Below are 143955 nucleotides of genomic sequence, written 5' to 3'. Positions count from 1 at the left end.
ATTGGGGAAATTGTCAATGCAAGCAACAGTAAAACTGAAATAGATTCTTGCATAACTGTGGAATACCAGATCTCAAATGTGTATATTTATTTATTGCCGTGATCACTGGAATGGGCCCACCCAGCTTGTGGGGGAATAGTGTACTTTTCAGATCTGTTTTTATGGAAATTTGGAATTTTGCCTGTGAGAAGGGAAAATTGGCCAGAAGTAAAACTGATATGAATTGTTAACTCATTTATTGAAGCAAATATTGTTTCCATATTATGCAGTTCAATGCTTATTAAATTAACTGCAGAATTTAAAATAATTTGAAATAAATGCTGCTAAAGTTTGCCTTGTTTCTGTTGTTTGTGTGGCTTGTAATTTTGTCAACATACTTTCTGACTGATGTAATAAAGCTTGCTTTACTCAAAACATTCTCATGTCGAGCCCTGGAAATGTTGTCTATATCTTAAGTTTAATTCCACAGACAGCAACAATTCTCCAGTATCTTTTATCTGAGTTGTGTTTTGATATTGGACTTTGAAGAGGTCAAAATCAAGTTGATGTCCACTCATGTTAATTGTTCAGCAGAGTTGGTGGGAATCTGGAGTGATATTTCTTCTCTACTTGGGAGAGCAATCCCAAATGCAGCAATGCAAGCTCAAACTGCTAAAACTGCACGGGATAGGTAAATAAACCTGGGGATTTCTTTCCTGTCACAAAGCACTGAAATAATAGCTTGAGTCAAAAAATATTTTTTTAAATAGAAAGATTTTGTTTTAGAACTCTCCTCATTTCTTTCTCGCAGAGCCCTGCATGTTATATCATATGGTAGTTTTGCACAGAAATAGTTGGGCATAACCTGGAAGTAATATATATATTTTTTATATATCTATAGATATATATATAAAATATATAATAATTCAGGAGCAGGGTCTCAAAGGCTACTTTCTTTGTCTTAACATAGTGCAGCAAATGTTTGCTTAAGAAAGTTATTGTATGCCTGGATTCCCATTTATCCTGTTGATGAGATTCTGGGTGAGAATGGACAGTTATAATTCTGCTGCCAATTTTCACTAGGCCCTTTCAAACTGCCGTGTTAGATGGTGTTAACCAGGCAATTTTCCCAATTAGCGCTCCACTCGTGCAGCAGTGAGAAAGGGACCGACGCCATCAGCATGGTCCTAATCCAACTGGGAGCAGGAAGGGAGGAGGTGGAAGAGAGTGAGGTCGCTACCACGGGGGTGGGGGAGAGGAGAGTGGAGTCACGAACTGCCTCTGCTGTGAATGCCATTCCGGTTCACAGTGACAGTTCAACGTTTGCGGCAGTGGGACATTGCTGGGGGGTGATTGATGGAGGGGGTGGCGACTGACAGAGGGAGGATGCTGATTGACGGTGGGTGGTGACTAACGAGGGGGATGGCTGGTGGGGGGGGCGGGGGAGACTTACCAATAATTCCCTTGAGTGCGTGGCGCATCATTTACCGCATCATCGGGGGGGGGGGGATCCCCCTTAAATTGGCGGGTTGGCGATTTAATGGGTTGATTCCCCTGTAGTTTGAAAGGTGCTTCTAGCACCTTTGCCCCAGTAATTGCACCTGGGTCCCAGGAGAGCTACGCAGGGGCTGCAGTTTAAAAGAGCCTAGTATTTTTAGCCATTCTCATGGTTGGGAGTCCAGAGAACCTTCATTAGCTATATCTGGAGTTAAGGGGGGGGCCCAGAAAAGTTGATTCGAGCAAGGTAGCAGAGATAAGAGTCAAGGTTGTCTTCACTAACCATAAATGCAAATCATGCCAAAAATGTTGAGATGCAGGTAGAGATACAGCTTCCATCCAGTATCAGAAAGAACTTTCAGTTGTCTGCCATATTTTTTATTAGGACCATTTTGTTTAAGGTCAAGCTCACTGCTGACATACTTTTTTTAAAGAGATGTCCATTTCCTATTTAGATTATAATGCGGGATGCCTGCACTTCAGGTGAAAGGTACACAACAGCATCGAGTCCACGCTGCTGAAGATCCAGCTGCGCTGGGTGGGTCACGTCTCCAGAATGGAGGACCATCGCCTTCCCAAGATCGTGTTATATGGCGAGCTCTCCACTGGCCACCGTGACAGAGGTGCACCATAGAAGAGGTACAAGGACTGCCTAAAGAAATCTCTTGGTGCCTGCCATATTGACCACCACCAGTGGGCTGATATCGCCTCAAACCGTGCATCTTGGCGCCTCACAGTTCGGCGGGCAGCAACCTCCTTTGAAGAAGACCGCAGAGCCCACCTCACTGACAAAAGGCAAAGGAGGAAAAACCCAACACCCAACCCCAACCAACCAATTTTCCCCTGCAACCGCTGCAACCGTGTCTGCCTGTCCCGCATTGGACTTGTCAGCCACAATCGAGCCTGCAGCTGACGTGGACCTTTACCCCCTCCATAAATCTTCGTCTGCGAAGCCAAGCCAAAGATACCTACCACTTACACAACATATCCACAAGTACAATTTACATATTCATTGAATTTTTTAATTGCTGCAGCCAAATAGTCTCATAAGATACAACCACAATAGTATTATTTTCCAGAACAGAAAGGATAATAAATATAATGGGTAGATAGAAAATTATTCAGTTACATTTAGTGCAAGATGAAAATGGTATTTCAATATTGCAGACATATCTATTGGTCATGAACCAGTTTATAGTTAGGGTCATAAGAGGAGATGTTGGATTAAAAAGTGTCCATAAATGTAGAGGTGCAGGACTTGCAGGTTCAGTACTGGAAGGTAGCACTGAAAAGAAGCTGTGGCCAATGTGATGGGAGTCCTTTATGATGTTGGCTGCCTTTTATTTTTGTAAATTTTATTTTTCATTTGCATCAATACAAGTACAGTATTTATCCATATCATAAAAAAATGAAAAACAATGCAAAAATAATACATAATTTCATATTTTCTCCCCTACCTTCCCTCCAAAAAAGTTAGAAGAAAAGAAAAAACAGCCTGCCTGATAATCAAATAACCTCTTGATTAATTCAATTTAAATTTACATAATGATCTTGAACCTTTAGTTAACTAGAGTGAGTTGGAGCAGGAATGGTGGATGCAGTAGATGAAGTCATAGCAATAAAATCCATACAAGGTTTCCAAATCTTTTCATATTTTTCTGGTTGATTCTGTAAATTATATATTATTTTCTCTAATGGCATACAATTTAATAATTCTATTTGCCATTTATTCAACCCCACGTTATTGTCTAGTTTCCACGTTACAGCTATACATTTCTTTGCTATTGCGACACTTAAAAACTTCTTCTGTTGAGTATCTAACTTCAAATCAAAAATATCTCCCAATAAAAATATTTTGGGATCTTTCAAAACTTTTACCTTCATAACTTGTCCCAATAAAATACTTATATATTCCCAAAATTTTCCTACTTTTTCACATTGCCAAACTGCATTACTTCTTTATTACATCTAAAACATTGATCAGAACAATTTGAATTAATTCCATGTAATTTATGTGGAGAATAATATAATTGATGTAAAAAATTAAATTGTACCCTTTGGTATCTGACATTAATTGTATTAGTTACACTTTAATGACATAATTTTTACCATTCTTCTTGAATCTGAATATTTAAATTTCTTTCCCATCTTAATTTAGATTTAAATAGATCCTTTTTCTGCATAGTCTCTTGCAATTTTATATACATATTAGGAATAAATATTTTGATAAATGTATCAGATAATAAATATTCAAATTGACTTTGATCAGGTAGTCTAAAATTCATCCCTTAGTTTCTTTTAAATATGATGTATGGTGATAATAAGAAAAAAATTGTATTATTTGATATACTATACATCTTTCAATTGGTCAAAAGTTAAAAAAAACCTAAAAAGCAATCATTTATCCTTTTTATTCCACAATTATACCAGATGTCAAAATAAACATTATTAACCGTAAAAGAAATCAAAGGTTTTTGCTTTAGTAACATTTTATCCAACTGATAATTCTTCATTCCTCTTTGTATGTGTATTCCATTCCATACTTTATGTTTCAAAATTGGTGTAACTATTTGCCCTCTTTCATGCCATTTATACAAAATATGCTCAGAATTATTTTCTCCTATTTTACTCATTTTGATTTGTACCCATGCTGTCTTTTCATCAATCTGATAGCAGGAGGACAAAAAATCTAAGTTGAGCTGCTTTATAGTAATTTTTAAAATTAGGCATTTGTAGTCCCCCAGGTCATATTTCCATGTTAATTTTTCCATTGCCATCCTAGGCATTTTGTCTTGCCAAATAAACCTTCTTACACTTTTATTTAAATCTTGAAAAAACATTGTTGGTACAAAAATTGGTAATGATTTAAATAGTCATTGTATTCTAGGAAAAATATTCATCATCACACAATTTTTCCTTCCTATTAAAGAAATTGGTAAGTCCTTCCATCTTATTAAATCTTCTTTAATTTTCTTAAATAGAGGTATGTAATTTAATTTAAATAAATAATTTAAATTCTTATCAATATTAATTCCTAGACACTTGACTGTCTTCTTCTGTCACTTAAATTTTGTCATTTTCTTAATTTGAGAGTAATCTGTTTCAGTCATTGGCATTACTTCATTTTTATCAATATTTACTTTATAACCTGATATTAACCCATACTCTACCAATTGAACATTTACTTTTTTTAATGAACTTTCAGGGTTACATCATCTGCAAAAATGCTAATTATATGTTGTTTATCATTTATCTTAAAACCCTCAATCTCATTATCTCTTAATCACTTGTGCTAAGGGTTCTATGGTCAATGCAAATAAAAAAGGAGATAGTGGGCAACCTTGTCTAGATGATCTTTCCAATAAAAAAATATTTTGATATTTCTCTATTTGTAATTACTTCTTTGGCTTGGCTTCGCGGACGAAGATTTATGGAGGGGGTAAAAGTCCACGTCAGCTGCAGGCTCGTTTGTGGCTAACAAGTCCGATGCGGGACAGGCAGACACGGTTGCAGCGGCTGCAGGGGAAAATTGGTTGGTTGGGGTTGGGTGTTGGGTTTTTCCTCCTTTGCCTTTTGTCAGTGAGGTGGGCTCTGCGGTCTTCTTCAAAGGAGGTTGCTGCCCGCCAAACTGTGAGGCGCCAAGATGCACGGTTTGAGGCGATATCAGCCCACTGGCGGTGGTCAATGTGGCAGGTACCAAGAGATTTCTTTAGGCAGTCCTTGTACCTTTTCTTTGGTGCACCTCTGTCACGGTGGCCAGTGGAGAGCTCGCCATATAACACGATCTTGGGAAGGCGATGGTCCTCCATTCTGGAGACGTGACCCACCCAGCGCAGCTGGATCTTCAGCAGCGTGGACTCGATGCTGTCGACCTCTGCCATCTCGAGTACTTCGACGTTAGGGATGAAAGCGCTCCAATGGATGTTGAGGATGGAGCAGAGACAACGCTGGTGGAAGCGTTCTAGGAGCCGTAGGTGATGCCGGTAGAGGACCCATGATTCGGAGCCGAACAGGAGTGTGGGTATGACAACGGCTCTGTACACGCTGATCTTTGTGAGGTTTTTCAGTTGGTTGTTTTTCCAGACTCTTTTGTGTAGTCTTCCAAAGGCGCTATTTGCCTTGCCGAGTCTGTTGTCTATCTCATTGTCGATCCTTGCATCTGATGAAATGGTGCAGCCGAGATAGGTAAACTGGTTGACCGTTTTGAGTTTTGTGTGCCCGATGGAGATGTGGGGGGGCTGGTAGTCATGGTGGGGAGCTGGCTGATGGAGGACCTCAGTTTTCTTCAGGCTGACTTCCAGGCCAAACATTTTGGCAGTTTCCGCAAAGCAGGACGTCAAGCGCTGAAGAGCTGGCTCTGAATGGGCAACTAAAGCGGCATCGTCTACAAAGAGTAGTTCACGGACAAGTTTCTCTTGTGTCTTAGTGTGAGCTTGCAGGCGCCTCAGATTGAAGAGACTGCCATCCGTGTGGTACCGGATCTAAAACATCATTAATGCCCTGTATTTTAGAAGATGACCCAAATCATCTTTTTATAGCTGTAATTGTTCTCAATTATGTCTTTCAATTGCATAAAACTTTATGTGCTCTATCTTCCAACTCATAATATTTTTGTCAGGTTTGTCTTGCATCTCTCTCCATTCTATATGTTTCTTTTTTTAAAACTTTATTTATTCATTCAAAACACAAATAGTACATAACATATACAACAATTAACCATAAACATGAACGTTATTTTTTATATATCGAAAAAAAAGAACCTTCAGCTAATTCCCCTAAGGAGAGCCATAAAGAAAGAAAAAGGAAAAAATACTAAAGAAAAATTAAATATACATATTAAGATCTAATCAATGTAAATTGAAATGTAAATATTCTGAGTATAACAACCACACTTATTAATAACAAAACTATAATTATCATGTGAAACATTTAATTTTTTCCATTATTAAACAATATCTCATCTCATTATGCCATCTATTAATATCAATCATATTTGTATCTTTCCACGTACTAGCAATACATTTTTTCGCTACAGATAAAGCTAAATATACAAAAGCAAGTTGAAACTTATCTAATCCCAAGTCTTTCAGAGGTTGCAAACTACCCAATAAAAATACTGTCGGATCTAAAAGTATTTTAATCTTATACAGGTATTCTAAAAACAATTGAATTTTCTTCCAAAAAGATTGTATATGTATACATGACCAAACAGCATGAAAAAAAGTTCCAACTGAATTACCACATCTAAAACACAAATCTGATTCATGAAAACCATACCTTTTTAAATTTTTCAGGTGTTAAGTATAATTAATGCAAAAATTATAGTTAATCATTGGATAACGTGCATTTATCAATCTGGTTACACTATCATAACAGATATCTAACCAATCTTCCTCGGAAAAAATAAAACCAGTATCCACTTCCCATTTACTTTTAGATCTATCCCAACCTTTTTTATCCATACCTGAAATAAATATTTCATCATCTGCATTTGGGACATAAATATTAAGTAAATTCAAAAATTCACTAAAAATCTTACAATTCAATTTAAGAATACATCCTGCCTTTTCCTCCATTGATTGTAAATCAAAAGATAAATTTTTATGTATCAAAATTGGTATGCCTTTAGCCCTAGAATTAAATGAAGAAGAATATACATGCCCAACCCAGTCCCTCTTTAATTTCATACTTTCCTTCACATTCAAATGTGTTTCTTATAAAAAAGAAACATCAATTTTCATTTTCTTAATATACGCCAAGACTCGCTTATGCTTGATCGGACTGTTTAAACCTTGAACATTAAAAGCAGTAAACCTCAACTTCGACATACCTACTATTATTACTAAATACCAATAATATCTTGATATGAAAACTCAAATCAACGTATATAGGCCCTCCAATAGGAGAAAAAAATCATAAAATAAAAGCTAACTAAAATGAAAATTAAAAAATAATAAAGAAAAAAAAAGAAAATCCCCCCCCCCAAAAAAAAACTACCAAAAGGTAGTAATCCCTAAACAAAAATTGGGTGTGGGTCACCCACCAGTGGCTGATGACTAGTAAAGAACTTAGAGCAAATCTCTCCTTCCCCAGCCAAACAATGAATAACATCAAAATATCATAATAACAAAAAAAATAGAGTAAGAAAAAGAAAATTCTTCTTTTCATCCAAGAGATTCCAATCTCCAAGATCCCATTTCAGAAGAAGTTGAACTCTTTCCATTCCCATTTTTCCCATTTCTGCCATTTCTTCCGTTTCCAGAACAACCAGATTTTTCTTTTGGAGACAATGGTGGACTATGTCTTTGTCCTCTAAAATCTGGCAATGAATCAGCAAAAATCATTGCTTCATGATCATTCTCAAAAAAACGAAATTGATAGTCTCCATAAAACACTTTCAACACTGCTGGGTAGTGAAAAGTAGACTTATAACCTTTACGCCACAAAACTTCTTTAACTGGATTAAATTGATGTTGACGTTGAATGACCTCTTGACTCAAATCAGGATAAAAAAAACTCTGCTATTCTGAATCAATAATGGAGTTTGTCGTTGTCTTGCATTTTGCACTGCTAGTTGAAGTATTGCTTCTCTGTCCAAATAATTCAAACATCGAATTGTTACCGGTCTCGGTGGTTGACCAGCTAAGGGTGTTCTTCTGAAAGCTCTATGGGCTCTTTCCAGTACCAAGCCTCCAGAAAAAAATTCTTGCCCTAATACTTGTGGGAGCCAGTCTTTAAAAAAATGAAGAGGATCTTGTACTTCTATACCTTCTGGCAAACCAATGATTTTCACATTATTCCTTCTACTTTGATTCTCCAAGTAGTCAATCTTCGACACTTTTTCTGTGTAGAAGCCACTTGTTGTTTACAGTCCAAAAAAGCAGTCTGAATTTTTAAAAATTCTTCATAGGATGCATCCATACGTGTTTTAACTGTATTCAATTCTGAACTTATACTAGCATTCATTTGAACCATCTCATTCATTAGAGGTTGAATGACTGCATTTAATTGCATACACTGCAAGTCAGAAAAGCTCAGCCCTGCTTTCTCTGACATAGTGGCAGAACCAGGTAACTGCAGCTCATGCTGCAACTCAACAAAAGGCATTTTAGAAGTTTACTGCGGGTCTGGACTCCCAGTGACGGCACCCCAACTTCCTCAGGGGGTCACCGCTGGTCTCCCCCCGCATCTCGTTGTTTTTTCACAAAATCACGAAGGAAAGTGATATCTTCAGGTTGAAATGTTTCCTGATGCATTTCCAACAATGGAATCGTCTTCCTGCGTGCTCCCTCCGTTAAAATCAAAAGGCTTTCCAAATCGGGATCCACATCTTGGGAACACACACCTTTTTCCAAAGAACGGGTAATTCCAGCGCCATCCTTCACTTGGTGAGTAGTAGACATTTTTTTTCAGCTCCCACAGGCAGTCTTTGAGGTTTAGACACTGAAGAAATTAAACCTGAAGCTGTATCAAGTCGTCTAGGCCCCAAATCTTCAACACTTTGAAAATGTAACTTCTTCTGCACTTGAGGTTTAATCTTTTTACCATTAATGGCCATAATAATTATAATTAATGGCCATCGCCTTCCCAAGATCGTGTTATATGGCGAGCTCTCCACTGGCCACCATGACAGAGGTGCACCAAAGAAGAGGTACAAGGACTGCCTAAAGAAATCTCTTGGTGCCTGCCACATTGACCACCGCCAGTGGGCTGATATCGCCTCAAACCGTGCATCTTGGCGCCTCACAATTCGGCGGGCAGCAACCTCCTTTGAAGAAGACCGCAGAGCCCACCTCACTGACAAAAGACAAAGGAGGAAAAACCCAACACTCAACCCCAACCAACCAATTTTCCCCTGCAATTCCTGCAACCGTGTCTTCCTGTCCCGCATCGGACTTGTCAGCCACAAACGAGCCTGCAGCTGACGTGGACATTTACCCCTCCATAAATCTTCGTCTGCGAAGCCAAGCCAAAGAGAGAAGTTCCTTAATACTTTAAACTGAAATTTAAAAATTTTAAACTTAAAAACAAAGGGTTAAAAAACGGGTACTTAAAAGTCTGGCCAGAGAGGTCGAGATTACACGTCTAGACTCTACGCCATCTTGCCACACCCCCCCCACTCTATATGTTTCTATTAAATTTCAATTTTTTTAATAATCCAATATTCTTTGTTTATCCTCATTTACTTGAGTTTTGCAATTCTTTTTGCATCTTTATTATTTCATTTTCCAAATGGTTAATTTCAGACATCTATTCTTTTTTAAAAAACTTTAGCCATATAACTTATTATTTGTCCTCTTAAATAAGCCTTCATAGAATCCCAAACCACAAACTTATTGGTTACAGAATGTTCTTTAATGTCTAAAAAAAACTGTAATCTTGGATTAACGGTTCATTGTTTCTTTGAAAGTGGATAGAGTGGTAAAGAATGCTTTTGGTATGCTAGCCTTTATAAATCAAAGCATAGAATATAGGAATTGGGAAGTGATTTTAAGACTATTCAAGGCATTGGTGAGGCCAAATTTGGAATACAATGTGCAGTTCTGGTCCCCAAATTATAGGATGGATATCAATTAGGTTGAGAAGGTGCAGAGAAGATTTACTAAAATGTTACCTAGATTGCAATATCTAGAATACAAAGAAAGATTAATTAGATTGGGAGCATAGAAGGTTGAGGGGGATTTAATAGAGGTATTTAAAATTATGAGGGGGATTGATAGAGTGGATGCGAATAGGCTCTTCCTCTTGAGGGTAGATGAGATTGGAACAAGGGCTCATGAGTTAAGGGTTAGGGGTCAAAAGTTTAGAAGTAACATGAGAGGGAGCTTCTTCACTCAGAGAGTAGTGGCTGAGTGGAATGACCTTCTGGAAGAGGTAGTTGCAGCAAGGTCAATTTTGTCATTTAAGAAAAAGTTAGATAGGTGCATGGATGTCAGTGGATTGGAGGGTTATGGGCAGGGAGCAGGTAAGTGGGACTAGAGGATATCACTTAAATTGGTACGGACTTGAGGGGCCGAGGTGGCCTGTTTCCGTACTGTAATTGTTATATGGTTTCATAAATTTGCAAAAATCTTGCCTTTTTAACAATGCAGTATTAAACCTCCATCTATAACATATTTTGCTCTTCCTCCAATAAAATTGACATAACCAATCGTGAATGATCAAACAACATCCTTGCTTTAAACTCTAGCTTGAACTCTAGCTTCCAATTGAGAGGAGATTAAAAACATATCTATACGTGAATCTGTTTTGTGTCTAAAGGAATAAAATTAATATTCTCTAACATCAGGATATAATCTCTTAGAACTGTCAGCAAGTTTCATTTCATTCATAAAATTCTTCACAACTTTACCTTGTTTTCAACCATAATTCCACCTGATCTATCCAAATCAAAAGTAAAATTAAAGTCTCCTCCCATAATTATTTACCCCTTTGCATTAGCTAATTGCATAATAACATCTTGGATAAATTTATCATCATCTTCTTCTTCTTTGGCTTGGCTTCGCGGACGAAGATTTATGGAGGGGGTAAAAAGTCCACGTCAGCTGCAGGTTCGTTTGTGGCTGACAAGTTCGATGCGGGACAGGCAGACTATATTCGGTGCATATACATTCAAAGTCCAATATTCAGAATAAATTTTAATTGGCAAATTCTTATTTATTAATATCGCCACTCTCCTAGCTTTAGAATTAAATGAAGAAGATAATACTGTTCCTACCCAGACTCTCTTTAATTTCACATGTTCTATTTCTGTTAAATGAATTCCTTTAGGTTTTTTCATATACCTTAATTACCTTTTTCTCTTTATCGGATTCTGAATTCCGTTAATATTAATACTAACAAAAGACAATTTCCCCGCCATTACATGCCAAAATTAAAGCATATGTCCATCCAGCATCTTCCTTCCCCCTCCCTACTCACCACAACCCTCCCAATATAATATACTACATATATAAACAGTCCAGGCTTAAAACAAAAAAAAAGAAAGGAAAAGAGAAAAAAGTAAAGAAAAACCCCAAAGGCATCTCTACTCCCCTGATCCATGGTTTTTTTACACTGCCAGACTAAGACCACCTCAACTTCTGACTGGGCACTCTTCAACCAGATAGCATTCATCTCAACTTCTCTGACTTTCATTAAACCCCTCCCCTGCCCCCACTCTTCCCTCATTGCCTTCCCCCAGTTATGTTTCTCTCCCTTTTCCCTGTCTCCTTTCACACAGACACCATCAATTTGTACCTCTTGCCCTTATCACATCCAATTAAAACCTTTTGTTGGACTGGACTTCTACCCCAGCCAGCACTGTCTATTTTCTGATATTTCCTGTCTTTTGCTCATTCTGCTTATTTCTTGAAGTAGGTCTCAGGGATGAATTGTCAGCAATATATCTTTGTCTCCTATGAAAGACCAGCCAAGTTCCTCCAGCATTTCAGCATGTTTGCAGGCTTTCATGTTTCACTCCGTATACTTTGCACACAATATGTGTAGATCAGTAGTTTTCAAACTTTTTCTTTCCACTCATATACCTCCTTAAGTAATCCCTTACTAATTACAGCCCTTAAGGGGGTATATGTGGAAATAAAAAGTTTGAAACTACTGCTGTAGATGCTCTATTAAGTGTTTAATAACATGCCTAATCTCCTTGCACTTCTTAGAAAGTAGACGTGTTACCTCAATATGCTGGCACCAGGTGAGGTCCTCTTATATGTGGACTCCAGGAACTTGAAGATACTAACCTTTTCACTGCCATCCTGTAAATGAAGAGAGGTGTGTGTTCCCTTGGTCTATCCTTGCTAAATTTCACAATAAGCACCTTGGTCTTGTTGAAATTGAGAACAAGATTGTTGTTCTGGCACCATCCAGTCAGATTCTACATCTTCATAGTGTATTTTGACTCATCATTTCCTGTTATTTAGCAACAAAAATGGTGTCATCAGAGAATGTGTTGGAGCCAAACTTGATGTTTGCAATCAAGAGTGTATAGTGAATAGGACAGAAGGTTAAGCATGCTGACCTGAGGATTTGGTGATGTTGTCAATCTGCAGTGATAAGGATCTGCTGATGAGAAAGTCAAGGATCAAGTTGAAAGGAATGAATAGAATCCTAGAGACCTTAGTTTGGTTATGTTTTGTGAGTATGATGGTGTTAAATGCTGAGCTGTTGTCAGTGACAAGAGTCTGACATTAGTGTTCTTGTGGTCCAGGTGATCTTCCTTTTTAAATATTTTTATTGATTTTATCAAACAAATGTTACATAGGTACACAACAATAAAATAAAGTATTAACAAATAGTATTGAAATGTATGTTACATTAAAAAAGAAATAAAATGAAAACCACTAAATTAATTATGTAAATATCAATCCCCTCCCTATTGGCTTAACCGTCGATGGTTGGCCAGTTTCACCGTTCCTATGGAAATGGACATCTCAGCCTATGCAAGGTCTTACTGGTTGCCATGTTCAATGGCCATTTCCGGTGTTGGCCCGAGGAGCGGGCTGCTACACAACCATCCCCCCAGAACCGGTGATCGGGCAGCGTTTTTAGGAGGCTGACCCCTGTGCCGTGGGGTCAGATGGGTGATGGGCTGATCAGAGTCTAAGTAGGCCAGTTTCAACAGGTCAATGGTAAAAGTCTCCTCTCTGCCACTAATATCCAGAACACAGGTGGAGCCATTATTTCTTATAGATGGTATAGCCCCTTGTAACCTCTCTGGAGAGGTAGCTGATGTGTCTCACGCTGAACAAATACGTATTTACAAACGGCCAAGTCCTTGGGGATGTACATCTTGGGCTGGCCATGGGGTCTGGGCTTGGTGGGGGCCAGCGTGCCTAGGCGCTTGCGAGGCCGGGATAGTGTGGTCACTGGGGGGCTCCCCTAAGGCTTCAGGGTTCATTACAAATGGTATTACCAGGGGTGCGCCGTAGAGCAACTCAGCGGAGGATGCCTCAAGGTCCTCCTTAGGTACGGCTTGAATTCCCAATAGGATCCAGGAAAGCTCGTCAGCCCAGTTAGGTCTAGTCAGCCTTGCCATTAAAGCCACCTTGAAGTGTCTATGGAACCTCTCCACCAACCCATTGGCCTGCGGGTGATACGCTGTGGTGTGGTGGAGTTGGGTCCCCAGAACATGGTCTAAGGTGCTAAGATGGTCCAAAGACTAGAAATGAATTGGGACCCCACTGTCTAAAGTGAGGTGTTCAAGAACCCTGAAAAATGCTACCCAAGAGTTGAGTAGAGCCTGTGCGCATGCATCTGTGGAAGCCTCCAATAGTGGCACTGCCTCGGGCCATCTGGTCATTCAGTCAACCAGTGTGAGGAGGTAGCGTGCACCTCTGGATGCAGGTAGGGGCCCCACAATGTCAATATGCATGTGGCTAAACTGGGAATGTGCAGGCTCAAATGTCTGTGGAGGGGCCTTGGTTTGGGTCTGAATTTTGGACAACTGGCAATGAGTATGTCTTGGTCCATAGCGTGATCTCTTTGCAAAGGCCATGCCAGATGTACTTGCTCGCCTCCATCTTAACATTAATCCTGATGGTGGGGTGAGCCAAGTTATGGACTGAGTCGAACACTCTTTGGGATGTCCTCTGGGTGAACTGGGATATGGTGATAGCCCCTGATGAGATCCACCTTTGAAAATATCCATGCCCCTGTAAGTTCACAGTATAGTCTTGAATATGGGCCACAGGATACCTGTCCGGAACAGTGGCCTTGTTGAGGCATCGTTAGTCATCGCATGGCCTTCAGCCATCCACTGACTTGGGGACCATGTGGAGGGGTGAGGCCCAGGGGCTATTGGAGCACCATACGATGCCCAATTCCTCCATTTTTTAAAAAATTCATCCATGGCCAAGTTTTTCAGGGGAGATGTGGCATGCCCTGGCATGGAGGGGAGGCCCCTCAGTCATGATCTGGTGCCTCACTCCATGTTTGGGCTCTGCTGAATGGAAGTGAGGTGTGGTGATGGTGGGAAAATCTGTCAGGATCTTGACGAACTCGTTGGTGACAGTACTCACCGAGTACAGGGGTCGGTGAGATTGGTGCCGTTGAGGGAGAGTGATTGGAATGTTCAGGCATGTACCAGTCGATGCCCTTGATGTCCACCTGGAGGGAGAGGGCCCTCAAGAAGTTGGCCCTTAAAAGTGGTTGCTGCACATCTCCCAGGGTGAACTTCCAGGTGAACTGGCAGTCCCCAAATCAGAGGGTCATGGAATGGGTGCCAAAAGTTCGGATAGGGCCGCAGCAATCCTCAAGGCTGGTGGGGGAGATGATGCTGTATTGTGTGCTAGTGTCCACTAAGAAGCATCGTCCTGACAGTGAGTCCTGGATATATAGGAGGCTATGCAGTTGGCCGGTCATCACAGCCATTAACGACAGCTGCCCTGGGTATTTCCATGGAATGCATATGGGGAGTGGCATTGCTGGGTATTGGAGCCTCACTGTTGATGATAACAACAGTATAGCTCACTGGTGGGGCGTCTCATTCAGTTGGTTGGTCAGTTGGATGGCTGGTCGGTATCCTCGTGGCCGGGCGCTGTTGATGTGGCGTTGTCCCTCTTCGCCACCCAAGCATGTCTGCTTGGGTGGCCACCTTTCTGGGGTCCTTTAAATCCTCCTCCATGATGAGCAGCCAGATGTCCTCGAGCAGTCTCTCCAGGAATAGTGGGCAGGAGTTGTGGCCATCGCAGAGAACGAGCATGTCGCTCATGAGGGTGGATGGACCCCTGTCCCCTAAGCCATCAATATGCAGCAGATGGGCAGCACGCTCGCACTTTGAGAGCCCAAAATTGTAGGTGTTTGATGGCCACATACCTTCCTTGTTCTGGGGGCTGCTGGAGGAAATTGATAATCTGGGCTGCCATGTCTTGGTCAAGGGCACTGACCACATACGTGTTATCCTCTGAGATCTTTTGACTGGCAAACTGCACCTTGGCTTCCTGCAACCACACCCGTGGTTGGGCGGTCCTGAAGCAGGGCAGTTTCAATGCTACGCCGTTGATCTCGGGTTGTTGCTCCATCGTCGGGTCCAAAACACCTTTTGGACTGGTCGGGGTCACCACTGTAACGGGGTCAGTACTGCTATAGGCAGGTTATAGCTCATGGTTATAGCTCCTGGGCTGTAGCTCGAAACTTGCAGAGGAAAGAAGACATGCATGCCGGTAGAGTGTATTCAGGGGCATCTCTGCCTTTTTTTGAGCTCGGCCACATCACCACTGAGGCATGGCTTGAACGGGCCAGCCACTAATTGGTCGGTTCCAGCATCTGGGCCCCGATTGGTTCCCCTGCGATCCGCTGGCAGTGGTTGGCCAGTTTCACCATTCCACCAGCGGCCTATGGAATCGGGCGGCTCAGCCCGTGCGAGGTGTTGCTGGACACCGCATTTGACGGCCATTTCCGGTGTTGGCCCGAGGACCGGGGTGCTACAAACTAAAGACAAGGTAAGAAATACCCCTTCCCAAAAACTGGAAAGAGGACATATCCAAGACATATGATGCAATGTACCTTCTTCAGTTATACATTTATCACATTTAGAAGAGAGATTAGAATAGGATTAAGCCAATTGGATTTTGGAATCGTGGGCCTGGTGTACTACCTGAAATTGTAATCATGAATGTCTAGCACAAAGAGAGGATCAATGTACTCGGTTCAAAATAGAATTCCATGTAGTTTCAGAAAATATCTGTTCCCATAGTTTTTTAAAATTCTGTCTGAGAATTTATACGTAATTCATAAAGGCTGGATACCATCCCTTTAAAACTAGTTTGGAAATTATAAACCATCCCTATCATATTAGGTTCCAGGTATTCAGGGAGCTTCAAAATTAGAGAATTCAAAAAGCTCCTAACCTGTAAATAACTAAAAAAAATGTCTAGGTATTGTAAATTTGGTGGATAATTGTTCAAAAGAGGCAAGATTTTGGTCAGTAAAAATATCTAAAAGGGATTGGATACCTAATTTTGACCAAATAATGATAACCAATATCTTGAACCAAAAGTGAAAAAAAGGAATTACCTAAAATAGGACTAATAAAAATCTATGGTACCCAAAATGTTTTCTAAATTGAAACCAGATTCTCACTGTAGGTCCAACAGCAAAGCCATAAAGGTAAAGGTGCTCCAAGTATTGAAAAAAAATATTTTTTTGGATTTAGTTTCTAGATTAATCCATCTTGAAGAACCTGAATTTTCCTTATGATGAATCCAAAAAGTAATATATCTAATATTAGCTGCCCAATAATAAAATCTATAGTAAGGTAATGCCAAGCCCCCATTCTTTTTAATATATTGAAGAAGAACTTTTTTAAGACAGGGGTGCTTAATTTTCCATACAAGATATGATAGAATCCAATGAATCAAAAAAGGATTTGGAAATAAAAACAGGTACAGCTTGAAAAATGTATCAAAATTTAGGAAAGATATTCATCTTAATAATATTTACATGTCCAATTAATCTCATCAAAAGAGGGGACCACTGTCTCAAGGACTTTTTGACATGACTCATTAAGGTAAGAACATTTTCTTTAAACAAATTATTGAATTTCTTGGTAATAGTAATACCTAAATAGTTGAATTGATTTTTAGCTACTGTAAAAGGAATAGAGGAATCTAAAAAACAGGAAGAACCCAAAACTCACTCTTTTGAAAAATTGCCTGAATTGATATAGAAGTAATAAAATAGATGGAATCGACTGGTTAGGTCAATATATACAACAAAAGATCATCTGCATAAAGAGACACCTTATGAACATTTTCTGCTCTTGTATTCCTGAGATATCAGCCAATTGCTGAAAAGCCACTCCTAGAGGCCAAATTAAATAATGGCTTTAAGGACATTCCTGTCTGGTATGGCCATACATCTTAACATGTTTGGATTTAATTGAGTTAGAAAAGATTGAAGCTGTAGGAGATAAATTCAATTTATAAATTGGGGACCAAAATTAAATTTTTCTGAAACACTGAATAAGTATTCCTATTCTACTCTATCAAAGGCTTTTTAGGAGTATAAAAAAATACATTCAGAGGATGAAACTAGGAGAATAAAAAATGTCCAACAACTGATGGATATTAAATTGTAAGTAACGTTCCTTAATAAACCCAGTGTGATCATCAAAAATGAATAAAGGCATAATATTCTCTAACCTATGAGCTAAAATTTTAGACAGAATCTTAGTGTCAGTATTTAAGAGGGAAATTTGTCAGTAGCAAGAACAGTTGTTACAGAGTCCAGAGGACCCCAAAAACCAGCTGCAATAGATATGCACCATAACACAGGGTTACTTAAACAAAAGTAGTTTTTAATTATAATTGAACAAGAAAACAGAATTAAACTTTAACTTATTACTAACCTACTTACTTAACCTACTCAATCCCCCTTCTAATACTAAGTGCAGGTGTGTGTAATGTATATTTAAGATTAGAAAAGTTCTTTGGATCACAGTCCAATCTCACTGGTTGCAGGCAATTCTTGTACTTTGCACAGAAGTTAGCATTAACAAAGTTCACCAGGCTTTGATGTTTAACAGGCAAATGGTTACTGTCATGATAATGAATATGTATGAGATGTACCGGAAGTCACGTGGTATGAGAGAGAGATAAGAACACAAGCAGGAGAACAAAGGAAATGGGAAAATAAAAAGACACTGAGAAGTTTACCTGATAAAACTTGTGTTTAATGTTTTATTAACTTCACATTTCGGGCCACAAATGTGACATTGGCGACGAGGATGAAAGAAGCTTGAAGAAAATTAAAGACTAAACAAGATTACAGAGGATTACAGACAACTTCAAGGTGATAAGAATTTTCTCTGTGACGCAGTGCTTTTGGGGCTGGAATATTTCCTCATGGCTGGGACAGACGGTGACTTTCTAACGCATAGTGGAATTGCTCATATTGACCCAACGGGTGATGCAAGCACTGTAAGTGTGAAGTGGAAGGCATGGCTGGAAGAATTTGAATCCTACGCCGACAGTCGTGGCCTATTTCTACATACTGGTACAGTTGAACAAAAAGCGCGGAGAAGGGCATTACTTCTTTTCACGGCTGGACCTGCAGTTCGGGAAACATTTAAGACACTTTTGAATACTGGAAGAAAGGATGAGTACTGGAAAGCGATAGATGCATTAAATGCACACTATGTAGTGACACCGAATGCTACATTTCAACGCCATTTGTTTCAAAGAACGAGACAAGAAGATGGCCAGACAATTGCCAGACTCGTGATGAGATTACGCCAGCTAGCTGTTGGATGCAATTACATGCCAGCTGATTTGGACAACCAATTATTGGATCAAGTCGTACAGCACTGCAGATCAGATAAACTCAGAAGACGTCTACTGGAAAGAGGGAGTGAGTTGGAACTCACCGATGCTTTAACCATTTCTGCTGCATTAGAGGCTGTTGAAGGGCAATTTCATACCATGACCCTGAAAGACAACTCAAGCCAGCAAATTAAGAGGCTCTCACATCGCCATGACCAGCCAAGATATACGTCGACACAGGACGTGGAGTGTTATCGATGTGGAAACCGAGGTCACTTTGGAAAAGACCCATATTGCCCGGCAAAAGGCAAAGTTTGCAGAAAGTGTGGAGGTAAGAACCACTTTGCAAAGAAGTGCAAAAGCAAGTCCAATGCAGACCAGAAGAGGAAGAGTACAACTTCCAAAGGCAAAGCCTGGGGGAAAGGAAAGTACCCTGGAAAGAAAGATACCATTCGCCAGATAGACGGTGACGATGATGATACCCAGGAGGAACAGAGTTGTTACTAATTTACGTTGAATGAAGTACATCATGAGAAGGTCCCAGTGATCATTGGTGGAGTGACAGTTCAGGTCATTGTAGACTCAGGCAGTGACAGTAATGTGATTGATCGACATTTATGGGAGAAGTTGAAAAGGAAAAAGATCATCTGTACCTCAAAGAAGTGTTCCAAGAAACTGTATCCATACACAGCAACCAAGCCATTGCAGACCATTGGATGTTTTACTGCAACTGTTGAGGCTAGAGATAAGTACACCGAAGCAGAGTTTATGGTCATAGAAGAGAGGGGAGAACCATTGCTGAGTAGAAGCACAGCGCAAGACCTGGCAATACTTCATATTGGAGCTTGTGTCAATTCAATTCAGTCATACGAGGATATGAAGCGAGAATTCCCCGCAGTCTTCCAAGGAGTAGGAAAGCTGAAAGGTCGACAATTGAAGCTAGCGGTGGATGAAACGGTCAAACCCAAGGCACAACCAATGCGCTGAACTCCATTTGGACTTCGTGGGAAAGTCGAAGCCAAAATTAAAGAATTGATCGAACAAGACATTATTGAACCAGTGGAACAATCGACACAATGGGTCAGTCCCGTAGTGATTGTGCCTAAACCAAAGGGTGACATAAGACTGACTATGTGATGACATGAGAATGGCCAATGAAGCTATAATTAGAAAACGACACCCTATACCAACAGTGGAGGAAATACTTCAAGAACTAACTACCAGCAAGGTATTCTCAAAAATTGATGTGAAATGGGGCTATCATCAATTAGAGCTGGATCCAGGTTCCCGAGATGTAACAACATTTGAGACTCACTGTGGATTGTATCGTTACAAGAGACTATCATTTGGAATTAATGCAGCTTCGGAGATCTACCAGTATGAAATCCATCGAGTGATTCAAGGCATTCCTGGAGTTGCCAACATTTCTGACGACATCATAGTCCATGCACCAACGAAGGAAGAGCATGACAAACGGTTGAGGCGTGTACTACAGGAGACAGGCCTTACCGTGAATGGAAACAAGTGCCAGTTCGGTGTGTCAGAAATGGACTTCATGGGACACAGACTTACACGGGAAGGACTAAACCCTGCAGAGGCCAAGGTGAAAGCTATTGCAGAGGCACGTGCACCTCAGAACGCAACAGAGGTGAGGAGTTTCCTGGGATTGGTCAATTTTTGTGCAAAGTTCATTCCTAATTTCGCTACAGTGGCAGAACCACTAAGGAAACTAACCAGGAAAGGTGTACCATTTCATTTTGGATCTGAGCAGAAGAAAGCGTTCACAGCGCTGAAGCAAAGCCTAACAGATGCAAAAACTCTTGGACATTACGATCCGGCGGCATCAACCAAAGTCATAGCGGATGCAAGCCCAGTTGGTTTAGGAGCCGTGTTGGTCCAGATGCATGATGGAGGACCAAGAATCATTGCCTATGCCAGCAGATTGTTATCAGATGTGGAAAGAAGGTACTCTCAGACAGAGAAAGAAGCACTCGGACTTGTATGGGCCTGTGAGAGGTTCCATGCATATTTATACGGCATTGAATTTGAACTCATCACAGATCATAAGCCATTAGAGGTGATCTATGCACCTAGATCCAAACCATGTGCCAGAATGGAAAGATGGGTACTCAGACTACAACCCTACAAATATAAAGTAATCCACATTGCAGGGAAAGCAAACATTGCTGATCCGCTGTCCAGATTGGTGAAGGTTGGTGGTCCACAATCCAAGTCAGAATTGGGAACAGAAACAGAGAGCTTTGTACGCTTCGTAGCTATTCAGTCGACACCGAAAGCTGTGACTACGAAGGAAGTCGAGAGAGATTCCGAACGTGATCCAGAACTGAGGGAAGTAAGAGAATGCATACAGAGTGGACAATGGGACAAGTGTACTCACAAGGCTTACATTCCCATTAGAGACGAACTTTGTTGCATCGGACAGTGTGTATTAAGAGGTTGCAGATTGGTGATACCGCAAAGATTGAGACCGAAGATCGTATCCTTAGCGCATGAAGGACACCTAGGTATTGTTGGTACCAAGCAAAACCTCAGGACCAAGGTATGGTGGCCAGGTTGTGATAAAGACGCAGAGAAATTTGTTAAAACTTGTCATGGATGTCAAATCACAAGTAGGAGTATTCCGCCAGAACCGATCCGGAGTATGCAACTCCCGACAGGACCATGGATTGACGTAGCTGTTGATTTTATTGGACCTTTACCGACGGGTGAATCAATTATGGTAGTGATAGATTACTACAGCAGATACTATGAATACGTGGTGTTGAAGTCCACAACCACTGAAAAAACAATACAAGCGTTAGCAGAGATATTTGCAAGATATGGATTACCTGTTACATTATACTCTGACAATGGTCCACAATTCATTTCAGAGACATTTACGGAATACATGAGGACCACAGGTATCCACTATCATAAAGTAACTCCGAAATGGCCGCAAGCCAACGGAGAAGTAGAGAGACAATATCAGTCCATTGAAAAACGATTGAGGATTGCACACGCAGAAGGACAAAATTGGCGAGAAGCATTGCTATCTTATGTGGCTGTCTATCGAGCAACGCCTCATGCAACCACTGGAAAAAGTCCTGCAGAAGCATTTTTTGGGAGAAAAATCCGCACAAAAATGCCAGAAATAAAGGAAGTCCGAGACGACCAGGAGATGAGGGACCACGATGCTGAAAAGAAAGGTGCAGCAAAGCTGTACACAGATTCGAAACGTGGAGCCAAGTATTCAGACATCATGCCAGGAGATAATGTTCTAGTGAGGCATGAAACTGGTGGTAAGCTAGACACACCTTATTACCATCAACCCTATACTGTCGTATCCAGAAGTGGCAGTATGGTGACAGTCAAGTCTCCGACTGGAGTCCTGTATAAGAGAAATGTATCAAGTGTAAAAAGGTACCAGTCCAGAGATATATCGAGCGAAGAGGTTGAAAGGCCAATACGAGATGCTGAAACTGAGAGACCTGTTGATGTTCCAGAGGCAGTTACCAGCACTCCTGATGAAGTGACTAGAGCACCAGAAACACCCGAAGCCGTGGCGAGCAGTATTTCCGACGCCGAGAGTGAACAACCGAGAAGCGACGACAATATCGCAGGCAGGCCGAAACGAAACCGGAAAGTGCCCAAACGATACTAAGACTTTGTGCCATAGTTTTAATAAAAACTTTGAGACAGTATTTTAATCTTATATCATAAAGTGCATGTATGAGTGCTGTAGGAAGTAAATTTTATGTAGTTGAGTTATAGTATTACCATTAGTTACGATGTTTGTATGTTTCCGAGGGATATTGGTAAGTGAAGGTAAAGTTTATTTCTGATTAAAGGAGGGATGTCATGATAATGAATATGTATGAGATGTACCGGAAGTCACGTGGTATGAGAGAGAGATAAGAACACAAGCAGGAGAACAAAGGAAACGGGAAAATAAAAAGACACTGAGAAGTTTACCTGATAAAACTTGTGTTTAATGTTTTATTAACTTCACATTTCGGGCCACAAATGTGACAGTTACCACTCAGGAGGGTTCTTGCTGGTTTTCAGAGAGAGATTCCTTTTCCAGGACGTCCGCAACTGATTCCTTCTCAATCAGTCTTGCTGACGAAACTTGCCCGTTCACAGTTCTCCAGATGATCCTCTTTCTTTCAGGTCACCTTTCAGATCACCATTGTTCTCCTTCAACCAGACAGCCTTCCAAAGTTTGCCAGCTTGTCCCTCTGGAACTGATTTCTGTGACTCCTTCTCTCCCTGTTTCACACCCTCCCTCTCTGAGAGTAAAACTGTTCTGAGTGTCCCTGCAAAGATCACATGCTCTCCTAGGTCAGCTGTATTCTGCAACTTTGTTGCTCTTTCTGCAAAAAGCACCCTGCAAAGATTCTGTTTTAAAATGTATTTGTGCAAGCTACTCTAGCAATTCCTCCCAAACCACCTCTAAATACTCTCTCACACAGTCTAACGGGTCCTTATTCTTTTTAGCAATAAGAAAAATTGAGGCTTCATAAAATGTTTCTGGCAACTTCCCACGAACTAAGGATTGAGTAAAGCCAGAATTCAAATGGGGTGTCAGTGTGATGTGCTGTGGTAGCAGCAAGCAGACCACAAAACACAAAAGAATGTACAACAGGCTTTATTCGGCTAAAAGTCTGTACACCATTCTCAGCTGTGATGGCTCCCAAGTGACTGGCTCAGGAGGGGCCGGCTTAGGCTTATATTCGAGTCAGCTGATTGACAGCCGGCCAGGTGGAGTCAGCCCCCAGGTGGTCCTTCTGCAGGTACAGAGATCACCCCCTGCAGTAGGCTATTGGTCGTATCACCACAGTCACTAAATGGGAAAATGATTTACAAAACTCCGCTGGGAAGCCGTCAGGACTAGAGACCTTGCCAGACTGCAAAGTGTTAATAGCTGCTTGTTCAGAGGCAGGCTGTTTCAGCTTTAATTTATTCTCTGAAGAAACTGTAGGAATAGTCAAACTCTCCAGGAATTGCTGTAAAGAATTTCAGTCTTTGATTGAATCAGAGCTGTATATCTTAGAATAGAACCGAGAGAAAGTGTAATTTATTTCAATGTGATCTCTACAGATCTCAGTAATAAGCCATTTAGCTGTATCATTTTTAAGTTGGCAAGCGAAAGGTTTTCCTATCTTTTCACCATGCACATAAAACTTAGATTTACTCTTTAAAAGTTGTGTTTGTATAGGATAAGAAGCAAGTCATGTTTAGTTTTAAGTACTTTTAAAAAGCTCCGTTTTTGGAGTTAAAGCATTTTGTTGATCAATGCACTTCAGATGATTGGCCAAATCATCTCTCAGAATTAGTCTTTTTAACATTAGCCATATATGATATTATTTGGCCTCTGATACAAGCTTTAAAAGCATCCCAAATTACTAAAATGGAAAGTGGTCCAGGTGATCTAACGCAGAGTGGAGGGCCACTGAGCTGGTAATAGTGTTTGTTCATGGAAGGCAATAAACAGCAGGACTGAAAATAATGATGTTCTTTTGAAGCGAGTGAGAATCTTGGACCATAGCTGAGAGATTTAAAATGTAAGCCAGGATTGTGTGGAGGAAATGGAACACTACAAGGTTGGTGAATGTTAATTATTAAAACTCGATGCAGGTGTATAATTCACCAATACAATACTAATATCTCAATTCAAGATGAAATGCCCCTTGATGAATGGTCATTTTCTGACCAGATAGCAGAATGCCAAGCAGACAGAAGCTATATTATATAAGATGTCAATATGCGAAGCTGAACATTAATGCAAACCATCACAATGACACCCAATAGCACACCAAGAATTGTAGAAAAATTTGAACACAAAAGTCTCTGTTAAAGAATTTGATATAGATGGCTTGGATAAAATTAGTTTAGAATGCTATGATTCTCAGCACTTGAGAGATTAATCGTGATCTTGTGCTTTTTCTCATAGTGTTACATACTGCATCAACTGGATAATTTCTAAATGATATACCACGAAAAGATGCATCGCTTTTAACATGATTCAAAAAAGGAAGCACATATCCTTGATTTAATCCTTTCAGAAAAAAACTGCCACTTTTACCAGCGTGGTAAGTGATGTTTTTTACCTTTCTCAGTGCGTCAGGGTCAAAATTTGAATATTCTGCAATAAACAGATTAGAAGGCCAAATGTAGCCTCGGATGGAGGAGAGAAGAGAATGTGGATGAGGTGGGATAAACTTCTAAGATATTGGCTGCTTCTCCCAGATAGCAGGAAGTGTGCTGTTACGAGCCCAAAGGATCCCAAAACCCAGCAGCAATAGATATTCACCACGACAAGTAGTTACTTAAGCAAAAGTTGTTTTTAATTATCTTTAAACATGAAAACAGAATCAAACTTTAACTTATTTCTATTAACTTAACTAACCCAAATTAACCCTCTTCTAATTCTAAGCGGACGTGTATGATGTGTGTGTAAATTTAAGAAAAGTTCTTTGGTTCACAGTTCAATCTCACTTCTCATTCTTCCAAGTTCACTGGTTGCAGGCAATTCTTATACTGTGCACAGAATTTAACATGTATAAAGTTCACCAGCTTTGGTGCTCGAAAGGTGAATGTTTACCGCTCAGGAAGGTTCTTGTAGATTTGCAGAGATGTGTGGTTCCAGGATTTCCACAACTGAGGTACCACCATTACTCACCTCAATGTCTTGCTGATTAAAGTTGCCCCATCAGGGTTCTCCAGATGATAACCTCTTTCTTTTAGGCTACCACAAAGTTCCTTTTTGTTCCACTTATTCCAAGAGAAACATCAGACAGATAGCACTTCCAACCATCTGCCGCTCTGGAGCTTTCTGTTTCAGTTCCAACAACCCATGTCTCACTTGCCACAAACCCCCACCTTCTCCAGCAAACAATAAGAGTTAGTCTTTTGTTCCCATCTGTTGTCTTCGACAAACAAAACTTCTCATTGACCTTTGAGTGAGCACATTGCAGAAAGGTCAGAAGTCTTGTAAAAATGTTCAACACAGATGACCAGTCTCCATTCAATTCATTTGATGACATCATTTAAATTAGCACCTACTTGTGAAAAGTGCACAGCATTTTCCATAGTTTCTGTAAAGTTCATTGAATATGAATTCTTCAGTATTTCAAAGAATATCCTTTTTAAAATGTGTGTATGTATGCAACCTACTCTAATTTTACCAAACTCTCCCAATATTTATCTACATGGCAGTGCAGAGTTCTGATCATTACACTTCGGGGTGGGGGGGGGGTGTGGTATATAATTCTTGAGAGGGTGCAGGAAAGGATTGTAAGGAGGCTGGAGAATTGGAAAGGCTAACTTGTTTTCTTTGGATCGGAAGTCGCGGGAATATCAAATTATGAGAGGCCCACAGAGGACAACAATATGGAACTATTTAATGGACCAGATAAGCAATTACCTAATTGGCAGAAAGAATATATGGGGCTTGAAGAAAAAAAAGTTATTCCACTTAACCACAGACACTCACTACTGCAGTTAGAAGGTGAAGGTGGCAGAAACCTTCGCATTGACAAAAATGTGTCGAACATCCAGAGATGATGAAAAAGATGAACAAAATCGTGGACCAAATGCGTTTTCCTGGTTGTCTCTGACGTTTCCGGGCCAGAATGCAGGAACCTATAGCCCAACTACCAGATGGCTATTTGCTTCACCGCCAACTTCCGGGAAGCCCATTTCACCAGGGCTTCTGCTTTGAGTTGCCTGGCAACGGGCGCAGGCGTAAGGGCCGATTGGCTGATGCCGGGCCACGCCCTCAATTGTTTCATTGTTCGGGAGGGCTGCCACTCACGGCCGCGGCCCGACGATTGGGCGGGACCTGTGTTAAGTGGCAGTCAGGTTGGTTGCGGGGAATCTGAAACATCGCGTGCTGCAGGTGGTGGCACCTGCTGAGAGGTAGGCCAGCGCACGGGCTGTCGATTCGGGCGGCGCTGCGTCTCGTCGCACCCCTCCTCTGCCTTTCACAGTGAGAGACTGATGTCTTCAATGCGGTAACAGGTTGTGTTTTTAGTTGCCGACCGCATTAAACAAATCCGAGCAGGAGAAGTTCCAACATCTCCATCTGAGGTTTGAGATTAAGGAGGTTTCCCCAGGATGCTGCCCAACATCCGTCCTGTCAATCCAACCAAAAGTCTGAAATTTCAACAATTTCACCCCATTCTTTGAATTTGCATTGAGCATGTCTTAATCTATTCAAATCTTTATGCAATTAACAACACAAAATGCTGGAGAAGCTCAGCAGGTCAAACAGTGTCCTTTATGTTGCAAAGGTAAAGATACATAACGATGTTTCGGGCTTGAGCCCTCCATCAGTGTTTGAGCAAATGCCGACAGGCATCTGAACAAAAGAATGGGGAGTGGCAAAGGCAGGAGATGATAAGTGGAGAAAGGGGAGGGAGGGAGGGCTGGGTTGGTGGAAGAATTGGAAAGGAGGAAGGGAAGGAAAAGGTGAGCAGCTTTAGTGGAAAGCAGTAAAAGTCAATATTAGGCCTTAGGCCTTTTTCACACTGCCATGTACAAGTGGGTTAACCGGGCAATTTACCCAGTTACCTACCTGTGAATCATGCGGTGTAAAAAGGTTGGACTGGGCAGGTCATGTCAAATCAACCGGGCTCCGAGACTACCCTTGACCTAGGTCTCAGAGCCCAGCCGAGTTCACCCCCACAACCCCCTTCTGGCAGTATGAAAACACCAGGTAAGCTTCATGACATCAAGCGCCTGCATGAGTGGATCACATGAAACCCCTGACTGACTGACAAGCCTCTGTGGCCTCAGATAAATGAGAAAATCACTCATAATTGCCAAAAATAATTCAATCTCCCTTATTCTTAAAGAAATGAACTTTAAATTTCTTGATTATGTCTTTTACTAGCAAGAATGGTGATCACATTTCTTTAAAACTTCAGATCATCCTGTACTTGAAAACAGACCAATTTTAGGGGCAAACTAATGACTATGACAGCGCATTAAAATCATTTATTTATGTCTGTGTATTTCATGAGCATATTTTACATATATGTACTTGAATATACAGCATTTTGAACTCAGACCACTGGAACCATCTGACATGCTGGCCTGTGGATTGGATTTCAAGCTTGTGACTAGTGAAAAGACTTAGTTTGTAATGAGTTTGAAAAATTGAGAGAGCGACTATTGCACTTTGGGGAGTGGTATCACATCTGTTCAGCGCAGAGCCCAAGGGGAGCTCACTAAATTGAAGCCAATGTGTTAATAGAGGAATGTCAGAAGCTTTTCCTCACACAGATCCATGTTCTTGTGGTGAAACATTGGTATTCATTTAACCTCAACTGTTAAAAAGAAGTGAAAAGTTTAGTAGGAGAATCCTCACCACAGATGATTTAAAATTAAAGAAATACCATTTAACTTAAATGGTGCTGGTTAAATAAAACAAGCAGACTACTTGATTTCTGTGGCATATTTCAATTAACCCCTTTTGCCATAGAGCGACTGATCTGAAACCCGAGCAACAAGATGAACCTTAAACTATAAATGTTTCCAAATGTCAGGGCAGGGTCTCCAATCTCACTGAGGTTTGAGGTCCCTCCACACAAATGACTGACGCTTGTGGTCATCTCAATAAAGATCCAAGATAAGCTTTGTCCACTGGAGATAAATTTTCACGAATGTGGACGTAAATCAGCACTTTCCATGAAACAACATGAGGCGTTTATCATGAAACAAAATAGGCAATGCTATATTTAAACTGACAGCAGAGGCATTGCAGCAGACTTGGAGGAGTGAGGGGATTTCCAGTGAGTCCGTAACTCGTCACTCACGACACCTATGGTGACAGGACAACCCCCCCCCCCCACCCCTTAAAATGCTTGGTTGCCGATTTTGCAGGTAAGTAAGCAGCCTTCCTGGGAACTTTACTCAGGTCTTAGGAGGGTCACCTAGATTTGGCAGTGCGAAAAGGCCTAATAATGCCATCTCGCTGGAGAGTGCCCAGACGAGAAAAAAAGGTGTTGTTCCTCCAATTTGTGGGTGGTCTGGATGGGAGAGTACACAAAGCCATGGACAGACATGTGAGCGCAGGAGTGGGACTGGGAATTGTAATGCTTGGACATTGGGAGGTCGCTGTGGTTGCAAACGGAGAGGAGGTGCTGAGTGAAGTGATCTCCCAGTATGTGACCCACCTCTCTGATATAGAGAATGCCAAAAAGGGAGCACCGGATGCTGCAAACAAGTCCTCTGGTTGTACTTGAGGGAGGAGGTGTGGGTGGAAATATTACATCTCCTGCAGGTACAGGGGAAAATGCCGGGGGTGCAATGAGGGAATCGCAGAGGGACCAGTCCCTGTGGAAGGAAAAATGTGGTCTGGTGGTGGAATCCTGTAGAAAGGGCTGGAAATTCTGACAGTTAATGTGCTGGATGTGGAGGCTGGTGAGGTGGTAGGTGATTATGAGGGGGATTCTATCTTTGTGCGTCTGGGGGAAGGGCAAATGAGTGGGAAATGGAGGAGGTGCAGGTGAGTCATGATGACAATAGGTCCTTTTATAAAGCAAAATAAAACCGAATGCAAAGGTGGAGATTCTCCTCCCTCATTTTGGAAAACTTACCTTCATGAATGCTCCCCAACTGGCTCCAAGGCGCCGTCTCCAATCCCTGTTCGAGGTAGTGTCAGTGGTGGAGCAGATCACTCCGCCACACATCATGAATGTACAGCTGCTTCAAGTGCTGGCTAGGGGTGGGCAGATGAAGTCGCAGTGATACCGTCAGCCTGTGATCCATTCCACTTTTCTCTCTCCCACTCACTCACCCCTCTCCCTCCATGATGCCCTCAGGGCAGGGGAGGCTGACAGGAGCTGTCAGGGCAGGGGCGGCTGGGGCGTGCTATGACAGCCCCACCAGCTGCTTTGGCCTTCAGCGATTCTTATTGGTGCCAGAGGCTTAATACGTGGCAGAGCCATGGCTGTCTACCCATAATCCCCCCCTCCCCACAACTGGAAGCGTTCTGGGAAATGCAAAGTGGTTCCAGCTGCTTGGGGGGGATTACGAGTAACGAAGACAGCCATTGCTTGGTGGGTTTGTATGGCATCATGGCACCAGTAGTTACACCTCCTGAAAGCCACATCAATGCCCCAGCTACCACTAGCTGAAAGGGGACATTGGAGCAGGCTTTTCTGGGCCTGCATGAAAAGGTAAGAAATACCTTTTTGTTTGGCTTTAGCCGGCCTCCATGCAGAGGCCGACTATGAAAAGGCCTGGTGAGTCATTTAAATGAGCTAACGTTAATGTGTACATTAATGGGTGGCCGGAGTCCAACCTTGATTGGCAGGTGATGCGCATTCCAAATAAGTTTCAGAGAAGGAGGTCACGTGAACATCCACAATCCACAGTGTTCCAGACAGTCAGGGAGGCCACGTGTTCCTCCACAATCCATATATAACATTCACCCCTTGGAAGTCACATCATTCGCCAATCACTGCAAACACCATGAATAGCTGGTTTGTCGACTGAAAAATCTAAGTAACATGTTTAAAACGATGCAAATCAAGTGAATCGATATATACACAAGTTCCTTCCGTATATGGACAAGGGACATAAACTCAATGACAACACCTCACCAGCTCCCTTCCCTGACTTAACAGGGTTGTTGTGTTCCCAGTGGAGCAGGGTGCTGTGGGAACTGCTCCCCAGTGTGAGAGGGGAGGGAAGAAAAAGAAAATTGTCTATTCACTGACTTGCATCCCTGGTTTCTCTGGCTTAACTGGCATACGTGTACACCTTTCCCACCAATTACTGTGAGCAGGCAGTGCAAAGTCATCCATATGGTGCCAAAGCCCTCTCTTGTGTTGGAACCAAAGGGTTAAGTAATCATGGAAAATATGCCTATGTACTATTCATTATGTATTCATTAATCCATTACTATGTAACAATTTACTATTTACTTCAATTATACTGTATAAGGGAATTATTAATGCAATTAAGTAAAAGCCACAGTATGTAGAAAAGTTGGCTGATTATAGTATGTGTAGAATTTGCTGCCTCCAAACACAAAATGGATAAACCAGACAGGATGGGGGGGAGTCACGTGATGGAGTAGTGGCCGGACGGTGAACTCCAGCCCTCTCCAGAAAAGTCGAAAAAAACAAAGGAAAACACAAAGGCACAGAAATAAAAGTTAAAGAAAAGTGAGTATAAAGGTGGAAAGAAGATGGCGACAAAAAAAGAAAAATCGAAATCAACGGTAAGAAGAGAGGAAGAGAAGACAACGGAGGAAGAAGGAGAAGGCCTTACCTGTTCGAAGAGGCCCGCGGTGGAGAGAGAAAACCGCTCCCTCAGGTCGGTAGAAAGTGGACTACAAAAATGGCTCGTTGAGCCGAGTAAAAGTGCGCAACCGCGCATGAAAAAAAACACACCGACAGGAGGGGTGACCAGCTGGGGAGTCGATCTCCACAGCCGGCAACGACAGCTGCAGAACACCTGCAGCAAGAAGAGAACACAGAAGACAATGAAAACAAGAAAGAAGAGAAGAAAAGGGCAACAAAGAAACAACAGATGGCCAACCCAGAGGAAGAGGAAGAGTACAGTGAAATAGAAGAAGAAGGGAAAGGCAAGATAAAGGATATACTTTCTCTTATTAAAGAATACATGGAGTCATTTAAAGAATGGCAAACACAGGAATTTAATGATTTAAGAAGAAGAATAAACAACACAGAAGAGAAAATGAATAAAATAGATATGACTTTAACAAAAATGGGAAAGAAAATGGACAAGATGGAAGAGCGGGAAGCAGCAGTAGAAATGGAGGTAGAGGACTTAAAAAAGAAATTAGAGGAATCTAATAAAAAAGTTATAGAGACACAAGAACTGTTAGCTCAGAAAATAGATATAATGGAAATTATAACAGAAGAAATAACATAAAGATAGTGGGCCTTAAGGAAGATGAAGAAGGCAAGAATATGAGAGAGTTTATAAAAGATTGGATCCCTAGGATCCTAGGATGTCCAGAACTACAGCAAGAAATAGAAATAGAAAGGGCACATAGAGCATTGGCCTTTAAACCACAGCCACAACAAAAACCAAGATCTATTTTAGTAAAATTCCTAAGATATACTACAAGAGAAAAGGTACTGGAGAAGACAATGGAAAAAGTAAGAGAGGGCAACAAGCCACTGGAGTACAAAGGGCAAAAAATCTTCATTTATCCAGATATAAGTTTTGAACTCCAAAAGAAGAGAAAGGAGTTCAATACAGCAAAGGCGATTTTATGGAAGAAAGGGTATAAATTTATACTAAAGCATCCAGCGGTATTGAAAATATTTGTTCCAGGACAACAAAACAGACTATTCTCGGATCCAGAAGAAGCACGAAAATTTGCAGAACAATTACAAAATAGACTGAGGGATGAAGACGTGTAATGAGAGTAAAACTGACCACGATTTATATGTATGTGGGTAAAGAGGTATAAGTGTGTATATGTATAATGTGCATACGTGAATGTATCCGTATTTAGAGGAAAATATAGATAGTATAGACAAGAATTAATAAGGGAAGGAAATGGAATAGAGGGAATAAGGAGGGAACTAAAAGAGTGACCTTTGTTACATATGAAAAGTGAAATCTTTTCTGGGGGGTGCTGGGTGGGGAGGAGTTGCGGTCACTGCAAAATCAGATGACGCTTGCGAGTGAATTCGCAAACCCAAATGGAGAGGGGAGATGTGGTTGTCCAACAAGGGATAAAGGACAACTCAGGAGGGGAAGGGGAGATTGGGGCTAAAGAAGTTTTAAATAGGAGAATAAGGAAAATGTTTGATGTTTTAGGAATGTTGTCTTATAAAGGGTTTAAAATAAGAAAACAGAAATGGAAAAGGAGGAAAGGTAATGATGGAAAAACGGAAAGGGAAGATAAACAAAGTATAAAATGGCTACGTTGAACTATATGACTTTAAATATTAATGGAATACATAACCAAATTAAAAGGAAGAAACTGCTAAATTTACTGAAAAAAGAAAAAATTGATATAGCATTTGTGCAAGAAACACACTTAACTGAATTGGAGCACAAGAAATTAAAGAGAGATTGGGTAGGACATGTAACAGCAGCATCGTATAATTCAAAAGCAAGAGGAGTGGCTATATTAATTAGTAAAAATGTGCCATTTAAAATAGAAGAGGAAATAATAGATCCAGCAGGGAGATATGTAATGATAAAATGTCAGATATATTCGGAGTTTTGGAATCTACTCAATGTATATTCACCTAACGAAGAAGATCAAAAGTTTATGCAAGATATTTTTTTGAAGATAGCAAATACGCAAGGGAACATATTAATAGGAGGGGATTTCAACCTGAATTTGGATTCAAATATGGATAAAACTGGGAAAAAAATTAACAGAAAGAACAAAGTAACCAAATTTATAATTAAATCAATGGAAGAAATGCAACTTTTGGATATATGGAGGAAACAACACCCAAAAGAAATGGAATATTCATATTACTCGGCTAGACATAAAACATACTCAAGAATAGACCTATTTTTGTTATCAGCTAGTATGCAAGATAGAGTAAGAAAAACAGAATATAAAGCTAGAATACTATCGGACCATTCACCCTTAATATTGACAGTAAAGTTAGAGGACATCCCTCCAAGAATGTATAGATGGAGATTAAACCCCATGTTACTTAAAAGGCAGGATTTTAGAGAATTTATTGAAAAACAAATAAAAATGTATTTTGAAATAAATACGGAATCAGTGGAAGATAAGTTTATACTATGGAATGCAATGAAAGCATTCATTAGAGGGCAAATAATAAGTTATGTAACCAAGATGAAGAAGGACTATAATCAGGAAACAGAGCAGTTGGAAAGGGAAATAGTAAATATAGAAAAAAAATTAGCAATGAAGGAAGATACAACTAAAAGAAGAGAATTGGCGGATAAAAAAATAAAATACGAAACACTACAAACATATAAGGTGGAGAAGAATATAATGAAGACAAAACAGAAATATTATGAACTGGGTGAAAAAACGCACAAAATCCTAGCATGGCAGCTTAAGACAGAACAAGCTAAGAAAATGGTATTGGCATCAAGGAAAAAAGACAAACAAATTACATATAATCCAAAAGAAATTAAGGAAAACTTTAGAGAATTCTATGAACAATTATACCGAACTGAAAACGAAGGGAAAGAAGGGAAAATAGATGAATTTCTGACTAAAATTGAACTACCAAAACTACAAATAGAGGAACAAAATAAATTAACAGAACCATTTGGAATAGTAGAAATACAAGAGATAATAAAAAAATTACCAAATAATAAGACACCAGGAGAGGATGGATTCCCAATAGAATTCTACAAAACATTTAAAGACTTATTAATTCCGCCCCTCCTGGATGTAATCAACCAGACTGATGAAACACAAAGCTTACCAGATTCATGTAAAACAGCAATAATTACAGTAATACTAAAACAAGGGAAAGATCCACTCTCACCAGCGTCATATAGACCAATATCTTTGCTAAACACAGATTATAAGATAATAGCTAAACTATTAGCAAACAGATTAGCAGAACAGGTACCGAAAATGGTAAATTTAGACCAAACTGGATTTATCAAAAAAAGATGCACAACAGACAATATTTGTAAATTTATTAACTTTATTCATGCAGTAGAAGGAAATAAAGCACCTACAGTAGCAGTTGCTTTAGACGCAGAGAAGGCCTTCGACAGAGTAGAATGGAATTATTTGTTCAAAGTAGTGCAAAAATTCAGTTTACCGGAGAAGTATATTAATTGGATTAAAGCATTATATAAGGGACCGTTAGCGAAAGTGACAGTAAATGGACATGTATCAAAGCAATTTAACTTAAGCAGGTCAACGCGGCAGGGATGCCCACTATCACCTTTATTGTTTGCGCTAGCTATAGAACCACTAGCAGAATTGATAAGAATAGATAATAATATAAAAGGAATAAAAATAAAAGACAGGGAATATAAAATCAGTCTATTTGCGGATGATGTTATAGTGTACTTAACAGAACCAGAACTATCAATAAAAGAATTATATAAGAAATTGAAGGAATATGGAGAAGTGTCGGGTTACAAGATAAACGTAAATAAAAGTGAAGCAATGCCTATGAATAATGCGGATTTCTCAAAATTTAAGAAGGAATCTCCATTTAGATGGCAAATGCAGGCAATAAGATACCTAGGTGTACAAATAAACAAAAATCTCGGCCAACTATATAAACTTAATTATTATCCACTAATGAAAAAATTACAGGACGATTTAAAGCATTGGAAAGATTTACCACTAACACTAATAGGAAGGATAAACTGTATTAAAATGAACATTTTTCCAAGGATATTATACTTATTTCAGGCATTGCCAATACAACTGACAGAAAAATTCTTCAAGGAGTTAAAGAAAATAATAAGGAAATTTTTATGGAAAGGGGGGAAACCGAGGATAGCACTAGAAAAATTAACAGAATGGTATAAACAAGGAGGCTTACAACTGCCAAACTTTAAAAATTATTATAGAGCTGCACAATTAAGATACCTATTAGATTTTTATCAAACAAGGGAAAAACCAGACTGGACGAGATTAGAATTAGATAAAATAGGGGAAAAGATACCTGAACACATATTATATAAGTGGGATGAAAAATTGGTACAACATAGAAGTTCTCCAGTATTACATCATCTCCTCAATATTTGGAAGAAGATTCATGTAGAAAGAAATAAAACAAATGATCAATTACCAAAACTAATATTGACGCAAAACAAGTTACTCCCTTTTACAATAGATAACCTTTCCTTTAGAGAATGGGAAAAAAATGGGATTAAAAGAATAGAAAATTGTTTTTCAGGAAATAGATTCTTATCCTTTGAACAAATGAAAGATAAGTACAATATAACTCAAGATACAGCGCTGGCATATTACCAATTGAGATCCTACTTGAAGGATAAATTAGGAAGCAGTTTGAGTTTGCCAGAGGCAAGTAACCTTGAATATGTGATTACACATACAATGATAATCAAAAGATTTATAACAAATATGTATATTAAACTGCAAGAAAAGGAGAATGAGGAAACAAATGGTAAAACTAAACAAAAATGGGAACAAGATTTAAATATAAAGATAAAAAAGGAAACATGGGAGAAATTATGTTCTGGAACGATGAGAAATATAATAAATACGAGGCTACGTATGATACAATATACCTGGATACACAGACTATACATTACACCTCAAAAGTTAAATAAATGGGACCCAACAGTATCTGATAGATGTTTTCGATGTAAAAAAGAAATGGGAACAACAATTCATGCAATCTGGACATGTGAGAAAGTAGAAAAATTTTGGGAAGATCTCAATCAGATATTAAATAAAATAACAGAAAACAATATACCAAAGAATCCAGAGATCTTTCTCCTAAGTAACATAAAAAACAAAGAATTTGGAATTGATTTGGAGGATGCACAAAAAAGATTTGTTAAGATAGCTCTAGCCGTAGCAAAAAAATGTATTATGTCAACCTGGAAATTGGAAGATAATTTGAAAATACAACAATGGTATATAGAAATGAATAAATGTATTCCATTAGAAAAAATAACATATAGTTTAAGAAATAATATTGAAATATTCGAACAAATATGGGAGCCTTACATTAAATACAATAGCGAAAACCTACCGGGGACAATCATTACCTAAGTTGATGGAAGGAGAAGGAAAGAAAAGAATGGACTCAGTAGAATTTCTGGTGTATTTTTGTTGAGTGACAACATTGTCTGACTGGTTTAATGTATCCTAGATTGTATACCTTAAATGGATGGGAGGGGGGGGGGTGGGTTGGGAGGAGGGAGTGGGGGGGAGAAAATGTCACTGTATATGTGTGAAAAGGAAAAAGTGTGTATCATGGCTAATGTGATTTATGGTGTGAAAAATAAAAAATTAAAAAAAAAAACCAGACAGGATGAGGTTGGAGGAACCATAGGGACAGTGATTTGTTCTGAAACAGGCCAGTGACAGGAAGATAAGTGGATTGCAAGTGTGTAGGCTTGTAAAGCCTTTATGTCCTCTAATTTTATTGCTGACCCAGAAAGGATCTTGTCGATGTGGGCCCTTGTGATTTTATGTTAATCTCCATAATGATGATGCAATAATTCTTTTGCCTTTTTAAAACTTTGTTCTGGATTTATATATTGGCAACTTTTGACTAACTCCTTCACCTGTCCTCCAATTTACTGTTCCAGGGAATACAGATGATCTTTATCATTTTTAGTATTACTTTCAATGTGACGTTCAAGAGGGAGTCACGTGATGGAGTAGTGGCCGGTCAGGGAATTCCAGCCCTCTCCCGAAAAGTTAAAAAAAAACGCACAAAACACAAAGGTACAAGATTAAAATTTAAAACAAAGTAAAAATAAAGGTGAGAAGAAAATGGCAGCGAAGAGAGAAAAGTCAAAAACAACGGGAAGAAGAGAAGAAGAAAGAACGTCAGAAGAAGAAGGTGAAGGCCTTACCTGTCCGAGGAGGCCCGCCGTGGAGAGAGAAGCCCGCTCCCTCAGGTCAGTGGAGGTCCCGGGTTCGGGACGACAAAAATGGCTCACAGAGCCGAGTAAAAGTGCGCAACCGCGCATGAAAAAAAACACACTGACGGGAGGGGGGAACAGCTGCGGATTCGATTTCCACAGCTGAGAGAGACACCTGCAACACAGCAGCATGTGCAGAATACAGAAAATAATGACAACAAGAAAGAAGAGGGTAAAAAGAAAACAAGGAAACAACAGATGGTCAACCCAGAGGAAGAAGAAGAAGAAGAACAGAAAGAAATGGAAGAAGAAGAGAAAGGCAAGACAATGGATATATCGTTTTTTAAAGAATATATGGAATCAGTGAAAGAATGGCTATTACAAGAATTTAATGAGATAAAAAGAAGAATTAAGAATGGAGAAGAAAAAATAAATAAAATAGAAATGGTCATATCAGAGATAGGAAAAAGAGTGGAAAATATAGAAAAACGAGAAATAATTGTAGAAATGGAAGTAGAGGACTTAAAAGAGAAATTAGAAGAATCTAATAAAAAAGTTAAAGAGGCACATGAGCTGTTAGCTCAGAAGATAGATATAATAGAAAACTATAATAAAAAATAATATAAAGATAGTGGGCCTTAAGGAAGATGAAGAAGGCAAGAATATGAGAGAATTTATAAAAGATTGGATCCCCAGTGTCCTATGAAGACCAGAATTACAGGAAGAAATGGAAATAGAGAGGGCACATAGAACATTAGCCCCGAAACCACAACCGCAGCAAAAACCAAGATCCATTTTAGTAAAATTCTTAAGATATACAACAAGAGAAAATACATTGGAGAAAGCAATGAAGAAAATAAGAGAAGACAAAAAGCCAATGGAATACAAAGGTCAAAATTTTTTTTTCTATCCAGACATAAGTTTTGAACTCCTGAAGAAGAGGAAGGAGTTCAATACAGCAAAAACGATCTTATGGAAAAAAGGATATAAATTTATGTTAAAGTACCCAGCGGTACTTAAAATAGTTATTCCAGGGCAACAAAACAGACTATTCTCGGATCCAGAGGAAGCACGAAAATTTGCAGAACAACTACAAAACAAGCAGAGAGATGAAGACATGTAATGAGAGTAAAAATGACCACGAACTATATGTATGTGTGTATGTATGTGTGTGTATACATGAATGTATCCGTATTTAGAGGTAAATATATAGAGTATAGATAAGAATTAATAAGGGAGGGAAAGGGAATAGAGGGAATAAGGAGGGAATTAAAAGAGTGACCTTTGTTACATATGAAAATTGAAATCTTTTCCGGGGGTGGGGGGCTGGGTAGGGAGGAGTTACGGTCACTGCAAAATCAGTTGACGTTTGCGAGTGAATTCGCAAATCCAAATGGAGAGGGGAGATGTGGTTGCCCGAGAAGGGATAAAGGGCAACTCAGGAGGGGGAGGGGAGAATGGGGGTTAAAGAAGTTTTAAATAGGAGAATAAGGAAAATGTTTGATGTTTTAGAAATGTTGTCTTATAAAGTGTTCAAAACAAGAAAGCAGAAATGGATAAGAAGGAAAGGTGATGATGGAGAAACGGAAAGGGAAGATAAACAAAGTATGAAATGGCTACGCTGAACTATATGACTTTAAATATTAACGGAATACATAAGCAAATCAAATTTACTGAAAAAAGAAAAAATTGATATAGCATTTGTGCAAGAAACACATTTAACTGAATTGGAGCACAAGAAATTAAAGAGAGATTGGGTAGGACATGTAACAGCAGTGTCGTATAATTCAAAAGCAAGAGGAGTAGCTATATTAATTAGTAAAAATGTGCCAATTAAAATAGAAGAGGAAATAATAGATCCAGCAGGAAGATATGTAATGATAAAATGTCAGATATATTCGGAGTTTTGGAATCTACTCAATGTATATTCACCTACCGAAGAAGATCAAAAGTTTATGCAAGATATTTTTTTGAAGATAGCAGATACGCAAGGGAACATATTAATAGGAGGGGATTTCAACCTTAATTTGGATTCAAATATGGACAAAACTGGGAAAAAAATTAACAGAAAGAACAAAGTAACCAAATTTATAATTAAATCGATGCAAGAAATGCAACTTTTGGATATATGGAGGAAACAACACCCAAAGGAAAAGGAATATTCATATTATTCGGGTAGACATAAAACATACTCAAGAATAGACCTATTTTGGTTATCAGCTCATATGTAAGATAGAGTAAGAAAAACAGAATATAAAGCTAGAATATTATCGGACCATTCACCCTTGATATTGACAACAGAGTTAGAAGACATCCCTCCAAGAATGTATAGATGGAGATTAAACTCCATGCTACTTAAATGGCAGGATTTTAGAGAATTAATTGAAAGACAAAATGTATTTTGAAATAAATACGGAATCAGTGAAAGATAAGTTTATACTATGGGATGCAATGAAAGTGTTCATTAGAGGGCAAATAATAAGTTATGTAACCAAGATGAAGAAGGACTATAATCAGGAAACAGAGCAGTTGGAAAGGGAAATAGTAAAAATAGAAAAAGAATTAGCAAAATTTTTAAAAAAATGTGACGTTGAAAAGATTTCATGAACATCAGATATTGTAATTGATCTCCATTAAAAACTGGAATTTGCTTCTTATGTAAACCGTATGAACTTTGCTGTTGCGCTAACATAGCAGAGATTTCATTTTGGTTTGCTATGAGTGATAATATATTGTCTTGGCCACCATGGCTTGTGATTGGTTGTCTTAATGGATCTTGAACTGGTTCCATAGGTGTAGGACCTTGACTTTTAAGTGATGGCAGTGGTGGTGCCATAGGTGTAGGACTTTCAGTTGTAAATGATGGCATTGATGGGAATCCTTGGGTTGTAAATGATGACAATTGGTGGAGATCCTTGACTTGTAGCTGGTTCTCCAGCAACATGAAGAGACAGCAAAGGTTGAGTATGATCAACTAACATGGTTGAATTTTTTTCAAAATAACATCCTTTCGGGAAGATCCTTATATTGTGCTCTCTGGAGAGATTGAATGCCACTAGCTCTTTCCATAGGATTGGTCATTGTCATTTGAGCACTAGCAGTGAGACCCATGGCTCCTTGCTCGAGTATATTTGTTTCTTGTGGCTGTGTTACCCTGGCTCTGGTGGAAGGTTAGGTGCTAGCCCTTTGGGTATGTCACTTTGAGTGACAAATCTTGCAGAGACCTGAGCTAATGTTTTCACTTTGGCCATATTCATAGCATGTTGTTCCTCAAACTCTAGTCTTTACTTTTCTCTATTGAATAGTCTATTTTGTTCTTCACTGGTCATTTCTAACTTTAGTTGCTCTTCTTGCTCCAATTGCTGTTTCTTGATGAGAACCTCCTAATCCTCCAGAGCATATATTTTCTCCAACCACATAGACAGTAACCAAGTCTGCTTGTGCCTTAGAAGCTTGAAGCAGACAAAGTTGTACTTGCTCTTGATGCCTTTGAAGACTTTAAAGAACTTCCTGTGCTCATAACCTTGGAAATACTATCATCAGGATTCATGTGTAAACTTTCAGATATCACTGATTGAGTCTCTATCTTTTGCATTTCGCTTTGTACAGCATCAATGGGACTTTGCAACATTCTTTCATCTGTTTCAGTTCCACTAACCATTAAGCCAGTGAATAAGGCCTGCAGTGCCTTGACAGTCTTCTTCTTGCTTGCTAGTTGCAGCTGCTTCTTCTTTGGCTACTGGCTCCAACCTCCTGCTAAGCATTGTCAGTCCACCTTGCTGGCTCAACAGTTCTTTGAAAAGAGCTGTTTGTTGAGTTTTTTAACCTGATAAGTCTTCTTCTTATCCATCATGGATTCTTCACATTGCTGCCTTGCTTCTGCATCTTGGGAACTGTAAATGAATTTTGTATCTTACTTGGTCCCTTTAACAGAATTTTGCAGCTGGCTGAATTGTCTTTTTGATTTTGCACTCAAGCTTTCTTATCTCTGGTTGTTTAAAATAACATTTCCTGGGCTTCCTGCCAATTCTGCTACCAAAGATCTGGCTTATCTTTTCAAGGTGGCAGCTGTCTGGCCAGACCTTGGCTCAATTTCAAACTGTGCAATTCACAGACATGTTACCAAAGACTTCTAGAATATTCTATTATTACAGTGTGGATGGCTTTTGACTTCAAATCAAGTGGTTAATTCTTTTAGATAAATTTTACGAGCTTGTCTTCCAAACAATGTTCACAATTAAATTTTTCTTTGAATCAAAATATAGACGGCACTTTCCTTATTCTAATATATCCTAATTTTGAAGTATCATCTTCCAAAGCATGAACTATGATATTTTGAATTTTGATCTCTTTAATCCAACAAATCAAACTCTGTGGCTGCTGCTTTATGTAGTTTTAATTCATTGATAAAACAGATGAACATTTTGCATAGCTTCACATTAAGACTCATAATGATGAATAACAAAGCATTTACTGTATGATAAAGGTATAAAAAGATATATAAAGTTATTAAAAGCTTTAATAAGAGATACACAAAGATATTTAAAGAGATACACAAACTTCTACACAAACAGGACATACGTGGTAAATGGGAGAGCATTGATGAATACAGAAGAGCAGAAAGATTTAGGAGTAACGGTACATCGTTCCCTGAAGGTAGAAACTCACGTGAATAGGGTGGTGAAGAAGGCTTTTTAGTATGCTGGCCTTTATCAATCATTGCATGGAATATAGGAGTTGGGAGGTGATGTTGAGACTGTATAAGACATTGGTGCGGCCTAATTTGGAGTTCTGTGTGCAGTTCTGGTCGCCTAATTATAGGAAGGATATAAACAGAGTGGAGAGAGTGCAGAGAAGGTTTACCAGAATGTTACCTGGGTTTAAGCATCTAGAGTATAGGGAGAGATTGGACAGATTAGGTCTTTATTCTTTGGAGCGTAGAAGGTTGAGAGGGGATTTGATAGAAGTATTTAAGATTATGAAAGGGATAGACAGAGTGGATGTGGATAGACTATTTCCGTTAAGAGGAGGAAAGATTAAAACAAGAGGACATGAGTTAAGAATTAAGGGGCAGAGGTTTAGAGGTAACATGAGGGGGAACTTCTTTACTCAGAGAGTGGTAGACGTGTGGAATGAGCTTCCGGGAGAAATAGTGGCGGCGGAGTCAATTGTATTATTTAAGAAAAGGTTGGACAGGTATATGGATGAGAAGAAGATGGAGGGTTATGGGCATTGTGCAGGGAGGTGGGACTAGAGAGGGGTGTTTGGTTCGGTGCGGACTAGAAGGGCCTAGTGGCCTGTTTCCGTTCTGTAAATTGTTATATGTTTATGTTATATGTTTAAAGAGACAAAATTCAAAGAAAAATTTCTTGTGGTCACACTTCCTTCACATCTGGTTGAATAATGAGCAAGTCGTTAGTCTGGGCAGACATTACAACATATTACATCATAGTCACTCTTGTAACATTACAAACAATAACTCTTAAAGAGTCAGGCACAAAATTAACTAAGAATAAAAAACACAAGGTTTAACCTTTACGTAGATCTTGTAGCTGCTGCACTCATAACCTCTCAGACTCCTCAGGGTCCTGAAGATCAATCTCGTCTACCCTTTGCTGTCCCAATGTGGCCAAGCAGCCAAAAAGCAGGGGACCACCCCATTGTAGTGGGATATGAATTAAGATGGTCTACCACTTCTTGCAGCATGCTGAACCACCCCTTCAGGTGTCAGCGTTTGCACTTTTGCTTGAGGAGACAGTTCATTAGACCTGATGCATATAGATGGTAGGTGATGAGCAACAACCTCTGTTGCCCAATTTTGTACCTGAGACACCATAAAGTGTGAGCCCTGATTGGACTGTACCCCCCATGATGTTCATAAATGGAGAAGAGGTGTTGCTGTCCCCGAATGGCATTGTTCTGGTTGGTCCACTCTGGTCCAGAACACCAGAGTAAGTGTCCACCATTGTCAATATAAAGGCCTTTTCCTTTAGGCATGGGAGAGGGTCAAGTGTAGTCTACTTGCCAAACTTGGCCAGCTTCTGTGTCGTGCTGAATGTGCCCCAGTGTACCCATTGGCCAGTCCTGCTGTTTAACCTGCTGGCATGTGGGGCATTTGTCTACCACCATCCGTGTCTGATCTTGGGTTAATGGCACCCCTAAGCTCTGCCCATTGTTACGTTCCATCGGACCCCAGGTGATTACAATTTCTATGGGCCCATGTTGCCAGGGCACCAGAATCTACATGATTGGAGCAGATGGAGGCTGTGCAGATTTGTGAATGGCCTCTGCTGTAGCCCTGTTGGTGTGAGCATCCACATGGCAGACCACAAGCACCCTCTCCCCATTCTATCCCGTATGTTCCTCCGGTGATGTCAATGGAGAGGTGGGGAACTGACCTCTCTGGCAGAGAGGATGGAGATCTTACCCCCTCTGCTAACTTTGGGCCCCCTCACTCCCTCGGGATTCCCAGAGATAATATTCTATGTATATGCTATGTATATGTATATGTTATCATTCTGCTCTGGTGTTGACCAGCAACATACAGCACTGGATGTTTCCCTTTTTCCAGTGGATGGCCACTGGGATAAATGGCCTCGAGACACCTGAGCAGGACAGGACTGCTGAACAGATCTGCCAGGGTCCCTGGCCACTGTCCTATGGGGCAGGAATGGAATTTTTCCACACAGCAGGGAATGTCTGGTGTGATTGTCTGCCCCACTTCAGATTAGAGAGGAGTAGAAGTCTGTGTAGTTGGAGCACGGTGGGCAGTGCGGTGGGTGGTGCAAGTTTCTGTACCTTTTTCCCGTTGTATTCTCGTCACATCGTGAACATGTCGGGGGTAGAGATGCCATGTTTGCGGCACGGCCTCTGCTGACACATAATACATGTCCCTGCAAGACAAGGGGAATGCACCCTCACCATTCTTGCCATCACCGTGCCTGGTTTCCATGCGGCAAACCTGTGTGGGTACCCCCTGGGCAGGTACTCCCTGTTCCTTTTTTGTGAAAATATTTTTATTGAATTTAACATATTAATCCATATACAAGTTATTAATAGGGAATCAATATGATAACATATACATCTACATAGCATATAATTAAAGTAAATTCAACCCTAATTGTTAAAATTATTATTCATAAAAATCAGTTAAATAATACTTTAACAAACCTCTGTAGTGGCAGCTACACTACTACTGAAAGAACACACAACCAGACGGGTTGAGCTCAGTGAGCAGAACTGATTTATTGCAGGCTGCTGGGCTGGACTTACACTCCCAGCCTGGACCTGGCTGAGAACCGCACTGGGGGGCGCTGATGTGATCCGGGCATCACATGGTCCCCCAGTGCGGGCTTCTGAGCCCGGTGCTGAGAAGAAGGGGAAACCCCCGACGGCGCCATTTTGCTGGCTGCCCTGCCGCATGGATTACAAGCGGGAATGGTTCGCCTTCCTAGTGGTGAGCTGCCACACAGCCCCCCCCCAGAACCGGCGCCAATGTCCTTTTTAGTTTGATGGTCTCGCTTCTTGGGCTGGGCCACAATCACTGGTTCGATGGGGTCGAGGTGCGCTGGCTTCAGCCTGTCCACAGTAAACAGTTCCCGCCTGCCGCCGATGTCCAGTGTGAACGTAGACCCTGAACGCTGGACAACCTTGTTCGGCCCCGTGTAAGGTCTCTGCAGAGGTGCTGCGGTCGGGCCCTGCCGAAAAAAAGTACTTTGCGGAAACCAGCTTGCTGGGGACATGAGATGGCCGTGTGCTTTGTCTGGACGGCAGTGGGGGTGCAAAGAAGTCCAAGTAGGCCCAGAGTTGGGGAACCAGCTGTTGCGATTACCGCTGGGCATTGTGAGGCATGTCAATGAACTCACCACGAAGTGCCAGTGGTGCGCCGTAGACCAGCTCAGTTGATGACGCCTGCAGATCCTCCTTGGGCGAGGAGCAGATGCCCAGGAGCACCCAAGGCAGTTCGTCCACCCAGTTGGGACCGGTGAGGCGGGCCATAAGTGCCGACTTAAGGTGGTGGTGGTGCAAATGCTCGACCAGCCCATTGGCCTGTGGGTGATAGGCCATGGTGTGATGTAGCTCGATCTGTTGGCGAGCTGTACCCAGAGCGTAGAGGTGAACTGGGCACCCCAACCGAGCAACAGCGCTCAGGAGCAGGAGTCCATGGAGGCGACCGGCATCAGGATCGCCTTGGTCCAACGAGTGATGCGGTCTACCACCGTGAACAGGTAATGGTTGCCCTGGGAAACGGGTAAGGGCCCGACTATGTCCACATGAATGTGGCTGAACCTCCTGGACATGCTCGAACTCTTGCACGGGTGCCCTGGTGTGCCTGTGTATCTTGGACATCTGGCAGTGGGGGCATGTTCTGGCCCAGCCCACGATCTGCTTCCACAGCCCGTGCCAGATGAACCGCTCCGCCACCATCCGGACCGTGGACCTGATGGACAGGTGCGAAAGGTTGTGGATGTGGTGGAAGACTTGCCTGTGCCATTGCCGGGGAACCACTGGCCGCGGGGTGCCCATGGAGACATCGCACAGGACAATGCTTCCGCCGCTCGGATTCGGGAGGTATTGGAACCGTAGGCCCATGATAGCAGTCCTGAAGGCTCGTGTTTCCTTGTTGGACTTCTGGACCCAGGTGAGCTGGTCGAAGTCGAGGCCGGGCATCAACACGTAGATGGCCGGTCGCGAGAGTGATTTGGTGACCACGTTGTTCTTCCCCGCCTTGTGCCGAATGTTGGTGGTAAACTCTGACATGAAGGAGAGGTGACGTTGCTGGCGGGCTGACCAGGGGTCCTTTGCTATCGTGAGTGCCTGGGTGAGGGGTTTGTGGTCAGTGAAGATGGTAAAAGTCTTCCCCTCCAAGAAATAGGCGAAATGCCACACCACCAGGTACATGCCCAGTAACTCATGTTCAAAAGTGCTATACTTGCGGTCTGGTGGGCAGAGAAGCCGACTGAAGAATGCCAGCAGCTTCCATTGCTACTCCAGGATGGCGCCGACGGGTGTGGCAGAGGCATTGATGGAGAGCGCCATATGCAGGTTGGTGTGCGGGTGGGTGAGCATGGTGGCCTTCACAAGGGCATCCTTCATGGCCTTGAATGCACTGCAGGCCTCTGGGGTCCAGGTGAGTGTTTTGTGCTTGGCTGCAATGAGGGCGAATAGCGGCTGCATGATGCACGCAGCTCCCGGGATGAATCGGTTGGAGAAGTTGACCATACCCGCGAACTCCTGCAGCCCCTTGAAATTGTCCGGACGTGGGAACTCCTTGATAGCAGCGACCTTCGTAGCGGCGGGCGTGGCTCCCTCTACTGTGGCGGTATGGCCCAAGAACTGCATGGACTCTTTCCCAAACGGTCATTTGGCTGGGTTGATGGTGAGGCCAAAATCGGCCAGCTGGAAGAAAATGGCACATAGGTGGGCCTTGTGTTGTGCCTGATCCCTGCTGGCAATGAGGGTGTCATCCAAGTCAATGAAGACAAAATCCAGGTGCCCGCCCACTGAGTCCATGAGGCGCTAGAAGGTCTGACCGGCGTTCTTGAGCCCGACTGGCATGTGAAGGAATTTGAACAAGCCGAAGGCAGTGATGATGGCCGTCTTGGGTATGTCCTCAGGGTGCACCGGGATTTGGTGATACCCGTGCAACAGGTCAATCTTGGAGAAAACCCTTGCCCCATGCAGGTTGGCCGTAAAGTCCTGGATGTGAGGGATGGGATAATGGTCAGGAACTGTCGATTCGTTGAGCCGTCGATAGTCTCTGCAGGGGCGCCAGCCACCGGAAGCTTTCAGGACAGGTGGAGCGGTGAGGCCCATGGGCTGTCAGACTACCGAATGATCCCCAGCTCCAACAGATGCGAAAACTCCTCCTTTGCCACCTGAAGCTTGTCAGGTGGGAGCCAGCGTACCTTGGCATGAACCGGTGGGTCCTGGATGGGGATCTGGTGGAACACCCTGTGGCGCGGCGAGGCAGCGGAGAACTGTGGCTTGAGAAGGGTCGGAAACTCATCCAGGATTTGCTGGAACTGGTCTCTGGGCGTGGTGATCATGGCCATCTGCGGCTACTCTGTGTGGGAGGCGTCAAGGCGAATGGCATGGAAAGTATGGGTGTCCACCAAGCACCTACCCCAAATGTCCACCAGAACCCCGTGGGCGAGGAGGAAGTCGGCACCCAGGGTGGCGGTTGGGAGGGATGAGACGGTGAACCTCCATGAGAACTTTCATTGGCCGATCTTGAAGTGGACTGTCTTGTCTCCATACATCCGGACTCTGTTGCATTTGCCGCACAGAAGGGAGGTCCTCAAGGTCAGTTCATGGACTTGATGGCCATGGCCGGGATGATGCTGATCTGGGCCCCAGTGTTGACGAGGAACCACCGGCTGCTGACTGAGTCCCACAGGTAGAGGAGGCTGTGTCTTTGGCAGCTGCCGCAGCCATTAACAGCGGCCGGCCTTCTCGTTTCTCTGGAATAAGCAGGGCTGACGACACTTCCGAGCCTTGGTTCCCCAGCGCTGGTGGTAGAAGCAGAGGCCTGGAGCAGATGCCGTGACCCTGGTTATGCTCTTTATGGCCCCTGTAGGGACCAGATGCTCTACTGCAGTGCTAGGGGCAGGCTTGGCATGGTCATGCCCATGCCTCGTGACCTGCTGGACCACTGAGCCCTTCGGGAATCACTCAAGCCATAGCTCTTGAGCCTTCTGAGTGACCTTCCTTGGGTCAGTAAAGCTCTTCTTGGGCCAGTAATGGCTGGATGTCCTCGGGCAGATGGTTGAGGAAAATGTGCTCGAAGAGTGGGCAGTTGGTGTGAATCCCCCATGAGCGCGAGCATCTCATCCATCAGCTCCATCGGTGACCTGTTCCCCAAAGCGTCGAGGTGCAGCATCTGAGCAGCACGCAGGTGCCTGGATATTTTGAGGGATCCGGTGAGCACTTGCTTGATGGTCTTGTATTTGTCTTCGGTGGGTGGGTGCTGAACGAGGTGCAGCACACATTTCGTGGTGGCCTGGTTTAGGGAGGAATTTGGTCGTGTCGGATTAAATCTGGAGGAGGTGAAACTGAGACTCCGCGTGGCCAAACCAGGTCTCCGGATCCTGAACCCAGAAGTCAGGCAGCTTGATGGCTTTAACACTGATCCCAGGTTCGCTCATGATGGGTTCAAAGATGTTTGAGCCAGTCAGGGTCACCAATTGTAGCAGTAGCTACACTACTACTGAAAGAACACACAACCAGATGAGTTGAGCTCAGTGAACAGAACTGATTTATTGCAGGCTGCTGGGCTGGACTTGGACCTGGCTGTGAACCGCGCTGGGAGGCACTGATATCACCCGGGCATCACGTGGTCCCCCAGCGCGGGCTTCTGAGCCCGGTACTGAAAAGAAGGGGAAAACCCCGACGGCGCCATTTTGGCCAGCTTCCCCACCACGTGGATTACAAGCAGAGCCAGTTCGCCTGCCTAGTGGTGTGCCACCACACCTCATTATACTTTAATATAATATGTAAAAAAAAGATACATTCTAGGATACCCCATAAGTCCATTTATCAGAAAGATATTCTCACCTCTCCAGAAGGGCAGTGGCTTCCTAGATGATTTTGCTGGTCACTGGACCCATCAAGGTAAGACCACCCCTTTGAGGTCGGGTGAACAATGGTAACTAAGTGCCCCTTCCAGGCATCCTTAGGGAGGTTGCACTGGGAGCCCCACCGTTGAGATTAGTAATAAGGGGACATTCCCTACCCTTGTGGCCTCAACTGACTGCGTACCACTTTGTTCAGCACATCATGTCCCACTCTAAAAATGTGGGGAACCTGGCCCTTACTGCAGTCACCACCCGATCCCACAGTCGATGCCTTCAGGCGGCACCAGCAGGGAGTTTTGACTGTCTGCTCTCCAGATAGATTGCTCAGAGAGCTGGCCTTCATGTTGGAGGGGTGAATATTGGGGCGCCCCCTCATCCCATAGACAGAGTGTCCATAGAGCCAAGGTTGCATGGGTCCCAAGCCTAAAGACTTTCTGAACAAGTCTATCATGGGGGACTTTGTCAAATGCCTTACTAAAGTTTGTGTAGACCACATTTACCGCCTTACCTTTATCAATTTATTTTGTTACACAACCTTCCCTTCACAAAGCCATGCTGACCATCCTAGAGTAGACTGGACTTCTCCAAATGCTCATACATCCTATCCTTAAGATTCCTCTCCAGTAGTTTGCACACCACTGACTTAAGACTCACTGGTCTATAATTCCTAGGATTCTCTCTATTACTTTTTTTAAACAAAGGGACTACATTTGCCATTCTCCAATCCTCCGGCACCTCCCCTGTGGCCAAAGAGGACTCAGAAGATCATGGCTACTGTCCCAGCTATCTCTTCCCTCACTTCCCACAGCAACCTGGGGTGTATTGCTTCCATCCCCGGGACTTATCAATCTTAACGCTTTTAAGAAGATCCAACACTTCCTGTTCTTTAATCTCAACATTATCCAGCCTATTCTACTCCAACCTCATCCTGATCAAGGTCCTTTTCTCTTGTGAATACTGAAGCAAAGTATTCATTTAGTACCTCCCCAACCTCCTCCACCTCCAGGAACATGCTCCCTCCTTTATCCTTTTGGACCCCACTTTCATTCTTGACTTCTTTGTCTACAAATCAAGCCCTTCTCATAGAAACATAGAAACATAGAAGATAGGAGCAGGAGTAGGTCATTCAACCCTTCGAGCCTGCTCCGCCATTCAACGAGATCATGGCTGATCTTAAAGTTCAGTACCCCGTCCCCGCCTTCTCTCCGTAACCTTTAATACCCTTATACTGAAGAAATAGATCTAATTCCCTCTTAAATAGATTTAATGAACCTGCCTCTACTGCCCTCTGTGGCAATGAATTCCACAGATTCACCACCCACTGGGTATAGAAATTCCTCCTCATCTCGGTCCTAAATGGTTTGCCTATTATCCCCAAACCATGGCCCCGGGTTCTGGATTTTCCCATCATTGGAAACATCCCATCTGCATCCACTCTGTCCAGTCCTGCCAGAATTTTATTTGTCTCTATGAGATCCCCTCTCAATCTTCTAAACTCCAGGGAGTACAATCCCAATTTGTGCAATCTTTCCTCATAAGTCATTTCTGCCATTCCAGGTATCAGCCTGGTGAATCGCCTCTGCACTCCCTCCATTGCAAGAACATCCTTCCTTAGATAAGGTGACCAAAACTGCACACAATACTCCAGGTGGGGTCTCACCAAGGCCCTGTACAGCTGCAGTAAGGTATCCTTGTTCCTATACTCAAACCCTCTTGATATGAAGGCCAACCGCCTGCTGTACCTGCATGATCGCCTTCAGAGACTGGTGTACAAGTACCCCTAGGTCTCTGCACTTCCCCATCTCTTAATCTATTGCCATTCAAATAGTAATCTGCCCTCCGGTTTGTATTACCAAAGTGGATAACCTCACATTTATCCACATTGTAGTGCATTTGCCATGTATCTGCCCAGTCCCTCAATTTATCCAAATCACACTGGAGCTTCCTGACCCCCTCTTCCGTGCACACAACCCCTCCTAGCTTAGTGTCATCTGCAAATTTGGAGATATTACATCCAATCCCCTCATCCAGATCATTAATGTAAATTGTGAACAGCTGGTGTCCCAGTACAGATCCCTGTGGTACCTCACTGGTCACCGCCTGCCACTCAGAAAATGAGCCATTTATCCCAACTCTCTGTCTTCTACCTGCCAGCCAGTTCTCAATCCACGTCAATACTTTGCCCCCAATCCCATGAGCCTTGATTTTGGAAGCCAGTCGTTTACACGGGACCTTATCGAAGGCCTTTTGGAAGTCCAGGTACACCACATCCACTGGCTCTCCCCCATCTATTTTACCTGTCACCATCTCAAAGAATTACAATAGATTGGTCAAGCACGATTTACCTTTTGTAAATCCATGTTGACTCCGTCCGATCCCTTCTCTGCTAGTCATATGCTCCGCTATTACATCCTTAATAATGGATTCCATCATTTTGCCCACTACTGATGTAAGGCTCACAGGCCGATAATTCCCCGCTTTTTCTCTACCCCATTTTTTAAATAGTGGGGTAATATTAGCTACCCTCCAATCCATGGGTACTGATCCTGAGTCTTTCGAGTTCTGGAAAATAATTCTTAAAGCATCTGCTATCTGAATGGCCACTTCCTTAAGTACCCTAGGATGTAGATTATCAGGCCCTTGGGATTTATCTGCCTTCAATCCCATCAATTTCCCCAAGACCATGTCCTTAGAGATACTGATTTCTTTCAGTTCCTCCCTTGCATTAGTCTCTATGTTTCCCAACATCCTTGGGAGGTTATTTGTATCCTCTCTTGTAAAAACAGAACTAAAGTAAGAATTTAATTGGTCTGCCATTTCCTTATTCCCCATTATATATTCCCCTGATTCCGTCTGCAAAGGACCTACTCTGGATTTCACCAATCTTTTCCTCTTGACATATTTATAAAAGCTTTTGCAGTCGGTGTTTATATTTACCGCAAGCTTACTTTCGTAATTTATTTTTGCTCTCTTGATTAATCCCTTTGTCCTCCTTTGCTGCATCTTGAACTGTTCCCAGTCTTCGGTTGTGGTACTTTTTTTGGCCAATTGATATGCTCTCTTTTTGGACCCAATGCTGTCTCTAATTTCCCTTGTTATCCACGGTTGAGTCACCTTTTTTGGTTTATTTTTATGCCAAACCGGTATAAACGATTTTTGCAATTTCTCCATTAGATCTGTGAATGCTTTCCATTGTCTATCCACAGTCAACTCCCCCATAAACACCACCCAATCAATCTTACTCAACTCCCGTCTCATACCATCATAATTCCCTTTATTTAAATTCAGGACCTTAGTCTCGGTTTTAATTTCATCACTCTCCATGCCCCCTTTGAGCTCTCCAAAGCCCTTTCTTAAGCTCCTTCCTGGCTACTATATATTTCTCATGAACACTTCCTATTTCCTTCTTCCAAAATCTAATATATGATTCCTTCTTCCTCTTGACTAGCTGCCTCACTTGTTTTGTCAACCATGGTTCTCTTTTCCTACCATTATTTCCTTGTCCCAGTGGGACAAACCTGAACACAGCACAATTGGTCCCTAAACTTTCTCCACATTAGTTCTGTGCTTTGTCCCTTGAACATCTGTTTGCAATTTACTCTCGCTAGTTCCTGCCTCATCCCATTGTAATTGTCCCTTCCCCAATTAAGCACTTTCCCATCTTGTCTGATTTTATCCTTATCCTATGCTAAAGCTCAAGGCGTTGTGGTCACTCTCACCAAAATGCTCCCCCACTGAGAGTCCACCACCTGACCTGGTTCATTACCCAGGATTAGATCTAGTGTGGCCTTTCTTCTCGTTGGCTGATCCATATACTGTGTCAAGAATCCTTCTTGTACACACCTGACAAATTCAGTCTCATCTATCTGTCTTGTAGTCAGGCGGTACCAGTCAATATTAGGGAATTTGAAATTACCCACAGCTACTGGAATGTTCTGCTTTTCCATTTGTGCTTGGATGATGTGGCGCAGACAGTATGTGGTTTATGTTGTTATTGCACATGAACTCTTTAAATTCTACTGATACAAATTGTGGGCCATTGTTGGAAACTAATTCTAAGGGTAATCCAAAGACTTTTTCAATGGTACGACATTTGGAGTGTGCTTCAACTACTATCAGGAAACTCTCTCCCATAAATGGTCCTACAAAGTCTATGTGGACATGATGCCACGGTTGTGATGGCTACTTCCATGGGTTTGCTTCTGCTTGAGGTGCTTTGGGTTGTGCATCCTGGTACCTGCTGCATCTCTGACCATGTGCTTGATGTCTTCCCCTAAGGAAGGCCACCAGACATGCATTCGCACTGTCCCTGGGTGGTTATTGAGAAGTTCAGCCAGGATGTCTTTCTGCCTCTTTTTTGGATGACAATTCTGGTCCCCCCCATAGCAGGCATCCTTCTTTGATCGATAGTTCCCCATAATAGGGTTTTATTTCTTCTGACATTTCCTGATCTTTTGGCCAATCATTGTGAAGTAGAATACTCTTGACAATATTACATCTTTTTAGATTTCCTTACTGATCAATTTTGCTGACCTTGATTTATTACTGTTGTTTCCAATGTCCATTTGATGATTGCTTCATTCCGCTCTGTATCTGGGAGTTGACCCTATATTTCCTGCACCAATCCAAAATCTGTCGGTTTATCTGCTCCTCAGTATCCCGAGGGCTATTTGGGGGCATATAGACTACTCCCAGCATAGTGATAATGTAGCCGCATGCTACTTGAAAGAAAGACACATTCATGAGTGTAGTCAGGTCAAGCTCTGTGTTTTACTGGGGCTCAAGCCTGACTTTTATACCTCTTGCACTCCCATTGTTTGGCCCAGATACTGACATAATGACCCACATAACAAAAGCTGGTTTCTTACACGCGATTACCTTCTTACATGACAATCCCTTCTTCTTGCGCCCTATCCCTGTCAATTGGCTGTGCCGTGGGGCCAGCATAATTTTGGGGTCACTGGCTCTTAAGCTGACCTTATTGTTCATCCACTGGTTTACTTGCTAGGGCCAGTGTCGCTACGTGGTCTGCTGGCTTTTAGGTGCGCTCATTGCCTGGAGCGCTGGCTTGATCACCATGGTGATGGTCTACCACATGAACCCCCAGAACTGGCAGTATTGTCAATGGTGACCATAGGCAGAGTCACTGCAGGCTTCAGTGGCCTGCCTTTTTATGTGGTGCTGGCATCTCGACTGGGCACTGGGTCCAGGTGTGCTGGCTTTAGTCTCCACTTGGAGATGGTATGCATTCCCCAGGACTACTAGTGGAGCTCTATGGAGGGGCTTGACCAAAGAAGTATTGAGGTCCTCCTTGGGTGCCGTGCGTGTACCCAACAGTACCCATGGTAGCTTCTCTATCCAGTTAGGTCCTTGGATTCTGGTCATGAGGGCAGCCTTGAGGTACCTGTGGAAGCGCTCCACCAACCTATTTGACTGTAGGTTGCAGGCTGTTGTGTGGTGCAGCTGGGCACCCCACAGGCTGGCAAGGTTGGAATATAGGCTGGAGGTGAACTGATGTGATGTGGGATGGTAACCTGAACCATCCCACAGAGTACTAGATGAGGGCCCTGGCGCACGAGATTGTGGACATGTCTGCCAGTGGGACTGCTTCCAAACATCTGGTGAAGTGGCCAACCATTGTGAACAGGTAGCAGAAACCCTGGGATACCATAAGGGTCCACATGGATATAGTCAAACCTTCACTCTGCGGGTTCAAAGTGCTGAGGAGGGATCTTGGTATGCCACTGTACCTTGGCTGTTTGGCACAGCCGCATGCCCTCACCCACCTGCTAACCTGTTTTCTCAATCCATGCCACATGTATTTGCTGGCCACCAGCCAGACCATAGTCCTGATGCATGTGTGAACCAACCTGTGGATGGAATCGAAAACCTGCCATCTCCAAGCTGCCGAAATGATAGGTCTGACCTGGCCAGTGTCCATGTCACACAGGAGGGTGGTGTTACCTGTGCTGACTGGAATTCCTGGAGTTGCAGTCCTGATTTGGCTGTCCTGTACTGGGGCATCTCCTTGTCGTCTTGCTGCACCTCGGCCAGTGCCATGAAATCTACTCCCTTTGATAGTGCATGGATGCTCTGTTGGCACAGTGCATCGGCCACCACGTTATCCTTGCTGGAGATGTGCCTTACATCTGTGGTGTACTCCAAGATGTAAGACAGGTGATGCTGCTGGCAGACCGACCAAGGGTCTGAGATCTTAGCCAAGGCCAAGGTCAGGGGCTTGTGATCTGTGAAAGCTGTAAAAGACCTGACTTTGAGGAAGTATCTGAAGTGGCAGATGGCCAAATTCAGTGCCAGTAGCTCTCTGTCAAAAGTGCTGTACTTTAGTTCTGGAGGCCACTGAAAAAAGCCAGCGGCCGACAACTTCCTTCAATCTGCTGTTCCAGAACTCCGCCGATTGCCATTCCTGAGGCATCTACTGTCAGGGACGTTCAAGCATCTGCCCTGGGATGTGCCAGAAGAGCAGCACCTGCCAGGGCTTCCTTGGCCTTCACGAAGGCCTCTGCTAACTTCTCGCCTCATTTGATGTCCTTTGTCTTGCCTGCCATCCAGGTGAACAAGGATTACATGATCCGAGCAGCCGAGGGGATGAATGTCGTAGAAGTTGATCAGCCCCATGAACTCCTGTAGTTCCCTGGTCGTGTTAGGCCTAGGAAACCTCCAGATGGCCTCCACCTTGCTGGGTAGAGGTGTGGCTCCTTGGTTAACTTATGGCCCAGGAAGTCGATGGGCTCCATCCTAAACTGGCATTTGGCTGGGTTGATCGTCAGTCTGAACTCACTTAGGCGGGTGTAGAGGTTGCAGAAGTGCGTTAAGTATTCTTGTCGGTTTCTGCTCACCATGAGGATGTCATCCAGGTAGACAAAGGCGCCGTCCAGGTCTCGGCCCACTGTGTTCATTAGCCTCTGGAAGGTCAATGTGACATTTTTCAACTCGAATGGCATTCAAAGGTATTCGAACAGGCCAAACGGGGTGATGTTGGCGGTCTTGGGAATATCATCGGGGTGTACCAGGATTTGATGATATCCCCGCACGAGGTCCACCTTGGAGAAGGTCCTTGCTCTGTGCAGGTTAGCCACAAAGTCCTGGATCTGTGGCATGGGACACTGATCTGGTATTGTGGCCACGTTGATTCGGCAGTAGTTGCCACATGGTCGCCAACCCCCAGTGGCTTTGGGCACCATGTGCAGGGGAGAAGCATATGGGCTGTCTGATCACCATATGATGCCCTGGCAGACATTGCTCTCCTGGCACATCCCAGCGCAGACGCTCCCACAGCCCTTATGATGGATGCCTCAGGAACAGCGATTGGCAGAGTTCTGGAGCAGCAGATTGATGGAAGTTGGCAGCCTCCTGAACTGAAGTACAGTGCTTCTGACTGAGCACTACTGGCACTGTACTTGGCCATCCGCCACTTCAGAATCTTCCTTGAGAACAGGACTTTTTTGGCCTCCACAGTCCACAAGGCCCTGACTTTTCCCTTGGCCAAGATCTCAGGCCCCTTATCAGTCTGCCAGTAGTGTCACCTGTCTTACACCTTGGAATACACCACAGATGTAAAGCACATCTCTGGCAAGGATAACGTGGTGGCCGATACACTGTCCTGACAGACCATCCATGCGCTATCAAGGGGAGTGGATTTCATAGCACTGGCAGAGGTGCAGCAAGATGACAAAGATATGCCCCAGTACAGGACAGCCATATTGAGACTGCAGCTCCAGGGTTGGTGGAGTTCTTCCACAGGCTTCTCAAGGCTGCGCTCATGATCAGACTCCAAGGACCTAACTGGGTGGATGAGCTACCGTGGGCACTGTTGGGCATCCGCATCCCAGTCAACACAAGTAACACCACCCTCCTGTGCGACATGGACACTGACCAGGTCAGACCTATCATCCCGGCAGCTTGGAGACGGCAGGTTTTCGATTCCATCCATGGGCTGGCTCACCCATCCATCAGGACCACAGTCTGGCTGGTGGCCAGCAAATACATGTGGCATGGATTGCAAAAACATGTCAGCGGGTGGGTGAGGGCATGCACACAATGCCAAACAACCAAGGTACAGCAGCACACCAAGGCCCCACCTCAGCACTTTGAGCCCATGGAGCGAAGGTTCAACCACATCTACATGGACATAGTAGGACCCTTATCAATATTCCAGAGTTTCCGCTACGTGTTTACCATGGTCGACTGCTTCACTAGGTGGCCAGAAGCAGTCCTGCTGGCAGACATGTCCAATATCCTGTGCGTCAGGGCCCTCATCTCATCCTGGGTGGCATGGTTCAGGTTACTGTCCCACATCACATCCAACAAAGGGGCACAGTTCAACTCCAGTCTGTCATCTGACCTTGCTAGCCTGTGGGGTGCCCAGCTACACCAAACAACAGCCTACCACCCACAATCAAATGGGTTGGTGGAGTGCTTCCACAGGCTTCTCAAGGCTGTGCTCATGATCAGACTCCAAGGACCTAACTGGGTGGACGAGCTATCATGGGCATCCACATAGCACCCAAGGAGGACCTCAACACCTCTTCAGTCGAACTCATCCATGGAGCTCCACTGGTGGTCCCAGGAGAATTCGTATTGTCCCCAGGTGGACAGCAGGTCGACTCTGCTGCATTCCTCTGTAAGCTGAGGGAAAGAATTAGCAATTTGTCCCCGACTCCACCTTCCAGGCTCGGACACGGGAGGACTGATGTACCCAAGGACCTGCAGGTCTGTCAGTATGTTTTCATTTGCAAGGGTCCGGATCGTCTACCGCTGCAGAGACCCAACGAAGGCCTGTTCCAGGCCATCCATAACAGTGGAGCCACGTTTGAGCTGGAGGTCAGAGGCAAGATGGAGGTTTTCACTATGGACAGAATAAAGCCGGCACACTTGGATCTGGCACACCCAGTCGAGACGCCAGTACCAAACAAAAGAGGCAGGCCAAAGAAGCCTGCAGAAACTCTGCCTCCGGGAACCAAGGTTCTGGGGGGTGGTGGGGGGGGGGGGCTGGGGAGAGGGTGGGTCATTCATGTGGCTGCCTGCCACCGTAGTGATCAAACCGGCGCTCCGGGTGGCCAACTATCCACGCAGCAGCACTGGCCCTAGCCAGCAAACTGGCGGACGATCTGCATGAGCAGCTTAAGGGCCAGTGACCCTAAAATAACTCTGGCCCTGCTGCACAGCCAATAGACAGGGACAGCACGCAGGGAAGAAGGGATTGTCATGCAAGAAGGTACCCACACGTGGGAAACCCGCTTTTGTTTTGCGGGTCGTTATGTCAGTAAAAAAGGGTAAACGGCGGGAAAGCAAGAGGTATAAAAGTCAGGCCTGAGCCCCCAATAAAACACAGAGCTTAACCCGACTGCACTGGTGCATGTGTCTTTCTTTCGAGTAGCACATGGCTACAATATATGATAAATTATGGAATGTTTTGTTTGCAATACAAGTTCTCTGAAATTGTAAATCATTACATTGGTGTGCTTGCTACTTGCATGGAGGAATATTAATGTTTGAAGAAAAAGGATTTGTATTAATATGGTACTGTTCATGGCACCCTGAAGTACTTTATGGCTAATCCATGTGTTAGTGAAATGTTAAAATGCTTGAGAAGCAGTGGATGAAAGGTAAATATTGGCCATGACTGCAGGGATAACACCACTTTTTTTTGAAATGGTGTCATAACATCATTTACATCCCTTTGGGAGCATAGATAAGTTAATCTGCAGACAGCACTTGCTGCAGTACTGGGTTCTCTTAGTACTTCACCAGAATTTTAGGTTAAAACTCTATGCTCCACTCTGGATTTGATCCCTTGCCTTGACTCTGAGGCAATAACATTACCAACTGAGCTCAGATGACACTGAGGGGGAAAAAATGACATGCTCAAACATTCAAATTCCTCTAGCAGATTGAATGTTTCCCCAGTCTCTGAATTCCCCTATGTCAGGGTTGGTCAAATTTGCTTCATGAAAGAGTCACACACGATACAATTCAGATGTCAGAGAGCCACAAGATATGAAAAAATACTATGTGCATGTTTTTACTCAAATGCACATTTTGTTACAAAAAATTTATATAAATATTAAGAAATACATGTAGGCAATACTATTTATTCGTGGATGTAGTTTTTAAACTGCTAATTTGTATTAGCTTCAATAAGCAAAAAGTACATATAAATTTTGGGTGTTGATTATTACACACATACTACTTTTGACCGCTGTAAGTGCCTGTGTCATTCGGGGCATCGGCAGCTCGGATGGGCAGGTTGGGCCTAGGCGAGAGTCCACGATCGGGGTGATGCGAGCTTGGATAGGTGGCTGGACAGGTGGGACCGGGTGGTAAGTCCGCAATCGGGGCATCTGGAGCTTGGATTGGAGGGCATCGGGGGCCAAGGTGAGTGCCCACAGTTGGGGTGTTTTCAATTGCAAATCATGCCCACTTAACACTACCATGGTCAGCTTGTATGATTCCTGTCTCAACCAACATATTTCTGCGAGCCACAGATTATATGTCAAAGGGTCGCATGCGCCTCGCAAGCCACAGTTTGGTTACCCCCTACCCTATGTAGATAACCTGGTTGCACTTTAGTTTGCTATGAGATTCAAATCTTCCCATTTTTCACATTATACAACCCCAGCAGAACAGGCTTGCACTCCAGTAGTTTTACTCTGTCCCAGCAACATCAGTCAGTATTTGTGTAACACTTTTTAAATGAAAAAAAGTGATGAGACATTCCAGCAAAATATCAAGTGAATCCAAAAAGCTTTTTCAAGAAGATATTTTTACAGAGGAGTTGAGTCCCACCGTTTAAGGTCAAGCTTCATCACCATTTGCCTCAAAAAGAATTATTCAAAATTAAATTTAAATGCTGGAAGATGATGGGATATGGAGTGTAGGACATTGCAGAGATAGAGCTAGGTATAACTATTGAGGGGTCCAAAAATAATTGTTTGATTATTTTTGATCAACAAGAAGAAGCACACTTAATAGCACTCTCTCGGGAAATTCTGTGGATACATTGAACATTGGCAAAAATTGAATCTGGAGTCATTGTGCATCATATTCATTTTCTTTGTCTGATGGAGTGAATTATTCGCTCAATGTAAAATCAAGCACATTTTAGTTGCATTGATTATCTTTGCTCCCTCTGATCATCCACATTTACTTGGCATCCAGACAGCAGTGGTTTCTAGGATGGTTTTAATCCAACAATAATAGCAAAATCTTGTTTAAAAGAAACATCCCTAATTACACTGGAACACTAGACAACATTTAACACCTGGCCATCTTAAGAGATGTTCATTCAAGATATTGCACAGAACCGTGCCTTTATCCAAGAAATAGGAACGTATTAAAGAAGGTTTTGTAAGGGATTTTTGGATCTGTTGCTTTTACTGGTAATTAAATTCAGTGACGATCCATCCAAAACTGAAGATTGCAGATATCTCACAGATTTATAATACTGAAGTTAGGGAAAGGTGAGGCTGTGGAGGAACTAAAACCAAGGGTGAAGATTCAGATGTTAATTATGACACTAATATGGGGTTCGGTCCAATGCTGTATTGGTCGCACCCCCAGGTCTTTCAAATTGCAGGTATGTCCTATTGAATCAATCACGAATAAAGTGATTAGACAATTATAGAGAAAAAAAAAGAAATCTGAAGACAGATTTTTATTCTTGTTATTACTGCACATACCTCCATTAAAGGTCCCAAGGTGGATTGACTGCTCGAACTTGCTTCAGCTTCCATCTACCTGGGGGGGATACAGTTAGAGGTGGAGTGAAGTTGCTCCACCCCCTCTGTAAAAAGAATGCTGCTGAAAGCGGCTACAAAAGGGGAGGGTTGATGATGTCACGATGACGCCTGTGACAGCCTGAGACCCAGGAGCATGAATTTTGAAAAACCCATCTGGTTAATAGAGACTATTACGTTGTGCAGGAGATCTGTCTGAGTCCTAAGACTGCACAGATCTCCATAGCGCTCTTACCTGCTCTTCAGTCACCATTTTCGAGTCTAGGCTGCTTTCCCTTCTTGGCACATAAGTTTGACGTCACGGTGGTGGGTGGCAATACTGCAGCACCACCCCACCTCCTTCAGCTCTGGAAGCTGGCTCACTCAGCTCTGCATAAAAGCACCACAGGATCCACCTTATAGATCGTCAACATAAAAGGTAAAATCGCCTCCTTTTTTTAACTTGACCTGGCTATCGTGCAGTGTTTCACCAAAAAAGGCCTCATGCGTCTGCATATGGTGATATGGGGTAGATGTTACAACAAAATTCGTCAACTATATGAAATAATTTTAGCTTTCTGTATCTCTGTCTTTCAGAAGGAAGAAACATCATATTAGCATGAAAATGAAGTGCAATTGCTGGATGTTCATACCTATTATAGTTTCTGTCTTTACAATAGTTGGATTCTTTGCTACGTAAGTCCACCACACTTTTAAAAAGTTTATTGTGTTAAATGCTTGCTTTATATTTAACCAATATAGATTTTTCTTTTCCTTTATTGAAAGAGCTTGTGGATATTAAATGTCCTCTAAGATTGTTGCAATACAAAATCGCAGACAGCAAATGATTTCTAAATTGCCAGTACAGCGATCAGTAAGCTCAGTATCATCCTCGTGTTGGGCACTGATGGAGAAAAAACGCACTATGCTTCATAGCTGAAACAGCATTATCCCCTTGGATAAAAGCAAAAAACTTTACCAACTGAGCTCAGCTGACACTGAGGGGGAAAAAAAATGATGTGCCTCAAACATGCAAATTGGTGTTCAGTCTGCTGAATTCTTCCAGCAGGTTGTTTTTTGCTCCTGTCACCAGGTTTATATAGCAAGTCAAAGAGCATATGTAGAAAGAGTTCACAACAAAGACTCCAAGTATTTCCAAGATTTTCTGTTTACATTTTAGACTTCCAAAAACTGCAGTTTTTTAAACAAAATCATTATTGAATTCAGTGGAATTTGTCTTCTAGAAATTCCAGCTTTGTAAAAGGTCCCTATGATTGGATTTCTGTCAGTTATGAGTTCTGACAAAGGAACTTCAAACTCTGCTTCTCTTACCACAGATGTTGATTGGCCTGATGGATATTTCTTAATGTTAAATTTTGTTTGATCATGGAGTGGTTCCCCCTCATTTGAATTGTTTTCTAAGTCCACTTCTAAAACTAAGAGATGGTTGCACATCAAGAGTAATTTCTCCCAACATACTCTGCCATAAGATCAGGATTTTGTTCCATGACTTTGTACGAAGACGAATTAAAATTTGCCAAGCTATATCAATATATTGTAGTGTCACGGTTTCTCAAACAAGAGTTCGATAAAGCATTAGACAACTTGTTTAAATGATTTATTTCAGCAATATATGGTGGCTTGGTCAACAGAAAAATGTGTCTGTTAATATTAAGATATCTGATAGACATTTTTTGCCTTCCAAGTTGCATGCTTGCTTTTGAATACAAATGGCTTCCGAATAGTTACCTCAGGAAATAATGAAAACTGGCCATAATGCAACATGCTGCCATCCTTTATTCATCTGCAACATTGAATGTTTATGTATCGGTTTAAGATTCTTCAAGGAGATTTTATGAGCCACTGGTTATACTCTTGTGCACCGACAATTGATATTAAGTCTCTATGGTCAAGGGGCAGAAACAAACAAATTTTCAGTGCTGTCTAGACCACTTGTGATCAAAACACCCAAGGCCCCGCCCTGCAGGAATGCAGTCATGATATACCAGAAGAAACTCTCAACAATGATTCTTTCCTGTACATCATTGTCCTTGATTATGATCTATCTGCAGAAAATGTTCCGTGCTTCCGTTGCTTCAGACGTGATAGAACGGGGAGGGCAGGTGAAGAGTGGCATTGCTCATCAGGGAAAATATCACAGTTGTCGTCAGGCAGGACAGACCAGAAAGCACGTCTACTGAGGCAATATGGATGGAGCTGATGAATGGGAAAGGCATGACCGCACTTATAGGGGTTGTAGACGGCCCAATAGTCAACGAGAATTGGAGGAGCAAATCTGTACAGAAATAACAGACTGCTGCAGGAAACGAAAGTTTGTGATAGTGGGAGATTTTAACTTCCCACATACTGACTGGGACTCACATACTGTAAAAGAGCTGGATGGCTTGGAGTTTGTCATGTGTTCAGGAAAGTGTTCTAACATGTCGAGGTACCAACTTGAGAGACTGCTGTACTGGATTTCCTATTAGGGAATAAAACAGGACAAGTGTCAGTAGTATGTGTATGGGAACATTTTGGGTCAAGTGATCATAATGCCATTAGTTTTAGGTTAATTATGGAGAAGGATAGGTCTGGACCTCGGGTTGAGATTTTAATTGGAGAAAGGCCAATTTTGAGGAAATGAGAAAGGATCTAGAAAGTGTGGATTGGGACAAGTTTTTTCTGCCAAGGATGTGCAAGGTCAGTGGAAGGCCTTCAAAGATGAAATTTTGAGAGTACAGAGTTTGTATATTCCTGTCATGATTAAAGGCAAAGATAACAGGCATAGGGAACCTTGGTCTGAGGGATAGTGAAGATCTAGTTCAGAAGAAGAGAGAGGTCTAGAACATGCCTAGGCAATATGGAGCAAATGATGTATTTGAGGAGTGTAAAAAATACAAGAGAAACCTCAAGAAAAATATCAGGAAGGCTAAAAGAAGACATGAGATTGCTTTGAAAGACAATGTGAAGGAAAATCCTAAGAATTTCTTCATATGAAGAGTAAGGGATCAAATTGGTCCCCTTGAAGATCAGACGTTTTGGCTTTGTATGGAGCCAGAAGAAATGGAGAGATCATGAATGTTTTTTGCATCAGTATTCACTCAGGAAATTGGCACAAAGTCAAGGGAAGTACGGAAAATGAGCAGTGAGGTAATGGAACCTATACAGATTAAAGAGGAGGAAGCAATTAAATGGATAAATCCTCAGGGTTTGACAAGATATTCCCTTGGATCTTGAGGGAGGCTAGTGTAGAAACTGCAGGGGCTCTGGCAGAAATATTTAAAATGTCCTTAGCCATGGGTGTGGTGCTGATGTTTTTCCATTGTTTAAAAAGACTCAAAATTAACCCTGGAAATTATAGGCCATTGAACCTGTTATCAGTAGTAGATGAATTATTAGAAGGTACTCTAAGAGATCAGATATACAAGCATTTGGATAGCCAGGGACTGATTAGCCTGGGACATGGCTTTATGCATGGTAAGTCATGCTTAACCAATCTTATAGAGTTTTTTTGAGGAGGTTACCAGGAAAGTTGATGAAGGAAATGCTGTGGATGTTGTCTACAAGGACTTTAGTAAGGCCTTTGATAAGGCCCTTCATGGGAGGTTAGTGAGGAAGGTTCAGATGCTCGGTATTCATGGTGAAGTTGTAAACTGGATTTGATGATGGCTTGATGGGAGAAAGCCAGAGAGTGATGGTGGATAATTGCTTCTCAGACTGGAGGCCTGTGACAAGTGGTGTGCCTCAGGGACCATAGTTGTTTGTCATCTATATTCATAATGATAATGTGGTAAATTGAATCACCAGGTTTACTGATTACACTAAGATTGGAGGTCTTGTGGACAGTGAGGAAGGTTTTCAAGGCTTGCAGAGAGATCTGGACCAGCTGGAAACATGTAATGGCAGATGGAATTTAATGCAGACATGTTGCATTTTGGAAGGACATACCAAGAAAGTGATAGGGCACTGAGGAGTTGGGTAACACAGGGAGATTTGGGAATTCAGATATATAATTTCCTGAAAGTGGCATCACTTTCATAGGGTTGTAGATAGATAGGGTTGTAAAGAGAGCTTTTGGCATATTGGCATTCATGCATCAAAGTATTGAGTGTAGAAGTTGGGATGTTATGCACAAAACATTGATGAGGCCAAATTTGGAGTATTGTGTGCAGTTTTGGTCACCTAACTACAGGAACAATATCAATATAATTGAAAGAGTGCAGAGATGATTTACTAGGATGTTGCCTGGACATCAGGAACTGAGTTACAGAGTAAGGTTAAACACGTTTATTCCATGTAGTGTAGTAGAATGAGGGGAGATTTAATATAAATATTTAAAATTATGAGGGTGAGATACAAACCAGGGGACATGGATTAAGGGTGAAAGGGGAAAATTTAGGGGGCACATAAGTTGGAACTTCTTCATACAGAGAGTGGTGGGAGCATGGAACGGGCTGCCAGCTGAAGTGGTGAATTCAGGATAAATCAACATTTTAGAAGAATTTGGACAGGTATATTGGTGGGAGAGGAATGGAGGGCTATGGACAGGGTGCAGGTCAGTGGGCCAGGCAGAAAAATGGATTGGCACAGACTTGAAGGGCTGAAGGGGCCAGTTTCTGTGCTGTGATGTTCTATGGTTCTATAAAATATTTCTATGCACCTCAGAATTCATTTAGCTACTAATGGGTACTGGTGCACTCATCAATGAAGATGAGTGCACCAGTACCTGTGGCAGCCATACATGCCCAGGGTATAACAACCCCACCACCATGTTTCATAGATGAGGTGGCATATTTTGGATCTTGGGGAGTTCCTTTACACCTCCACATTTTGCTCTTGCCATCCCTCTGTTACACGTTAATCTGGGTCTCATCTGTCCACAAGACCTTTTTCCAGAATTCTGCAGGCATTTTCCAAGACTTCTTAGCAAACTGTAATCTGGCCATCACGTTTCTGTGACTAAGTTGTGGTCTGCATCTTGCAGTGTAGTCTCTATATTTCTGTTCATAAAGTCTTCTGTGGATAGTAGTCATTATCACATCCACACTTCCCTCCTGAAGAGTGTTTCTGATCTATCAGACAGATGTTGAAGATTTTTCTTCATTATGATGAGAATTCTTCTCGTATCAGTAGTGGTGGTCTTCCTTGGCCTACCAGTCCCTTTGCAATTACCAAGCTCATCAGTACGCTCTTTCACCTTAATGATGTTCCAAAGCGTTGATTTTAGTAATCCTAAAGTTTAGCAGATGTCTCTTACTGTTTTATTCTTGATTTTCAGCCTCATAATTGCTTCTTTCATTGGCACAATTCTGGTCCTCATGTTGAAAAATGGCAACTACAGACTCCAAAGGTGATCAAAAGCTGAGAAACAAGCTTAGCTCTCTTATACCTGCATCAATGAAGCAATTAAACATACCTAGGTAATCACACACCTGTGAAGCCAAATGTCCAAAACAATATAGTGGCCTGAAATGAGGTCAAACCAAAATGTATACAAATAACCTGGAATTAAATCTGGAATGTGCACTTTAATTACATGTAAATTGTTTGATTACAAATTTAAAACTGTGGAGCACAGGGGCAAATAAAGGAAAAAAAACATCTTTGTCCTAAACATTATGGAGGGCACTGTACATGATGGACATGCTGTCAAAATGGGTTTCTGGGAGGGAATCAAAATTAAATTAAACTACTCCACAGAGACCTCCAAAGTGTAGTCCAAATCAATGGGTGGGAAACAGAAAGCTTCTCCATTAAGTTTGGAGTCAGGCAGGGTTATCCACTCTCTTCAGTCTTATTTGTCTGCTGAAAGGAACACCTTGCTGAATCCTTCAGGAAGGACAAGGGCATAAGAGGAGTGATGTTACCAGACAGTGGAGGTACTCAGGTCAAAGCCTCCATGCACATGGACAATGTCATCGTCTTATGTTCAGACACACGATCAGTCCTCAGACTAATCAGCATTTGCAGCCAGTTTGAGTCTTTGATAACTGCTCTGACTAGTCCACCAACCACCTCACAGTCACGACTGACCACTTGAAGGTGTTGCTGATCTGGTTTGGAGGGTCCAAGGTATGCAGCAAAAATTCATCAGAGCCGATCACAAGCGTCCACCAGAAAATGGGTCTCTGTGCTTCCTCTCAGTAACAGAGAAAAACCTGGTCATCAGGTGTAAGGTGCTCTCGTGACTGCTATAGGTGTGGCCCTTCCAAGCACCTCTGCCTGGGCAGTCACCGGAGTACTTTTCCAGTTCATATGGGGATCCAGGATGGAAAGGGTCAGAAGGGTTGCATTGACAAGGGTGTACCCAATCTGGCCTTCATCCTGATGACCACCTTTGTGCAAGGTTGCATCAGACTATGCATGGAACCAAAGTATGAGGACACCAAGTGCTGCAATGTACTGATGTTCTAGCTGTCTCACTGAAGGATAGGTCTGGCCTGTTGCTGTGCAATGTCCCAGTCAGCTAGACGTGTCACAACACCCATCCTTCGTGGAATTTTTTTCCAGACAAACAATTTTGACCATAAGGCCATCAGGCAATGGTCAGCACGGAACATCCTGCAGACAATGAGAGACGAGGACTTGATGGATAAAATGACATAGTTCCCTGAGCAGAGCGTCCAGGTCGTCTGGCGGAATTACTCATTGCCAGTGCTCATGAACAAGTACAATGACTTGGCGTGGCTGGCAGTAAGAGGAGCCCTCCTATTCAGATCCTTCCTGTACAATTAAAACTTCATCCACAAAGCAGATTGTTCCTGAAATGACAGTGGTGGAGTGGAGACCATCACCCATGTTTTTTTAGAATGAAGATTCACTGAATGTGTGGAGAGGGATACAAGAATCCTTGTCACAGTTCATCCTCAGCAGCAGCGTGACAGAGGACTCTCTGATTTATGGACTGTTCCTAGGGACGCATGCTGAGTCAAACATCCAGAATTGCTGGAAGACCATCAACTCTGTGAAAGAAGCACTTTGGTCTGCCTGAAACCTGCTGCTCTTTCAGCACATGGAGATGTTGGTGAGGGAATGCTGCTGGGAGTATCTGCTGAAGGACACGCTGAGGCTTGGCGCAGCCAATGCAAGGGCAGTGTGGGGAAGGACCATAGTTTAGAATACTTCTGTTACCGAGCATTGAAGGGCAAGACCAATGGAAAGCCCCACCAACAACAGAGGGGGAGTAATGACAAGTGGTGGGAATGGTTCTAAATAGAAAATTAATGTAATAAAGTACAGTGATGTAAATATATGGATACTAAATGAAAGATGTGAAGAGACTTTGAATGATTTTCTTTTTGTAAATAATTGATTGTGAATAAAGTCTATTTTTGGTTTTAAAAAAACTGCTCTACCATCCCAGACTGTGAAGGAGCCAAAAGGCTAATGTCAACCGGAAAACAGTAAAGCCTTGCAGCTAATTCAACAGAGGGAACTACGGTCACTTCTCATTTCTCAAATCTGGGAAGATAATAATAATGTATTTTTTTCATATACATAATCATCAAAATTCTTACTTGCTGCACCTGAACAGTTATTTGTAAACCAAGAATAGTAAACTTAATTGAATTAAAAAAGACTGAAATAGATACAGTTTATTCACAGTCATCCCAATCTAAAAGAAGTGATGTAATAGTGGATGCAGTCCTTTTGTGCTATTGGAGTAATCCATGATGAGTCTAAGAAAGAGGCTGATAGCTGTTGGAGAAAGACTTTTCTTGAACCTAGAGGTGCAGGTTTCCAGGCTTCTGTACCTTCTGGCCAAATTTAGCAGTGAGGAGAGTTTGTAACCAGGGCGATGGGCCCTTTATGATGCTGGCTGCCTTCTTAAGGGAGCACCTCACATTAATGTCTGCAATGGATGAGCAGTTGGAATCTGTGCTGTATCTAGCTGTTTGCTCATTTCTGTGGCTTTCTTTGTTCCTGGGCTCTTGAATCCCAAACCAGGCAGTAATACAGCCAGTCAGTATATTTTCCACAGTGTACTTATGGAAGTTCAATAGAGTGTTCCATGACATGCCATATCTCCTCAGACTCTTTAGAGGTGTTGGTGTGTCTTTGTCATGAACACACAGGAATTTGAAGGTTCTAATCCTCCAATGCAGGTCATTGTGTGGTCCCTTGGCCTCCCCTTCCGAAAATCCACAGTAAGCTCCTTGGTCTTAATGAAATTGAGAGCAAGATTGTTGTTCTACCCATCAGTTCTCGATCTTTATCCTGAATTCTGATTCTTCATTTCCAGTTATTCAGACAACGGTGGTGTCATCAGCAAATTTGTAAATTGAGTTCCCATCCCATCAGCCTCTGCATCCAACACATTATCCTATGGAATTTCTGCCACCTATAACAATATCATCACCAGACAACTCTTCCCATCTCCGCCTTCCATAGGGACCACTCCCTCTCTGATTCCCCCATCCACTCATCCTCCCACTTGAAGCAACATTTGTGAATCTGCAGGGTCATCTATTGCATCTGGTGCTCCCATTGTGGCCTAGCCTACATCGGAGAGACTGGATACAAACTAGAAGATAATTTAATTGAACACCTTTGCTCTGTCCACTGCAATAGCGGAGACCTCCCCTTGTTCAACTATTTAAATTTTGCAACCCACTCACCAGCTGACATGTCCATCAATAGCCTCATGCACTGCCAAGCTGAGGCCCCCTGCAAATTCGAGAAAAAGCTTAAAGGTTAGCACTATGCAATTACAGCCCCAATGACCAGGGTTTGAATCCCTGCATGGGTTTTCCTCAGGTGCTCTGGTTTCCTCCCACTTTCCAAAATGTACGGGATTGTTGGTTAATTGGATATATGTTGGCAGCACAGGTTTCAATGGCTGGAATCATCTTCTATCATGATGTAAATAAAATTTAAAATGTTAACATCCAATATTTCCATCTGGGCACTCTCCAACCAGATGGCATTAACGTCAACTTCTCCAATTTCAGTACGGCCCTCTTTCTGTCTCTCTCTTTATCCCTTTCCCTTTGTTTCCTCTCTTTAACCTCCCAACCCCCTTCCCCCCCCCCACCCATCTCCATCTTTGACTTCATGCCTCTGAGCCTGTGCTCCTCCCTCTGCCCCTCCCACCACTATTTTCTTCAAATGCCTTGCTGCTTTTTGCTCATACCTTAATGAAGAGCTCAGGCACAAATTGTTGGTTCTGTATCTTTGCCACACAAAAACACTTGTGTGACCTGCTGAGTTTCTCCAGCACTTTGTAAATTAAAGTACAATCACAGCTTTTGGAGACTTTCTTGCTCTCACAAGGGTCTGTACCCTCAAGTTTGTCTGTCATCAGAAATTCATCTATATCTTATATTTACTTGATCAACCAATGGGTCCACACCAGACCCAAACTTGGTGCAGACTGATGTCAAACAAGCTGCTTATTCACCCCCAAACATATTTTCCATTCTTTCTTGCCATGATGCAGCACTTCATCTCCTGCCGTTGTGAAGCCAATCCTCAGGACAAATGGACAGATGTTCAGCCTACATCATCATCATTTGAGGAGGAAGGTTCCTCCAGCCTCAGGACATTAAGCATACAAGACAGTGCTTACCTATGTGCACACTCTGGGGCTGATCTCCAGTCATGATTGACTCCTTCACTGATATGCCGGAGACAATAAGCCTTACATTAAATATCCACAAAACAGAGACCCTCTAGCAACTTTCTCCTGATGTACACTTGGTCATCAGCATTAAAAGCCCATGATGAGATGAGCTAATAAATGGAAATATCTTCTTCAAATCTACATACTTCCTAACTACACTCAGCTGGGTGCATTGGGCAGACCATGTCATTTCTATGCCTGACATCAGATTCCCAAAAGAGATCCTCTATTCTGAGCTTTGCTCTGATAAGTGATTACCAAATGGACAGAGAAAGCAATTTAAGGATGCTCTCAAAGCCTCCTTGAAAAAGTTTAACGCTCCCTCTGACTATTCGGAATTGGACCACGACTGCTCAAACTAGAGAGGAAACATTTCGTTGGCATTAATAAACTCAGGTGCCGGAGTCAGAATGTGTGAAAGATCTGCATAAATGTTAGGAGGACTCATCTACTCAGCTCTTGAAAGCTCTATTGGAAGCAAGTCAATTGATAGGATGTGGTGGGTCTTTACAAGCATGAACTATGATAACATTTCTAGAGAAAATACAATGAAAATCCCAATGGAGCACCTTAATCAGATTATTTTTGAATGTTTTTCAAATTTGGCAAGAGCAGCCATTTGCTGGATGAAATGGTTAATGAAAACCCTTTATGGAGTCCCAGTGTTGATAAAGCTTTTTCACTTGAAACATTAACCATTTATTTTTCTCCCTCTGATGCAGCTCGACCCATTGAGCTCCTCCAGCAGTTTGTGTCTAACATCCTCATGACCTGAGAGATGTGACAGGAATACTTGAGGATAGTATAGGAGGAGGAAGTACTCATCAGATTACAGCAGCTGAAATGGAGCCAGGTGTGCATTTGTGTGGCTTGAAGTTAACTGTGGTTCACAATTGACAAGAATTCACAACAACCTTTCCAGAAGAAGGTGGTGGCTGGGAACCCACCAAAATTACTGAACTTTCCTTAATTGTCCAGATGCATCAAGATGATTCAGAATTTTTGCTCATTTTACTCCACAAGGACTTTGAATGTAAGATTAACAGGAACATAAACTGTATAAAGCAAAACTGGATAGTGAATCTTTCACTGTGATTTATGACTTGCAGAAACCATTATAAATGTAACATGAAGCTTTCAGTTATGTGGTGGGTACAGCTATCACCCACTTTATAGAATCAATTCATAAGCTACTCGTGACTTTCTATAGATCCTGCACCTTGACCTCTAATGAGAAAATCTATGTACAGATGCAAAAAGGCATCTGTACATAGAATTTAGGCCATTCAAATGAACATGTAGTAATTTGGCAACCACACAACTACAATTCTTTTATCACATTCAGACCACTTATTTGGCCTAGCACACTGCAAGTAATGAAAAGGCTGATCAATCTGACCAGGCAGTGAAGGATTCAATGAATGGACAGTCATAAGCCCCTTTCATACTGCCAATTCCGTGAGGGTTAACCAGCTAATTTAGTGGGTATGTTTCCGATAATTGTGTGGTGTGAAATTCAACCGGGCTAACTCATTAATTGCCTTCTGGTGGTGTGAAAGCACAACCTGCTCTTGCATTGTTACCACTGGAGGTGGGAACCACCTTAAAATGCCCGGTTGCCGATGAACCAGGTAAATCATGGTACAGTGGGAAAGACTCCCGAGTGCAGCATACCTGGTAAGTTTTCCTGCTCCCTAGGAGGGTTGGCAGTGTGAAAGAAACTGCAAATGTGTAACATTAAACAAAAACAGAAAATGCAGGAAGAGCTCAGCTGGTCAAGTTTAACAGTGAAAGAGAAACAGTCAGGGACCCTTCTTCAGAAATCAAAAGACCTTTGTCAACATTTCCAAACAATCCAGGAGTTGTAGGCTTGCTATGTTTCTTAATACCACATTCCTCGATAAAATCATCCCAAGATTAAATCAAGAAACCTGAAGTCCAACAGCTTCAGGTTCAATAACAGTTTTTATCCAACTGCTATCAGGCTGTTGAACCTCCCCATACTCTAAACCTTAAGCATAAACTACCCCAGGACCACAAAAAGATCAGTCTGCATTGCTGAAATGTCAATTTTTTCTAGCATTAACTGCAACTGTAAATATTTATTTATCTGTCATTTGATATTAACTCTTTTTCTGTCTAGTGTTTACTGTAAGTTGCATTTTTGCTATCACAGTTGGTGTATCCTATGTTCCTGTTTAGCTGTAGCAAGGAAGAATTTCAGTGCATCTGTATATTGTATAATGTATATGACAAATAACTCCACCTTGAACCTTGATAAGTCATGCAGATGTATCTTGTGCAGCCTGACTCATAAGGATGGGTATTGGGAAAGAAGAGTGCTAGGTTATACAAGTCATAGTGGGAAGAGATGGTTTAAAGTGGGAGATAATGGGAGAATTCTCCAACCACGTGAAACAGTAGTTGGTTAAAAAAGAAGTGAGAGGAGATTGTGGAAGTAGTGGGGATTAGGAACTATATGTGAACATGGCAGCAGAAGTCAAAAGATTTCAAATTGGTTAATTTCTATTCATATGCAAAACAATGGAAGTCAAGAGAGGCAGAACAAGCATGGATGGCTTCTATGACACCGTCATCATTGGAAGGGATTATGGCAAACATTATCATATGGCAAATTATTGGGATTTCTAATTATACCAGACTGCTACATATATATTGTTTGTGTGTGTGTAAATATATATTGTGTGTGTGTATGTGTGTGAGTGTAAAAATATATTGTGTGTGTGTGTGTGTGTGTGTGTGTGTGTGTGTGTGAGTGTGTGTCTTCTTCCCACGCTATTTTCCCCAGTTCATTATTAATGGCTGCTGTAAAGTAAGTGCGTGTGCGCGCGCGCATTTATGTGTGTGTGTGTGTGTGTGTGTGTGTGTGTGTGTGTGTATGTGTGTGTGTGTGTGTGGGTATATATTGTTCCTTTGTTACAGTTAGCCATTCTCTGATGCCTTTAATTCAAATTATTTATTGAATCAAAATTTCAGGTGGTTTAAAAATTAAGCAAGTGCATGTCAACCAGTCATTCAAGCCTGCCATGCCATTCACAATAGCCTAATCTGTCCTTCAAGCATGCCATGCCATTCACAATATCCTAATATGTCATTCAAGCCTGCCATGCTATTCACAATAGCCTAATCTGTCATTCAAGGCTGCCATGCCATTCACAATATCCTAATATGTCATTCAAGCCTGCCATGCTATTCACAATAGCCTAATCTGTCATTCAAGGCTGCCATGCCATTCACAATATCCTAATCTGTCATTCAAGCCTGCCATGCTATTCACAATAGCCTAATCTGTCATTCAAGCCTGCCATGCCATTCACAATAGCCTAATCTGTCCTTCAAGCCTGCCATGCCATTCACAATAGCCTAATCCGTCATTCAAGCCTGCCATGCTATTCACAATATCCTAATCTGTCATTCAAGCCTGCCATGCTATTCACAATAGCCTAATCTGTCCTTCAAGCCTGCCATGCCATTCACAATAGCCTAATCTGTCCTTCAAGCATGCCATGCCATTCACAATATCTTAATCTGTCATTCAAGCCTGCCATGCTATTCACAATAGCCTAATCTGTCATTCAAGGCTGCCATGCCATTCACAATATCCTAATCTGTCATTCAAGCCTGCCATGCTATTCACAATAGCCTAATCTGTCATTCAAGCCTGCCATGCCATTCACAATAGCCTAATCTGTCCTTCAAGCCTGCCATGCCATTCACAATAGCCTAATCTGTCATTCAAGCCTGCCATGCTATTCACAATATCCTAATCTGTCCTTCAAGCCTGCCATGCCATTCACAATAGCCTAATCTGTCCTTCAAGCCTGCCATGCCATTCACAATATCCTAATCTGTCATTCAAGCCTGCCATGCTATTCACAATAGCCTAATCTGTCCTTCAAGCCTGCCATGCTATTCACAATAGCCTAATCTGTCATTCAAGCCTGCCATGCTATTCACAATAGCCTAATCTGTCATTCAAGCCTGCCATGCCATTCACAATAGCCTAATCTGTCCTTCAAGCATGCCATGCCATTCACAATATCCTAATCTGTCATTCAAGCCTGCCATGCTATTCACAATAGCCTAATCTGTCCTTCAAGCCTGCCATGCCATTCACAATAGCCTAATCTGTCCTTCAAGCCTGCCATGCGGGGAGGAGTCACGCGATGGAGTAGTGGCCGGACGGTGAACTCCAGCCCTCTCCAGAAAAGTCGGGAAAAACAAGAGAAAACACAAAGGCACAGAAATAAAAGTTACAGAAAAGTGAGTATAAAGGTGGAAAGAAGATGGCGACAAAAAAAGAAAAGTCGAAAGCAACGGTAAGAAGAGAGGAAGAGAAGACAAAGGAGGGAAAAGGTGAAGGCCTTACCTGTCCGAAGAGGCCCGCTGCGGAGAGAGAAACCCGCTCCCTCAGGTCGGTAAATAATGGACTACAAAAATGGCTCGCAGAGCCGAACAAAAGTGCGCAACCGCGCATGCGCGAAGTTTCGCGCATGCGCGATGCGAATGAAAAAAAACACACCGACGGGAGGGGGGACCAGCTGGGGAGTCGATCTCCACAGCCGGCAACGACAGCTGCAGAACACCTGCAGCAAGAAGAGACCACAGAAGACAATAGAAACAAGATAGAAGAGGAGGAAAGGGCACCAAAGAAACAACAGATGGTCAACCCAGAGGAAGAAGAAGAGGAAGAGTATGGTGAAATAGAAGAAGAAAAGAGAGGCAAGGTAAAGGATATACTTGCTCTTATTAGAGGATACATGGAATCATTTAAAGAATGGCAAACACAGGAATTTAAGGATTTAAGAAAAAGAATAAACAACACAGAGGAGAAAATAATTAAAATGGAGATGACCTTAACAGAAATGGGAAAAAAAATGGACAAGATGGAAGAGCGGGCAGTAGCAGCAGAAATGGAGGTAGAAGACTTAAAAAAGAAATTGGAGAAATCTAATAAAAAAACTAAAGAGACACAAGAACTACTAGCTCAAAAAATAGATACAATGGAAAACCATAACAGAAGAAATAACATAAAGATAGTGGGCCTTAAGGAAGATGAAGAAGGCAAGAATATGAGGGAGTTTATAAAAGAGTGGATCCCTAAGACCCTAGGATGTCCAGAACTACAGCATGAAATGGAAATAGAAAGGGCACATAGAGTATTGGCCTCTAAACCACAACCACAACAAAAACCAAGATCTATTGTAGTAAAATTCCTAAGATATACTACAAGAGAAAAGGTACTGGAGAAGACAATGGAAAAAGTAAGAGAGGGCAACAAACCACTGGAGTATAAAGGGCAAAAAATCTTCATTTATCCAGATATAAGTTTTGAACTCCTAAAGAAGAGAAAAGAGTTCAATACAGCAAAGGCGATTTTATGGAAGAAAGGGTATAAATTTATACTAAAGCATCCAGCGGTATTGAAAATATTTATTCCAGGACAACAAAACAGACTATTCGCGGATCCAGAAGAAGCACGAAAATTTGCAGAACAATTACAAAAATAGACTGAGGGAGGAAGACGGGTAATGAGAGTTAAAATGATCACGACTGATATGTATGTGGGTAAAGACAAAAATAGACTGAGGGATGAAGACGGGTAATGAGAGTAAAAATGATCACGATTGATATGTATGCAGGTAAAGAGGTATAAGAGTGAATAGAGACAATGAGCATACATGAATGTATCTGTACTTAGAGGAAAATATGGATAGTATAGACAAGAATTAATAAGGGAAGGTAATGGAATAGAGAGAATAAGGAGGGAATTAAAAGAGGGACCTTTGTGACATATGAAAAGTGAAATCTTTTCTGGGGGAGGCGGGGTGGGGGGAAATAGCGGTCACTGCAAAATCAGTTGACGCTTGCGAGTGGATTCGCAAATCCAAATGGAGAGGGGAGATGTGGTTGTCCGACAAGGGATAAAGGACAACTCAGGAGGTGAAGGGGAGATTGGGGATAAATAAGATAGAAATAGGAGAATAAGGAAAATGTTAGATGTTGTAGGAATGTTGTCTTATAAAGAGTTGAAAATAAGAAAACAGAAATGGAAAAGGAGGAAAGGTAATGATGGAAAAACGGAAAGAGAAGATAAACAAAATATAAAAGGGCTACGCTGAACTATATGTCTTTAAATATTAATGGAATACATAACCAAATTAAAAGGAAGAAACTACCAAATTTAAATGAATAAATGTATTCCATTAGAAAAAATAACATATTGGTTAAGAAATAACATTGAAATATTCGAACAAGTATAGGAGCCTTACATTAAATACAATAGCGAAAACCTACCGGGGACAAACATTACCTAAGTTGATGGAAGGAGAAGGAAAGAAAAGAATGGACTCAGTAGAATTTCTGGTGTAATTTTGTTGAATGACAACATTGTCTGACTGGCTTAATGCAACCTAGATTGTATACCTAAAATGGATGAGAGGGGGGGGTGGGGGGGTGGTTTGGGAGGAAAGGGGGGAGGGGGAGAAAAAGTCACTGTATATGTGTGAAAAGAAATAGTGTATATCATGGCTAATGTGATTTATGGTGTGAAAAATAAAAAAAATTTAAAAAAAAAAAAAAAAAAAAAAAAAAAGCCTGCCATGCTATTCACAATATCCTAATCTGTCCTTCAAGCCTGCCATGCCATTCACAATAGCCTAATCTGTCCTTCAAGCCTGCCATGCTATTCACAATAGCCTAATCTGTCATTCAAGCCTGCCATGCTATTCACAATAGCCTAATCTGTCATTCAAGCCTGCCATGCCATTCACAATAGCCTAATCTGTCCTTCAAGCATGCCATGCCATTCACAATATCCTAATCTGTCATTCAACCCTGCCATGCTATTCACAATAGCCTAATCTGTCCTTCAAGCCTGCCATGCCATCTTCTCTCCTGTGCTAGTTCCCCAATTCTCTGACCTTTCAAAAATGTGTCTACTCATGTGCATAATATTCTTGCCTCTACAACCCTCCAAGGTAGAGCATTCCAGAGATTCAACAAGTTCTGTTCATCTCAGATTTAAATACGATACAATCCGATGCCTTTATTGTCATTTAAGACCAGACTGTAAAACAGTACACAGTAATAAATGAAATAACATTCCTCCAAACATAATGCTACCTACACATCACAAGATTACACAAAAACACATCTACAGCATTCCTACACCAGACTTTGATTTAAAAAAGTCTAGTAGCTTGAAGTGAAGAACTGCCACACATTTCACATGTCCATGTGGGTCTGCAACCTTCGGCATAGTAGCGATAGGGAGACCCAATGACCTCCTCGCTGACCCCACCATCCAGCTCAGGACCCTGCTCTCCAAGATGGCACAGCCTCCAGAACCTCTGGGCCAGGCACCTGTCATGGCCACTCCGGGCTCCCTGACACTTCCACTGCAGAACATACAGACCTTCAGATCCTCCCAGCAGGCGCATGAAGCAGCCCACTCCAGCACACCTTTGCAAATCACGCCACAGCATCTCCACCTTGGCCACTGGCAGCAAATAACATCAAAGTCTGGAGGCCTTGTCCCCACAACAAAGGCCCACTCACCACAGCAGACCAGGCTGTGCAGCCCCGCAGCTTTCTTCTGTGGGTCTGTACCTTATTTTTGCGGTTCACACATTACCACAGCTCCACATCTCCACAGTGCTCTACCGTCCAATGTTCATCAATTAAGAATTGTTGCCCAGCACCTTACTTTACCATTGCGGTAGCATCAGGTTCTGAGAAACTACTGCAGACACTGGCACGTCGCCATTATCTGGAACCTAGTCTTGTAAAGGTTCCGTTATTGTCACGTAATACTGCATTTAGAATATAACATACATGAAATTCTTTAACTTTGTCTACCATAAGGAAGACAAAGAATCACCACTTTGTCCAGCGCCCCTCACAGAAATGAGGCCCCAGCGAGGGACGAACTCATGACCCCAGTGCTATAACCACTGAGCTATATCAGAGCCTATTGTAACTATGTCCCCTGGTTTGAGATTCTTCCATGAGTGCAAACATCTTGATATCTACCTTGTCACGTCCTCTAAGAATCTTAAATGATTCACTAAAATTATCTCTCATTATGCTGGAGACTTGCATCAAGCTCTCTGTTTTGCTTGATGATGGTCATTTGTGGTTTATTGAGAGGCCTTTCATTTCTGCCAGGGAGAGCTTCGATCCAGATCCTTTAAGTGTAAAAGATAATGATTAACCTGCTGCATCATCTATTTCCAAAATGCTGTGATCTACTGGATGGCTATTTTCTTGGTGTGTTTTGTGGTATATTTTGGATATTCATAAAATAATTTTATTTTAAACAGGTATGCAATTGCACTACAAAACAAAAAAATTTGCAGACTCAATTTATTAGAATGGTAGGTACCTTTTCTGATTTCATGAAATTTAGCAATGTGTTCCTGAATATAGTCTTGAAAGTAAAATTGTACTCTGATTTAAGGAAGATAAATTGCATTGTTGGAGACCAGATGTAAAAATAGCACTGGAAAAAACAAGCATCAATGGGAGGTAACTTATTTCATCTTTCAACTGAAAAGACAACAGAAGACAGAGGCTCCATAATGTGTGAGACAATCCCCATGGATTAGGGAAGATAAAGTTCACATTGGTTTAGGAACAGTGTGGGAGACAAAGACCCATGGGTTTAGGAACACCAGGAGACAGAGATTCCATGGGGTTAAGGACAGTGTGGGAGGCAGGCCTCATTAGGTTAGGGGTAGGGGAGACAGTTTCCACATAGGTTTTGGGAGTGTGGGATTCAGATCCCATGGGACTTGAGAACAATCCAGGAGATAAAGACCCATGCATTTAGCACAGTGTGGAAGACAGAGGCCTGGTAGGAGATAAGAAGTTCCATAGGTGTAGGGTCTTTCATGTCCTGAGTGATATCTTCCAGGGAAACCACACACTGGGACCCCCCAACCTTCCTGCAGAGTACCAGGAGATGATGATCTGGTAGCACCAGATGGTTGGCAAGACTATGCTGAGGGTTATGGGAAAGACTTTGTGGTGGAGAGGGTCTGTGCCAGGCCATAGCATTTGGGTGATACAACTGCTGGGACAGATAGAAGGCTTTTGGTCATCCAAGAGTGCACTTGAAGAGAACACACAGAAGTGATTGGGAAGAGAATGAGTGATCAAAGTTGTAAAAATATTAATATTTGGGGAGAATTTATAAGATTTAGAGTGGGTCACATACATACACACATTTTAAAACAGATCTTATTTGAAAGACTGAAGAACTTACATTGCAAGATCTCTGGAGAATGTAAGCACCTTTCACAAGTCGGTGTTAATTGAACTGATGTCATAAAATGCTTGACCATTGTCTTGCTGGAGTTATTTATGCTGTCTATCAGTACCCTTTCTATCAGTACCCTCACAGAAAAGGTCAATTCTGGATTGTTTACCTAAGATAACCACAGATGGAGCAGAAGAAAGAACTCCTGTTGTTTGCTGGAGAAGGCAGGGGTTTTGCAAGACATGAGTCACATGCTCTCTTTGGAGTTTGAGTTGGCAAAGAGAGAGAGTTAAGTTAACAGCTCAGTCAGTCAGTCAGTGTGTGGGACACTGATAAGTAACTGAAAAGTGCAATCCAGGGAAAACTGTTTGAAACTGATGAAAGCAAGTTCCAGAGCAGTAGATGGCTGGAAGTGCTATCTGTCTGATGTTTCTCTTGAAATAGCTTGAAGTGGTAGCTTGAAGAAAGAAGTTACCATGTAGAAGACCCTGATGGGGCAAATTTCATTAGTGAGACCCTGAGGTGACTAGTGGTGGTACCTCAGTTGTGGAAATCCTGGAGCAACAAATATCTCTCTCTGCAAACCCTACAAGATCCTTCCTGAGCGGTAAACATTTACCTATCAAGCACCAAAGCCTGATGAACTTTATACATGTTAAATTCTGTGCACAGTATGGTGATTGCCTGCAACCAGAGAACTTGGAAGAAGGAGAAGTGAGATTGAACTGTGAACCAAAGAACTTTTCTTGAATTTACATGCACATTACATACACGTGCACTTAGAATTAGAAGAGGGTAATTTGGGTTAGTATATAGTATAAGTATAGAGTTAAGTTAAAGTTTGATTCTATTTTCATATTTAAAACAAAATAACTTTTGTTTTAAAAACCACTTGTCTTGGTGAATGTCTATTGCTACTGGGTTTTGGGGTCCTTTGGGCTCGTAACATTTTATGGGGACTCGTCCAGTTGAATGAACATGAGTTTTGTAGGTTATTACTCAATTGGTTGTTTTTTTTTCAAGCTAATTTAAAGCTTGAGTGTGGAAAACAGCAGCAATGGATGTTGATAAGTTTTTGTCAGAGCTGTCACTTGTAGAGCTGAAGAGCAAGAGAAAAGAGGAACATGGTTATTTCTAAGGCATTAAAGCTGACTGAAGTTAAATATTGGATGAGGAAAGTACAAATTCAGAAGATTATAGTGAAATATTATATAGATGAGGGTAAATTTGTTCAGAAGGACTTAGAAGGGGGGGCGTGGCAAGATGGCGTAAGGAACAGACGTGCCTTCCAGTCCTCTCCTGACTCGAATTTATTGTTTTGTCTTTAAGTGCCCGTTAAAACTTTTTTAAAAAGTTTATAAATAGTATGAGGTGTTGAATTAATACCTAATGGTACATTTGGTAAAAAAAAGTAAAAGGAAACATCAACAGATTGTTAAAAAATTATATTTTCCGAAATTATCTGAGCCTGCTTGTTTACAAAAAGCCACGACTCAGCGTGAAATTGATCCAGGAAAACAAGCGAAGAATTCGGCCTTGGAGCTCCGTTCTGATTCCGTAAGTCTTTCTGAAGGTCGTTTTCAGCTGCCTTTAGAACAAAGGGCTGGCAGGATGCCAGTATTTCAAACAACGTCTACTGAGACTTTGACTGCTGAATTAGCTGGGGCGCCACCAGTTGGAGAGTTAAAGAGTTGTTATTTGACTGCTATACCACCAGTTAAAACAGCTCTTCCAGATACTGACATAACGAAGCTTTTAAAGGAGGTTTGGATCAAAGATAACCCTGATCATCAGCCTCCTGACACTTCTGGGGGGTCTGTGGCAGGGGCTCTTACACGGAGTCAAACTGCAAGAAAAGCTACTAAATTAAAAGAAGGGATAGAAGGTCCTCTGATTCCACAAGAACAGCAGGATCCCACCATGTCTGGATCTACTGATGTTGATATACTTTTCAAGAGTCTTGAACATAAGATATTTTCTTCAATGATGCATTTAGGTGATTCTATGAATTATCTTACTTCTAAGATTAATACATTGGTGGATGTCAATACTCAACAGATGGCTGATTATGGAGCTTTTAAAGTCGAAACTATTGAAAGACTTGAGATGTGCGATCTGATGTACAAGATCAATTGCAAGATGTGAATAAAACAATTGAAACGCTACAGATTCAGAATAAAAATTTAGCAAAAAAGGTTGATTATTTGGAGAACCAATCCAGACGGAATAATGTGAAAATTGTCGGCTTGCCAGAAGGCATAGAAGGGCCAGATCCAAGAAAAATTTTCACTGAATGGATTCCACAAGTGTTGGGACAAGATAAGTTTCCTGAAGGTTTAATATTGGAACGGGCTCATAGAGCTTTGAGAAGGAGACCTTTTTCAGGACAGAATCCAAGACTTGTTCTGGTTCGCTGTTTAAATTACTGTGATAGACTATTTTACGTATGGCTATTAGAAATGCACAGCAAAACAGATCTCCTTTGATGGTTCAGAGTAATCGTGTTTTCTTCTATCCGGATTTGAGTCAGGAAATTATGTTTCAATGACGTGAATTTAATTCTGTGAAAGAATTATTGTGGAAGAAAGGATATAAGGCAACATTTAGATACCCTGCGGTACTGAAGATTTTTCAGGATGGATATCAACCAAAGTTCTTTGATAATCCAATTATGCAATTCCAGGAACGACGTAGTCCTCCACGGTCTCCAAAGAGGGCAGAGCTGCAAGAAGGGAATTTGATTTCTGGAAGAAATGGAAGAAACGGTGGTCACAATGGCAAAGTTGATTTTTAAAAAAATTAATTTTTTTTTTAAATTATTTTTTTTGAGAAGATTTTAAATAGTACTGGGAGTTGGGAGAGGGAACTGGGTGGGCACCAATTTCCAGAAGTCATCAGCTGCGTGTGAGTTATCGCACACCCAATATTTTGGGGGAGTTACCGCATTAGGCGATTTAAACAGGAGGAGGTAATTGTGACCTCCGACCTGTTTTTTTTTTCTTTTTAATTTTTGGGTTAGGGAGTGAAGCTTATTTTAAAATCTTTTTTAAATAATTATTTTTTTTTAAATATATAACTTTTAAAATTTTTTTTAGTTTTTGGTTGTAATTTCAAAGGGGAATTAAGGGTTTTTTTTTCTTTTTTTCTTTTTTTTGGGGGGTTTCTTTTTTTTCTTCTTTTTTTTCTCTCTTTTTTTCCATTTTTTGTTTGTTTCTTGTTGTTGTGTTTTATTGAGTGTAAGAAATGTCTAAATTGAAGTTTGCTTCTCTTAATGTTCAGGGTTTAAATAATCCTATTAAGCGTAAGAAAGTACTTGCTTATTTTAAAAAAATTAAAAGTGATGTTGCTTTTTTGCAGGAAACTCATTTAACAGATAAGGAACATTTGAAACTTAAATGTGAATGGGTTGGGCAAGTTTTTTATTCTTCGTTTAATTCTAAGGCAAAAGGTGTGGCAATTATGGTACATAAGAATCTACCATTTCAGTTACAGAATGAAGAGAAAAATGGTGGAAGATTATTAAAATTAAATTGTACAATCTTTAAAGAGGCATGGACTTTGCTTGATGTTTATGCTCCTAATGTTGAGGGTACAGCTTCTGTTGTGGGTATGTCTTTATTACTTGGACAATCGAACTCTAATGTGATGATTGGGGGAGATTTGAATGTGGTGTTGGAGCCTTTATTGGATAAGTACCCAAGAGTAATTAAGAAGTCTAAGATGGCAATCCAAGTGATTAATATGATGGCAGATTTGAATTTAATTGATATTTGGCAAAGAGTTAATCCTACAGAGAAAGATTTTTCTTTTTATTCCTCGCGACATAATTCTTTTTCTAGAATTGATTATTTTTTAATATCAGCACATTTACAGGATAGGGTTACATCTGTGGAGTATAAGGCTAGATTGGTTTCGGATCATTCATTATTATTATTAGAATATTTGAGTTCACAAGATGTTCAGAAAGCTTCAAGATGGAGATTTAATACTATGCTATTGCAAAAACCAGAATTTATTAGTTTTTTAAAACAGCAAAATTGAAATTTTTATTGGTATTAACTGTAATTCTGTTTCTAGTCATTTTGTTTTATGGGATGCACTGAAAGCATTTTTGCGAGGCCAAATTATCAGTTATGTCTTTAAAGTAAAGAAGGAGAGAATTAAAGAGATTGAAGACTTAGAGGAAAAGATAACTGCTACTGAAAAAGAATTTCAAAAACATGCTACCGAAACGCAAAAGAATCAGTTAACTAATTTAAAATTTAAATATAATGAATTACAAACATATCGGTTTGAATGTTTAATGAATCGAACTAAGCATAAGTTTTATGAATGGGGTGAGAAAGCTCATAAAGTATTGTCATGGCAATTAAAAAAGGAACAATTATCTAGGATTATACCAGCGATTAGAAAGAAATCAGGTATTACTTTTAATCAAAAGGAGATTAATGAGGAATTTTGTAATTTCTATAAACAATTGTATACTTCGGAATGTAAAGATGTAACTGGAGACGCAATAGATTCTTTCTTGGAAAATATTAACTTGCCACAATTGAATCAAGAAAAACCTTTTACAGAAGATGAAATAGAAAGGGCAATAAGAGACATGCCGAATGGAAAGGCACCTGGTGAAGATGGGTTTTCTATAGAGTTTTATAAAGTTTTTTATGCTGATGTATCTTCTATTTATAAGGATGTATTACAACAAACTTACAATACTTTTCAATTACCTGAGTCTTGTTCTAACGCAATAATTACGGTTATACCAAAAAAAGATAAAGACCCTTTACAGGTTTTTTCTTATAGACCAATTTCATTGTTAAATGTAGATTATAAAATTGTAGCTAAAATTATGGCTAATAGATTAGCTCAATATCTGCCTAAAATTATACATGGTGATCAAACGGGATTTATAAAAAACAGGTATGCGTCAGATAATAGTTTACGGTTAATAACCTTGATAAATAAATCTAAATTTCAGTTGAATTATCCAATAGTGGTTTCATTGGATGCAGAAAAGGCTTTTGATAGAGTGGAATGGAAGTTTCTGTTCAAAGTACTTGAGAAATTTTGTTTTGGTTCTTCATTTATTGGGTTGATAAAGGCTTTATATATTAGCCCGAAGGCTAGAATTGCCATTAATGGCCAAATTTCAGAATCTTTTAGTTTGACAAGATCTACTAGACAGGGATGTCCGTTGTCACCTGCTTTATTTGCTATAGTTATAGAACCTTTAGCACAATTAATACGTCAAAATGAAAATGTTAAAGGTATGAGTTCTGAATGAGGAATATAAGATTAATTTATTTGCTGATGATGTTTTATTATATTTTGTGGATCCGGATATTTCTTTACCTGCAATTCAAGAATGTTTAGAAATTTATGGCCAATTATCTGGTTACAAAGTAAATTGGGCTAAAAGTGAAATTTTACCAATTTGTAAAGGTGTATTCAGTATATAAAAATATTACAAATTTGAAGTGGACTACACAAATTAAATATTTAGGAATTAATGTTAATACGGAATTTCAAGAATTATATTCAATTAATTATTTTCCTTTAATAAAAAGGATTAAATTAGATTTGATTAGGTGGAGGGATCTACCTTTGGGTTTACTAGGGAGGATTAATACCATAAAAATGAATATTTTTCCTAGAATACAATATTTGTTTCAATCAATTCCTTATTTTTTTTTAAAAAGTTTTTTTAAGGATTCATATAAAGCGATTAGAGAATTCTTATGGAAGGGAAAATTTCCGAGAGTAGCAATGAGAAAATTGATGTGGGATTTTCAATTTGGAGGTTTAAGATTACCGAATTTTCAGCATTATTATGAAGCAGCTCAATTCAAATTTCTTAGTGCATTAATGAATATGGACGACCCACCTAGTTGGGTAAAGATAGAAATGGCGGTTATTTTAGAAAAATTTCCTCATGAGTTTTTGTTTCGATGGAATAAAAATTTATTACGAACTTATGATGTGCCAATATTGAAACATTTATTGAATTTATGGACAAGTAAACTTAAAAAATTGGGACTTAAAAATATATATTCTGGAAGATTGCCATTATATAATAATCAACTTGTTCCTTTTACGGTCTCCAATGCCACTTTGAAACAATGGGAAAAGAAGGGAATAAAAAATTTATCTGATTGTTTTTGTTCCTTTGATGAATTACAAAGGAAATATGGTATTAGTGCAAATTCTATATTTGTATATAATCAATTAAGATCTTTTGTAAAAACGGTTATGTGGTCGACATATGATTTTATTGCCTGAATCTAGTTTTGAAGAATATGTACTTTCAATACCAAAAAAGGGATATGTATCTGATTTGTATTGTATTTTACAAGAAATTGATAGTAAAAAAGACTGGGATAAAGATAAGTTGAAATGGGAAAAAGATTTAGGACATAAAATAGCTGAAGAAGCTTGGATGGAAATTTGTCAGAATAGTATTCGGAAATTAATTAATGCTAGACTAGCGATGATTAATTATAATTTTATTCATCAGCTATATTTAACACCGGAGAAATTAAAAAAATTTGGTTTTAGTAAGTTGGATTCTTGTTTTCGATGTGATCAAACGGCCAATACTTTTTTGCATACTGTTTGGCTTTGTGATCGATTACAACAGTTTTGGAAAGGTATTCAATCTGTTTTTAACAGTTTATATAATATCCATCTTGTATTAGATCCCGATATATTTTTATTAAGGAACATGCAATCATTAATCGATTTAGGTTTAGAGGATTATCAGATTTCATTTATTTATTTAGCTTTAGTTGTGGCTAAGAAATGTATAGCACTTACTTGGAAAGATAGAAATATACTAACTTTAGATAAGAGGTATTTGGAAATGAAATTTTGTTTGACTATGGAAAGGATATCTTTTTCAATTCAGGATAAGATGTCTTTTCATAAGTTAAAGTGGACTCCGTTTGCTAATTATATGCATTTAAGTTTGATTTAAATATATGTTTAAGTGTGATATTTTAGTATTGACAATTTTTTGTTGTTGTTGTTAGAATTTTTTTAGGTTAAGTTTTATCTCTTTTTTTTGTAAGTGGGTATTTTTTTTCATATATAATATTGTCAATTTTATTAACTCTTCACTCTTTATTTTGGGTGGGAGGGTTGGACTAATTTTAAGTTAGACTATTAATATTGTGTTACAATTAACGGGGGGGGGTTATTTTGTGTAGTTTTCTGATGTAATATTGTAATCATACCTTTTTAATTTTTTTTCTATTTTTCTTTAAATGTAATTCTTTATTGTATTCATGTTATAAAAATTTTAAATAAAGTCTTCAGAAGGACTTAGAAGATTTTCCAGAGGATATATCCAATGTTCCAATTGGAATTGAAGAAATTGAGGATAGAAGAGGCTGAGAAACAGAGACAGTATGAGGCAGACCAAGCTAAAAGGCAAAGGGAAGAAGCTGAAAAACAGAGGATGTATGAGTTAGAGTTGGCTGAAAGACAGTATCAATTAGAGAAAATGACTGCACAACAAATGGCTAATTATGATATAGTTAAAGAAGCTGTTTTGAAAGCTTATGAGTTGGTTCCTGAAGCATACAAACAAAAATTTAGGAGTTTGATAAAAACATGGAATCAATCTTATATGGATTTTGCTTTGAAGAAATCTGTATGGTTGGTCAAATGATCAAAACTGCCTTGCGCAGGGAGTAAAAACACCAAACAGCAGGTCAAACAATCTATATAGCAAAGATAGAGAGATACATAACCAAAGCTTCAGGCTTGAACTCTTCATTAAGACAAAATGTGGGCAGGCACCCAAACAAAATGGTGTGGGGAAGGGGCAGGGGTTAATAGGTGGAAATGCCTCCAGCATGCTGTTTTTACTTCACTCATACTTGTCTAAACTAATAGCTGTGACAGAGTATTTAGAGGTGGTTTGGGATGATTGTTAGAGCAGAAGTTTTGCAGGACTTTTGCAGAGTGCTATTTTGCAAAAGGCAATTTTGAAACATAAAGTATGGAATGGAATACACGTAGAAAGAAGAATGAAGAATTATCAGTTGGCTAAAATGTTACTAAAGCAAAAACCTTTGATTTCTTTTACGGTTAATAACATTTATTTTGACATTCGGTATAATTACGGAATAAAAAGGATAAAGGATTGTTTTTTAGGTTCTTTTTTTTTACTTTTGACCAATTGAAAGATAAAGTATAGTATACCAAATACCATTTTTTCTTATTGTCAGCTTAAATCATATTTAAAAATAAAGTTAAGGATGAATTTTAGACTACCTGATCAAAGTCAATTTAAATATTTAATAATTGATACATTTATCAAAAGATTTATTAATAATATGTATATAAAATTGCAAAAAAAAAAGAATATTTAAATCTAAATTGAGATGGGAAAGAGATTTAAATATTCAGATTCAAGAAGAAGTATAGTCAAAATTATGTCATGAAAGTGTAACCAATACAATTAATGTTAGTTACCAAATGGCACAATTAAATTTTTTACATCAATTATATTATACTCCACATAAATTACATGGAATTAATTCAAATTGTTCTGATCAATGTTTTAGAAGTAATAAAGAAGTAGGAACTTTTCTACATGCAGTTTGGCAATGTAAAAAAGTAGGAAAATTTTGGGAAGATATAAGTATTTTATTGGGATGAGTTATGAAGGTGAAAGTTTTGAAAGATCCCAAAATATTTTTATTGGGAGATATTTTTGATTTGAAGTTAGATACTTCAAGTGTTTTTAAGTGTAGCAATAACAAAGAAATGTATAGCTGTAACGTGGAAACTAGACAATAACGTGGGGTTGAATAAATGGCAAACGGAATTATTAAACTGTATACCATTAGAGAAAATAATCTACAATTTACAAAATCAACCAGAAAAATTTGATAAGATTTGGAAACATAAGGATTTTATTGCTACAACTTCATCTACTGTGTCCGCCATCCCTGCTCCAACTCACTTCAGTTAATTCATTATGTAAATTTAAATTTAATTAATCAAGAGGTTATATGATTATCAGGCAGGCATTTTTATTTTCTTCTATCTTTACTTTTTTTAATTATGTATTTTTGCATTTTTTTATGATATGGATAAATACTGTACTTGTATTGATGCAAATGAAAAATAAAATTTACAAAAAAAAATCATATTTGTGTTTTACTTCTCTTCTAATCGAGGAGTGTGGCATCTGTGAACACTTTCACAATAATTTGTGTAATTTCAAACAAGATCTCAAGTAGTTCATGATCTGATGCTCACTCAGCAAAGAGATTACTGATCATGTGATGTTATTTAATGCAGAGATAAATGAGTGGTATTAATGGCATAAATTTTTAAAAAATGTAAATGTAGACAAACAGCATGGTAACATGCCATTTCGACTCACGAGTCTGTGCTGCCCAATTTATACTCAATTAACCTACACCCGCAGTATGTTTCAAACGGTGGGAGGAAACCGGAGTTCCTAGGGAAAACCCACATAGGCATGGGGAAGAATGTACAAAATCCTTATAGACAGTGCGGGATTCGAACTCTGGTCCTGATCGCAGCTGCTGTAAATGCATTGCGCTAATCACTATGCCATCCATGCCCCCATGGGAAATGTAAAATGTGTTTTCAAAATACATTGTGTATTTGCAATTATTTCTAAAATTATAATTTCTGACTTCTTTCTAGGAAACAGAAATGCTATTTACGCCCTCCTTTATTAAGGTACAGTAGGATTTTCTCTGTCCAATGCATCCCCACTTCCATCAAGCATATTCATTTGGTCTTCTAATGGAGTGAAAATTTAATATTGTTTTTATTTTTTTTTAAGTATTGCAGGTGATACCCCTCCCGAAAGCAGTATTTTTAGCCAAGTATTGAATATGACAGCATTTCTAGGTATGCAGAGATCAGTGCTAAATGTTTTCCACACGCATGAAAGTTGCTTAACTGAAAATACCTTTAAGTTATTTGTTTTTAATCTGATTGAAATTGGTGTCATTTTTCTTAGGGTGGAATTAATGAAACTATAAAGAATTGATTGGCTTAGAAAGCAGGCAAATAAGGAAAAAACAGAACTCAAAGGAAAAATTTAGTAAACTAGATTCCTCTTGTGGGGAGATCAGAGTTAGGGTTTCAACTCTGTCTTTTGTTTAACATTGTCTTTTGTTCGCTCCACATAAACTGATTTGCTAAATGTTTTTGTTTGTAATCTGCAACATCTGCATTTTTTAACCTTTTTGCCTTTAATTGAAGAATTGGCTTTTGATCTTCAAAGCTATTATTATGGACATTGGGTAAATTCTGTGCAGATTTAAGAGGTGCAGCGCCAGTCATTTTATTTGTCATTTGCCTTGGAATTCCCATGACCTTGCTTGTAACTTCCAAGTTTGTACACTTCAGCTGTTAATTTGTAGTTGTGCAAACCTTCTTTAAAAAATCTATCCAATATTAATTTAAAGTGACAGTATGTAAAGCTGAAAAAATTCAGGATAACTTGCTGCCTCAGTTAATACACAGTTCTAGAGAAACACAGGAGGTGAAGGGCTTGATGAAGGGCTCAACCCCAAAAAAGTCTTTATCTTTGCTCTATAAAGTACACTATTTGACCTGCTAAGTTCTCCAGCATTGTGCTTTTACTTCAACCACGGTGTTCGTGGTTTACTTATGTCTCACAGTTAATGAATGGTCATTATGAATAGATGCTGGTCACTGTGGCAAAGACTGATGTTTGTTTATCCCCATCTCTCTTCTCTCTCTTTCTTGATTTCCACCTTCCCCCAAAAAATAGTGATTACTATTGGTGTCCTCCGTTATGCTCAGCTTAAAGCAAAAGTGAAGAAGCCATGGCTCAATATCTTTGGGCTGATAACATCATCCCTCACATCTTTTGGAATGACAATAGTAGCCAATTTTCAGGTAATCCTTTAAGTTCTCCAGCTTGCCTTCCGCTATAGTGAAGCACTGGCTTTTGAAGCCAGCATCCTCCAAAAGGCTTAACATAGTAACTAAAAGGTGGGCCAAGTTTAGAGGAAATGCAGTGTGAACACCCAGCCACACCTTCATTAGATCATGAACACCAAATGAAGGTGGGTTTTGGCGATTACTGTTCTTGTTCCACCTGCTGGTCAGAGGCAACACAAGATGGGCAGGCACACAAGTTACTTCCGAGAACCATTTCCAGTGCAGGGCGAAGAGTAATATAATTAACAATATGAGTAGATATATATTTCAGACAGGTGTGAAATGTCACATGTGGAAGTTTTCCCAGTGTCCCTTCATAACTTTGACAGGAGATTGGCTAAACCCTGGAGAAACAGTGTGAGTGGCCGTTGCTCCAGTTGATCTTCTGCTCAGGTTACTGATGCAGATCAGGGATTGCTGAAAATTCTACTCCATTGAAGCATCAACTGTCAGCATTAGAATGAGATGCAAGATCTTCATAGCCACCTCTCATTTCTATTTTGTCAACTAAAATGTGACAGACAAGGAAAAATATTCTTCCCATTTTAACTAACATGTCTAAAAATTGGTTCTGACTTCTCACAGCAACATCAAAATACATCTTAAAGATTCCCCACTTTCAGGCTCTATTATGTTTTTTGTGGATCTTTTGTGCCAGTCACTACCTATGGCTGATGTGGGAAGTTGAGTAAGATGTCCTCAATCTCATTGATTAAATTTATGTACGTGGTAAGAATGATATTGAATTTTAGCGAACTTTTAAGTTCAAATTATTGACTAGAATACTGAAGTGTAATGAGAAAATTTGTTTTCATGCAATTCAGTTAGTCAACCTGTACATAGTACACAGTTACAGAGAGAGTTTACTTAAAGCAGTGCAAGTGCAACATTATTTTACTTGCGTGGAGTTTATTCAGGAATCAAATAGCAAAGGGTAAGAATCTGGTGGTACCTGATCTCACTCTTCTAAATCTGCTTCCTAATGTCCTAGTGGTGTTCCTCAATGATCAATGCTGGGACCATTGTTGTTTGTTGTCTATATTAATGATCTGAATGATAATGTGGGAAATTGGATCAGCAAGTTTGATGATGACACAAAGATTGGAGGCATTGTGGACAGCAAGGAAGGCTTTCAAAGTTTGCAGAGGGATCTGCACCAACTGAAAAAATGAGCCAAAATGGCAGATGGGATTTAATGCAGACAAGTATGAGGTGTTGCATTTTGGAAGGACAAACCAAGGTAGGACATACATAATAAATGGTAGGGCACTGAGGAGTGCAGAGGAACAAAGGGATCTGGGATTACAGATACATAATTCCCTTAAAGTGATGTCACAGGTAAACTGGGTTGTAAAGAAAGCTTTTTTGCATCTGGTCTTCATAAATCAAAGTATTGAGTACAGGAGTTGGGACATTATGGTGAGGTTGTAAAAAACATTGGTGTGGCCAAATTTGGAATATTGGATGTAGTTCTGGTCGCCAAATTTCAGGTCTTAAGTAAGTAATTGGAGATCTAAGGTAATCACAAATAAAATAAAACTTGATTCGCCGAACCATTCTGAACCCGATCAACTGTTTAAATTGCCTTCACAGTGCTTTACATATATAATAGAACCCATGAAGCTGATCCATAGTCATTGAAAGTGATTCACAAGATGTAGCAGACCCTACATTTCAAGCACTTGTTAGGAGTTGAAACTTGTGGTCCTTCTCCAGAACACCTTGACGACCTTTTGATAGCTCACTGCTGTCAAGTCTTTGATCCTTTTAAGCTTCTCTTTCAGAAGCACCTAAAAAGTGTTCAATGGATTGAAATAATTTTAAGGTTTAAAAATAAAAAGATTAATTAGCAAACCTTAATGTACAAGAAATTAATTAAAATCATAAAGATAGGGTTAAAACAAAAGTAATAAGGCATCTACTCACCTCAGTGAACTATTCCAATTAATGGGTTTGCTAGCATACATCAACCATCCCTGGTTCTATGTTGAGGGATCAGATACAAAATTCTGAGTCTGTCCTTGCTCTGCCAATGGACTCAGCAAAATGTCCAGTGAGAGAAGGGTGGGGGTGGAACAGGGTGGGATGTACTGGCATTTGTCCTCCAGGTCGTCTTCAATTTAAAAGTTTTAACACATGTGCACAGAAGTTGGGGATGAACTGATAATCAAGTAACAAACCTGGAGTTGTCTACATCACCACCAGCAAAAAGTACAAAAGGTCTGACCCATGCTTTAAAGATTAGTCCCAGTTATTTTTGCCCTGTAATGGAATAGATTTATAGTAATGCTTATGTTAAATAATTATCAGTAAACTTAACATGGATCATGTTGAGATACACTGCAGTGTCAATAACTTTGTATTGGATGAACTTAAAATATATTGTTTAAATAATAATTCATTTTTAATTCTGTCAGCTGTCTAATTATGGAAAAGTGCATAATGTGGGTTCAGTCATCACCATTGCCTTTGGAGGTTTTGCATGCTGGATTCATGCTGTTTTGACTTTCCAAGCGAATATAAATAACAAAGGTCTGAAACTTGGAATCTTCCGTGTTTTCCTTTCAGCAATATTCACCCTGTCTTTCATCATATGTATCTTTTGACCTTTGTGATCATTGAATTGAGTTGAGTTGGAAACTGAAGAAAAACAATCAAACTATTGATTGCCTGCAGTTTTGGTGCGGCTTCTCACTTTGATTTATTACTTTTGTGAGTTAGTAAATTAAAAGGATGCATGATGGGCCAATTTCAGTCAATCAAAGCAAAGAGGTCCATATTTTAACTTCTAGGATTGCTATAATAAGTTTTTAACATCCTTTCAAATGCTGGCCGATCTGGTAAATATTTGCATCATCTGTTTCAAATCTAACAATCTGACTTTTTTCACCCTTTCCAAATTCAGAAATCCTCTGGGCTTATTTCATTGGGACATTTTTGTAACATGTCTGCCTGTGCACATTTTGTAAATAAATTTGCTTTTAATTTAAAAAAAAAATCTAAATTTAAACATTCTTCACAGTAACAGGCCCTTTTGGCTCATGAGCCCGTGCCGCCTTGTTACACCCAATTGATCTACAACACTTAGTACGTTTTGAACAATGGGAGGAAACCGGACGGAGCACCTGGACAAAGCTCCCACAGGCACAGAGAGAACATAGAAACTCCTTACAGACAGCGTGGGATTTGAACCCTGGTCGCTGGTGCTGTAACAGTGTTGCACTATTACTTGGTTGGATTTGAATCATGCATGCTACTCTTTCTCTTAGTGATTACAAAGAAGCTCATGTCCATTAGTTGCTGCTATGTTTAATTTTAGACAAATATAAACATAAATATGAATTAAGTACAGGCATAGGCCATTCAGTTTTTCAAGTCTGTTCTGTTAACTAATAAGGAAATGATAAAATTGATATGATAAATAATTATGTAAAAGAGCAGTGCTTGAAAATGATTTGCTGAATTCCTTAACAAAATATTGTGCAGATTTTCTTCTGATGGCTCAACGTAGCTATTTGCCTTCAGCAAGGGTTCAGTGGGTTTCGATCACAAGCTTACTCTTGTATGTAGGATCATTTGCAATTGACTTTCAAAATTATGATTTTGAGGTCCACAGCAAAGAGAAGCAAGAAAACCCATCGGGAAACGTTTCCAGCGTCATCGCTGAGTACCATTCAGAACATTTATAGAGAAAATAATTTTTGACACTGTCTTTCTAATTGTCTAGGCTACAACAGAGATATCGATAACTCTTGCTTTAAATAGAAATTCACTGTTTTAAATCAGTTTATGCTTAATATTTCTCTGAAATTATATCTCAACCCTAGGACCCAGTCATAAACTCCCAATCAATACCTTTCACCCACCTTCAAGCCAAAAAGGTGAATTTGACTGGAGTCACTTCTTAGTTTTCAGCAGTTTTGCATTGGAATAGTCACAATCAATTTGACTTTTTTCTTTTGACTTTGGTGATGAAATATAAAGGAACAATTCATGATAATGTGAATGGGACAAATTAAGCTTGAAAACAGGAGAGGCAAGAAGAGAAAAGGGAAAACTAGAGAGAGTAAAATGGGATGAGTCAAATTCCAGATCAACAGGGTTGAAAATTAGTGTGATATTGGCACAGTGTAAAGGGGGGTGTTGTGGATGGAAATACAGTCCTGCTTGGATATTATTCAAATATTCAAAGGGAAGTGGTAAAGGATCGGATTGTCAGCTGGTGATGAGAGGAAAACTTTGCTAATCTGTTGGATAGGGAAATTATTCAGAGATAGGAGCACAAGCTCAAGCAAATGGGTAGTCATGGAGATACATCCAGGTGAAATGTTGCATGATGGGAATGCTTTTTGACGAAAATTAAATGACCTTGAGTTGATGTGTGAAGGACATGACCTCTTACTCAGATGAGAGTTTTATCCAAGTAAATGGTGATTATTCCACTTTTTTTATTTGGAGATAATAAAATTTTGGATCACACTTACTTTTGCATGGTACACTTATAGCTTTATCTTCTGATGCTTTTTTTTTGGTGAAATCTTTCTCCAACAGCATGAAATCATATTGTGAGAGTTACACCTGGAGGCCTTTCATCCTTTGAAAGAGTTATTCAGTATGTCCCAATGTTTTGCTTCTCCCTCTCTGGCCCCTTACCCTATCCAAATAACCCATAGTATAGCTTTGGAAATGTTAAATATTTGGTCACTTTCTTTTAAAAATAGTTATTAAATCTGCTTCCACCACTGTTTCAGACCTCATGTTCAGAACATTGCAACCCCAATATACATAAACTCTCCCACTTCACTTCTGGTTCCATTGCCAAGTTCCTTTTTCAGTCATTGTAACTGTGTCTTCATTGTTCCATTAATACGTTTGCATATCTATATCAAATCTCTTTCCTCTGTTCTAAGAGCACAAACAATAAAAAGAAAGAAATCACACACAAAAAAATAGTATAACCAGACTCTCCATGTAACTGAAATCTTGCACTCCTGATCTCATTTTATTAAAATTCCATCAGGCTTCAATATCCTGAAGTATAATGCCAAGATGCACTATTCCAAATGGGGATTAACAGTGATTTATACAAGTTCTATAACATCCTTGTTTTTTCCTATTTACAAAATACCTGTCAAATCCAAGAACCTTCTTAAGTTTCTGAGTACGTCCTTTGGTCTCAGATCTTGTACCTGTTTAGAATCCAAATTTATTTCATTAACATGTCACAGAATTCATTGTTTTGCTGCAGTGTTACTGGTGCAAAATTGCTACAAATTACATTTTAACAAATAAATAAATTAGTGCAAAAGAAGAAAAAGTGAGGTTGTGTCTGTGGTTCATTGTCCATTCAGAAATCTGATGGCAGAGGTAAAGAAACTGTTTTTGTACTTCTGAGTGTTCGTCTTCAGGCTCCAGTACCTCCTTCCTGATGCAGTGAGAAGGGGGCATGGCCTAGATGGTGAGTGTCCTTGAGGATAGAGGCTACTTTCTTGAGACACTACCTCTTGTAGATGTTTTTAATGGAGTGAAGGTTGGTGCCCATGATGGCGCTGGCCAAGTTCACAACTCCCTGTAGTCTTTTCCTGTCCTGTGCATCTGCACCTCCAAAGCAGACAGTGATGAGTTTGCTCTGCCTCTCCTCACCCTTCGTGTGAGAAAACATTGAATATGCATTAAATCATGCCTATTTTGTGTCTGATCATTTTGTCAGTGTGCCTATGTCATTCTTGAATATTCATAATGCAATATACCCATCACTCTGCCCCTCCAGTCAAACCAAAATGCCTCTTAGAAGGACATGTCAGAAGCAACCCCAGATATCAATGAGTTGACAAGCTTATGGCCGGCATTAAGGACAACATGCATGCAAAGCATCACAAAAGAGACAATGAAAAGATCCCACAGTCAGCAGATCAGATCAAGACTCTGCAGTCCTGCCACATAATTAAATGTACTTGACTATTTTACCACAATGCAACAGTCCAAACCTGCAACCACTTTCACCAAAAAACAGCAACCAACACATGACAATCCCACCATCTGCAGGTTTTCCTGTGAATCACACACCATCCTGAAATGAAAATACTGTTTGCCCCGTTTTTTCATTATTGCTGCATCTAACTCTGTAATCCAATTCCAACCCACTGTGTGGACTGAAATGGTTCAGGAAGGAGCCTTCAGTTAAGGATGAAATTTATATATATGTTAAAAATAATCTGAGATAGTTGAAGATATTTACCATAACTTTCATGGGGGTTAAGTTCCAGAAATGGCTATGAATCTGAGAACTCTGAATTCAGTGGGTACATGTACTGAAATTACATCTGGCCCATTATATTTATGTACATTAACCCTATCCTGATGTTAAATATTTTTTTATATTTATATACATTTTGAGGAACAAATCATTGTCTTTATAAATAGTAATTTGTTTGGCAGACATTTGTGTCAAATGGTTGCCAGATGTATGCCAGTTATAGTTCTAACAGAGCTGTTTTTGTACACATACCTTCCTGGAGTACACATTGTGATTGGAATACTGGCTACTGCTAATATCAATACATTCAATGGAAGTAGTTTGAAGGATGGCTTGAATCAATGATCTGGATGGGAAAGGGAACCAGAGATAAATGACACTGACTACCAGAGTAGATAAATGGCTTGCTCTGGCAGTTTATTGGTATTGTAGTGTCCTGTTAAATTTCTAGAAATTATTATATCCATTGGGGTATGAATATAACTGAAACATTGAGAATTTGCAAAACAGTGACATTTAAATATGTGAAAATCAAGGGTTCATGATATTCAACATGGTTGGAGATCTAGTTCAATGCTCTATGAAGATATGTGGGAAAGTGGAATTGAGGTTAATCAGCAATCATGACTTAAGATGGAGCAAGAACTAGAGCTGGTGAATTTGTGTCAAATTATTGGTATTAAATAGTTGGGCTGATAAAATATTAATTAGGATTGGAAAGGAGAGTTCACAGTCTCATCCCAAAATATTGATTCTCTCCGTGGCAGCTGTTTCATCTTGTATTCATATGTGTGAGTTCTTAGACAACACATGGATGAAGGAAAAGGTTCTTTACTTTGAAGTTGATGTAAACAACCCATGAGGCTGCTAGCCTTTATTACAGATCTCTCATACAGCAGTCTCTCCTTCTGTGTGAGTCCCCTGCTGGCAGCCAAGTATAATCAAACAGGAACTATATCCTGAAGACCTTGCTAGTAACAAATGCAACCATGATCACTATTATTACATCTTCCTTTCTTAAAAAAGTAGCTTACATTTAACTAACATGTTTTCTATGTATAACTCTGCAATTTTAACTTTAACACCAGGAACTCACATTTTCATTATTATCAACATTGTTAATATTTTTTTAAACTTGTATTGTGTTTTCACATTTACATACACTAAAACTTGAAGAGCAAATAAGATAGCATTACTTCATTCTATAACAGGAGTCTTTAAACTTGCTCAATGAGTTTCTTAGGAGGATTCACATATCTTGATGATCTCCTGATTGATTGTCCTTGAATCTGAGTTGTTGCCTCAGATGATGACTTCTCAGCTGTGCATTCAGGTTGTTCAACAGTATACATCTTTCCATCTACTGTGACTGGTCCCATTTGAAGATCTCGACGATTTCTTTGCAGAACAGCACCTTCATCTTTCTGAATGGTGCATGATCTTGGTTGGACTTCACTAAGGACAATTCCCTTCTGAGTCCATAAGTTTGTTTTGTCCTTTAGCCCTACTTGGTCACCAGTGTAGAGTTCTGATAAGTATTTTGTTCCTCTGTCAAAGTAAAACTTTTGCTTTTCTTTTTGTTGTTCTTTGAATTTCCTCACTTTCTCCTCTTCTTTTGTTTTTAGGAGGTTCTCCTGAATGGGTAGGTTTGTTCTTAGCCTACGTCCCTTAAGGAGTTGCGCTGGTTACATACCACACGTGAGCGATGTTGTTCGGTATACTAGCATGCTCTGCTAGAAGTCCGTTCCACTGTCTTTTGCCTTGTTCATCAGTCTTTTCACTGTCTGTACTGATTTTTCCACTAGACTATTGGACTGTGGAAAATGAGGACTTGATGTGGTGTGTACAAAGTCCCACTCTTTGGCAAAATGTTGGAACTTTGAATTGCAAAACTGGGGCCCATTGACTGTGAAGATTTCACTTGCCACGCCATGTCTGGAGAATATGGCTTTTATATATTACAGCATCTGCAGTGGTGATGTTCAGTTTACACACCTCTGGATACAGGGAGTAATAGTCTGTGACTACAAGATAATCCTTCACTTGACATTCAAATAGGTCAGTGCCTACTTGCTGGTAAGGTCTGTATGGTGCTGGGTGTGGCTTTATGGTTCTGCAGGATAGCTTGCTTGATATTTCCGGCATATTGTACAGTTCATTTGTAATATCATTGTTGATTTGTGGCCAGTACATCCCCTCTCATGATCTTTTCTTGCACTTTTCGATTCCGTGATGTCCTCCGTGGATCCTTTTTCAGCATCTCTTTTCTCAGAAACTCTTTGGGACAAGGATTTTACTGCCTTTGTAGATGATGTCTTCAACCTCTGATAGTTCTGTCCTGCAGTTGCAGTACTCTTAAATGTCAGATGAGCAGTCCTGCTTCATGTTGGGCCATCCATCCAAGATGTTTTTTCTCAGTGTTTCATCTTTGTTTGTCTCTGACTGTATGAGTTTCATTTTTGCATCTGGCAGTGCACTTGTGATCTTCATTCATTTTGGTGTTTGCGGGCTCTCTCATGTCAGCAGCTCTAGACAATGTGTCACCCCTCTCCCTCCTTGACCCCCTCAGAGCAGGGGGAGGCGGGAGCTGTCTGGGCAGGGGCAGCCAATGGGGGCTGTCAGGGCAGGTGCAGCTGGCAGGGCAGGGGCAGCTGGCAGGGGCCATCAGGGCAGGAGCCGTCAGGGTAGGGACCATCAGAGAAGGAGCCATCAGGGCAGGGGCTGTCAGAGCATGCCTGTCAGGGCAGGGCGTCCAATGGGAGCCGACAGGGCAGGAGCCTTCAGGATGGGGGGCCGACATGGCAGAGGTAGCTGGCAGGAGCAGTCAGGACAGGAGCACCTGGTAGGGGATGTTAGAGGACGGCTGGTGTGGGCTGGAACAACCCTGCTGCCTACTCCAGCACCTCAGTAGGTTGCTTTGGCCTTTGGGGCTGCTTGTCAGCGGCTCAAATGTGACAGAGAAATGGCTATGTTCCCTACCCATAATCCCCCATGCAGCTGGAACCGTTCTGGGAAACACAGGGCTGTTCCAGCTGCATGGTGGATTATGGATAGGGAAGACGGCCATTGCTCTGCCGTGTATTTATGACGGGCGATGCCATGGACTCGGTTGCTCCCACCTCCTTTGGCTCCAGAGGGCACCACTCAACATGAATGCGACTCTAGAGCAGCCTTTTTGGGCTGCTCCATGAAAGGTAAGTTTATATTTTTCCCTTCATGCTTATAGTCAGCCTTCAGGTGGAGCTTGGCATGAAAGGACCTACAGTGTGAAGATGTGTAGTCAAGGTAGCTGTGGGAGTTAGTGGGTTTGTGGAAGATGTCTGTTGAGACTTTGTCTCCAAGATGGGGACAGGAAGATCGAGAAAAGAGAGAGTGTTGCTAGCAATGGACCATGGGAATTTGTCAGGGTGGAAGTTGGCAGCAAAATGGATAAAGTTGATGAGCTCATTATGGGTGAGCTCATCTGATTAGGGTCTTGCTGATGCCAAATAGGAAAGTTCACATACATAAAGGAATAATATAACACAACAAACAGTCATGGGCTGTACGTAGTGGAAATGTTCTCGGGTGCATTTATTTCAATGCAAGGAGTATGGCAGGAAAGGCAGCTGAGCTTAGAGCGTGGATTGGTGCGTAGAATTATGACATTGTGCCCATAAATGAAACTTGGTTGCAGGAGGGGCAGGACCAGCAGCTCAATGTTCCAGGCTTCCATTGCTTTAGATGCGACAGAACAGGGGGGCGAAATGAGAAGTGACATTGCTTGTCAGAGAAAATATCACAGCTGTGCTCAGGCAGGACAGACCAGAGGACTTTTCTACTGAGGCTATGTGGGTGGAGCTGAGGAACAAGAAAGGTATGACCACACTCATGGGGCTGTTGGAGAAAATCTGTAGCGAGATAGCAGATAGCTGGAGGAAACATAAGGTTGTGATAGTGGGAGATTTTAATTTTCCACAGATTGACTGGGACTCCCATATTATAAAAGGGCTGGATAGCTTGGAGTTTGTCAAATGTGTTCAGGAAAGTTTTCTAAATCAATACATAGAGGTACCCATTAGAGAGAGTGCAATTTTGGATCTATTGGGGAATGAGACAAAGCAGGTGACAGAAGTATCTGTATGAGAACATTTTGGGTTCAATGATCATAATGCCATTAGTTTCAAGTTAATTATGGAGAAGGATATGTCTCATCCAGGGTGAGGACCTCATCCAGCTCTAGCCTTAGGGGCTGTTGAGGGAGCTGGAGCAGGGCGGAATCTTGGACTGAGCGGTTGGCACTGAAAAGATATTGGAAGTGTTCTGACCATCGGTTGAGGATGGAGATCTTGTCGCTGAGGAGGACTTTGCCGTCTGAGCTGCGCAGCGGGCTTTGGACTTGGGGTGAGGGGCCGTACACAGCCTTTAGAGCCTCGTAGAAACCCCTGAAGTCGCCAATGTCCGCGCTGAGCTGGGTTCATTTGGCGAGTCTAGTCCACCACTCATTTTGGATCTCCCAAGCAGCAGGTATGGATGGAATCCCCCCAGAGGTCTGGAAGGCTGGCGGCAAAACTCTGCATGCCAAACTGCATGAGTTTTTCAAGCTTTGTTGGGACCAAGGAAAACTGCCTCAGGATCTTCGTGATGCCACCATCATCACCCTGTACAAAAACAAAGGCGAGAAACCAGACTGCTCAAACTACAGGGGAATCACGCTGCTCTCCATTGCAGGCAAAATCTTTGCTAGGATTCTCTTCTCTTTGGCTTGGCTTCGCGGACGAAGATTTATGGAGGGGGTAAAAAGTCCACGTCAGCTGCAGGCTCGTTTGTGGCTGACCAGTCCGATGCGGGACAGGCAGACACGATTGCAGCGGTTGCAAGGGAAAATTGGTTGGTTGGGGTTGGGTGTTGGGTTTTTCCTCCTTTGCCTTTTGTCAGTGAGGTGGGCTCTGCGGTCTTCTTCAAAGGAGGCTGCTGCCCGCCAAACTGTGAGGCGCCAAGATGCACGGTTTGAGGCGTTATCAGCCCACTGGCGGTGGTCAATGTGGCAGGCACCAAGAGATTTCTTTAGGCAGTCCTTGTACCTTTTCTTTGGTGCACCTCTGTCACGGTGGCCAGTGGAGAGCTCGCCATATAATACGATCTTGGGAAGGCGATGGTCCTCCATTCTGGAGACGTGACCCATCCAGCGCAGCTGGATCTTCAGCAGCGTGGACTCGATGCTGTCGACCTCTGCCATCTCGAGTACCTCGACGTTAGGGGTGTGAGCGCTCCAATGGATGTTGAGGATGGAGCGGAGACAACGCTGGTGGAAGCGTTCTAGGAGCCGTAGGTGGTGCCGGTAGAGGACCCATGATTCGGAGCCGAACAGGAGTGTGGGTATGACAACGGCTCTGTATACGCTTATCTTTGTGAGGTTTTTCAGTTGGTTGTTTTTCCAGACTCTTTTGTGTAGTCTTCCAAAGGCGCTATTTGCCTTGGCGAGTCTGTTGTCTATCTCATTGTCGATCCTTGCATCTGATGAAATGGTGCAGCCGAGATAGGTAAACTGGTTGACCGTTTTGAGTTTTGTGTGCCCGATGGAGATGTGGGGGGGCTGGTAGTCATGGTGGGGAGCTGGCTGATGGAGGACCTCAGTTTTCTTCAGGCTGACTTCCAGGCCAAACATTTTGGCAGTTTCCGCAAAGCAGGACGTCAAGCGCTGAAGAGCTGGCTCTGAATGGGCAACTAAAGCGGCATCATCTGCAAAGAGTAGTTCACGGACAAGTTTCTCTTGTGTCTTGGTGTGAGGATTCTACTAAATAGAATAATACCTAGTGTCGCCGAGAATATTCTCCCAGAATCACAGTGCGGCTTTCGCGCAAACAGAGGAACTACTGACATGGTCTTTGCCCTCAGACAGCTCCAAGAAAAGTGCAGAGAACAAAACAAAGGACTCTACATCACCTTTGTTGACCTCACCAAAGCCTTCGACACCGTGAGCAGGAAAGGGCTTTGGCAAATACTAGAGCGCATCAGATGTCCCCCAAAGTTCCTCAACATGATTATCCAACTGCACGAAAACCAATAAGGTCTGGTCAGATACAGCAATGAGCTCTCTGAACCCTTCTCCATTAACAATGGCGTGAAGCAAGGCTGTGTTCTTGCACCAACCCTCTTTTCAATCTTCTTCAGCATGATGCTGAACCAAGCCATGAAAGACCTCAACAATGAAGACGCTGTTTACATCCGGTACCGCACGGATGGCAGTCTCTTCAATCTGAGGCGCCTGCAAGCTCACACCAAGACACAAGAGAAACTTGTCCGTGAACTACTCTTTGCAGATGATGCCGCTTTAGTTGCCCATTCAGAGCCAGCTCTTCAGCGCTTGACGTCCTGCTTTGCAGAAACTGCCAAAATGTTTGGCCTGGAAGTCAGCCTGAAGAAAACTGAGGTCCTCCATCAGCCAGCTCCCCACCATGACTACCAGCCCCCCCACATCTCCATCGGGCACACAAAACTCAAAACGGTCAACCAGTTTACCTATCTCGGCTGCACCATTTCATCAGATGCAAGGATCAACAATGAGATAGACAACAGACTCGCCAAGGCAAATAGCGCCTTTGGAAGACTACACAAAAGAGTCTGGAAAAACAACCAACTGAAAAACCTCACAAAGATAAGCGTATACAGAGCCGTTGTCATACCCACACTCCCGTTCGGCTCCGAATCATGGGTCCTCTACCGGCATCACCTACGGCTCCTAGAACGCTTCCACCAGCGTTGTCTCCGCTCCATCCTCAACATCCATTGGAGCGCTTTCATCCCTAACATCGAAGTACTCGAGATGGCAGAGGTCGACAGCATCGAGTCCACGCTGCTGAAGATCCAGCTGCGCTGGGTGGGTCACGTCTTCAGAATGGAGGACCATCGCCTTCCCAAGATCGTGTTATATGGCGAGCTCTCCACTGGCCACCGTGACAGAGGTGCACCAAAGAAAAGGTACAAGGACTGCCTAAAGAAATCTCTTGGTGCCTGCCACATTGACCACCGCCAGTGGGCTGATATCGCCTCAAACCGTGCATCTTGGCGCCTCACAGTTTGGCGGGCAGCAACCTCCTTTGAAGAAGACCGCAGAGCCCACCTCACTGACAAAAGGCAAAGGAGGAAAAACCCAACACCCAACCCCAACCAACCAATTTTCCCCTGCAGCCGCTGCAACCGTGTCTGCCGCATCGGTCTTGTCAGCCACAAACGAGCCTGCAGCTGACGTGGACTTTTACCCCCTCCATAAATCTTCGTCCGCGAAGCCAAGCCAAAGAAAAAATGGAGAAGGATAGGTCTGGGCCTTGGGTTGAGATTCTAAATTGTAGAAAAGCTAATTTTGAGGAAATGAGAAAGGATCTCTAATGCTCAAGAAAGAAATCAGGAAGGCTAAAAGAAGAGATGAAGTGTGTTGATACAACCACCAGACTGTCTGTGACTGCGGGCATCTGTCTGCATTCCTCCCTGCCTACTGCAGGGGGCAACCCTCTGTACCTGCAGGGAGGTGACCTGAGAAGCTGGCTCCACCTACTCCCTGCCAATCACTGGCCCCTTATAAAGGCTCACGCTGGCCCTCATGTAGGCAGTAGAGCACATGGAGCGAGAAGGGATACTGAACCTTGTGTTCAAATTTTAAGCGAATTAAAGCCTGTAGTTCAGCCTTCATAGTTTGAGCTTGTTTGTTCGCACTGCAGCACATCACATGAGGTTGCTTTGGCAGACAATGTGAAGGAAAATACAAAGGGTTTCTACACGTGTATTAAGAGCAAAAGGATAGTAAGGGACAAAATTGCTCCCCATAAAGATCAGAGTGGTCAGCTTTTTGTGGTGCCAAAAGAGAGAGGGTGGGGGGGGGGGGAGTTCTTAAATGTTTTTTGTTTCATCAGCATTCACTCAGGAAATAGGCACAGAGTCCTGGGAAGTAAGGCCCTTGAGGAGGACTAGAGTAGAAATTGCAGGGGCTCTGGCAGAAATATTTAAAATGTTCTTAGCCATGAATGTGGTACCGGAGGGTAGCTCACGCCGTTCCATTGTTTAAAGTAAAAGTAACCCTGGAAATTGTAGGCCAGTAAACCTGATGTCAGTAGTAGATCAATTATTTGAGGTGTTCTGAGAGATTGGATATTCAATTATTTGGATAACCAGGGACTGATTAGGGATAGTCAACATGGCTTTATGAGTGGTAGATGGTGTTTTATGAGGAGGTTACCAGGAAAGTTAATGAAGGAAAGGCTCTGGATGTAGTTTACATGGACTTTAGTAAGGCCTTTGACAAGGTAACACATTGGAGGTTAATCAAGAAGGTTCAAATGCTAGGCATTCATGGTGAACTGAATTCAGCAATGGCTAGATGGTGTCGGACTCTGGCTTTACCTTACCCTTAATTTAGTCTATGTGTTGTCTGAGTCCAGCGTGTTCGTTGAATGAAGTGATAGGAGAAGGTATTCGGTTCAACAATCAGTTTATTATACAGCACAAGAATAAAACTTAACAGAGCTCTGGGTCAGTCGTTAGTTCATAGGTCACCTGCACAGTGAGCTATTCCCCAAGACTGACCCCTATTGTCCAGTCTGCTCAGTTTATATAGCTACAATTTACCATACAGAACAAAAGTTGGCTTCCTTTGCTAGATTTTTACATAAAGTATATCACCAGCAATTTCCTTAATTCTACAGTTTATCTCGAGTGTAGACCCCTTATCTTAAATCTTCCAGATCAGACCATCCTATTGTTTTGACCAGAAATCAATTCCTGCCCCAGATATTTCCAATCATCGTTCTGTTCCTGTCTGGCCAATGTCTTCTGTTCTCCTTAACACCTCCTCATGCCTTAATCATCTTCCTAGACTGGCTTTCTATTCCCTTTGTTTCTTACAGGATATTCTTTGTTCTGGTCTGCCCTGTGTCTCCTGTGCTACTCAACACCTCCTCAGTTTGAGCATTCCTCCTAAATCGTTTCATCCATTTCCTCTCCCTTGTATTTTGGGAGCAGACAATTCTACCCCTACTGGACTCAGCCAACTTTGCTCCATGCTGTGATTGCCACTTAATTACCTTATACTTTTCCCTTAACCATGAAGTAAATATAAAAATTGTTACATAGTCCTCTATTCCGTGATATTTTAGCCCCTAGATTCCAACAATGGGAGAAGCCAAAGAGTAGTGGTGAATGATTGCCTCCCAGACTGGAGGCCTGTATTAGTGGTGTGCCTTAGGGATCGGTGCAGGGACCATTGTTATTTGTCATCCATATCAATGATTTGGAAGATAATGTAGTGAACTGGTTCAGCAAGTTTTCAGATGACAATAAGACTTGAGGCGTCATGGACAGCAAAGAAGGAATTCAAAGCTTGCAGAGGTATCTGGACCAGCTGGAAAAATAGCAGATGGAATTTAATGCAGACAAGTCTGAAGTGTTGCATTTTGGAAGGACAAACCAAGAAAAGACATTCATAGTAATTGGTAAGGCACTGAGGAGTGTAGTAGAGGGATGTAGTAGATGCATATTTTGCTGTAAGTGGCATCAAAGATGGTTAGGGTTGTTCAGAAAACTTTTGGCATTTAGGCCTTCATAAATCAAAGTATTGTGTATAGAAATTGGGGTGTTATGGTAAAGTTATATAAGACATTGGTGAGAACAAATTTGGAACATTGTGGGCAGTTAAGCCACCGAACTGCAGGAAATATATCAATAAGATAGAGAATGCAGAGAAGATTTACTAGGAATGTTACCCAGCCTAAAGGTTAAACAGATTAGTGCTTTATTCCTTGGAAAACAGAAGAATGAGGGGAGATTTGATAGAGCTATTTAAAATAGAGGGGGGATAGACAGAATAAATATAGATAGGCTTTTTCCACTGAGGATAGGTGAGAGACAAACCAGAGGACATGGGTTAAGAGTGAAAAGGTAAAATGGACAGGATTCAGATCAGTGGGTCTAGGCAAATAACATAGTTTGGCACAGACTAGAATGGCCAAAGGGGCCTTTTTCTATGCTGTCATGTTCTATTGTTCTAATAATCAATGAAGTGAGATATGAATTTGCTCAGCAACTTTAATTAATGAATTAACATGCAGACCGTGATCTGATTAGGGAAACTTACTGAGGTATAAAGCATCAAAGATATCCTACTTCCCCTCTTCAGCACCAGAAAGGAACTATTTCTCTATCCAATCTGATGGTATAGTGATGGACTGCGGCCAGGGTCTTCCCAACCTCACCCAGCTGTCAGAGATCCTTCTTTCCTCCTACTCCACCCAAATTTTGTTTCATCTCTCTCTCTCTTACTCACCTTCTCTATAATCTTATCTTCATCTGCTCTCCCCTCCCTCAGTCCTGCCAACCTTTTCCGTCATCCTATCACTGATCTCCATTCATCACAATGCTCTCTCCCATCCATGATGTTGGTCTCTCTCCTCCTTGTTCTCTTTTCTTTCTCCTCCAAATAATCACCTTCCGTCTCCCTAACACCATGAAGATTCAGGGTCCTTTTATTGTCATGTAATTGTAAGGGATACTGGAATGTGAGAAGTCAAGCAAGTGCTAATTAAGGATGAAGTATTATGGGTTAACTAAGGTGAAGGTGAAGGGATACTGGAATATGAGGAGTCAAGCAAGTGCTAATTAAGGATGAAGTATTATGGGTTAACTTAAGGTGAAGGGATACTGGAATGTGAGGAGTCAAGCAAGTGCTCATTAGAAATGAAGTATATGGGTTAAATCAGGGTGAAGGGATGCTGGAATGGGAGGAAGGGTTAGGAAGGGTTATAAAAGTATAATAAAATAAGGATCTTCAAAACAGGATAGCAAGTCTTGGGGATTGATTAATGAGTAAAGAACAAAGACATGATATTTCCTGGCTAACAAGTCTGATAAGAAGTTAGAATCCATGTGGGCGGAATTACCTAATGCTAAACCAATCCAGGAGGCAGAAGAATGTTAGGGGGAAGGTATCTCTGTACTGAAATGAAATGTATAAAAGTTGGGTCTGCCTCAGTATCTGTGTGTATTCCCAGGGTAAGGGGAAGCACCCAACTTTGCATTGTTGTAATAGTATAATAAAAGTTCTTTGTTCTCAATTTTTGTCTCAAGCAAATTCTGTGAAGGTACTTCTGTTTCTCACATAATTAAAAACATTGCGATATTTCAAGGTTTTTGTTTTCACCTGCCGTAATGCAGACAGGTTAGCCATCAACAGAAATTGCCTGAAGTGCCTCTTACAGTCAGAGAAAGAGAAGCAAAAGAGAGTGTTCACAAAGTCATCACTTTGTGGATTTGCCTCCAGTGCTGCCGCAGCCTCAGAGTCCAGACCAAACCATCACCAGCTGGAGTCCCAGAGCCAAACCTCTGACACAATAGGGAAGCCTTCATCGCTCTTGGCATCCTCTTGCATCTTGGTTCCAATACCTGGTACCCCTTCAGCCAGTTTTCATCCAGCATTGTCACCATTCACCTCCATCCCCCCATCTCCATAGCATTACCCCTTTCCCTCCCATCGTCATTCTTTACCACTCCTCTCTTCTCCCCCTCCTTCTTTCTCGCTTCTGCCCTCATCCCCTTTACCTCTCTCCCTCCGTGGCAGAAAGTTCCACGGCTGGAACCTTGACCCCCCCCCCCCAAAATCTGCGCACTGGCAGCCGCCCCAACTCGGCGGCGCCTTGCGGACGGAACCCAGGACGCCATGACACAAAGAGCGGCATTTCAATTGGGCGGCGCCGGTCACGTGGTTTCCATAAAAGACCTCCGGCCTGTTCCCTCGATCTCTCCACGCCCGCCATTTTGTCGTCGTGAAAGGATCAACGACACCCGTTCAGTGCGAGCTGGTCGCTGTCGGGCTTGGGGAGGGTTATAGTCCGTGACATCAGCGCTCGGAGGAGGAATTGACCCCTTTTCCCTTTCCCCCCCCTCCCCTCCCGCTGCCACCGTGGAGCCACAGTACGGATACAAGTCCCCGTCCGTCAGTCTCATGGAGCAGCCCATTGCAGCCGCGGGCTCCGAGGAGTTTCCTGAAGGAGCGAAAATAAACGCCAGTAAAAACGAGGAGGACGAAGGGTGAGTGGGGCCTGGAGTCCGCGTTAGTGAAGGGCACAGCCGGGAAGAAGGGGGGGGGGGGGGGTCCTACCCTGCCTGCTGTGGCGTACAGGGGCCCGTCGGGGTCGGCGAGGGGAAAGGAGGGGCCGGCCAGGGAGGTACTGGGGGCTTCCTCCGGGTCGAGCTCCTGATTACAGCAGCCCTTTTGTCGGTGGAGTGGGTTTCGGTCGCTCGGGCTGTTGCGGCAGCTTTGGCCGGATGCTCCTTTTTCGACTTGTTTTGGACTTAGTTTCGTTACCTTCTCCACCCCGCCCCCCTCGATTGTTTTTAATTTACGCTTTTATTGTTTCACCCACGACCCAATGGATATTTTCCTTGCTTTTATTTTATTTTTTTAAAAAGGCCCTTTTTCTCCATCGTCCTGCGTTCACATTGTGCACGAAAAACTCAGCACGTCAAACAAAAGGCAATCAATGTTTCGGACCTGACCCCTCCTTCTGTAATGTTAGAAATCAGGGGATTTAAAAAGGTTTGGGGGGTGGGGGAGGGGATGAGCGGAGAAGTGGGGAAGGACCCTGGGCTAACAGGTGGGTAGATGAGATAGGGAAGCTAGGAAATGAGGGTAGAGGTTGACAAAGATAGCTCTGATAGAAGGAAGGGACTGGGTAGTTGAATGAAGGGAGTCGAGGATGAGGGCAAAAGATAGGGGGGGAGTTAATGACAATTGGAAAAGTCTGGAAACTGCAGATGTATAAGATGTTGTTCCTCCAATTTATGAGTGGCCTCAACATGAGGCCATGGACAAACATGTCAATGTGGAAATGGCTGTGGAATTGAAGTGATTGGTCCACTGGAAGGTCCTTGCAGTGAATGACAAAGGTGATTTGTCAATCTGCATCCTCACTGATGAGGGGGAGGCACATCAGGAGTACTGGATGTAGGAAATGTTCCCATAAAATTCACAGGTGAAATGCATGCTGTTTTGAATTACTGTTTGGGGCCTGTATGGGTGATTGGGATAAGTGGACGAGAGAGTCTTGAGGGAGTGATCCCTGTGGAAAGGGGAAGAAGTGTCTTGTGACAGATCCCTTTGTATGTGGCAGAAATTGCAGAAAATGATAAGTTGGATGTGGACGCTGGTGGATGGTAGATGAGGATGAAGAACGCTGTCCTTGATGTGCCTATGGGAAAGGGAAGGGGCTAGGGGATTTTGTCAATGGTTATAGAGAGGAAGCTGCATTTTCTGAATGAGGGCATCTCCAATGTCTTGGAATGGAAAGCCTCATCCAGGGAGCAGATGTAGTGGAGACTGAGGAATTAAGAGAAAGAAATAGAACCCTTGTAAAAAGAAGTAATTGTGAGATTCAATGGGTTTGTAGAATATGTTGTAGATAGAAATGGAGACTGAGAGATTGAAAAGGGGGTAAGAGTTACCAGAGGAAGGACTGATTTGAGGTAATTGTGGAAGTTGGCAGTGAAGTTGAGCTTATTTTTGCAGGAGGCAGCATAAATGTAATGGAGAAAGAGTTGAGGAGCCTTGCCTATGTAGGCTTTCAGTATGGATAACACCACATATCCAATGAAAAGACAGGCATGGTGAGGACCTTTGATTTGGAGAAAGTGGGATGAGCCAAAGGAGAAGTTATTGAGGGTGGGTACAAATTCAGAGGAGGACAGATGAGGACTGGTTAGCTCTGTTATCCAGGAAGGAGAGAGCATTGAGGCCTTTTTTGGGGGATGAAAGTGTATAGGGACTGGATGTTCATGGTAAATATGAGGTAGACCAGCCAAGAGAATTCAAAGTTATCTGCTGGAGAGGGTGTGTGGTGTCCTGGATGTGGTGGGTTGGAGGGACTTGATAAGGGGAATAAAATGGAGTTGAGGTATAATACCAATTTGGTGGGATAAGAGCTTGCAGTGACATTGGGCCTACAGAGACATGGTTGTGGATCTTGCGGAAGAGGTAGAATCGGGCAGAGCGGAGTTGGGAAACAGAGGTTAGAGACTATGAAAGGGAGATTACAGCCTCATGTGGGAGATGGTGCCTGATGTTTCTTGGTGGGGTACTGTTCAAAGAATAACTTGCCTCTGCGAGGTAGAGGTAATTGTGCCAGACTACAACACCACCACCCTTGTTTGTAGATTTGGTGTGGAGAGAATGGAGAAAATTTGTCTAATGGGATGAGATTAGAATTGTTAAGTGGTGAAATCGAGATGGTCGATATCTCAGCGACAGTTGGAAATAAAAAGATTCAGCATGAGCAGAAGGCCAAAACAAGGTCTCCAAGAGAAGGAAAAGCAGCTGTGTTAAGGGTAGTTACAAATAAACTCTGTTTTTGGGTGTTTAAGCTTTAGAAATAGATATGGGGAGCAAGTCTAACTGGTTATCAATGAGTTCTAATACATTGTATTTTTATCTTGAGTACTTGTTCCAATGCTTTCCTTTCCACCGCCTTCTTCCCCCTGCTCATGGAATCCAAGTAGCTACACACTGGATTGATGACAATGTTTAATTTATGCTGTGTCCTATTGGTTTAGTTTTAAATGTCTCAAAATTTACAGCAAGATTGCCAAGATCACTATATGCAATTTATTGTTCACAGAAAAATGTTCATTGGTGGCCTGAGCTGGGATACAAGCAAGAAGGATTTGACAGATTACTTGTCCAGGTTCGGTGAAGTAGTGGACTGTACGATAAAAATGGACGCTGTGACGGGACGGTCAAGAGGATTTGGATTTGTACTATTCAGAGAACCTGCAAGTGTGGACAGGGTAAATCATATCCAAACTTTTAATACTGCTTCTGATCATTTTGCAATAGGTGTGTGTTGTGTGTGCCCATGGATTGAAAGAACAGGAAATATTAATGGATTTCAAGTTTTTGAAAATTTGAATATCCAGTTCTGACAATGATGCAAAGGTACTTATTTCTCCCTTTTAGGTATAATATTTAGTGAAATCATTCTTTATATGAGCATTCAAAATGTACTATTTGGAATGTGTTTCTGGTCTGACACTTCATTTATGCTATTCTCCAAGTAATAATATTAACCTATCTAGTGATGGGCTGGGGGGTAGGGCAGTTGGGAAAAACTGTCACCTTTGCCTCAGTTCATTTCTTGAGTGGTTCTGAATAATTATTAAGCTAAATGGAACATGGACTGTTTCATTTGGAGCTTTGTGTATTACAAATTGAAGTTGTGATGGGTATACATCAGTGGTTTTCAAACGTTTTCTTTCCACTCACATACCACCTTAAGTAATTTCCTATGCCATCAGTGCTCTGTGATTAGTAAGGGATTACTTAAGGTGGTATGTGAGTGGGGGAGAAGTGGTTCAGAACCACTGCTCTAGACCCAATTGTTACTGAAATATTTTGCTTGAGAAAAATTTTCATTGGCCCATTTCCTTTGGAGTTATGAAACCATGCACATAACGAGTCAATGAGGTACAATTAAAACAGTGCTTTTCAAACTTTTTCTTTCCACTCACTTAAGTAATCCTTTACTAAACACAGAGCACCTATGGCATAGGCATAAGGTGGGATGTGAGTGGAAAGAAGTTTGAAAACCATTGGTATACATAAAATAGCTTAGATAACTAACTGAAGTGTTAGAATGCAGTGAATCCATGTGAATATGATTTATAGTTGTAAGAATTTTGTTCAAAACTCAATCCATTTTTGAAGATATTTGTTGTCAGCAGGGAATGATACCAAGAAGCGTGCAGTTTGTGTTCTTGTGGCACTGACCTCTGCTTTTCACCCCAGGTCATGAATCTAATTGGCAGGAAGCTAGGTGAGTAAAGAGTGGATGTGATAATTTTAAGTCCACAAAATATGCTTTTTGTTATTGATCCCCGCTGGGAAAAATATATTGGATTGAGGTAGGAAGTGCTGTGCACCTGAATTTGATCTCTACTGCAGAAGTTTGTCTCTCGCTTCTAAAAATAAATTTATTAAAATTGGGTAACAATTCTTTTCCTATTTAATACTATTGGAGTCCAATTTTAATTCATGATTTTATCTGAAAATATAATTTGGTCACAAGTTGATGTTAAATGTTATTATAGAGCCAAATAAGTAACACAGCTAGAATTTCTGGAGGAATACACAAAATTCTCTTGTGTTGTAATTAACTAATAGCATAAAGTTGGGATCTAGAATGGGGGGAAAAAACTTCAGAAGTTCAGAGTTCATTTTCCTCTGCCTACTTCATACTTTTGTAATCACAATCTTAGCCTAAGTGTTAAAATTGCATTCAGAGAGTTTGTGTTTCAATATTTGGGTAGCTTCTGAATGTTTTTTGGTACAGAAACTGTTCTTCAATCCTTCTAGGTGTTGGAACTGAAGGAACACAAGCTTGACGGGAGACTTATTGACCCAAAAAGAGCAAAGGCAATAAAAGGCAAGGAGCCAGCTAAGAAAGTTTTTGTTGGTGGCCTCAGTCCTGATGTACCTGAAGAAATGGTTAAGGACTACTTTGCAGCATATGGAGAGGCAAGTTGAAACCCAACATTAACTATGTGAGAGGGTTTTGCTTTTAAGGTTCAAAGGAATATTGTGATTCTCTGTCCATTCTTTAAAATAAAAGCTTGGTCATGTTGTACTTAGTGTATTAAAGTTTGCTGGTGGGATGTTGACTTTGTTGAAACTCAGTTGCATAATAATTGTAAAACTATGCAGACATTGTAGACCCTATTGAATAAATATTCTTTTTTAAAAGTTATTTGTCCCTCATTCCAAATTAATGAAAGAACATGAGCATCAGTTGGCCCATCGAGCCTGCTTCACCATACAATAAGGTGACTGATTAAATCTTGGTCACAACTCCAGGGCCGTGGCGACTCTGGGCTACGATAGACAGAAGTTAAGAATTTCATGCGTGTTACATTCTAAAAATGTAGCATTGTGACAATAACAGAACCGTGCCAGTATATTTCAACTTTATTTTTTTTTGGAAAATATTATTTAAAGATTTTACCAAAAGTAAAACATAAAAAAAAATTAACAACAATAAAAAAAAAACAAATCCGTTGACCTCACTTCCCACCTAACTCCCATTCCACCCACCCCACCCCCAGAGCTTAAAAAATTTTTTGGGTATTTTGGTGTACCAACCCTTTACATATCATTTTCTTAACATCCATACCCATATATTCTAAATATAAACTCCACATCTTAACTAAGAAAGGGTAATTATTTTGCAAATTAGAAGTTATTTTTTCTAAATACAAACATAATTGCAGTTCACTATGCCATCTTTGTAGATTCAATTACACATCATTTTTCCATGTAGTAGCTATTCATTTTCTTGCTACAGCTAACTCTAATCGTATAAATGCTAATTGTGGTTTATCCATCTGCAACCCTGTCATTAATGTATTCATATAACCCAATAAACTATATTTCAACTTCCTTGACATTCAAATGTGACTATAATTTGTAAGCTTTATGGCATAGGAAAATTTCAGTTTCAGACCTCTGCCAGAATGTCTCATTTCTGTGACACCCTTTTCTGAGACTATTCCTTATTTCTAGATACCTTCTCTTTTTTTTTTTTTTTTAATTTTTTTTTATTTTTCACACCATAAATCACATTAGCCATGATATACACAATTTCTTTTTCACACATATACAGTGACTTTTTCTCCCCCCCCCTTTCCTCCCAAACCACCCCCCCACCCCCCCTCTCATCCATTTTAGGTATACAATCTAGGTTGCATTAATCCAGTCAGACAATGTTGTCATTCAACAAAATTACACCAGAAATTCTACTGAGTCCATTCTTTTCTTTCCTTCTCCTTCCATCAACTTAGGTAATGTTTGTCCCCGGTAGGTTTTCGCTATTGTATTTAATGTAAGGCTCCTATACTTGTTCGAATATTTCAATATTATTTCTTAACCAATATGTTATTTTTTCTAATGGAATACATTTATTCATTTAAATTTGGTAGTTTATTCCTTTTAATTTGGTTATGTATTCCATTAATATTTAAAGACATATAGTTCAGCGTAGCCCTTTTATATTTTGTTTATCTTCTCTTTCCGTTTTTCCATCTTTACCTTTCCTCCTTTTCCATTTCTGTTTTCTTATTTTCAACTCTTTATAAGACAACATTCCTACAACATCCAACATTTTCCTTATTCTCCTATTTCTATCTTATTTATTCCCAATCTCCCATTCACCTCCTGAGTTGTCCTTTATCCCTTGTCGGACAACCACATCTCCCCTCTCCATTTGGATTTGCGAATCCACTCGCAAGCGTCAACTGATTTTGCAGTGACCGCTATTTCCCCCCACCCCGCCTCCCCCAGAAAAGATTTCACTTTTCATATGTCACAAAGGTCACTCTTTTAATTCCCTCCTTATTCTCTCTATTCCATTACCTTCCCTTATTAATTCTTGTCTATACTATCTATATTTTCCTCTAAGTACAGATACATTCACGTATGCTCCTTGTCTCTATTCACTCTTATACCTCTTTACCCGCATACATATCAATCGTGATCATTTTTACTCTCATTACCCGTCTTCATCCCTCAGTCTATTTTTGTCTTTACCCACATACATATCAATTGTGATCATCTTAACTCTCATTACCCGTCTTCCTCCCTCAGTCTATTTTTGTAATTGTTCTGCAAATTTTCGTGCTTCTTCTGGATCCGAGAATAGTCTGTTTTGTTGTCCTGGAATAAATATTTTCAATTCCGCTGGATGCTTTAGTATAAATTTATACCCTTTCTTCCATAAAATCGCCTTTGCTGTATTGAACTCTTTTCTCTTCTTTAGGAGTTCAAAACTTATATCTGGATAAATGAAGATTTTTTGCCCTTTATACTCCAGTGGTTTGTTGCCCTCTCTTACTTTTTCCATTGTCTTCTCCAGTACCTTTTCTCTTGTAGTATATCTTAGGAATTTTACTACAATAGATCTTGGTTTTTGTTGTGGTTGTGGTTTAGAGGCCAATACTCTATGTGCCCTTTCTATTTCCAATTCTTGCTGTAGTTCTGGACATCCTAGGGTCTTAGGGATCCACTCTTTTATAAACTCCCTCATATTCTTGCCTTCTTCATCTTCCTTAAGGCCCACTATCTTTATGTTATTTCTTCTGTTATGGTTTTCCATTGTATCTATTTTTTGAGCTAGTAGTTCTTGTGTCTCTTTAGTTTTTTTATTAGATTTCTCCAATTTCTTTTTTAAGTCTTCTACCTCCATTTCTGCTGCTACTGCCCGCTCTTCCATCTTGTCCATTTTCTTTCCCATTTCTGTTAAGGTCATCTCCATTTTATTTATTTTCTCTTCTGTGTTGTTTATTCTTTTTCTTAAATCCTTAAATTCCTGTGTTTGCCATTCTTTAAATGATTCCATGTATCCTCTAATAAGAGCAAGTATATCCTTTACCTTGCCTCTCTTTTCTTCTTCTATTTCACCATACTCTTCCTCTTCTTCTTCCTCTGGGTTGGCCATCTGTTGTTTCTTTGTTGCCCTTTCCTCCTCTTCTTTCTTGTTTCTGTTGTCTTCTGTGGTCTCTTCTTGCTGCAGGTGTTCTGCAGCTGTCGTTGCCGGCTGTGGAGATCGACTCCCCAGCTGGTCCCCCCTCCCGTCGGTGTGTTTTTTTTCATTCGCATCGCGCATGCGCGAAACTTCGCGCATGCGCGGTTGCGCACTTTTACTCGGCTCTGCGAGCCATTTTTGTAGTCCATTATTTACCGACCTGAGGGAGCGGGTTTCTCTCTCCGCAGCGGGCCTCTTCGGACAGGTAAGGCCTTCACCTTTTTCCTCCTTTGTCTTCTCTTCCTCTCTTCTTACCGTTGCTTTCGACTTTTCTTTTTTTGTCGCCATCTTCTTTCCACCTTTATACTCACTTTTCTGTAACTTTTATTTCTGTGCCTTTGTGTTTTCTCTTGTTTTTCCCGACTTTTCTGGAGAGGGCTGGAGTTCACCGTCCGGCCACTACTCCATCGCGTGACTCCTCTCATTTCTAGATACCTTCTCTGCGCACATCATCCTCAGCATCCATTCTATCTGCCTCAGAATCTTCAATGTTTCAGAATCAATTCCTTTTAGTTTTTGCATTTAGCCTCTTCATATGACAACCCTTTCTCAGAAGTCAACCAAATGAGTCTCTTTTGTTTTGGCTCCAACACGTGTATCTTGAAATATAAAGACCAAAACTGTACATAACAGTGCATGTGTGTCTTACAACTAAAGCCCTTTAAAATTTTAAAAAATTATTTTTATTTGCAATTAAGGTAACTATCCATTAGTTTTTCTAATTGGGGTGCTTGAGTGGTACAATATTTCAAGTACCAGGTCCCCAAGAACCCTTTGTGTACCAAAAATATTTTTCCTTTGATTCTTTCAAATTTGATAACCTGATTTTCCTATGTACTTCACTTGATGTCATTTTGTCCAGTGGATTAATCACTTTCTGTCCTCATAATGTGCTAACTGAGCTATCTTTGCATAATCAGCATATCTGGTTACTGTACACACCTTTTGTCCAACACTCCTTTCATCTAAGCCAGGGGTGTCAAACTCACATTCACAGAGGGCCAAAATTAAAAACTTGGACTAAGTCGTGGGCCAAACTAAATATTTATTGAAAATTTTCAACATCTGCATGTTTTCTCTTCTTTCAACATATGTAATGTTAAACCTTTTCTTATTAAAATAAATGTTTAATAATAGTTGTGGTTAAACTCTTTCCAGAAGAAGCATTAACAAATGAGAAATAAAATATTCAATAAATAATATTTCTCTATAGCCTTTAAGCTCCTTTTAAATGTATTTTTTTTCACAAGCCAACAAGTCAAAAAAATAACAACTTGCTTCAATGACAAACAGGTTTGTCTTTTAAAATGATGAACATATAGTCTGCCTCCCACCTGTCTTGAAAGATCCTGTTTTCTGTCTTTCGTTTGGCCATTTTTCATAAGGGGTTTATTACATGCGAGTTGGGCGACAGGTCGCAGATACTAATGAAAGTAAAGAGAGGAGGTGGGGGCGATTAGCGGGCTGACGGGCCGGCGCCAACGCATTTGCAAAGCATTCTGGGATTTGTAGTATTAGCTGTGCATGCGCTATACTGGCGCTGCGGCCAGCGGCCCAGCTCTAATACATATTTGATATGATCTTGTGGGCCAAATATAATTATATCACAGGCCAAATTTGGCCCGCGGGCCTGAGTTTGACATGTGTGATCTAAGCCATTAATGATTGCAAATCAAAATCACAGCATTGTGATTCCCCACTTAGTTACTGATTGTTTTTTTTTTAGCCAATCACTTGTTCATTTCAATGTGGTATTCCCTGACCTGAACACTTACCTTGGAACCCTATTAAATATCTAATGAAAATCCAAATACACAACATGGTGACAACTCAATTGTTTCACCTCACTTTCTCCAAGTCAAAGTGGTAGCCACAGCTGCCTTTTTATTGGCTATAAGAAGCAATCCATGCTACAAGCCTCCGTGGGCAAGGCTCCTCAACTCATTGATGACTACATTGGTGGTGCCTCATGCATCCATGATGAACTCGACAACTATCCCCTATGCTGCTAACTTTCACCTGACTTCAAATTCACTTGGCTTATCTCTAGCTGTCTCCATCTTGGGGGACAAACTTTACAGACATTTAGTACAAACCCACCAACTCCCAAAATTACTTTGATGACATCTGTTCACACCTAATCCCCTGTAAGGATTCTATTCCTTTGTCTCAATTACTCCTTGGTAGCTTCCCTTCTACCACCATCAACTCAGCCCTTCCCCACATCTTTGATATTTCCTGCACATCTGCCCTGGACACTCTGCCCCTAGATGTAACAAGGACAGGACTCCCCTTGTCCTCTCTTCTATCCTCCAACCCATAACCACCCTTTTAATGAGGCAGCTGCCTGCTCTTTGCTCAAACCTTGATGAATGATCAGACCCAAAGGGTTAGTTATGTATCGTTGCCATAAAGAATGCTGTGTGGCCTGCTGAGCTTCTCCAGGTAGCACTTTTGTGTAGTGGTATTTACCACTTTATTCACTGCTTTGGTTACATTCTTCAAAAATTGACACATTTGTCAAGCATTATTTCTATTTCAAAAGACAATCAAGTTTCTATTTGTTGTCAAACCTGCAGACAATTTTGTGATGTTGATCTGCTTGAGATCTCTTAAAATTTATTTCATCCTTATTTGTAAGCATCAAGTGACTACTTTAATAAATTAGCACTTCATTTAAAAGCTAATTCTACTTTTATGAGTAGAACAATTACCAAGTTTTAGCATCAGATTACAATTTTCTTGTTGTAAATTGAAATAAGTTGTGCAAAAAAAAAACTGAAGTATTCCTAAACTGCTTTTCACCTAGATTGAAGGCATTGAACTTCCCATCGACAACAAAACGAATGAACGAAGAGGATTCTGCTTTATCACATTCAAGGAAGAAGAACCAGTGAAAAGGCTGCTGGAGAATAAGTATCACAACATAGGCTCAAGCAAGGTAGGTCCAGGAGAAATATTAATACAATTCAAAGGTAATGATTTTGTTAAGAATTCTTTTGCAACAAGAGTATTTGGTATAAATGTCCACAAGCAAAGTAGAACACTGCAGATATTGGTAGTGCATAGTCGTTCAGGCAGCATTTAATGGAGGAAGAAACTTTCAGTTTGACTTTTGAGCAGAACTGAGAAAAGTCAAAATTCAGAAGGCATGGAGTTCTGGGGTTTGGTGAGAAGACTGCACAGATAACAAATGGTAATGCACTTGATATGGTGAAGACGAGGAATGATACAAGGTCACAACTGATATGCTAAAATGGCATGCTAAAGATTTGTGAATGAAAAAGTGTTACTTTGAAGATGTAAATAAGAGATGAATAGGATTTGAAACAATGAGATGTATAAAGATATTCGGGGTAGAAGATGGAAACGAGGCTGGAATAATTGGTGTCTGAAATTGTTGAATACAATGATTATAGAAGGCAGTAATGTCTAGTTGGAAGATGAGCTCAGTTGAGAAATAGGATTTTTGATAGAATTTGGATCTTTGAATTGGTTGTCTAACTTCCTGTCCTGTTATTACAGTTGTTCTGTACAACAAATAGCTTTCAGGTGCTTGGTATTTCTGCAGACTGCAAGTTACCTCCAGTCCTGTCTGAATGCTTTCTGCATTGTTGGGCTGGCTGTATGGTTGCTCATAACAACACAAGAAATAGGAGCAAAAATAGGCCATCTGGCCTGCTGAGCCTGCTCTGCCATTCAATGAGATCGTGGCTGATCTCCACCTACCGACCTTTTCCCCATATCCCTCAATTTCTCTACTTTGTAAAAATCTAACCATCCTTGTCTTAAATATGTTCACTGAGGTAGCCTTAAAAAAAAAATTGGCAAATTTGTCAAACCACCTTTCCACCTCAAAAGCCTAATGGTATTTTTTTGGACATTTTTATTTAATATTTTCATAAAATTGTACATCAAATACATAACACAAAAAGAAACCAAAATACCCTCTCCCCTTAACAAAAATAAACTAATCTAACTTCCCACCTCCCCCCGGAGCCGAGAACACACAATAGATGGGTATTAAATATTAACTGTTTGGTGTGCCACCTCCACACAAATCATTTACTTAAAATCTATAGCCATATATTTTAAATATGGACTCCACATTTCAACAAAAAAAATAATTATTTTTTTCCAAATATAGACATAATTCATTATGCCATCTTCATATACTTAATTCTACATCATTTTTCCATGTAACAGTATATGTTTTCTCGTTACCTGCTAACCCTAATCGTACAAAAGCTAAATAGGGTTTATTCTTTCGTAACCTTGCATTTAATACATTCATCTTTTCTTTGGCTTGGCTTCGCGGACGAAGATTTATGGAGGGGGTAAAAAAAGTCCACGTCAGCTGCAGGCTCGTTTGTGGCTGACCAGTCCGATGCGGGACAGGCAGACACGATTGCAGCGGTTGCAAGGGAAAATTGGTTGGTTGGGGTTGGGTGTTGGGTTTTTCCTCCTTTGCCTTTTGTCAGTGAGGTGGGCTCTGCGGTCTTCTTCAAAGGAGGCTGCTGCCCGCCAAACTGTGAGGCGCCAAGATGCACGGTTTGAGGCGTTATCAGCCCACTGGCGGTGGTCAATGTGGCAGGCACCAAGAGATTTCTTTAGGCAGTCTTTGTACCTTTTCTTTGGTGCACCTCTGTCACGGTGGCCAGTGGAGAGCTCGCCATATAATACGATCTTGGGAAGGCGATGGTCCTCCATTCTGGAGACGTGACCCATCCAGCGCAGCTGGATCTTCAGCAGCGTGGACTCGATGCTGTCGACCTCTGCCATCTCGAGTACCTCGACGTTAGGGGTGTGAGCGCTCCAATGGATGTTGAGGATGGAGCGGAGACAACGCTGGTGGAAGCGTTCTAGGAGCCGTAGGTGGTGCCGGTAGAGGACCCATGATTCGGAGCCGAACAGGAGTGTGGGTATGACAACGGCTCTGTATACGCTTATCTTTGTGAGGTATTTCAGTTGGTTGTTTTTCCAGACTCTTTTGTGTAGTCTTCCAAAGGCGCTATTTGCCTTGGCGAGTCTGTTGTCTATCTCATTGTCGATCCTTGCATCTAATGAAATGGTGCAGCCGAGATAGGTAAACTGGTTGACCGTTTTGAGTTTTGTGTGCCCGATGGAGATGTGGGGGGGCTGGTAGTCATGGTGGGGAGCTGGCTGATGGAGGACCTCAGTTTTCTTCAGGCTGACTTCCAGGCCAAACGTTTTGGCAGTTTCCGCAAAGCAGGATGTCAAGCGCTGAAGAGCTGGTACATTCATATTACCCAATAAACACATCATTGGATCTAATTGCAAATCTATTTTGAACAAATCTCTCAAAAACTTTACAACTTTTTCCAAAATAATTTAACTTTCCCACATAACCAATATATAAAGGTACTTCTATGTTCCCCACATCTAAAAACACAAATCAGACAAACTAAATCCATATTTCTTCAATTTTTCAGGAGTTAAATATAATTGATGTAAAAAATTATAATTATCCATATTGTATCTCACATTAAGCAATTTTGTAGCACTCTCAGTACACATATTTGACCATTCTTCCCATGACAAAACCATATCTAAATCTTTCTCCCATTTCTCCTTCATTTTATATATATATATCCACTTTCTCCATTTTCTCCTGTAATAACCTATACATATCTGAAATAAATCCCTTTTCACCTTTATCTGCAATTAGTAACTCAAAACTTCATTTGACTTGGCGAAACTAAATCACATCCCAAATTTATTTTTAAAATGTTCCGAACTTGTTAATAAGCAAATAAAGAATTTGGCAAAATACCATATTTCTCCTGTAATCTATTAAATGTAGAAAATCTTCCTGCCTCAAAACCATCCTGTATCGCACTTCTTCCTAGACTAATTGTATTTGATTTACTTTTAGGCAAGCTAGCAATCAAATTTCTATTTGTGGTCAAACATGGATTCACCACCCTTTGGGGAAAAGCATTTCTTCCTCATCTCTGTCTTAAATCTACTACCCTGGATCTTGAGGGCATGTCTCCAAGTTCTAGTCTCCCTCGCCAATGGGAACAATTTACCTACCTCTGTCTTATCTGTGCTTTTCATAATTTTATATGCTTCAATAAGATTCCCTCTCATTCTTCTAAATTCAAATGAGCATAGTCCCAAATGACTCAATCTCCCCTCATAGGCTAACCCCTTCATCTCTCAAATCAACCACTTCTGGGCTGCCTCCAAAGTCAAGCAAGGAGACCAGAACTCCATACAGTACTCCAGATGTAGCCTCACCAGAACCTTGTACTGTTGCAGCATAAACCCCTCCTAAGTTCAATGCCTCTAGCAATGAAGGCCAATGTTCCATTAGCCTCCTTGAAGCCTGTTGCACCTGCAAACCAACCTTTTGCAATTCATGAACAAGCACTCCCAAGACCTTCTGTATGGCAGCATGCTGCAAACACTTGCCATTTTCCTTCCAAAGTGGATAACCTCACATTTACCAACATTGTACTCCATCTGCCAAACCCTTTCCCACTTAACATATCCATATCTCTCTGAAGACTCCATATCCTATGCACAGTTTGCTTTTCCACTCAATTTAATGTCATCAGCAAACTTGGATACATTACACTCTGTCCCTTCTTCCAGATCGTGAATGTATATTGTGAATAGTTGTGGATCCATAACTGACCTCTTCAGTGCCCCGCTCACCACTAATTCCCAACCAGAAAAAAAAACACTCCTGTACCCCAAATCTCTGCTTTCTGTTGAACATCCAATCCTCTATCCATGCTAATACATTACCCCCAACTCTATGCATCTTTATCTCCTGTATGTCTTTGAAGCAGCACCTTATTGTATGCCTTCTGGAAATCTAAATAACCAACATCCATCTACTCCCCTCTTTTGGCTGTTCATCATGTAGAACCATATGTCATTACAGCACAGAAACAGGCCTTTTGGCCTTCTCATCTATTATTCTGTTTAGTCACACTAACCTGCACCCCGTCCATAGCCCTCCATGCTCCCATCCATGTAAGTGTCCAAATTCTTAAATGTTAAAATTGAATGTGCATGCACCACTTCATCTAGCTGCTCGTCATCATACTCTCACAACTCTCTGTGTGGAAAATGTTCCCCTAATAATCCATCCCCCTAAACTTTTTCCCTTTCACCCTATCCCTTGTCCTCTGGTTTGAATCTCACCTACCCTCAGTGGAAAAAGCCTATCTATATTTACAGTATATACATTTCATAATTTTTAATGCTGCTATGAAATCTCCCCTCATTCTTTTACACTCCAGGGAATAAAGTGCTAACCTATTTAACCTTCCTCTGCAAATCAGTTCCTGAAGTTCAGGCAACATCCTACTAAATCTCTGCACTCTTTCTATCTTATTGATATCTTTCCTGTAGTTAGGTGATAAAGCTTGCACACAATACTCCAATTTGGCCTCGCCAACGTTTTGTACAACTTTTACTATAACATCCCAACTCTTACACTTAATACTTTGATTGATGAAGACCAATATGCTAAAAGCTCTTTCCAATTTTATCTACCTGTGATAACACTCAGGGAAATGTGTATCTGTATTCCCAGATCCCTCTTCTACCACACTCCTCAGTGCTCTACCATTTACTATGTATGTCCTTTCTTGATTTGTCCTTCCAAAATCCAGCACCTCATTTGTTTGCAATAAATTCCATCTGCCATTTTTCAGCCTTTTTTTTCCAGCTGGTCATGAATGCTTTGCAAGTAATGCCTCCAATATTTGTGTAACTTGCCAACTTGTTGATCCAATTTACATCGATACAGATGACGACAATGGCCCCAGCATTGATCCCTGAGGCACACCACTAATCGCAGGCCTCCAGTCTGAGAAGCAATCATCCACCACCATTCTCTGGCCTCTCCCGTATAGCCAATGTCAAACCCCATTTACTAACTCACCATGAATACCAAGCATCTGAAGTTTCTTGACTAACTTCCCAGGTGGGACCTTGTCAAAGGTCTTACTAAAGGCATTGTAGATCACATCCACAGCCTTTCCTTCGTTGGCTTCCTTGAAAAGCTCTATAAGGTTGGTTACACCTGCCCTATCGTGCACAAAGCCATGCTGACTATCCCTAATCAACCCCATGATATCTAAATACCTTTCATTAATTTACCTACTACTGACATTAGGCTCATCAGCCTATAATTTCCAGAGTTACTCGGAGCCTTTTTCAACCACATAACAGCATGAGCTAACCTCTGACACCACACCCATGGCTAAGGAGACTTTAAGTATTTCTGCCAAAGCCCTTGCAGTTTCTACACTAGCTTTCTTCAAGATCTGATAAAATATCTTGTCAAGCCCTGGGAATTTATCCACCCTTATTTGCTTTAAGACAGCAAGCATCTCCTCCTTTTTAATCTGTATAGGTTCCATGACCTCACTGCTTATTTTCTTTACTTCCCAAGACTGTGCCAGTTTCCTGTTAAATTCTTTGGCTTGGCTTCGCGCACGAAGATTTATGGAGGTGTATGTCCACGTCTGCTGCAGGCTCGTTGGTGACTGACAAGTCCGATATGGGACAGGCAGGCACGGTTGCAGCGGTTGCAAGGGAAAATTGGTTGGGGTTGGGTGTTGGGTTTTTCCTCCTTTGTCTTTTGTCAATAAGGTGGGCTCTGCGGTCTTCTTCAAAGGAGGTTGCTGCCCGCCGAATTGTGAGGCGCCAAGATGCACGGTTTGAGGCGATATCAGCCCACTGGCTGTGGTCAATGTGGCAGGCACCAAGAGATTTCTTTAAGCAGTCCTTGTACCTCTTCTTTGGTGCATCTTTGTCTCGGTGGCCAGTGGAGAGCTCGCCATAGAACATGATCTTGGGAAGGCGATGGTCCTCCATTCTGGAGACGTGACACACCCAGCGCAGCTGGGTCTTCAGCAGCATGGATTCGATGCCTGCGGTCTCAGCCAGCTCGAGCACTTCGATGTTGGTGATGAAGTCATTCCAATGAATGTTTAGGATGGAGCGGAGACAGCGCTGATGGAAGCGTTCCAGGAGCCGTAGGTGATGCCGGTAGAGGACCCATGATTCGGAGCCGAATAGGAGCGTGGGTATGACAACGGCTCTGTACACGCTGATCTTTGTGTGTTTCTTCAGATGGTTGTTTTTCCAGACTCTTGTGTAGTCTTCCAAAGGTGCTATTTGCCTTGGCGAGTCTGTTGTCCATCTCGTTGTTGATCCTTGCATCGAATGAAATGGTACAGCCGAGATAGGTAAACTGGTTGACCGTTTTGAGTTCTGTGTGCCCGATGGAGATGTGGGGGGGCTGGTAGTCATGGTGGGGAGCTGGCTGATGGAGGACCTTAGTTTTCTTCAGGCTGACTTCCAGGCCAAACATTTTGGCAGTTTCCGCAAAACAGGACGTCATGCGTTGGAGAGCTGGCTCTGAATGGGCAACTAAAGCGGCATAGTCTGCAAAGAGTAGTTCACGGACAAGTTGCTCTTGTGTCTTGGTGTGAGCTTGCAGGCGCCTCAGATTGAAGAGACTGTCATCCGTGCGGTACCGGATGTAAACAGCGTCTTCATTGTTGAGGTCTTTCATGGCTTGTTTCAGCATCATGTTGAAGAAGATAGTAAAGAGGGTTGGTGCGAGGACGCAGCCTTGCTTCACGCCATTGTCAATGGAGAAGGGTTCGGAGAGCTCATTGCTGTATCTGACCTGACCTTGTTGGTTTTCGTGCAGTTGGATAACCTTGTTGAGGAACTTGGGAGGGCATCCGAGGCGCTCTAGTATTTGCCAAAGCCCTTTCCTGCTCACAGTGTCAAAAGCTTTGGTGAGGCCAACAAAGGTGATGTAGAGTCCTTTGTTTTGTTCTCTACACTTTTTTTGGAGCTGTCTGAGGGCAAAGACCATGTCAGTAGTTCCTCTGTTTGCGTGAAAGCCACACTGTGATTCTGGGAGGACATTTTCGATGACACTAGGTATTAGTCTATTAAGGAGAATCCTAGCGAAGATTTTGCCTGCAATGGAGAGCAGCGTGATTCCTCTGTAGTTTGAGCAGTCTGATTTCTCGCCTTTGTTTTTGTACAGGGTGATGATGATGGCATCACGAAGGTCCTGAGGCAGCTTTCCTTGGTCCCAGCAGAGCATGAAAAACTCATGCAGTTTGGTGTGCAGAGCTTTGCTGCCAGCCTTCCAGATCTCTGGGGGGGGGGGTTGGGGGGGGGATTCCATCCATACCTGCTGCTTTGCCATTTTTCAGTTGTTCAATTGCTTTGTATGTCTCTTCCCGGGTAAGGACCTCATTCAGCTCTAGACTCAAGGGTTGTTGAGGGAGCTGGAGCAGGGCGGATTCTTGGACTGAGCAGTTGGCACTGAAAAGGGATTGGAAGTGTTCTGACCATCGATTGAGGATGGAGTTAACAGTTTCTTGTTAAATACTGATGCAAAAATCCCATTTAAGATTTTCCCCCGTTTCTTCTGGCTCCAAACATAGCCGTCCACTCTGATCTTCAAGGGGACCAATTTTTGTCCCTTGCTATCCTTTTGCTCTTGATATACCTGTAGGAAACCCATGGTATTTTCCTTCATATTGTCTGCCAAAGCAACCTCGTGTGTTCTTTTGGCCTTTCTGATTTCCTTCCTGTTTTTTCTTGCATTTTCTATACTCCTTGACTACCTCACTTGCTTCTTGTTGCCCTATCTGCTATATGCCTCTCTTCTTAACAAGATCCCCAATATCCCTTGAAAACCAAGGTTCCCTATGTCTGTTAACTTTGCTTTTAACGCTGACAGGAACATACAAAATCTGTACTCTTCAAAATTCTTCAAAGAACTCCAGTAAGTTAGTCATACGGGATCTGCCTTTGCAGGAATTCATGCTGCATCTGCATAATGGATCCTTTTCGCTCAAGATGCCTCGCTATTTCTTCTTTAATTATAGATCTATACATTTGCCCAACCACAGATGTTAAACGAATTGGCTTCTCATTCCCTGCTTTTTGCTTACATCCTTTTTTTTAAAAAAAGTTGTGTAACATTTGCTGTCTTCCAAATTGCTGGGACTGGTTCAGAGAAGTTTAGTAAATAATCACCAAAACCTTTACTGTAACTTCTGCCATTTCTTTCGGTCCTCTGGAGTGCATTCTATCAGGACCAGGGGACTTGGCCATCTTGAGATTCACAAGTTTGCTCAATACAACTGCATCAAGGTCTTCCCCTACCATCACATCCATAATATGTTTGCCATGTAAGTGTCTTCCACCATGAAGACTGACACAACATAATCATTCAAAGCCTCAGCTATTTCCTTGTAGAAGGTAGCCAGTGCTGTAATAAAACCAACACCAGGACTCAGTAGAACTAATGAGCGTACAACCAACGTTATTGTATTATGCTTGAGGGAGTAAGGGGTAAAAAGAATGAGTAGACATTGTCATTTGTTCCCTGCACTGAGCCTCACTCAACTCTTACTGCTTTTTGGTGCATCTTGTATAGTACTTTTATCAGGAGATGCATGCAGTTTCACAAATTAATTGTACAGATGTATTGCAGCTGATTATTCTGGTTTTTCATTAATATCCATCCTTGTGGTTTTCACAGATGTGCAACTTAATTAACTTTAGACAGGTTGATCTTTGGTCATTCTATATTAATATAGCCCCATCTTGTAGTTTTGTTATCAAACATATCCAGCAACCTTGTACTTATGCAATCTCTAATGTTTTGGTACTCCTCCCTTTACAGTTTCTGTGTTTTATCATCCTTTCTCTTTCCCGGAGACATTCATTATCTCATGCTTCATGTTTCCAACCTTTCCAAGGCTGCTATGTCTTTGCAACTGAGAACTGCATAGCTGCATACTATTCTAAAGCATTAACTCTTTGTTAGCCTACTTACTACAGCAGAAGCCCATAATTTTTTACATCCTCATTACCCAATATCAATTCTTTCTCATTCTCCAAGGGACCAACCTTCACTTTAGCCACCCTTTTCCACTTTGTATAACTATAAGAACTTTTACTGTCTTTTTTATATTTTGTGATAATCTTTTTCATATTCTACTTTCCCTCTATTGCTGGCTTCATGATTCTTAATTGCTTTTAAAGTTTTCCCAATCTTCTAGTTTTCATCTGCTCTTGTTTACCATTGTCAGTCATGGCATTGAATATGGGATGTCATGTTACAACTGTACAAGACATTGAGACAGCATGAATTATTGTGTACTTTTCACCCAACTAAGATATCAACAACCTGGAAGGGATGCAAAAAACATTCACAAAAATGTTATGACTCATAGGCTTAGACTACAAGAAGAGGCTGAGACTCAACTCCTAGGAGGCTGAGGGGAGACCTTTGAGTTTTTGTTTGATGCCTTCCTTTATTTCCTTAGTTTTCCAAGGCTGGCTGTCCTCACCCTTACTGTCCTTGGTTTTGACTGGAATATACTTTTGTTGAGCACCATGAAAAATCTCTTTGGCCAACTCCTTCTTCATCCCCTTGTAGTTTCCCTTCTTTAGGCAGAATACACTGTGGTTTTAGACCAAACTATCGTGCCCTCCATTTGTATGAGAAACTCGATCAAGATGGCTAATTTTACCTTTCTCATTGCACAGGACTAGATCCAAGATAGCATGTGCCCTTGTAGGTTCAGTAACATGTTGTTCCAGAAAGCTATCACAGATGTGTTCTATGAAGTCCTCAAGGTTGCCTCAACCAACCTGATTCACCTAGTCTGTGTGCATGTTAAAGTCTTTCAAGTTAATAGTTCCTGGGAATATCAGAGAAGCCTAAATTCCTTTGGAAGAGTGATCTGAGGGAATTGTGGGGACTGACAGGAGTCAGGAGCTCCATTTGTAGACTAGACCTGGTGTCTGAGGGACCCATGGATGAGATGCACAGGGAACTTGCCTTGTGTGATCTAATCATATGGGTGCTTGTTCAGCTCCAACTCCAGATAAAGCTGTGCCTCCAATTGTAATGATCTATTACTAATGCTGGGATACAGAGTTGGTAAACATAGGTTTCTTGCTGGCACTCCAAAATTCTTTTGGGGGGAGATACACGCACAGTATGCTATGATTATCTTTGAAATCCTTGAATTATCATCCCTCCCTTGTACAACTTAACAAATTTTATTCTGCTTAAAGACGGGCATGAGTACACAAAGCGCATTGATTATTGAAAATAAATGGTCCAGCTTCCAGACTTGGAGGATTGGTGGACTATTTGCCATGTGAAAGTGCAACTAGCTACCTTTTCAAAAATAAAACACAGTAATCACACCGGGACACAGCAAATAGAACTGCTGCCTCAAAGTTCCAGTTATTTGGGTTCATTTTTGTTTCTCTATGTAAGCATTTGCATATTAGCCTTGATGTGTAAACTCCTTGTATTCTAAAGATGTTGGCAGGTTATTTGGCCCTACAGTTTAATGACTGGTAGATTCTTGGGGTGCTTGATAAAAACACATGTGCACCCCCACATCTCTTGATGATCCTCTACTGTCTCCAAAGATGACATGTGGGCTGCCTTTGGGAGAATGAATCCCAGAAAAGCATCTGGTCCGGATGGACTTCTGACTTGAGTACTGAAAACCTGTGTTGACCAACTGGTTGGCATATTCACGGACATCTTTAACATCTCACCCTGACAGGGCCTGATATTCACTTGTTTCAAACAGGCCTCGATCGTACCTGTGCCCAAGGGTGTGGTAATCTGCCCAAGTTACTACCACCAGTTGCACTCCCATCCATAGTGAAGTATTTTGAGAGGGTGGTGTTTAAGCATATCAGCTTTTGTCTGAGTGATGACCTGGATCCATTCTAATTTGCCTATTGCATAACAGGTCTATGACAGATGCTATCTTACTGGCTCTTCACAAAACCCTGAAACCCCTTGACAGCAGATGCATATATCAGGATGCTCTTTCTTGATCACAGTTTGGCATTCATTCCTTCAAAACTAATCAGCAAACTCCAAGACCTGGGCCTCAATATCCTACTGTGCTATTGGATCCTGGAGTTCTTCACCTCCAGACCCCAATTACTGTGTATTGGCAAGAATATTTCCACAATCTCCAGCACTGGAGCACCACAGGGCTGTGCACTTAGCCCCCTGTTCAACTCACTTTACACCTATGACTGTGTGACTCTGTACAACAATATCACTTACAAATTTGCTGGTGATTCCACAATAGTGGGATGCATAAACAGGGGTGATGAGTCCTGATTGAAAACTTGACTGAATGGTGTATTAATAACAACTTCTCACTCCATGTCACCAAAACCAAGGACCAGATGATAGACTTTAGGAAGGGAAAGCCAGAGGTGTATAATCCAATGACCATTGGATATTGGAGGTGGGGAGGGTGAAAAAAATTTAAATTCCTAGAAGTCACAAAGTCAGAGGACATTTTCTGGACCCAATATGCTTATGTCATCTTGAAGAAAGCACCTCTATTTCCTCAGGAGTTTGCAGAGGTTTGGTGTGACCTCAGAAACTTTGGTAAATCTCTTCATATTTGTAGTGGAAAGTGTGCTGACTGACTGTATCATGCCTAGTATGGAGGTAACAATACTTCTGAGTGGAAACCTCTGCAAAAATTACAGGACACAGCCCAGTACATCACATGCAAAACTTTCCCCAACATCGAGAAAATCTACTTGGAACATTGCTGTCAGAGAGCAGCAACAATCGCCAAGGATCCACACCACCCAGAACATGGTCTGTCTCACTGCTGCTATCAGGAAATAGGTAGAGGTGCCACAGTACTTGTACCACCAGGTTCAGCAACAGTTGCTACCCCTCCACCATCAGTCCATAAGCAGCAGACTCTATCAGAGATGCATTTAAGGACTTACTTTGCACATTATTTATTACCTTTTTAAAAACCTGTATTGCAGTCAGATTTGTGTACGTTTCTCTATTGTGTACATATCATCTTGCGTACAGTTTACAGTTACTGATGAGTAGAATTTCTGCCTGGTCTGCAAGGAAAAGAATCTGAGTTGTATGTGGTATCATGTATATACTCTGACCATAAATCTGAACTTTATTAAAAGATAAAATAGCAGGTGTAGAATCTCCTACAATTGTATGTGAAATTTAGGTTTTGATTGCAAATTATATTCATATTCTACAGTACCGAAATGGGCCCTTCAGCCCAACATGCCAACCAAACTTGTCCTACTTGCCTGTATTTGGTATTTTAATCCATTAAACTTAACTTTTACATTTACCTGTCATAAGGTATTTTGAACTTTACAATTGTTCCATCTACCACTTCCTCTGACAAATTGTTCCATATAACCTCCTTATTCTGTGTGAAGTATGTGCTCCTTACCTTTTTTAAAGACTTAACCGTCCCCATCTCCTCAATTTCTATGTACTCTTAAACTAGATTCTGCTACCCTCATGAAAAAGACTATGCCCCTCATGATTTTATAAAACTCAAAGGTCTCCCCTCAGCCTCCTGGGAGTTGAGTCTCAGCCTCTTCTTGTAGTCTAAGCCTATGAGTCATAACATTTTTGTGAATGTTTTTTGCATCCCTTCCAGGTTGTTGATATCTTAGTTGGGTGAAATGTACACAATAATTCATGCTGTCTCAATGTCTTGTACAGTTGTAACATGACATCCCATATTCAATGCCATGACTGACAATGGCAAACATGCTAAACATCTGCTTTGTCGCTGTTTACCTGTGCCATAATTTTCATGGCATGATGTATCTGTACCTCCAAGTCTCTGTTCTACAACACTATCCAGGGGCCTACCATTCACTGTTCAAGTCCTGTCCCAATTTAACCTACAAAAGTGCAGCAGCTCACACTTGTCAGAGATTAATTTCATTAGCAAATCTTTAGCTTTTTTTCCACGGTTCCTCCAGATCCTGTTGTAATCTTGGATAACCTTCTTTACCATCCTCCTTAACTGTATTGTTGTCTAAATTAATATAGATGTTAAGCAAATGGCCCCAGTGTTGATCTGTGTGACATGACACTGGTACAGGCTCCAGTTACAATCTTCCATTGGCATTCTCTCTTTTCTACCATCAAGCCAATTCTGCATCCAGTTGGCCAGTTAAAGCTAGATCTGAGTTTTGGTTGTGGGAGCATTGTTCCTACAATGGTTTGCATCATTTAATGTTATTTTGGTAGAGAAGTGTTTCCTTCAGACATCTCTTGAACATGATTGCGTGGGTAATTGACTGGATGGTACATTCAAATAGATCTAAAACTTCTGAAAATCGATCTCTAACAATTGAAAAAACTACTATAAAAACTTAGCTTTTTAGATGTCTACTTTAAACACTTTCAGAATATTTCCATAGTGGAATTTACTTTTTTGACTATAAAATATAATTGTGGCTTTCATGTAGTTGCACAACAGCTAGAGTTATTTTGGATAAAAATATTTTAGAGGATTGCTTTTGCTGGCAAGATATTTTTTAAAAAAATGTAAAATTACAAATGGACAGATTGCTCCAATTAAAATCACTTATTGCATAGATGCCTAGATATTTGAGACATAGAACTATAGAATATTACAGCTCAGAAAGAGGCCCTTCTAATCTGTGCTAAACTATTTTTCTGTCTGGCCCCACTGATCTTCACCCAGTCCATAGCATTCCATACCGCTCCTGTCCATGTACCTGTCCAAATTCTCAAATGTTAAGATTGAGCCCACATTCACCACTTCAACTGGCAGCTCATTCGACACTGTGAAAATGTTCCCCACAAAACAGATTTTTGGAATGGCGCAGAAATTAGTGTTTGTTGTTATGGGAGACTTCAACTTCCCTAATGTTGACTGCACTTCCTGACATTAAGAGGGATATGTTTCATCTTGTATTCTTATGTGTGAGTTCTTGGACAACACATGGATGAAGGAAAAGGTTCTTTACTTTGAAGTTGTAAACAGCCACCACGAGATTTTCAAGCCTCCATTGCAGATCTCTCATACATCAGTCTCCCCATCTGTGTGAGCCCCCTGCTGGTAACCAAGTATAATCAAACAGGAACTATATCCTTAAGACCTTGCTAAGTAGCAATGCAAACATGATCACTATCATTGCATTTCCCTTTCTTAAAACAAAGGTAGCTTACTTTTAATTAACATGTTTAGGATAACTCTGAAATTTTAACTTTAACACTAGGAACTTGCATTTTCATTATTATCAGCATTGTTAAAAATTTTTAAACTTGTTTTGTGTATTCACATTTACATACACTAAAACTTGAAGAGCGATTAAAATAGCACTACTTCATTCTATAACATGAGTCTTTAAATTTGCTCTGAGTCTCTTAGCAAGAGAGGATTCACATATCTTGATCTCCTGATTGATTGTCCTTGAATCTGATTCGTTGTCTCAGATGATATCTTAGCTGTGTATTCAGGTTGTTCAACAATATTCGTCTTTCCATCTACTGTGGCTGGTCCCATTTGAAGATCTCGACAATTTCTTCACAGAACAGCACCTTCATCTGTCTGAATGGTTCATGATCTTGGTTGGACTTCATAAGGACAGTTCTCTTCTGAGTCCATAAGTTTGTTTTGTCTTTTAGCTTTACTTGGTCACCAGTGTAGAGTTCCAGTAGGTTTTTTGCTCCTCTGTCAAAGTAATACTTTTGCTTTTCTTTCTGTTGTTCTTTGAATTTCCTCACTTTCTCCCCTTTTATTTATAGGAGGTTCTCCTGAATGGGTAGGTTTGATCTTAGCCTACGTCCCATAAGGAGTTGTGCTGGTGACATACCATATGAGCGGCGTTGTTCAGTATAGTAGCATGCTCTGATAAAAGTCTGTTCCATTGTCTTTTGCCTTGTTCATCAGTCTTTTCACTGTCTGTATTGATTTTTCCACTAGACCATTGGACTATGGAAAGTGAGGACTTGACATGGTGTGTACAAAGTCCCACTCTTTGGCAAAATGTCGGAACTTAGAATTGCAAAACTGGGGTCCACTGTCTGTGAAGATTTCGCTTGCCATGCCATGTCTGGAGAATATGGCTTTCATACCTGTTATTACTGCATCTGCAGTGATGGTATTCAGTCTATGCACCTCTGGATACAGGGAGTAATAGTCTGTGATTACAAGATGGTCCTTCCCTTGACATATGAATAGGTCAGTGCCTACCTTCTCGTAAGGACTGTGTGGTGCTGGCTGTGGCTTTAGTGGTTCTGCAGGGTTGCTTGCTTGATATTTCTGGCATATTGTACAGTTTGATACTTCGTTATATCATTGTTGATTCTTGGTCAGTACAGCACCTCTCATGATCTTGTCTTACACTTTTCGATTCCAAGGTGTTCTCAGTGGATCCTTTTTAGCATCTCTTTTCTCGGACTCTTTGGGACAAGGATTTTACTTCCTTTGTAGATGATGTCTTCAACCACTGATAGTTTCGCCCTGCAATTCCAGTACTCTGAAATGTCAGGTGAGCAGCCCTGTTTCATGTTGGGCCATCCATCCAAGATGTTTTTTCGCAGTGTTTCTTCTTTGTTTGTCTCTGACTTTGAGCTCCACTTTTAGATCTGATATGGGCAGTCCACTTGTGATAATCCTAATGAAGGCATTCGCGTTTTCATCCATTTTGGTGTTTGCAGGCTTTCTCGTATCAACAGCTCTGAACAATGTGTCTGCTGTGTACATTAGCTTACCTGGAGTGTATGCAACATTCATTTTATAGTGTTGCAGCCCAATCATCATTCTTTGTATTCTAAATGCATATTCATTTAATTGGCTTTTAGAATAATGGAATCAAGGGTTTATGGTCAGTCTCTACACTGATTGGTTATCCTGACACAAACTGATGAAATCTTTCACAGGCATATGTGATGCTGATCAACTCTTTTTCAATTTGAGCATATTGCGTTTCCTTGTCTGGCATTGCGCGTGATGCATATGCAGTGGGTTGCCAGTCATCATATTTTTGCAGAGGAACTACACGGAGCCCACTGTGATGCATCTGATGATATCTTGATGGGTCTCACTGGGTCGTAAAACCTCAGAACTGGTTCCTCTGTGAGCAGTTTCTTTAGTTCCCTCCATGACTTTTCGTGGTCATTAATCCACTCCCATTCAATATTCTTTTCTGTTCGTCTTCTCAATGGAGCCATTGTTTCTGAGAGGTTGGATATGAAAATACCCATAAGGTTGACCAATCCATTAAACCTATGTACGTCCTTTTTGCATTGTGGCCGTGGCATGTTTCCCAATGGCAGGCACCTTTCTGGGATTTGGTCTGATTCCCTCATTGCCAATATCTCCTACAAATGTTAGTTCTATCACCCTGAGCTGGCATTTCTCTCTATATTCAGCTTCGGGTTTGCTTTCCTTGTTGCTTCAAGCACTTAGTCTTTCATCATCATGCTCCATTCTTGTGGTTCCCCATAGTATGTTGTCATCCATTGAGGTATCAACTCCGTCCAGGTACTCCTAGACCATATGGATAGTTTTGTGATACACTTCAGGAGCTGAGGCAATTCCGAATGGTTACCTTAGGAATCTGTATCTGCCAAATGGACTATTGAATGTGCACAGTCTTGAACTTGCTTCATCCAATTTCAACTGCTGAAATTCTGATGATGCATCTAACTTGCTGAAAGACTTTGCATTTGCAAACTGTGACATGATTTCTTCACACGTCGGAAGCTTAAAATGTTCTCTATTTATTTGTCTGTTTAAACCTCTTGGATCCAGGCAAATTCTAAGCTTTCCATTCTTTTTGTCCACAACGACTAGTGAACTCGCCCACCTTGCTGGCTCATCTATCTTCTGAATCACATTCAGGCTTTCTATCCTGTCCAACTCTGCTGTTAGTTGCTTTTAAAGCACAAGTGGAACTTTTCTGCATAGATGTATTATTGGTGGCACACGTTTATCCACTCTGATCATGGGTTCTGGAAGGTAGCCTAGACCCTGAAGTAGGTCATTATACTCTTTCACGAGTTCATCGTAGACTGTCTCTCCTTCACTTTCCACAACGAGGACTCCTTTTACCAGGTTCAGTTTCTCACAGGCTGTTAAACCTAGTATAGCCTGTACATCTTAGTGCCAAGATGAATGCTAGCATAAGCTCTTTGTCTTTGTGTTTCACTTTGATGAAGAAAAAGGTTCTTAAAGTTGTAAACAGCCACCATGAGGTTTTCAAGCCTCCATTACAGATCTCCCATACAACAGTCTCCCTGTCTGTGTGATCCCCTGCTGGCAGCCAAGTATAATCAAACAGGAACTATGATCCTTAAGACATTGCTAATAGCAATGCAAACATGATCACTATCATTACAGGATAGATGGGACTAAATTTGTCAGGTGTGTTCAGGAAGGGTTCCTGACACAGTATATTGACTAGACAATGAGAGGAGAGGCCATACTGCATCTAATACTGGGTCATGAATCTGGTCAGGTGGTAGACTTCTCAGTGGGGGAGCATTTTGGTGAGAGTTACCACAAATCCCTGAGCTTTAGCATAGTTATAGATGAGCATAAAAGCAGATAAAATGGGATAGTGCTAATTACGATGGTATGAGCAGGATCAAGGAAGAATAAATTGGAAGTGTGTTCAAGGGTGAAAGCACAGAACTAATGTGGAGGAATCTGAGACCACTTGTGCAGGATAGGTTTGTCCCACTGGGACAGGGAAAATAAGTTAAGAAAAGATAATCATTGACCAACATGGTTCACTCTTTGGAATTATATGGTGCTTATACTATGTAGATTTGGACATACCGTTTTAACTGTTATTTCTATTTGCCTTACGCAGTGTATATTATGAAATGTTTATAAAAAATGAAAAAATAAAACAACGGGTGAGGCAGGTTGTTAAGAAGAAGGAAGCCTTCTGATAATGGATCTGATGATATCTTGATGGGTGTCGCTGGGTCGTAAAACCTCAGAACTGGTTCTGAACTGATCAGATTTAGAAAGCAGGAAACTGGAAGGGATCATGAAAATTGTATAGTAGCCAGGAAGGAATATTCCTTTTTAAAAAAAGAACTTTGGAAAGCTTGATGGGGGCATGAGAGCCCATTAACAACTAGGATTAAGGAGAACACCAAGGTGTTTTATGCATACATGAAGAACAGAGAAGGTTGACAAGAATTAAGGTGCAGCTGATTAAGGATAAAAGAGGCAGCATAAGCTTCGAGGCAGAGGAGGTTGAGGAAGTCCTAAATGAATATTTTGCTTCAACATTCACAAAAGAAAAGGACCTTGATCAGGGTGAGGATAGAAAATAGAACAGGCTTGTGTGCTTGAAGATGTTGAGATTAAGGAAGAGGAAGTGATGGATCTTGTAAACATTAAGATTGATAAGTCCCTGTGGCTGCACGCTATATACCCCAAGATGCTGTGGGAAGGGAGCGAAGATATAGCTGGGACATTAGCTATGATCTTTGAGTCCTTAGCCATAGTGACAGAGGATTGAAGAATGTTAAATATTGTCCCCCTTGTTTAAAAAAGGAAATGGGAAGAATCCTGGGAATTGTAGACCAGTGAGCTTTGTGTCAGTGGTGTGCAAAATAATGGAGACGGTTCTTAAGGATAGGATCTATAATCATTTGGAGAAGTACAGTCTACTCAAGGATAGTCAACATGGCTTTGTAAAGGGAAGGTCATGCCTCACAAGCCTAATTGAGTTTTGAGTTAACAAAAGAAATTGATGAAAGTAGGGCAGTAGATGTGTTCTATATGGATTTTAGTAAGGCATTTGACAAGGAACCCCATGAGAGGCTCATTCAGAAAGTCGTGAGGCATGGGATCAGTGGAGCCTTGGCTGTGTGAATTTAAAATGGGCTTGCATTTAGAAAGTAGAGTAGTAGTATTCTGCCTGGAAGTCTGTTACTGATGGAGTTCAGCAGGAGTATGTTCTGGGACACCTGGTTTTTGTGATTTTTATTTATATATGATCAGATGAAGCGGAAGAATGGGTCAACAAATTAGTGGATGATAAAGGTTAGAGGAGTTGTGGATAATGCTGAAGGTTGTTGTAGGTTACAAAAGGATATCGACAGGATGCAGAGTTGGGTGGAAAAGTGGCAGATGGAGTTCAATCCAGATGTGTTAGCTGATGCATTTTGGAAGATCAAACCAGAAGGCTGCGTACAGGGTTAATGGTCACATACTTAACTGTGTGGAGGAACAGAGGGGCATTGGGGGTCAGTATTCAATTGTTCCTTAATAAAAACATGAAATTGTCTTTTGTCATCGAAAAGGCAAAAATTGCCTGAAGCGCCTCTTGCAGACAGAGAAAGAGAAGGAAAAGAGTTTCTCCCAGAGTCATTGAGAGTCTTTGGGTTCGTTCCAGTGCTCCCGCAGCCATAGAGAGTCCAGTCCAAACCATCAACCCAAGCTCCAGATCTGAACCTACAGTACGATTTGGAACCCTTCAGTGCTCTCGGCACCCTCTTATATCCCGGTTCCAATACCTGGTACTCATTCAATCAGTTTTGAACCAGTCTGCAGCCTGATGCAGGTCCCTTCACTGCAGTCTCCAGCAGCCCATGTGGGTTCTTGTCCTCGAATCCCAAAGAGCCTGCTGCCAGTGTGGGTCGTTCAGCTGCAGAACCTCTGACCTGTTTGCTGCCATGATAACTGTCCCGTGGGTTGTCTCTTCTGTCTCTCCTCAGGTGATCTCCCCATTTTCTGGTGCCCTATGTCAGCCCTCAACTCCCTGGAGTCTGGAACTCCTCGCGGCTGCTGCTGACCATAGGCACTGCCATCTTGGGTGCAGACCCTGTGGTTGCGGAATTTTAAATAAAATCACTGTCGGCTCCTTAAACAGGTTGTTTAAAGACTGTATGGAGCTGACGGCAGTTGGACCCCCAAAAGCTCCCCACTCTGTGGGTCCACACTAGCGGCACTGTGGCCATTTCTGGCCACGAGTATGTGTAGGTTAATTGGGCAGCATGGATTTGTGGGCTGAAATAGCCTGTTACCATGCTGTATGTTTAAATTAAAAATCAAATGGTTACCCACCCCTGGCCTATGGGATGTTAAGCTTCATTTATAGGGGGATTGAGTTCATGAGTCAAGAGATCAAATTGGAACTCTATAAATCTCTGGTGAGATCTCACTTGGAGCATTGTTCAGTTCTGATCACTTCATTATAGGAAGGATGTGGGTGCAGGGGAGATTTATCAGGATATTGCCTGGATTAGAAAATGTCTTATTAGTAGGCAAGGTTAGCAGAGCTGGGTCTTTGGAGTGCAGAATGATAAGAGGAGATTTGAGTGAGATCTACAAGATTCTGAGAGGCATAGATAAGGTGGACAGCGTGTGCCTTTTCCCCAGGGCAGTAGCAGCAAACACCAGGGGAGATCTCTACAAAATGAAGGGAGGAAAGTTCAGGGGAGATATCAGGGATAAGTTTTTTTACACATTTGTGGATGTCTGGAATTCCTTGCCGGGGGTGTTGGTGGAGGCTGAAATATTAGGAACTCTTGAGACACATGGATGAAAGGAAAAATAGTGTTATATGGTAGGGAAGGGTTAGTACTATTTTTTTGGTAGGAATAGATAGGTTGGCACAACATTGATTGCCTATACTGTGCTGTAATGTTCTGTAACTTTTCCCCTTTCATCATGTCCTCTGCATATTTCTAAATTTATTTTTATCTCAGTTTATTTAATTGTATTTTAACCACTGCTTTTGAATTTTATAGTGTGAAATTAAAGTGGCACAGCCCAAGGAAGTCTACAGGCAACAGCAGCAACGAGGAGGCAGAGGTGGAGGTGGGTTTGGTGGAAGAGGTCGTGGTAGAGGGGGTAAGTTAATTTCCTGACGAGTGGGTTTTGAACATGAAATGGTTTCTTTACTGGAACAGTAAAGAAATGCATGACTAGGTAATTATCGTTTACCTTGGTTCACCTTTCCCCACTTGTCTGGTGTGAGATTCAGTTTGGTTGTCATTATTTGTTGGGAAAAGGTTAAAATGTGGTTTGAGGAAGAATATTTAAGTAAATGAATGTCTTGATCGATATCTTTTTAGTATAATGATTTGGTTTCTAGCGGAATATTACATTTGGTTTTTTTTAAATTGTAGTTGGTGGAAGAATAAACCAATTCTAGCTTTCATTTGTGTTTACAGGGATTAGAATGAATAACATTTGGTGTTAGGATTCCCCTTTCCCCACAGTAGTGAAAAAGTTTGGAGCACCAGTTGGAGAGTGATAATCATGGCAGTTGTCTCATCCATTAGTTCCTCTAATTAACAGTGATTATCCTTTTATGAGTACCTGAAGACTGGCATCTAGTCTTTCACTTTTTATACTTTGGGGTTAGTTGATGGTAAATGGATTAACTGTAGAATATAAATGTGGCTTTCTTGAGTACGCAGAGCAGCTGTGGATTACTTTAGGCTTATTGTTGTTCCAGGAAGGGTTTTTTTAGACAAGTATTTTCAATAAATCCATTGTCAAATAAACTGCCAGATTTAATATTGTTCATAAAATTAATGCTCACATTGGTGTCCAGATAATTGAGATAACTCAGCATATTCCTAGATTTGAGTTGACTGCGCAGTCCATAAGAAAATTTTGTTTTGTATTGATGCACAAGGACATCCTGATATTGATAAATGGTGCCCCTGTGTGTGTGTGTGTGGGGGGGGGGGGGGGTGGGTGGAGGGAAGAAGTAGAATATTAACAGGAGTTGCATCCAAGGTGTCATTGAATTCCATAGTGTGAACTTTCTATTTCCTTTTAACAGAGCAGATCACCTCTAGGGTTTTCTGGACCTTGGCATGCAGTGAATACTTTGTGATATCTAGTTTTAGATATCTGGTTTTATTTCTCAGACAATTTAAGTAATGTGCTTTAGAACAAACTCCAAATTTGTTTGTGTTGCTCTCTTTTCTTAGGACAAAATCAGAACTGGAACCAGGGATACAACAGCTACTGGAATCACGGTTATAGTAGTTACAACAATGGCTACAGCAATCCGGGTTACAATGGATATGGAGGTTATGATTACTCTGGGTATAACTACAACAACTACGGATATGCTCCAGAATATGATACCTACAATAGTAAGTTACAGCATTTGGCTAATTGGCTGGTAATACACTTTTGTGAAGTGGTAAGATTTTGGAGAAATGTTAATAAACTGCCACAAAAGCTTTTATGTATTTGCTGAAATTATTGACAATAAATCAAGAGCAAAGTATCAATGAGAGAGGTATTAAAGCTTTATAGCCCATCTGATGTATCTGTTTCCATTGGTGCTTTGAGGCAGCATTTTAGTTTGCTGTTTACTTAATCAAATGAAGTCTTGTATGTTTTTTATGACACCACATTGGTGTCCTTCAAGGTGCTTCATCTATAGATAGATTTGAATTGGCTAGTAAACCTCTGCCTAAATTTCTATAAAGGATTAAGGTAGTGGAATCAGCTTGTTTTATGTTTGTAGGCTTTATTTATTACCCATGATAAGGGGAGTATTTAGCCAGTTTGTCCAGGTAACACAGCGTTCCATCTTGGAGAGGTGGAAAAACTAACATTGCTCGTATCTCCTCTTAGCAAATGTGCCTCCTGGTGGTCAATCAAGGAACGGCATTGATGGTCGTGGAGAAGTCTGCGGCCTGGACTGCCTCACCCTCTCTGCTGAAGGAGGCTGTTTAGAGGCAAGTGGCCAGGTGGGTAAAATTATAGGGGTGAAAGAAGAGAATAGGATAAGCCGTAAATCAAATTGAGCTTTTGCCCATTTTCTGCAACCAGCAGAGAATCAGTTTGGTACTAGAGTTCTTATTTTTGTTCAGGCTTTATGAGTTAGGTCAAAGATGTTGAAAACTTGTTAATGGCCACTTTGGTATGTTTTAAAGTTGTGTAAATGTAGATCTACAAATTGCATGTTAAACTTGTGAAATCCAATCGCTTTGACAGGTCAGCAGAGCAGCTATGGAAAGGCATCTAGAGGTGCAGGCAGTCATCAGAATAACTACCAACCATACTAAAGAAAAATTGATATAGTTATTGCACTCCAGGTATGTAATATCTTATTGGAGCTAATGGAGGAAACAAAACACTTAAATAATGTCAGTGTACATTTTTAATAATGTAAAATGTCAGGTTTTATTTAAATTTTGCTTTAAGCATTGAACATCAGGTAACCTTAGAGTTTTCACTTCGTGATTTGCGGCTTTTTGTAACAGGAGGTGTAAAAGGTCTGAGGGATTAACACTTTTTAACAAGTCTGTAAATTTAACAGGTAAAGTACTGCTAATGGGTGCAAATAAAGGGCCCAGCAAGACAAAAGAAAAAGTTACTTTCTAACTCTGACATTATACCTTGTTTGTACCCGCCAGCGGGAACTTCATTGCAGGACACGTGTCACCCTGACCACACGATTCTCTTGGGGCCGCGCATTGCGGACAGAACGTGAGGTGTGCTCGTGAAAATGCTGCCCTGTGGTATGGTCTCTTCCAACATGTATCAACATTAAAGATAAACTGGAAAACTTCAGACTTTGTCTTCAATCATCTTTTGTGAATATATATATATATATATAAATATATAACATTGGATAAACATTTCTTACAGGCATTTTTTTAATGGATAATGTCTTACTGCATAATTAATTTGGTACTCTTTATTTGGTAACATCTTGTATTTCAGTTATGGATCTTCAGTGTGGTAATTTTATTTATTAAAAAAATTAAATGATGCTTTATTTTGTTTTGTTTCTTCGTAGCTCTCTGATACAAATGATAACCAAACAACATCAAGCAAGCTGTAGTATATTTTGGTTTGTCTGGGTTAAAATCAGACGATAAAATTCGGTCTGATGTCTGTAGATCTGCTGCAGTAAAATACTTTCCTGTGCAGCACCTTGAAGTATTGGCCAGTGTGTGTTATAATATATGAAACTTTATAAACTACTTCCTTGTTCTAAAACATTTATACTTTCTCCTAGGTGGAGAAACGGAGGTATAAACATCAGTATAGCCGAAGCGCATGTCAAGAGGAAATGTTATACCTGAGAGCATCTGTGTTTTCCTTTGAGACTTTTGTACCACATGAAATACAACGCCGGCATCTTTTTGTGTCCCAAATGTATATAGCATCTCAACATTTTTTTTGTTCTGGTTACTGCTTTTTATTACTTGAGAAACACATTCCTTAACTTTTGTGTAGTGTGATAGTATACAATAAAGTTGCTACTAACTGGTGTGATGCAACACTTGTTTGTTAGCGTACCCTGTTATGTGCTGCATTGCATCTGTTGCTGAAATAAAGGAGTATGAATATGCTCAAATGTTAAGTGGTTTATTGGGTTGAGGAAAAATGGGCTATTGATTTGTTCTACAGATGAATATTTAGAGGTGCCATTTGGTTATGGACAGTGGACTGCAGACTTCTGATTTGGGGAGAAAAAGTAGTTATATTTTAGGCATTTCTATGGGGGAGAAAATCTAATGTTATTTATCCTGATAAAGTTGGTATCATTAATACATTATTTAGAAATAAATATTGTGCCTTAGATCTGGAAAATAATAGTTTTGCTACTGCCCTCCAGTATTTTCTAAGTGCATCATCCCAAAATGAGTCACTTTATTTTGTGAAAAGATTTAAAACCTTCATGATGATGAACCTTCTAGAATCAAATTTGTTGAATAAGCTCTTTTATCCATATGATTACATTAGTTATACCTTTTTTATTTGTCTTGGGTACTATGGCTAGTATGTTCACTCTCACTCCTCTGTTATTG

The 143955-nt window shown here is 41.1% G+C and overlaps 2 protein-coding genes across 13 annotated transcripts; both read left to right on the top strand.

The window, feature by feature from the left end:
* Positions 1-26485: 26485 nt before the first annotated feature.
* tmem150c (transmembrane protein 150C) lies at positions 26486-94228 on the top strand. 8 transcript variants are annotated; one of them, XM_069925421.1, is made up of 8 exons: positions 26490-26651; positions 61171-61269; positions 78541-78594; positions 89169-89204; positions 89311-89378; positions 90271-90398; positions 92861-93038; positions 93930-94228. In XM_069925421.1, exons 2-8 carry the CDS (start codon positions 61193-61195, stop codon positions 94130-94132), a joined length of 744 nt encoding a protein of 247 aa, XP_069781522.1. In that variant the 5' UTR covers positions 26490-26651; positions 61171-61192; the 3' UTR covers positions 94133-94228. The 8 variants fall into 8 exon arrangements, with proteins under 8 accessions (XP_069781525.1, XP_069781522.1, XP_069781523.1 ...); XM_069925422.1 differs by lacking the exon at positions 26490-26651 and adding an exon at positions 26660-26753; XM_069925420.1 differs by lacking the exon at positions 26490-26651 and adding an exon at positions 65852-65993 and having other exon boundaries at positions 61180-61269.
* A 14196-nt stretch (positions 94229-108424) lies between these two features.
* Positions 108425-143501, top strand: LOC138757702 (heterogeneous nuclear ribonucleoprotein D-like). 5 transcript variants are annotated; one of them, XR_011353840.1, is made up of 10 exons: positions 108425-108753; positions 111336-111504; positions 113069-113230; positions 119098-119229; positions 139912-140014; positions 141109-141276; positions 141767-141882; positions 142130-142230; positions 142552-142656; positions 143160-143501. XR_011353840.1 is itself a non-coding variant. In XM_069925416.1 (9 exons), the coding sequence occupies exons 1-8, from the start codon at positions 108668-108670 to the stop codon at positions 142214-142216; spliced, it is 1023 nt and encodes a 340-aa protein (XP_069781517.1). In that variant the 5' UTR covers positions 108425-108667; the 3' UTR covers positions 142217-142230; positions 143160-143501. The 5 variants fall into 5 exon arrangements, 3 of the variants coding, with proteins under 3 accessions (XP_069781517.1, XP_069781520.1, XP_069781519.1); XR_011353841.1 differs by lacking the exon at positions 141767-141882; XM_069925416.1 differs by lacking the exon at positions 142552-142656.
* Positions 143502-143955: the final 454 nt, after the last annotated feature.

This window comes from Narcine bancroftii, chromosome 3 (genome assembly GCF_036971445.1).
Source record: "Narcine bancroftii isolate sNarBan1 chromosome 3, sNarBan1.hap1, whole genome shotgun sequence".
NCBI classification, from domain to species: Eukaryota; Metazoa; Chordata; class Chondrichthyes; order Torpediniformes; family Narcinidae; genus Narcine; species Narcine bancroftii.
This window is presented reverse-complemented; position numbering and strand designations above follow the sequence as displayed.

Excerpts from the sequence above, each read along its gene's own strand:
- tmem150c (XM_069925420.1), top strand. The coding sequence starts at position 65,902 with ATGGCAACTACAGACTCCAAAGGTGATCAAAAGCTGAGAAACAAGCTT. Across the intron at positions 89,379-90,270 it reads GAATATGACAGCATTTCTAG|TGATTACTATTGGTGTCCTC; the intron begins GTATGCAGAGAT and ends CCCAAAAAATAG. Across the intron at positions 93,039-93,929 it reads CACCCTGTCTTTCATCATAT|ATTTTCTTCTGATGGCTCAA; the intron begins GTATCTTTTGAC and ends AATATTGTGCAG.
- LOC138757702 (XM_069925416.1), top strand. The coding sequence starts at position 108,668 with ATGGAGCAGCCCATTGCAGCCGCGGGCTCCGAGGAGTTTCCTGAAGGA. Across the intron at positions 119,230-139,911 it reads ACAACATAGGCTCAAGCAAG|TGTGAAATTAAAGTGGCACA; the intron begins GTAGGTCCAGGA and ends TGAATTTTATAG. Across the intron at positions 140,015-141,108 it reads AAGAGGTCGTGGTAGAGGGG|GACAAAATCAGAACTGGAAC; the intron begins GTAAGTTAATTT and ends CTCTTTTCTTAG.